Below are 144,179 nucleotides of genomic sequence, written 5' to 3' on the forward strand. Positions count from 1 at the left end.
TCCATCAAGAGTCACGTGGAATTCAATACTAAACAGTAGTAGTAATCGCCTCAGCTCTTGATGAAGGCCCGCTGGCCAACATGGAATCAAATTAATGGTGAGAACACAGACAACAGGCTTTTGTATTTTATGTTTTGTATTTTTAATAACCAGGTTACACACCACTGTACTTTCATTTGACAACAGGGGCTGGAGCACTATTTATTACAAGAAATGACATCACCTCTCTGGCTATCAACAGCACCACTGCCTTTGTTCGGCTAGGAGACAGTTTGTTAGTATAGGTGAGAGTTTTCCTGGACATGAGGTTGTTAAGGAACTGAGTAATGTCAACAGTGAACTAAGAAGCTTGCAACTACTATTACTATTAACTGTCTATCGAGCAAATAGTTAGTAGTTGATTAGTAGTGATGCTAAGCGGTATATAGGAGGAATGGATAGTTAGTTAGATAGTTTGTTAGTTAAATTATTTGAGGTCAGTGGTTCCCAAATATGAACAGGAGGTATTAGAGTTCACTAAGTAGATAGCTAGCGACTGGTACTAACTATTTAGCAACTACTTAAGCGGTTAGATAGATAGCATGTTAAGAGGTTAGCTGGTAGAGGTCAACATTTTCCAAATACATGAACAGGAGGTAGTTCAGGAGATGAAACTGTACTGTACTGTACTGTACTGTACTGTAGTGTACTACTACCACACACAGTCCCACACACACATACCTTACTGGCTTCTGTGTAAAAAGGCACATAAATGCTGGATCGTCCATAATGGCACTTATGACTGGTTTATGTGTTTATCAATGATCAAGCCGTGGTATGGAACCTACAGTCGTAACATGTTTTTCTTAACCATGATTTGTGGTGTGCAAATCCTATCATACATAACTGGAATGATGTTGTCATGAAAAGTAAATAACTGGAATGATGTTGTCATGAAAAGTAAGGTAGAGAGATTTTATTTAAAATGTCAATAAAAGGCCAAAGATAGAAGATAGATCCAGTGGCAGTATTGGAGAGAACTGTGGAGCTGAGCGCCTCCATAGTGGGACGTATTAACATTCCCCGTGCGTAGGTCCATTTGATGGGGCTCCTGTGGTCAGGCCTAACATGGCCTAACAGGCCCATAGAAGAGCCACGATGCCATTGGGAACTGTTATTGCCCCCATTTGCAGCTTCACACTATGCACGACAGTGTTGCGCTGCATTGGCCGATGGACACCTGATCCAGAGTCATGTGAGTGTAAACGTGTCTGTTACAGGTCCATGTTAAGTAACAAAATATGCCCTGTGGTATTTTTTTTCCTTTCTTTATCTCTCCATTTTCCATAGACCATGGGAATATGGATGTTTTTAGCGTGCACCTGTTACAAGAGCAGATTAAACAAAAGCCTTTGTATTAAGGCACAAAATTCACACGGCCTTTTTATCTAGTCTTTTCAGATGCACGGCGACAGCTGAGATACCATGTTACGGTAAGTCAGCTCTGTTAAATTTACATTCTAAATGTCATATTTTTACTCAGCAGTTCAGTACAACCTCCAGGTGGTTGACATCCAGTTTTGTAATTTCAAAATATTTTTTTGCTTACAAAGTAAGGAAAATAATGTCTTCCAGAAGCAAAAAAGGAAATTTAAACGCTTAAAACCTTTACAATGTAACGTTCACATTTTAACATAAACATAAGTAAAAAAAAGAAAAAAGAAACTGTAATATTAATACATTCAAATGCAAATAAATCACTTTTTAAAAACTCAACACTCAGTTTCAAAGCTAAATGGTAAATGGAGTGCACCCATATAGCGCTTTTTGGATGAATAATGAATAATAAACATCGATTAACTAATTAACTGTCAAGTGCAGCACGGTGTATTAGTGCTTAGCATATTTGGCTCACATTCGAGAGATCCTGGGTTTGACTCTTGGCTTGCGTGGGGTTTCTCTGCGTACTTTGGCTTTCCCCCCACATTTTAAAAACATGGATGTTAGATGTTGGACTCTAAATTGCAGATAAGAGTGAATGTGAGTGTGAATGTTGTTTGTCTATCAGTGCCCTGTGATTGGCTGGCAACAAGTCCGGGATGTATCCCGCCTCTCGCCCAAAGTCAGCTGCGATAATGAATGCTACAGAAAATGGATGGATGGATGAACTGTCAAAAAGTGTAAAAAGAAGTTAACCTTGAATTTAATGCAAAATTTTGAAACAGTTAAAAACCCAGCCTTTGGTAACAAACAACAAGCAGATTGCAAGCTGGAGGCTAACATGAAAAGCTAAGTAATCTACATCTTTACTCGGTGTTCTGTCTTGTCAACAAACAAACTGATGGGACCGATGAAGATCCAAATCAAGGTTCTTTGCTCACAAAAAGCTGGTCAATAACAAATTCCAGAGCCTGATCAAGCAAACGGCAATGATAGTAAAGAAATAAAGAAGTTGAGAAGTAACAGCGCTAAGCTAACATAGCCGATATACACTGTATGTCATACTTTTATCATTTAAGGTATTCAAGAGTTGCATTTCCATTCTATTTCTTTTATTTGCAGAAGCACTCAAACTGGAGGACAGGTTTTCTGTGTGAGGGTCATAGATATGCAGATTTTATGTCCGTAGTATAAGCCCAGCTCCATTAATGCACCGCCATTAGGCATCGCATTTAAATCTTTTATTAGCCCCCCCCTGCTGGATTAATGCTCATTCTGTAGGAATATGTCACTTCAGAGGCCGAGGCGAAATGAAGGGTACTGTTTCAACATGCTATGTAGTGGTTAAGCAGGTTATAACAGTCAAAAATCCACCGCACTTGATCCACTTGTGCAGTGTTCTAAGACTACTCGGAGGTCGGATACACTACCCTACGGGTCCAGACAAAAAAGGTGCGCGTGCCAGTGATTTTGTCATACTCACAGTGACTTCATTGTAATCCAGACCCAGCTATTTGTTACTTCATTTAAGATGTTAATAAGTACAAATAGCAGCCTCTAGGTACAGACCTACGGGTCCAGACAAAAAAGGTGCGCGTGCCAGTGATTTTGTCATACTCACAGTGACTTCATTGTAATCCAGACCCAGCTATTTGTTACTTCATTTAAGATGTTAATAAGTACAAATAGCAGCCTCTAGGTACAGGATGTGCAGCTAGTCTGCAGTCTTTACTCCGCCCAGCAGATGGTGCTCTGTTGAGCTTCAGAATGATTCACCAACCCTCCAACATCAGAGGGGGAGAAATGAAGGGAATTATTGTTGGTTGTATTGTTGTTGTTTATATTAATAAAAATATCCCCTCCATTTTCTCTAAAACATTTGTGGCAGCTGATGTTTTAGAGGTTACATTGGAAACATTGACGCCACGTAACATACATGCACGCAATGCCTGCAAAACTCATTTTAATTGTCTGCTTTTTTTCTATTTCAATTAATATGGTACATAAATTGTAATTTTCCAGTTTAATTTTTTTATGCAACCGGCCTTGGCTTGTTATGCAGCTAGATATGAAGCTCCTCAAAGTTTGTGTGCATGTGTGTTGTGCGCGCGCGTGTGTGTTTGAGCGTGTGTGTGTTTGTGTGTGTGTGAGTGCATGTGTGCATATGTGCGTGTGTGGCGGGGAGGGGTTAGATGAAGGGACTCAGATGTGTAAAATAGATGTTTAATTATGCGAATGGTTTGAATTTTCAAAATGAGGTGTGTCTGTGTGTGTGTGTGTGTGTGTCTGTCTGTGTGTGGCTCACTGATTAAATCAAGTCAGTGCCCTCTGGGTGCATGTGTGTACGTGTGCGTGCATGCGTGCGTGTGTGTGTGCGTGTGTGTGTGTGCGTGTGTGTGCGTGGTGTCTGTGTGTGCGTGTGTTTCTGTGTGCATTAGCCAATTACTGTAGATTGAATTAATGTGGCGCCTGTGTAAATGAGATGGGGTGTGAGTTGGTGGGTCTGCTTCATTCGCTGATTTTACTTTAAAATATCCAAGACCCACACGCATACAATGAAATACTGAACATTGTTAAAAAAAAAATACAGGAACTGTCAAATGAAAATATGCAAAACCTTTTTGTGTAACATAAAAATCATGTACAGTGACTGCCCCCCTTACTGTCACAAGTGAGTAAAGCTGTACTCTTTATGTCCTAACTGAAAATGGGTAAAATGTCATTTTGGGCATTTATTTAGCACAACAATGGCACATTGGAGTCTGACAACAGCTATCAAAGTCCAATAATTTTTTTTTTTAATTACATCATTATTTTTGGTCAGTTCAGGAAGATCTTTTAAAATGGAGGCACTGTTTATTGCATTTAATTACGCTTATGAACGTGACGTGTTTAGGGTTTACAACACTTCTACTGTGACAAGCTGTCCCATAAAGTTAACCACTAAATACCCACATGCAATTTTCTCCAGAGGTATTTGAGTAGTGCGGCTAATTCCTTTATTTTTGCTATAGACTGAAAGAAAAATTAGTTTGATATGATAAGATGACTATGAGACAATTTAGAAGATAGCATTATTAGAAACAAGACACCACATTTTTAGGCGAACAAAAGTATTGGAAAAGATTAAATGAAATAGATTAAAATGAATACAGTAAAGACTTATTTAGATTGATTGTTGTTGTCTGATTATTGGGCTGGACTGAGTTTTCAATCACATAGTTTGCCACGTTTGTTTAAGAGAAAGGCATTAATGATATGCATGGAAACTAAGAAACTAGCTGTGAGCCTTCATTTTTATTTAGAAAGACTTTAATCATTAATAATAAAACATTAATAGTCTCATGTTTTACCTTTCGATATTAATTTGTCTTATTCCATTAGTGATAATGTCTAGGGACGAGAATCGAGAACCGATTGGAACCGGGACTAACGTTCTAGTTCTCCCGGAACCGTTCAAATTCAAAAATTTCGGTTCCTAGTTTCGTTGCAATATTGTACTTGGTAAAACTACTCATTGGTGTTAACCACTGACAAAGAATACATGATGATAAAGTATCTCAAAAAGCATAAGGTCACAAGTCAATACAGCAAATTAGTTGTTAATGCAAAGTCAAAACAGCATTTGTAGGCCTCTTTTACATTGCACTATTATTGCAGGGTGATATTTCACACGTTGTAAAGTAGTAGATGAAGTAATAGGAGGGTGACTCACACGCACACACACACACACACACTCTCTCTCTCTCTCACACACACACACACACTCACACACACAATGACCGCCTGCATGCACATTATCTTTGTTTCTGCACATTTTTTTTCATGCACTTAGTCTCATGTGGTCTATTTCTAGTTTGCTCCTATCCACACACATATGCGCGCACACACACACACACACTCACACTGACAAGACAGGCCCACATAATCCTTTCATTATAGAGATGCTGGGAGATACATGCTGGGATTCACCATTGTGCTCCCTATCAGCCTGTGGGATGGGCCTCACTAATTAATATCTAACTGACGTTCGTCTCTGAGCGGCAAGTGGGGGATGTAGAGATAGAGGACACAGAGGAGGGGCGGGTACTGTAGAGAGATGGCCACTGAGGGGAGAAAAGAAGGATAGAAATGACAGCTTTGTGTAACTCACCCACCTAGAGCAGTGATGGCTCCTGGCATGTGCAATGTGCGGTCGCACAGGACGGCGTTGCTGGTTGGGGATCAACGCGGCCTGATGAACATTGGCATTTATATGGGGATTTTGCGTCCCCTTGTGGAATCCGCATTTGAAAGAGTATTCGGTGAGATGCACAGTAATGTACCGTTATAGAGCATGTACTGTAAATGTTCAGAGTGAATATGAATAACAGGACTTACTTTAACTCACAGGCCAAATCTATGTTCAAATTATTCTATAATGACTGAACAAACAATAATAATAAACACATAATTTCTAACACTGTTTTACAAAATGCTACTCTGTATTCCGGGAAGTGGAGCTTCAACCTCCTGTTGTAGCGTTGGGGAAGTTGATGCTAGGCAAGCTGGAATGCCTATCGGCAGGGGTGTCGAACAGGGGGAGGGGGGAGGGGGGGAGGGGGGGGGGGGAGATTGGGAAGGGGGGAAGGAGACAACTGTCCCAGGGCCCTGACCAGGAAAACTCTGACCGCACCCCCCAAACCCTTGTTGACCAATATTTTCTGGATTTTCTATAATAATAATATTTACGATAGGCGGCACGGTGGACGACTGGTTAGAGCGTCAGCCTCACAGTTCTGAGGACCCGGGTTCAATCCCCGGCCCCGCCTGTGTGGAGTTTGCATGTTCTCCCCGTGCCTGCGTGGGTTTTCTCCGGGCACTCCGGTTTCCTCCCACATCCCAAAAACATGCATTAATTGGAGACTCTAAATTGCCCGTAGGTGTGAATGTGAGTGCGAATGGTTGTTTGTTTGTATGTGCCCTGCGATTGGCTGGCAACCAGTTCAGGGTGTACCCCGCCTCCTGCCCGATGACAGCTGGGATAGGCTCCAGCATGGCCGCGACCCTCGTGAGGAGAAGTGGCTCAGAAAATGAAATGACAAAAATATATATATTTACTATAACTACAGAATGCAATTCCTGTAGAAATCGTGTGTTATTGTTGAAGAGCTGACACTAAAGTGAAATACTGTTGAAATGATATTGAAATATGGAATGTCTGCGATTGGCTAGCGACCAGTTCAAGGTGTACCCCACCTCTCGCCCGAAGATAGCTGGGATAGGCTCCAGCACGCCCGCGACCCTAGTGAGGATAAGCGGAACGGAAGATGAATGAATGAATGAATATGGAATTTGAACATTTAAATTGCTTTAGAAAATGTGGAAGGAGAAGGTAAATATGTGAGATATCTGTATTTGTGAATTTTGTCATGGAAAATGTGGTATAGTGAAAAATGTGTGCATTAAGGGAATGTGAAAAGGAGTTTCTAAAATGTCCTGAATGAGTTAGAATAAGTTGAGAAATGTGAAATGAGGCAGTAAATATGAAAAAATATTTGCATTTATTTTGTGGATATTGTGAAAAATGTGGAATTCTGAAAAATGTGGGAATGTAAAAAATATTACCTAACCTGAATGAACTAAACAGTTTGATGTTGGAATGAATTGAATCAGTTTAAAAATGTGGACTGCTATGTCCATCCATCCATCCATCTTCTGAGCCGCTTCTCCTCACTAGGGTCGCGGGCGTGCTGGAGCCTATCCCAGCTGTCATCGGGCAGGAGGCAGGGTACACCCTGAACTGGTTGCCAGCCAATCGCAGAGCACATACAAACAAACAACCATTTGCACTCACAGTCGCACCTACGGGCAATTTAGAGTCTCCAATTTATGCATGTTTTTGGGATGTGGGAGGAAACCGGAGTGCCCGGAGAAAACCCACGCAGGCACGGGGAGAACATGCAAACTCCACACAGGCGGGGCTGAGGATTGAACCCCGGTCCTCAGAACTGTGAGGCTGACGCTCCAACCAGTCGCCCACCTTGCCGCGCTGCTATGTCCACATACAGAAATGTGAGATATCTGCATATATTTCCGAAATTTGTCTTGGAAAATGCAGAATACTGAAAAATGAGGGAATTAGGTGAATGTGGATAACCTAGTCCTAAAATGTCCTGAATGAGCTGAACAGTTTGAAGTTGCAAATTATGCCCTCCAGCATTCACACTATTATGACTAGAATAAGATATTCCTTAACTGTGTTTGCTTGAGTCAGTGATAGTCTACGGCACATTTGAAAATATGTGAAATTTGGGGTTACAAGGCCACCGAAAGACCGTCAAACACCAAAGGAACCCTACACGACAAAACCGCAATTCTTGAAAATGTGGAGTTCCTCTAGCATTTTATAAATATGCCTGAAATGTCGTACACATTGGGGACATCAGATTGTCATAATGTATCTCAAAATGCGTACTTCACTAGATCTTGTTTCAGCTAGCATCAAAGTGTTTCTGTATCATGATAGTAGGTGAATGATATTCATGTGAATGACTGAGTAGAATTCTTAAAGGGAGTGTGGGTCTTACTGGTCGGTATTGCACTAACAAGTTTGTTTTATTTATTTTTTGCGCAAGAAAATTAAACTAGAAGTCATTTCCTATAAAATAAATTATTTTGGAGTAACTAGTAAATAATGGATTGCCTTTAGAATGCCCTTTTTCATCGCCAAAATTGACACAACATCCATGTCTTGGTGTGATGTAGAGGGCAGAGGTGGAGACCCGCCTGTGTGGAGTTTGCATGTTCTCCCCGTGCCTGCGCGGGTTTTGACAACTGGTTAGCATATCTGCCTCACAGTTCTGAGGATCCTGGGTCAAATCCAGCCTCGCCTGTGTGGAGTTTGCATGTCCATGCCTGTGTGAGTTTTCTTCGGGCACTCCGGTTTGCTCCCACATCCCAAAAACATGCGTGGTAGGTTAATTGACAACTCTAAATTGCCCGTAGGTGTGAGTGTGAGTGCAAATGGTTGTTTGTTTGTATGTGCCCTGCGATTGGCTGGCAACCAGTTCAGGGTACCCCCGCCTCCTGCCCGATGATAGCTGGGATAGGCTAGCACGCCCGCGACCCTAGTGAGGAGAAGCGGCTCAGAAAATGAATGGATGGATGGATGTTGCTGTTGGGTGTAATCCTTTCACCTCCAAAATGACAAGTCCATCCATTTTCTGTACCCCTTATCCTCACAAGGGTTGCGGGCGTGCTAGAGCCTATCCCAGCTATCTTCGGGCGAGAGTTGGGGTACACCCTGAACTCGTCACCAGCCAATCGCAGGACACATAGAAACAAACAACCATTCGCACCTTCGGGCAATTTAGAGTCTTCAATCAACCTACCACACATTTTTTTTGGGATGTGGGAGGAAACCGGAGTGCCCATCGAAAACCCACGCAGGCACGGGGAGAACATGCAAACTCCACACCCGGCCGGGGCCTGGGATTTGAACCCTGGTCCTCAGAACTGTGAGGCAGATGTGCTAACCAGTTGGTCACTGTGCGGCAATGACAACTTTTCAGGAAGTAAAAAAAATGATAGCTTGCTTGAGTTTCCAAACACAGCTTTGTTCAAGTTGGTATTCTACCTTATATTGCTGTCATATTTCATTGCACTCAACAGCTAGCACCCCAATATTATGTTAAATCGCTACTTTATTAGTGTGTCATCGATTAAAATGATACAAACAAGGCAGGCGAATGCCAAATCTTAGCAAACCTTATGAACCCAAGCAATCATATATGTGGCATAATGTTGCTGTCACCATTCGTCACCAAAATTTGCGTGGACATCTCCACTCATGGCAGCTTCAACCTCTGAAAATATTACAGCAATCGGCCTAATATTTTGGATTTGATGGACGTTGAGCATCTTCATCTCCATATGCGCAACCTATACAGAAAAAAGCTCAACGTCGCTTAATGTTACAAAGCTATAATCAGTCATCACCACAAACTTATGTGGACAACTCTCCTTATGCCGATTTCAACCTCTGAAATGTTCGTCTATGGAGAGGAAATTGCTTAGCCTCCATAAAATAAAAAATATTGGGCCATTTTTGTGTTCTGATATTTTAAGAGGTAGATGTGTAAGTGTTGGTTTAAATAGTGATGACATAAATTTTGGTGATGATTGACGATAGTTTTCTGACCTCAAGCGACGCTGAGCTTTTTGGCCAGGAGATCCTCATCATGTGTCCGCAGTGTTGACAGCCACTCGGGCCCATCAAAGTACGCGGTCAGTCGAGCCCCGTCACTGTACAAAAAGCCCTTAATAAACCAAAATCAAACGCCTGTTTAACGTAACTGTCCAAAACTAACAAACTACTGCCATCACGGTGCCGTACAGAGCAAACATGGCGCCTTGATGGCAGTAGTCTGCCGTGACAGCCAACGGTTCCAATTAAAGTCTGCCACTGTCACACAGCGCCACCATGCACCCTATAGAAACACCTGTGTTATCCATAGGAACTCAAAATTGTAATACAATCTATACAAAATTGAGCTGATGAAACACATTTATATGTGCGGAAAATAATCTGCAAACATGGCTTGAGACTGCAACCAAAATGGCCACATATGTGACCCTTTTTTAGTGTGTGCGAGTAAAAATGTCATGTGGTTGCACTTTTGCGACTGCATGTTTTAATGCTCCCTAAACACGTGTGCAAATGCCCCCTACAACTGTAAAAGTTGGTCCCACCAATGCTACCAGTGCAAAAGTTAGCGTAGAACCCTGGAAAACATTACCTCATGTGGGATAACGAGGCAATGCAACGATAATTTTTTTTTTGTATTTAAAAACAAGCCTATTAAAATGTTTCACTATCACTATTTTCATTCGTTATTGTCTAAAAAAAAACATCCAGACTTTCAATATCAGCAAAAATTACACCGCGGTAAATGTAGTAGTTCAATGAGGAAATCTTCTTTCCTTGCTTGACATGTCAGGCTGTGACAGGCTGACATATCCAAAATTTGGGCGGGCCAAAATCGGGCCGAAAATAAAATATTTCATCAGACAACAAGCCTGAAATTATGACTGAGTCCATTTGGGAAGGATTTTTTTCTGCAGACATCATTTGTAAGTTCAGAACTATGGAATAAATGCCAGTGTTCACAGGATTAGATAGGTCCTTTAAGGGTCTAAGGAGAGAGAGAATATTGGCACAGGAGACTAAATATTGTCTGTGCGCTAACCAGGGTGACGTCTCGCCGTGACCATTTCGCCAGGAGGTCTCCATGACATCGCAGAGACATTTCCACAAGGTCTCCTCAGTCTCCTTGGTTTCCAGCAGGTCTCGGAGACCTTGCGGAGACATTTCTCCAGTTGTGGATAAAATTAGTCCCTACGACGTCTCTGAAACCTGCTGCTGACTTGAAAAAGTCTCCAAAAGGGCTCCGATGAAATCGAACACGTTCAAATTCACAGCGACTCCATGGCGACCCGGCTAGTCTCCAGGAGACGTCACGGAGATAGATAGCTAGTCGAATATGCCGAATATGGTTTTCACATGTGATCAAGTGTTATTTGTGTGTTATGTTTTAGCATCGCAGACTGTGTTGGACACACTGCAGCTCTTAAGAGGCCTGAATTACACCCCAAAATAATCCGTTTTAAAACTAACCCCAAAGCCATAGCTTGTCAAACACTCATCCCATTGCCACTCTCATAGGGATCCGTTTTGTTTGTGTGCGGTGCAGTAGCCAGATGTTACATGCTACGTTGTGATTGCTTTGGAGGAGTTTAACAGCGGATTGAGTCTGAGGATAGCATGGAACCCCTATAATAAGATCATGCGTCCGCCCTCCCCTACTGTGCAATCTGTTTAATCCTAACTAAGACGAGATATTGTAGGAAATGAATCCACCCTGTGTCTTATTTGTTTTTCAACCCACTGACATACATTTATGGGGTGGCTTAGCAAAATCTTTACTGACTTTTATCTGGTGTGACAAAGAAAAGATAAAGAAGCAAGAGTTACTCCGATGATTATTTTATGAACACACTTTTATGAAATGCAACGTCAGAATTTTTGGCCTGGAAGGTGTTGTTATGGCGAGGCATCTTCAAAGATGACACGCGTGCAGGTTGCTGGAGACAGAGCCGCACACACCTGGTGATGGCACGTGTGTCTGTGTGTGTGTGAACGTGTGCGTGTGTGTGTGTGTTTGTGTGTGTGAAATGGGCTGAGGCGAATCCACACAGTGTTATCCTTGAGACACCTGCCGTCGTGTTTCAGCTTTTAATGAGCTGTCGAGCTGCATTCATTATTCCAGCATAGCCAACAAATGCACTGCGGTTGCTGCCACGGCTTTCTAAAGTGAAATAGGGGTGTGTGAGTGCCGACATATATATCTTCTTCATCTTCCGTTCCGCTTATCCTCACTAGGGTCGCGGGCGTGCTGGAGCCTGTCCCAGCTAACTTCTGGCGAGAGGCGGGGTACACCCTGAACTGGTTGCTAGCCATTCACAGGGCACATATAAACATACAACCATTCGTACTCACATTCACACCTACGGGCAATTTAGAGTCTTCAATTAGTCGGTGGACTGGGTACCTGCGTGAGTTTTCTCCAGGAACTCCGGTTTCCTCCCACATCCCAAAAAGATGTATGCTTGAAAACAATCTGTTAAAATTACAGGAGTTAGAGTTTCCGGTTTGTGGGAGTATGTCACGGTCGAAACGGTAATGGGATAAGACAATGCAGTGCTAACTTTATGTGCTTATTACACTTCGCCAAGTGGACATTTGTTACATTGCAACTGTATTCAGCTGAGTCATCTTATAAAATATATCCATCCATTTTTCTTTTACCGCTTATCCTCACTAGGGTCGTGGCCTGCTGGAGCCTATCCCAGCTATCTTCGGGCGGGAGGCGGGGCACACCCTGAACCGGTCGCCAGCCAATCGCAGAGAAAGGATATTCAAAAAATAAACTGTATACAGAGTGGACCCCCGCATATTCGTGGTTCGGCATCTGCGGACTCACCTATTCGCAGATGTGTTTTAAATATTTTTTTGGGGGGGGCGGGGGCACCAACCCTCGTTTTTCATAGAAACCGCTTATTGGCGGTATTTTCCAGCTTGTTCATGCCTTTTTCTGGATTTCTTTTTCATGGCAATTATAATGGACGTCAATTTTTCACGGATTTTCTTTATTCCTGGTCGGCCCTGGTCCGATCCCCCACGAATAGCGGGGGTCCACCGTATCTGTTGGTACATCACCAGCTACTGGGCTGGCATGCTTCTTAAATAGCTGTCCGTTGTTTTGTAGGTAAGAATGTGCATTATTTTGACAGTTGTGTTCTGTGCGTGAAATTAATTAAAAATGCGAAGAAACAACTACTTGTTTTCACGAGGCTGTAGGCATGTAAACATACCCTTAATTGTAAACATACCCTCAGAATTAGGAATGAGACATTTAGTTGATCGGCCATACGGGAATTTAACGATGAATTAACTGATTACTGGTAGCTGTTTTTGTTTTTTAAATAACATTGTATATTGTATTACAGGTATATATTATATTTTGCATTGTGAAAAATACAAATGTGTTTTTACACATAGATAGCGGTTTTATTTTCAGAAGTCCTCGATATAGTCAATAATACCCCCCAAAACACAAATTATTTTGTTAGGTTTTGTACTTTACTACTGCATTAGTGTAAATTAGTGACAGACTATGATCTGTTCCGACTTACATAAAGATTTGTCCGAGCGGAACTCCATCATTAGCTGATGACTCCGATAGTCAAATATGTTACTGGCCTTTTACTTAATTATATACATGAACATGTATTCATAAACTGAACATATGAGATAAAGGGACTTCCCTAAAAGAAGAGATCAGTGCCACGATACAAAATTTTGTGGTTGAATTTTGTGTAATTGTGATTTACTTTTGCGCTATTTATTTATGTCCATGCAGTTGTCATGTTACTCTTCAGTTGTTTTAATTTTCAATTTCCTTTTTTGTTCTTAGCTTAAATAAAAATGTGGGATGCGACTAAAGACAATAGGAAAATGTGGATCTCAGGATGACAACAGTTGACAACCACTGCCCAAGAGGGCGTATTTGAATGGTATCTGTGGATTGCTTCAGTAGTGTTTGATGTGGTAACTAGTCTAATAGTAATTTCTTCTTTAGTAGTATTTAACTAGCCACATCCTATGAAAGGAATTGTAATTTCAGGTTATCTTTGCTCCTCTATAATTTCTTCACTTTCTCCCACTTTTACTTCTTTCATCTCCCCCTCCCATACCATGTCAGCATTGTCTCAGCACCAAAGTGAGGATGGGGGGGTGGGGGTGGGGGTGGCGGCGGGGGGGTTGGTAGTGGTTGTCGTCCGGCAGGGTGGGTGGGGTCTGCCTGCAATTCGACAGCACTCTCCCCTGCTTGTTCCTGCTTGTGTTCAAGCCCCCTCCCTCCCCTGCCTCCCTCCCATCCATCCTCCCACTCTCTCTCACTCCCCCTCCCTATGGTCCATCCTCCCCCCACCCACACGCCTTTCACAAGCAAGCAATGAGGTAATCCCTAGCAGCCTCGTGAAGTGCAGCAGCAAGTGCGGTGAGAGGAGCAAGAACAGCGGCCGGCGTCATGTCAGGAGCCGTGATATGCACTGACTCTTATCACTTTTCACATGTTAGCACCTATCTCCTCTAGCTGATCTGGTTAGCTGCTGACAAGCTCTAGCTTTGACAGTTTTTTGTAGCTCTTTTTGTACTGAGGGGGTCACTATGTGGAGGGGCTATTAGGCTGGGCAAAGCAGGGGTGGGACAGGCTTAGCCCAGAGGCTCGGGGGCTTATATTGGACACGCTGAGGTGGGGTAAAGAGACAGAAGAGGCAAAAAAGGACAAGAGAGGACGTGAGCGGAGAAATTAGGGGAAAGGTGTGTGCCCACCATGACGGAAAGGTGCAGTCTGTGGAGCGCACTGTCGGCTGCAGCATGCTGCTTCTACCGGGGATCCTTCATGCAGGTGCAGGTCAGTGTGTGTTGCATGTTATGTGTCCCAATGAATTTCTCATGATGCACATGTGAGTCCACGGTGGAGCCGGGAGCATCAACACTCACGCTAAGTGCCACACTGGTGACATCATAGAAGTAGTACTGGACTGTCAAAACCACTGTGCAGAGACAGGAAGTGGCATATTGTACTACTTAAGAGTTTTAGTGCATGGGAGTGAAAGTGTGTTGAGGTCTACAGTATCATCTTCACTTCATCTTATTCCAGCTCGGCGTTTGAAACCCAATAGGCGACCATATACACAGGACGGGGTGATTTACAGTATTTTTGCTAAACATACTGCTCACAGTAAAAGCCTATATCAAATGTCAGACTTTAAAGGCGCTTAACTCGGTGTCTCATTAGATGAGAACATGGACTTTTCCAGAACTAAAAGGTATACTTATGTAAAGAAATTGTAGGTAGTAAGTGTTTACGTGGTGACCTCTTTTTGCTATATTTTGGTTTTGTTGTATACTGTCACTGATCATAATATTAGATACAGTAGACCTGAACCATCTTCAAGAAAAAATTCTGTCGTTATAAAGATCCTGATTAGTGTAGATTGGTATTGTAAGAATTATGCTTAGTATTTCTGTGTTGTCTGCAGTTGTGTTTGAATTAGTGATGGGCATAGTATTTGATTGAGCCTTCAGAATGTGGTCACTTGCATGGACTTGATTGTTGATTGCAGCAATTCAGTCTCAACTCGTTTACTGTGGAAGAAAAAGTTGAGCAAATCTCCACACTCTGGCATGGAAAAGGGATTTCAGAACATTCAAATGGACATTGTTCCATGTCATTCAAAATAATAATTCATTTTGAATGGCATGACCGTAAACTCAGATTTTCCAAATTATGGAATTTTAGAGGGCGGCACTGTGTACAGTGGGTACGGAAGGAATTCAGACCCCTTAAATTTTTCACTCTGTTATATTGCAGCGATTTGCTAAAATAATTTAAGTTCATTTTTTTCCTCATTAATGTGCACACAGGACCTCATATTGACAGTTTTCTTTCTACTTTTGAAATTTTTGCAGATTTATTAAAAAGTAAAACTGAAATATCACACAGCCATAAGTATTCAGACCCTTTGCTGTGACACTTATATTTAACTCAGGTGCTGTCCGTTTCTTCTGATCATCCTTGAGATGGTTCTACACCTTCATTGGAGTCCAGCTGTGTTTGATTATACTGATTGGACTTGATTAGGAAAGCCACACACCTGTGTATATAAGACCCTACAGCTCACAGTGCATGTCAGCGCAAATGAGAATCATGAGGCCAAAAGAACTGCCTGAAGAGCTCAGAGAAAGAATTGTGGCAAGGTGCAGATCTGGTTTAGGTTACGAAAAACATTTCTGCTGCACTTAAGGTTCCTAAGAGCACAGTGGCCTCCATAATCCTTAAATGGAAGACATTTGGGACGACCAGAACCCTTCCTAGAGCTGGCCGTACGGCCAAACTGACCAATCGGGGGAGAAGAGCAGTGGTGAGAGAGGTAAAGAAGAACCCAAAGATCACTGTGGCTGAGTTCCACAGATGCAGTCGGAAGATGGGAGAAAGTTCTAGAAAGTCAACCATCACTGCAGCCGTCCACCAGTCGGGTTTTTATGGCTGTGTGGCCCGACGGAAGCCTCTCCTCAGTGCAAGACACATGAAAGCCCTGAGTTTGCTAAAAGACACCTGAAGGACTCCAATATGGTGAGAAATAAGATTCTCTGGTCTGACGAGACCAAGATAGATTTTTTTGGCCTTCATTCTAAGTGGTATGTGTGGAGAACACCAGGCACTTGTCCAATACTGTCCCAACAGTGAAGCATGGTGGTGGCAGCATCATGTTGTGGGGGTGTTTTTCAGCTGCATGGACAGGAGGACTGTTTGCAATCAAAAGATGAATGCGGCCAAGCCTTCTCCAGAGTGCTCAGGACCTCAGACTGGGCCGAAGGTTCACCTTTCAACAAGACAATGACCCTAAGCACACAGCTAAAATAACGAAGGAGTGGCTTCAGAACAACTCCGTGACTGTTCTTGAATGGCCCAGCCAGCGCTCTGACTTAAACCCAATTGAGCATCTGACCTGAAAATGACTGTCCACCAACGTTCACAATCCAACCTGACAGAACTGGAGACGATCTGCAAGGAGGAATGGCAGAGGATCCCCAAATCCAGGTGTGAAAAACTTGTTGCATCATTCGCAAAAAGACTCATGGCTGTATTAGCTCAAAAGGGTGCTTCTACTAAATACTGAGAAAATGGTCTGAATACTTATGGCTATGTGATATTTCAGTTTTTCTTTTTTAATAAATTGCAAAGATATCAGCAATTCCGTTTTTTTCTGACAATATGGGGTGCTGTGTGTACATTAATGAGGAAAAAATGTTACTTAAATGATTTTAGCAAATGGCTGAAATATAACGAAGAGTGAAAAATTTAAGGGGGTCTGAATACTTTCCGTACACACTGTAATAGTGGTTAACGTCTGCCTCAAATTTCTGAATTTTAGGATTCAAATCTCTGCGTCTTCCTGTGTGGAGTTTGCATGTTCTCCCCGAGCTTGTGTGGGGTTTCTCCCACTTTCCCTAAAACATTCATGTTAGATGAATTCCCAACATTTGTTCATAGGTGTTAATGTGAGTGTGAATGGTTGTTTGCCTATATATGTGCTACAATTGGCTGGCAGTTTGACCATGTCTACATCCCATAATATTTCTTTAAAGGATGTAGCAAAGGTGGCAGGTTAATATATGACTGTTTTTAAATCAATATGGTTTCAAAGTTTTGGCTGTTTCCTTGTGTGTGTGTGTTTGGAGATGCGTGTGTTTTGGGAGTCTCAATAATCAGTAAAGACGTAGGATGTGTGTTGAATTTCAGTCTGTAATGGAGTATGTCACAATGAAATTAGTAATGTATATAATATAATATACTGGATACGTATTTATACAGTGGCACCTCCGCTTACAGCTGACCCAACTTATGTGTTTTTGAGAGATACGAGCATTGCTCAGACAAATATTTGTCTTGAGTTGAGAGAAAAAACATGAGTTAAGTGTGCTAGCAATGGTAGCAGTGAACAATACAACAAGAAGCAGTTTGGCAGATGGTGAACAATTCTTGCCAAATGCTGGCTTCAAGCGATTTATTGCCACTCCCAGTTTATGTTTATTGTACAACTAAACATAAAATAGAATTGCATGTTGTGTATTTAACAAAACCACAATAACTTTGTGTTACAACGCTTAATGGTAACACTCAATGACAAACGCCATACACACGGCAATGAAACTAGCGTCGATGTTGGTGTCATTAGAAACCTCTAAAGGTCCTATATTTTGGCAATTTAGACCTCCATAGAGTGACTCTCTAACATGGACTTTGTATAAAAGTGTCAATTTCATTTCAGAAAACACTTTGGTTTTGTCATAAGAGTGTCCAGAAAAGGCCACTTTGACAGCTACTTCTGTTTGACACAGTTTTGTATCCACTTTGTCCATATTTGGCTAAGCCCGCCCCCTTTCTGCTGATTGTTTGCCTCCATGTAGAAGACCCACTTGTGAGAGCACACCTGTTTGTTGGGTTGACAGCGCTGGCTCAGGAGCGGAAAGGGAAGGCGGAGAGCTTTCTAGTGACGTAGATAAGGTTGAGAAGTTGATCTGATTTCAGGGGGTGGTACGGTGATTCCTGGTTAGCACATCTGCCTCACAGTTCTGAGGACCGGGATTCAAATCCCGCCCTCGCCTGTGTGGAGTTTGCATGTTCTCCCCGTGCCTGCGTGGGTTTTCTCTGGGCACTCCGGTTTCCTCCCACATCCCAAAAACATGCGTGGTAGGTTGATTGAAGACTCTAAATTGCCCGTAGGTGTGAATGTGAGTGCGAATGGTTGTTTGTTTATACTGTATGTGCCCTGCGATTGGCTGATGAGCAGTTCAGGGTGTACCCCGTCTCTCCCCCAAAGATAGCTGGAATAGGCTCCAGCATACCCGGGACCCTAGTGAGGATAAGCAGTACAGAAAATGGGTGGATTATTTCAGGCCTCTCGGCAGAAAAACGTCTGGAACTTAGGAATGCGTTTACTGAGGCACCGTAGAGACAATATTTCATCCCAAATACAACCCCAATTCTAATGAAGTTGGGACGTTGTGTTAAACATAAGTAAAAACAGAATACAATGATTTGCAAAGCATGTCCAACCTGTATTTAATTGAATACACTACAAAGACAAGGCATTTAATGTTCAAACTGATAAACTTTATTGTTTTTAGCAAATAATCATTAATTTAGAATGTTATGGCTGCAACATGTTCCAAAAAAGCTGGGACAGGGTCATGTTGACCACTGTTTTACATCACCTTTTCTTTTAACTACATTCAATAAATGTTTGGGAACCGAGGGCACTAATTGTTGAAGCGTTGTAGGTTGAATTCTTTCCCATTCTGGCTAGATGTACAGCTTCAGCTGTTCAACAGTCCGGGGTCTCCGTTATTGTGTTTTATGCTTCATAATTTGTAGTGTATTCAATTAAATATAGGTTGAGCATGGTTTGCAAATGATTGTATTTGTTTTTATTTGTTTAACACAACGTCCCAACTTCATTGGAATTGGGGTTGTACAAGAAAAAGTTGGTGTGGCAAAATCTTGCCTTTTTAAGCAACTTATGTTTGCACAATGTCCATTGAAACATTATGAAGTCAAGGCACCACTGTAATAATAATGTGTAAAAAATAAAAGTGGTTTTGTTTTAATGTCACAGGTGAGACATTTCAACAATACTGTTTTTACAGTAATGTTAACATACCCTAAGATTTGACTGGCATCGTCGTAGTTTTTGTTTTATCTCTTTTGCGTCAGATTTGAGTTTTTAGCTCAGACTCCATCCATCCATTTTCTGAGCCGCTTATCCTCACAAGGGTCGCGGGAGTGCTGGAGCCTATCCCAGCTATCATCGGGCAGTAGGCGGGGTACAACCTGAACTGGTTACCAGCCAATCGCAGGGCACACATAAACAAACAACCATACGCACAATCACACTTACAGGCAATTTTGAGTCTTCAATTAACCTACCATGCATGTTTTTGGGATGTGGGAGGAAACCGGAGTGCCCGGAGAAAACCCACGCATGCACGGGGAGAACATGCAAACTCCACACAGGCGGGGCCGGGGATTGAACCCCGATCCTCAGAACTGTGAGGCAGACGCTCTGACCAGTCGACCTCCGTGCCGCCTAGCTCAGACTCGTTACGTTATTTTTATTCAAATCGCCGATGGGGTTCGTGTGTAACAGTGGTTGAAGTGGGTGAATTAATTAGTTAGTGAGGCTGTTACGAGTTAAGTGGCTGCCTCTCTATTGTAAGCGAAGAATAATTGCTTAATTCTTTGCAACATGGGATTGTTTTCAAACACTCATTTTATCTTGCCCAATATTGACTCCCCGATCCATTCTCATTAAAGATAGCTTGTCAAGAATAATACTCTGCAACCCAAGTAGGTGTGTTGTAATTGTTACTTGTTCAACTCATCCATAGTTCCATTGATGACATCTCTGCCTCCAGCAAGATATAATTTTTTTTGATTAGTTAATTATTATCAATACTATCTCACACAAAGGATATGCATGACTTCATATATAATTCTTCTTGACATCAGTCACTGTCTTCACTGGTGTGTGAGTGTTATGCTCAGAAACCACTAATGTTTTATGCTGTTAATGTTTTGCATGCCAAAGGCAACAAAACATGAAGAAGAAAGTATAGTATGGTTTTAGCTTTTACAATACTGTAATGCCTTTGGATACGAGTGACCCGACTTTTGGGTTTTTCAAGATATGAGGTGTCGTTCAGCCAATTTTTTGCTTTGACCTGTGAGCAGAAATGTGAGATACGAGCACTGTATGATTGCAGTGAACTCATCTCTACTCACTTCACAGCAAGAAGCAAAAGAGAGGATAATTCTTTATTGCCACTCTCAGTTGAAGTTTACTATTAACCTAAACATAGAGTAAAACAAAGAGAGTTAAGGCCTCTTTATACTCCCGCGCTCGCGTGGCCGACAACGCCTGCATTGCATCAAGTGACCGACGAATTGACCCGTGCGGCCCCTCTGCGTAGCTTGATGTGAACACGGCAAAAATTGGTGCTGCGCGTAGAACGCCGCGGAGATCATCTCTCGTGATTGGTCTGTTTTAGCTGACGCTGTGATGACTTACTCAGCGTGCCCCTTGGTTCTACATACCATCTACGCCGCCGCCTTCTTGATTGATTTTGCAGCATAATTAAACATATCTTCTGGTCATCAAGGTCCATTTGTTCTAGCAGACACTGTTCTACAGTCACCATTGTTGTTGCTTTGTTCCTTGTACTGAAAGGAAAGTAAAATAGGCTACCGGAAATGGCCGCGGCAGTATAAAGAAGCCTTTACGTGTTGTGTATTTAAAAAAAAAACACACATAATTTTGCCTTAAAGTCCGCTAGGTAAAACATAATCGGAAATGTCATAGACTGGCTAACAAATCTATTTGCCGTTGTTATAACACTTTAAGCAATGGATATTTGAACACAAACAGTGCATCAACACATATAGACAGACAATACAGCAATAGTCACAGGCATATATTCTTTATCCTTCAAGTACTACATTACTGCAACTGACTAAATCACTTACAGTAGTTGTGAAACTCTTCTTTTATGTCTGCATGACTGTAATATGCTGCTGCCTGGTGGCCAAATCGTGCACACCTGAAGGCGCAGCAATTAATTAATTATGACATGCAAAACAGTATATTCATTTATCTTCTATTTAGTTTTGTTATTACTTAATGTTTCTATAAAGTACAATATGTGCTATCGTGCTATTAAACCCGAATCTCAACGCACCACTGTTTTTTTTGGTTCAGGATGTTACCATAGTTACAGTAGAACATTAAAAATGGAAGATTCCAAATGGCATACCATTTTGGAAATGGAGCAAAAATTCCAGAACGAATGCACTACAGAATTCGCACAAAATCTTTGTCATCAAGCGAAACAGCAACTAATGCTGTGACCCGTCAGCCTACCTCACTTGAGCTTCGTTTAGCTAGCATCAAGTGACGAGTGTTTTGCTTTGTCTTTTTTGCACTAAACAGGAAACAGTAAAACCTAAAAACCCACAGAAGTTTTACATAAAATTAGTGGTCAACTTGTTTTCATTTGAGTGTTTAAAAAGAGTTTGAATTGTGTTAGCACATTCTTATGACAATGGTTAACTTTGATGTAACCTTTTATAACCGTTATGAATGTTAACATTTTACTTAAAACATCACCTTTACAGTTCATAAAAGTTGTATTTTGGTTAGACTTGGACTTGGTCTCGTTTTATTATTTTCCATCCATCCATTTGCCATACCACTTATCCTCACTAGAGCTGCTCACTAGAGCTGCTGGAGCCTATCCCAGCCATCTTCGGGCGGGAGGCGGGGTACACCCTGAACCGGCCTCCAGCCAATCGCAGGGCACATAGAAACAAACAACCATTCGCACTCACATTCACACCTATGGGCAATTTAGAGTCTTCAACCAACCTGAGTTTTAAGGTTCCACTATACATATTTCAAAATATCATATTCACTAATTTTAGTTAATGGCATGACGAACAAAGGACGTGTCAGTAATAACTGATTTTGTGGTGTGTCCCCAGCTCATCATTTGTATCAGTGGAAAGAGATTACATTTGATCCCCTGGTCTAGACTGCACTATACTCACTATGTACACGCATGCACACACACACGAAACACACACACACATGCATGCATAGTCATTCTGCTCAACCATTGTGTGTGTGCATTATACCCAGTGCTTCCAGCGCGTCTCTGTAACTGGGACAATGTAACTACCCCCTGGACTCATACAGTGACAGTGACATCCCCCCTCTTCATCACGCGCACACACACACATACACACACACACACACACACACACACACACGTGCATGCATGGATAAGCTAGCCCTCCCCTCCAGTTTGATTGTTTTTTTAAATGAATCTTTTTTTTCTCTCCGCAAGCCACTTCCCTCTCCTCTTCTTCCTCCTTCTCCTCCTCCTCCTCTTCTTCCTTTACGCCTCCAAGGCTATGGCCTCATTCCCTGCTGACCTGAGCAGCATGTGGCCGCCATGGTGCCCAAACCAGCAGCTGGTCACTCTGTCCTTTAGCATTCCTGTGCCCGACTGTATGTGTACCATTCAAACAGTCGGCCTTTAAGCTCTCAACATGCCTGCCAGCCACATGCATCGCTAACCATGTCTCTGCCCAGATACACCACATGATACACCAGTCATCATCATCTCATGCCATCTTTTTTTTATATACTGTAGTATGGATTTTAAAATGCATGGAAATACATACATACATACATACGTGTTTTTTTGCGTAATCCAGCTAATTAACAGAGTTGATAACTGACCGACTTGCTTTTGCACTTTCACACTTGGTAAATGTAACTACAGTATTTCCTGCGCCCGCTTTCCAACAAGAATTACAGTTTAGTCTAAAACATAAATGAAATGAAGAAATGTAAGTTCACTGAAGACTTTAAATTTTCCAACATGTGAATTTGTATTTAATTTTTTTGTCAATGTACCCTGCTGGCTGGCGACCAGTCCATGGTGTACTCCACCTCTCGCCTCAAGTGAGCTGGGATCGGCTGCAGCTCACGCGTTACCCTAATGAGGATAAACGCTATAAAATGTGGATGGTTGTTGTGAATGATACTAAAATTACCTGTACTGTACCACTTCACCACTTTTTAGCACTCATCCTTTACCAAGTGGTACAGTACAGTTAGTTTGGACCACTTCACAACTTTTGACATTGGAAATGTGAATATATGCTTCCTATTTTCGTAAGACGGTGCATCAGCGGCAGGGCGCAAATGTTTGCATATACTGATTTCCATGCAAGTGCAAGTCTCACTGCGTGTCTTTTTCAGTTTTGGCAGACTGGTCTGCTCCAAGCTTTGCGTTCTGGGACAGCGAGGGTGTGTCCTTGGACATGCGCATGGCGGAGTGACAATTTGGTCAATCTAAATTTAAGCGCATTTGGCGCAAGGTAGACCGCTGGTCTAACACAATTTTGGTGAATTTGATCAAGGTGCAGAGAGACATAGATAATAAGCTGCGCGGACGTGTGGCGGATGTCAGATGTATTCCATTCATAAATATGTGAACATCTAACCCTCTGAATCATTGTGTAAATCAGTTAATTTAATGCATTATTATTATCCATCCATCCATTTTCCGTACCCTTTGTCCTCATTAGGGTCGCAGGCATGCTGGAGCCTATCCCAGCTGACTCTGGGTGAGAGCCAATAGTAGGGCACACATAGACAAACAACCATTCGCACTCACATTCACACCTACGGGCAATTTAGAATCTTCAATTAACCTACAATGCATTTTTTATGGGATGTGGTAGGAAACCGGAGTGCCCGTAGAAAACCCACACAGGCATGGACATGCAAACTCCACACAGGCGAGGCTGGATTTGACCCAGGATCCTCAGAACTGTGAGGCAGATGTGCTAACCACTTGTCAACCGTGCCACCCATTAATTGTATTATTATTATTATTATCGTTATTATATTTTTTTAAATCATCCCAGTGGTCGGCACAGCTATGGGGGTGGGCACACAAACGATTAGGGGTGGGGGTGATCTCCAAATGCCCACTTCACGGTGGAGATATTTGTGATCTCCCAGACCAACTTTACATCATTCATCCGCCCGTGGAGGTCTGGTCGCAGTTCCTTATAAACGAACTTTGCACGCTTTGACCTCCTGGACTTGAACAAATCAGTTTCTACTTGGGAAAAATTTGGTTGACTGCACACCGTCATGTCAAAGATTGTCAGTGGACTACTAGCATTTCGAGGGAATGAGAGGAGCCGCTTTGATTGGACATGATTGAAGTCGGCCGTATAGTACTTTGTTAAATGTAGAGGCAATGTATTAAGTAACAGTTTTACTTTCATTTTAGCTTTCATTCAAGTGTCTAAGCTCATGACAAAGGTGACTTGTGGGTGCACCTCACAATTTTCATCTTTTAGTTTTAATCATCAAACGTGTAAAAAAGTGCACTAACAAGTGATATGATGAGCGCACTCTTACTGCTTTGAATGTACGTCCTTTTCTTCCCGTCTATATTGTTGTTGTTATTTTCTGAACACCACTTGTTGAGGCTGCTCATTTTGTCACAAAAAGGCAGAGAAAAAGCAATGCTCAAACAACTTTTGAAGTTTTTTTTCCCCCCAAAAATATTTTTTACAAATTTCAAATTCTACAAGCTCATTAATCTTTAGAAGTTCCGCTGTCATTCACTGTATGTGTCTTCGTTAAAAAATGTCATCAACTCCACTGGTTATTAGACCGCTCGCTTTTCTGCATGCACAATGTCATTTTGTGTGCTGCCATACGGAAGAGCAGGTCAGCATTTTTCCTTTACGTCCCTCTAAATAGTGTTTATACATATTTTAGAGTTTGATAGCAATAAAAGACACCGAGGTACAACGCCAAGGGAGCGTGTTCTCTTAATCTTTGTCAAAAGCAAGGACGATGGTTATAGCAAAGTCGGTCACAGCAGGTTAACCCGCAATCGTCTTGTCATTCAGACGATACACGCTTGCCAGTGTCATTCAGTCACTGTGTGTTGTGTGCGTGTGCGCGCGTGTGTGTGTGTGTTGGGGAAACCCAGAAAGGGAGCCCAAGCCAACTGGTATGTTTTAACATTGAAATATTCACCATGTAATCCCCTCCTTTCCACTCCCGTTATCTGTCTCTCCTCCTTGCCCTCCTCCCTAAAAAGCTTTTCATCATAAATCCTCTGTTGGTTTGCCGGCCTGTCACACCCTGGAGGCTCATAGTGTGAAAGGCCAGCTATGAGTGTGCGCGTGTGTACGTGCGTGTGTCCACGTCCTCATTAGTCCACTGCTATGTTTTTGGCATTAATTAGGCGTGGGACTGTCAGCTGCATATTTTTGTTTCATGTACATTTTGTCTGTTCACAGCTTCGTCGTGGTGTGTGTTGTGTCTCGACCGTGCGAGCAGACCTCAAACTGTGAAGAGTTACAGGCTTATAGAGGATGTGGAGTTGGGGCATCGGTTGAAGAGTGGGATTAGTTGAAATCTGTGTAATTGATAATTCATTCCGTAGTTCGGACACTTTGATACAAGAAGCTTCTCTTTGATTTAGTGACGTGTCCTCAGAGTGAGATCAAAGTCGCAGTATGGGAAGCACACTGAAGAATAAATGGGATTGACTGCTTCTGTATTGTTAGCTGTTTCTTCAGTTAAATCAGTAGGATTACGAAAAAAAAGCATACAGGGGGTTGTGGTTTTTGTTCCATTCCTATGGCGGCGACATAACTCGAATTTATACGTAATTCGGGATGTGCTTTTGTCTGTCACTAACCTATGCTAACATAATTAAAGTAACTAATGGGACGAAAAACACTTCTAATCTGTATCTATAGTACATACTTATAAAACAATTCAATGAAGACCAGAAAGTGCAGCATTAACTGAGTGTGCCTGCCTTCTTGCGCCATGTGACAATGTATTCTTATGCCGCTGTGCAAACTAGCACACAGTTAGAAATGTCAAAATGTCATAATTACAGTAAATATTTGTCTAAAAACCACTTACAGACTGTAAATATGAAACAATCTAAAATACATGTAGGCCTAAAGCAAGGCAATAACTGATCATGCCTTCTTGTGCTATGTATTCTTACATCGCTGTGCAAACTAGTTTATTGCGCTGCATTTGTAAACACAAAACCTCGTACGTCGAGATTGTTGGAAACTGCGAACCCACATTACTGATTTTCATGCAACTTTGTAGGACAGCAACTTTGGGTGTGGATCGACGAATTTTGGTTGCACTGTTTCATTCGAAATGGCCATTTTTCGCCGATTCGGAACTTGGGAGGAAGCCAGAGTACATGAAGAAAACCCACGCAAGCACAGGGAGAATGTTCAAACTCCACACAGGAGGGCCAGAGCTGAGATTTGAAACAAGGACTTCAGAAAAACAAGGCAGACATGGTAAACACTAGGTTAGCACACTGCCCGTAACTCAAAGGCAGATAATGTAATGTATCTGTATCCCTATGCTAAATTTTATGGAGGTTTCATGATGTGATCCAGCTCCCCCTCGACCCTAATGAGGACAAGTGCGATAGAAACTGGATAGATGGATGAATAAAATACTCATATATGTATGCTAAGGCAGTACACCAAGAAACCTTTTAAAACTACTGTATATGTTCAGATGAAAACTGTGATCTGCTGCTTAAAGTTTGAAACTGCAAAGCATCTGCTGTAGCTCAAAATGAATTAAACATAAGCTATTATTGCATAATCCTTTGGGGGAAAAAGTACTTTTTGTACTCATCTGCAGCGGTGGTTCATGTTGCTAAAAATGTACTCAAGTAAGAGAACTGTTACTTTGGAATAATATGACTCAAGTAAAGAGTACTCCTCAAGTTGGAAGTGGAATTCTTGTTAGCTCAAATGTGGACATTTTTAGGCATTCACAGTTAACAGCGCATGACATCACTGTTCTTTAGCGTAGTCTGTAAGGTAAACAAACAGATTGAATGTGAGGCCATTGGCGTTGTGCCTCTTCTGACTGTGAGTCGCACGCCGAAGAAACCCTCCGTTGTTTCCGCTGTGTCAGTTTGAAATCTTTGCCGCAGAGACTTTGTGCTCCATTTTCATGACTGGCGTAAATTTGGCGCGACACGTAGCGTAACTGCGCGGAGGCAGGTTAGACCCATTTCCATTTTCCATTCCGCTTATCCTCACTAGGGTTGCGGGCTGCTGGAGCCTATCCCAGCCATCTTCGTCCGGGAGGCGGGGTACACCCAGAACCAGTCGCCAGCCAATCGCAGGGCACATAGAAACAAACAACCATTCGCACTCACATTCACACCTATGGGCAATTTAGAGTCTTCAATCAACCTACCACACATGTTTTTGGGATGTGGGAGGAAACCGGAGTGCCCGAAGAAAACCCACCCAGGCATGCAAAGAACATGCAAACTCCACACAGGCGGGGCCGGGATTTGAACCCCGGTCCCCAGAACTTTGAGGCAGATGTGCTAATCAGTCGGTCACCGTGCCGGCCAGGTTAGACCCAGTAAACAATAATAATAATATTAATAATAATAATAAATAACAATAAATAAAGTACTCAGGTAAAAGTATATTGCGTGAAAAGTACAATTTATCCAAAAAGTTACTTAAATAAATGTAATGGAGTAAATGCAGTGCATTACTATCCACCTACGCTCATCTGTTTTGGTATGTTTGGTCATCAACCATCACAGGGTTCTATTGTCAGGTCGATGAAACGTGCAGTTCGAGGTTATTAGTGGCACGTTGTTGGAACAAAGGAGACAAGAAATCATTATTTGTGATTGAGAGTGTAGGATGGACTTGAACAGATTGTTTACGCCTTCATCAAATCTCAGATACTTTGAATTTGTCTAACCTTGATCGTCACGAGCGCCGTTGACAATAACAAGCTCATTTCATTTAAGTGAAATACGATCATTTTGACTTTTCACTTATGTTTTATATTGTTGACGATTACTTTCCACTGTACTGAGCTAGAAGTTGATGTCATTCGAACTATTTACTCTAGTTTGAAGTGGCATATTGCAGTCTGTAGCTATCGAAGGAATTATTATTCGTACTGTAGATATTCTCCCAGTCTCTAGTTTTGTGATTTCTAGCTTCAGGCCAGGATTACCGTGCTCTCCACCTCAGCGCCTTGTGTTATCACCACTGCTCCTCTCTAACATGATTGAGTAAAGCTTCACATTAGAATAACAAAAAAAGCTCTAACAAATGCTGCCGCTTCAGGAAGAGGATTATTCCCAAAAGAGCTGCCTGCAAGTTAAATATGTGGCCATATCAGCATTTGAGAGGGTGATCGAAAGCAGTGTAATGGAATTGCTGGGTAAAACTAACAAAACTTCTTCTCGGATTTGAATGGTGAAACTAATTAGAAATGTGGACTTTATTTTACAGGAGAGAATGGATCTGCAGATGCTCACAAAATGTTACCAAGCTCTTGATGGATTTACCTTAATAGAGAATGAAGGTTGACTGCATCAACTATTAGTGCAATCTCTTCAATGAATTCACTTTTCTTATTATCTTTTCTTTGCTTTCCTCGCTTATACAGTTAGGTCCAGATGTACTTGGGCACTGACAGAGGTTTTCTAATGCTTGCCTTTATACACCACCACAAGGCATTTGAAATAAAACGTGTTTTAACTTTGACATTTAGGATGGGGGAGGTGGTAAGATAATTGTATAAGGAAAGTAGGAGTTCCTGATCCAAAGCATGCCGCATGATGTGGTGTCAGTGATATGGCATGGGTATGTGTGGCTTCTGATGGAACAGGCTCACGTTTTTTTGTTGTTGAAGTTTCAGAGGTAAAAAGGTTAATTGTGAGGTGTATAGGACTATACACTGCTCACATTGAACCTAATGATACACAAATGATAGGCTATGAAACGAATGTCCTTGAACAAACTGAAAGCATATACTGTATATTGTTCAATGGTCAAGTGAGAGGCCTGATTTATTATTATTTTTTTACACAAATCACATATTGATTGTTTTATTTCAAGCCTATTGTGGTGGTGTAGAAAGGCCAAAAAACTCTCTAATTTCCCCAATACTGTACTTCTGGCCCAAACTGTATATAACACCTGATTAATTATGCAAAAGAATAAATAAATGAAGGCAAATAATAACTTGACAAAATATTTAAAATAAAATTCATACACATTTAGTACAGGATTTTAGTTAAAGTAATGTCAAAGTAATTTGAATATAATTTTTTAATTGAATTTATTATAATAAATGTATTAACAATATCTGCCGGTTGTGTAGCTTCAACCCTTGCATTCTTAGCCATCTGGTATACCAAATTTTTTAAAAAGACGTTTAAAAAAAAAAAAAAAAAAAAAGTAAAATATCTCAGGCCCAGCCTCCCTATGTGGGAAGTTTACAAGTTCTCCACCTGCATGCATGGGTTTACTCCGGTTTCCTCCCACATTCCAAAAAGATTCTTCTTAGGTTAACCGAAGCCTATAAATTGACTGCCATTCACTGCCGTTGACGGCTTTAGAAGTCAAATATTCATGTTAATTGGGAGAGCTGGTAGTCAATTAAGTGTGAATGTAAGCTGTAAGTTGTTTTTACTATGTGTCCTTTGATTGGCTGTAGACCAGTCCTGGGTGTACCTTGCCTCCCGCCCAAAGTCAACTCGGATGGTCTCCAGCTCATCCGCAACCCTAATGGTGATAATTGGTATAGAGAAAGGATGGACAGATATCAAATTTTGTTACATTATTATTGCACTTTATTACAGTGAAGGATGAGTTGAGACATCAGACGAATGTTTTGTCTTGTGCCCAAATTCTTACCTTTAAACCAACTACTATGCCCATTTTTGGGGGGAAAACATGATTTCAATAGTATTTTTAGTTGTTTTTTTTCCCTATTTCAGTTTCCCATTAACGTTTTTGTGAAAAGAATGACAGTTAACTTCAAAGATCCATCATTCACACACATTCAAGTGTTGTCAGGCAATCTTTAACCAGAGAGGTGGGAAGCTGAGAAGTGTGCCCGTTGTGTGTATGCGTGCTTTTTCCTCCTTTAAGTTCACACGTGCCTTTTGGAGAGACTACACACAGGCACACACACACACACACACACACACACACACACACACACACACAGACGAGCATATGTCACAGCTGACAGGGAGTGTGTGGCATGGTGATAGGATTTGGAGCAGGAGGAGCGATTGTTTGTTTCCTTCATCTTTGACCTCAGACAGCTGCAGCTTTAAGTTTTTCACAATAAAAATAGTTATAGAAGAGCTTTCAACTGCATGTTGAGACAAACCTAAAGAAATCCACAATTTAGCCATCACATATCTCTGTAAACACCCCAAAATGTACATTTCCGCCACGTAGCTGCAATTACTCTGTAAGAAATATTTACATCGGATTATTGCTTTGTTTTTTTTCTTTAAAAAAAAAATCATTTCTAAGGAGTCCCAGTGGCCAAAGTCTGTTTAAGTTATGAAAAAGGCCTCGGAACACTGGAGTGATTTAAACGCATCATTTTACTCAATGAACAGACCGGAGGCTGTTAAAGTGTCTCGGTGGGATGTGCAAGGAGCAGCTGAGAATGGCACACTTGTTTTATACGCTTTCTTTGAAGAACACACTCACGAACACACGCGCATACATCCATGCTTACATATGTTCACTCATGGGACCATAGACATACCTACTTTGCATGTTAAGAAGATGTGTTTGGTCAGCTCCGTAGCTCTAAAAATGTGAGAAAATACCATTTACATTAATCTAATCCATGTCAATTAATTCCTGCCCCTTGATTTTTAGCCATTTATGGTCTAGATTAGAGCCTGGAAAATACATAATAACCAACACAGATAGAAGGCAATGCACAATACGTTGTATCAACACTGTTGATATGTTTAAGCATATTTATTGGGTGCAATACATGATAAAAAGACTTAAAAACTCAAGACACTCTTCTAAATGGACAGGTTTATTATGAGTATGCCCTGCATATATACAGTACATTTTCAGCAGTCTCTCCTGCTTTTCCACTGCACAGTACCAACTTGGCTCAGTTTTCCACTTCCAAATAGTAACCTGCGAAAAACATGTACCATTGACTGCATCATTTGGAACACTAACGGACAACAATAACTGAGGAGAACGAGCCTCTCCTGTATTTACTTGTCAACATGTGGGCCACGGTTTGGAAACCAGTTCTATTCAAGACTAGACCGGGGCAGCAAGAAAACGAGCAAAGTAGAGACTGTGAAGTAAAAGACTGCTGCTATGGATAGCATGCATGTTTATTTTTGTCATTTATACAGACATTAGCCGTCTATCCTTAAATTTTATCTGATCCTCTAACAGTAGTTTACATTGTGCTTGGAACCCCGGCTTCTCCAAGTACTAGAACTAGTACCAGGCTAGAACTATTAGCAGGTAGTAACTGGTTTTGTCATTGGGAAAGCGTCAATGGTGAGTAGAGCCGTAGCGAGGAGAGTCCGTAACTTGTAATGGAAAAGTGTTGAATAGGAAGAAACCTTGATCAGAACCAAGTCTAAATATGACATGACATCGCTTTTTCAGGATATATTATCATTGGTAAAATATTGCAATAATATGTATTGAGTTAATCTGCAAAAAGTTATTTATGGGAGATTATTTATGTTTCTTATGAAAGTTCACTTTTTTGTAGTACTTCTTGTATTTTGTATACTGTACATACAGTAATAATCTATTTCCTCAACTATTCGGTCATCAATTGATAAAATAAAAGCCTCTTTTTTTTTGGAATGTGAAAGGAAGCCAGAGGAGCTAGAAAAAAGCAGTTATTCGAACCCAGAACGCTACATACCAACCAGCGACCACTGTATCACCATGCTGCTTGTATCACCATACAGACAATTGCTATTTCTTTTCTTGTCATGGTTCATGTTTTTTTATACAGGTTATCATAGTATTGTTATTGTGGCTTTCAGTTTGTCTTATCAGGTGAAGTAAGACACATGATTTGTTTGGCACACTATTTACACTGGGTGCCTATCTTGACACATTGTATTGGACCACTGGCCGGGAATGGAACCCACGGCATCTACACGAAAGGTAGCAGTGTGTACCACTACACTACACGTGCGCGGTGCGTTGTAGTGTTGTGACTGGAGAGCATATATTGTGAATGTTATTTTCCCTCTTGCTGTCACGGAAAATGTCTAAATGAGGACTGGGGGACTAGTTTGTGAGCATCTCGTGTGTCTCGTGAAGACATCCCAGTAGCTAGGCTGGCAGTTACATTCCGGCAAGTTACATCATGCACTGCACTAAAACAAGGGGGGGAGGTGGAGGCATAGGGATGAGCAGTGGGTGGAGGGGTGTGCGAAGCGATATACAGAGGCAAGACAGAAACAGAGGCAAGAGAATGAACAGGCGCTTTCTAACGTTCTAATTTCCCATGAGCATCTCTTCGCAGAACGTGTCGAGTGTCTCTCACGAGAGTGTTTACGCTCACACTTTCCACACGCACGAGAATCGCTTTCTTGCCCTGCCTCCCTTCATGCCTGCTTAAAAGCTCTCGCAAGGGCAGGGCTGGTTCTCTGAAGGTGTGCTTACATCAATACGGAAGCGTGTGTGTGTGTGTGTGTGCGTGTGTGCGTGGTTTATGGCAATGAGAGTCCCAGCTCCATCTGCATCACCATGACAACCGCCTGGTAACAACTGGGAGACAACACCCATTTCTCACAACCCCCTTCTTCAGCTTGCATGTGTATGATCACTTTGAGTGTACGTTTGCGTGTGTGAGAGCAACCATTAGGGAGCATCCCAGCAGGTCTCCCGATGATGGACAAGACCCTAATAGCTGTGCCTGTATGCCTCAGTAGGGAGTGGTCATACACATACACACATCTGCACGCACACATGAATGGAGGTGATGACTCAATGGAGCTCTCACACTGTCTACTAGGGGCCAGCCAATGGCGACGCTCTCCTCTCCACCTCCACAAGGCGATGACATCATTGGCGGCCAATGGCGTGGCATTTTAAGGGCGTGCTTCTTTTTCTGCCTGGTCTGCTCGCGTGCTTGTCGGTGATAAAAGTAATTGATATGCATCTAAGGGTCTATGTAGGTTCAAGCTACTTCTCATTTCTTTCCCATCATGCACCCTTTTACTCCATCCCTTATTTGCTATTCCCCCTTCACTCACCATCATAATCAACATCATCTCCCCTTGTGCACGTGAGGTGTGCGTGTGGCAAGTCCCAAGGCCAGTAGATAGGTCATTGTTTGTATTGTGACGAAGCAAGATATGTGTTTGTGTGTGTGGCTATTGGCACAGATAAATGTCTCTATGACAACCTTCGTGGCTATGACCTTCGATATAAATGAGTCTTTGCATCATCAATTCTCTGTCATGCCTCAAGAGTTATAGCCCATTCTGACATCGCCATTATGTTGTCAGTTTATTAGGACGAGTCTCAAGCCGTCAGTATTGTGATAACATGCCATTACTCTGAGCAAAGACGGACACAAATTGGTCTTTTATTAAGCTAAATCTCTGTCTTGAGTGTTTTTTTTTTTAGACGAAATGTAAGTCTTGCATCTGCCTAAAGCTATACTAACAGCTACTGTCCTGTTAAAATACGCTGGCAAATGTTTCATTATAGCTAAAACAAATATATTGTTTAAATCAGCAAGTTTTATTTCAGGTTGGCTTCTTTGGTTTGCAGTAAAAACACAGTTTATGTAAACTCACAAACAAACTTTATTCGAGCAAGCAAGAGTCTATTGAGTTTTTGGCGCTGAGTCGCTTTTTCACCTACATACGTCTACCTCAAGCTAAGCTAACAACTCATATCTCGAGAGTCTTTAAAGCTTTAAAATGTTTAATTATAGATTTAACAAATTAACATTTTTGTTGTTAAAAGATTGTTTTTCTCTTTTTCTTCTTTTTTCTTGTTTATTTCCTAAAGTAATTTGCCAAGCTTCCAGTTCTCTAGCGATGCAACGCTAGGCTAATCATCGATTAGCTATAGTTTGATGATTTCTCGAACAGATCGATACATTACCCGCAGTAAAATTACAGTTCATATAGATTAAACACATAAAAACATTTGTTTTGCAAGTAAGGGGCTTGCTTTAAGTTTTTTTTAGATTCAACGTAGCTTTTTCATCTACTTAAAACTGCCTCAAGCTAAACTAATACCTACTGTCCCTTGAGTCTATAGTCTAATAGAGTCTAATTTATGCTAAAATGTTTAAATATAGCACATAGAATAGATTGAACACACAATAGCTACAGTAGCTTCTTTCCATGTTTCGTCTCTCATGCTAAGCTGAGATACTGTAATTATATCAGACAAACTATTGCTAGCAGCAATTGTTGACATGGAATCAGACTATCACAGCTCTTACTCGTCACAATAAATTAGTGTATCTTGATTTTTGCATTTTGGCAAGACCTAAAGAGAATATTTAAAATGGGTTTCCAAGTCTGTACTCATGTTTGTTGTGACAGTATCCACGGGTGGTGTTTTACATCCTGGCATAGTTCCAAAGAGCAAAGCTGATTAAGTCTCCTCTGTCAGTCATTGATTAATTAATCAGATGCTGTGTCACCATATGTTGTTTGCATCCATGGCTGCAAATAAAAACCACACCTGATGCCACTGCTTTAGTAAAACATCTGATAATGATGATGTATATTACATTGTGTAAAAGCCTACACATACATCCATCCATCCATCCATCCATTGTCTGAGCCACTTCTCCTCACTAGGGTCACGGGCGTGCTGGAGCCTATCCCAGCTGTCATCGGGCAGGAGGCGGGGTACACTCTGAACTGGTTGCCAGCCAATCGCAGGGCACATACAAACAAACAACCATTCGCACTCACAGTCACACATACGGGCAATTTAGAGTCTCCAATTTATGCATGTTTTTGGGATGTGGGAGGAAACCGGAGTGCCCGGAGAAAACCCACGCAGGCACGGGGAGAACATGCAAACTCAACACAGGCGGGGCCGGGGATTGAACCCGGGTCCTCAGAACTGTGAGGCTGACGCTCTAGCCAGTCGGCCACCGTGCTGCCCCTACACATACAGTACATGTGATTTAAATTTGCATTATGAACTTTAAAAAAAAAAGATTTTAATGCACCACACCACTCGAGGGGGGGCACTGATACACGGGGTAGGGCCAATGACTGCCAGTCGGGGACCTGGCAGTCATAGTAACAGGGGGGGAGGTGGGTCTCACTTACTTGCATGGTGGTGCTCCCGAGGCTGGGCTCCCCGGGCTCGATGACTGGTTGGTGTTGGGGCTGACCTCTCATGGCCCCGCAGCTGCTCCTTGGGTTCCCCCCCATATCGTTCTCTTGTGGGGCGGTGGGTGGGGTGGGGTGGTTGTCTGGGGGGGTGGCATTGGGTCCCTGCGGTCCCCGCTGGGTGGCCGGTTGTCGGGGTCCCTCGGTGTGGGACATGTCCCGTCCGCCAGGCTGCTCTCGGTGGACCCCTGGGCCTGATCCCGCCCCTTGATTGATTGGGTGGGGTCCTCAGCTGCTGCGATGCGGCCACAGCAATTACAGGACACTTCTGTCAGTTTTTGTGCATGTAAAACAGTATCAGTTTACTTGCATGTATCCGCAGGCACACAACCCTAGGACTCTTTCACTGAGTGTGGGGTCACGCACTTACTGCAACAAATAACTAATGAATATGTAAATTGCTTGTGTATCCCCTCACTTATACTCTCGTTCTGTAGACTTTTATAATTTACATAATTAATGCCACCACACTTCAGTTGTACAGCCGGGTTCACGACCCTGGTCCTGCATGCTTCTTCTCCTGTCCTTGTCCTGTTCTATCTTGTCCTGTCCTTCCCTCACAGGGTGTAGCACTACAGCCCCATGCAACACTCATATTTAATGTTTCATTGTTGAAGATAATGTTATGATTTACTTCTCTCATCCTGTTTATAATTAGTGGTTAGTCTTTTGTCTTCGTTTCTCTCTCCCTTCTAGAAACTTTGTTCTGTTCGACTGATCAAGTCTGATTCTCAATATACCTCAATTATTATACTACAGCGGAACCTTAAAAACTCCACTGTGACAGTAAAACTGTTTCGGCATAAAATGGATACAGATTTTCCATTCTGCTTGACCTAACAGCCGAACAGGACAAAACAAACAAACAAACAAACAAACTAAATAAATAATAAATTTGCATTATGTCAATATGAGATACTGTCGATTGTTTTTTCCTTAGTACTTCACTGTCCCTCTTCACCATTCTCATTCACATTGCTGCTGTTTATCATCCAAGTGTGGCACCCTCCATTTTAGGTACCCTCTACTATTAAAGAACACAGAAACGAAATGCATTGCGGGTTTGTTTGTTTTTTCGATCACACTTGTCACAGTCAAGATGGATGGTGCTAGTATGGATGGTAATACTAGTGCTGTGCCTCCAAATGGAAAATAAGGAAAGTATGTGTGTGTGTGTGTGTGTGTGTGTGTGTGTGTGTGTGTGTGTGTGTGTGTATTTCTGATTGGTTGCACATCTTGGTTAAAATCATGCATGCTTTTCTGGACCTTTGTGTGTGTGTGTGTGTGTGTGTGTGTGTGTCAGTTTTAACATTAGAGTGGTTAGTATTGATGAGTCCTCAGACTATCCATCCGCCCACATGGTGACCTTTTACCTCCAAAAGCCTGCAAATTAGCCATTAATGGCTCATCCCGCAGAGAAGATGGTGACAGTGAATGGCAAAGGCCCCAGGCGTGTGTGTCAGTGTGTCAGGGCGTGTGTGTGCGCGTGTGCGTGCGTACGTGCGTGCATGCGTGCTTGTGTTCGTCTCTCATAGAATACAAAAATTGATGGCCAAGCTCGACATGGCAAGGGTGTTTTGCCATTGCTCGTGGACTTTTGGCTATTAATAGTAATAGTACTATAATGAACATCCATTATGTCATGCTGAGTTTATAGATGTGTCTTCTGTCTACACTTATGAAATATTGCCCCCGCGAGTTGTCATGGACACCCATTTTGATGTACAGTATATACTGTATATAAAAACAATTTCGTCAGCATGAAATGTTTCCATTGTTAGTGTTTTATTGTAGTTTTTGTTTTGGGTTAAGCAGGAAGGGTTTGACATTTTTAAACCTCTTTGAGGATGAGATAATCTCTGAATGTTCTGAACTCCTGTTTCCCTACAATTGTTGACATAGCAGAATTGCGCAAGTCATGTCAAGTTGGTATTCTTTAGACAGCAAGTACCTAATTTATGTGTTATTTCTTATAGTGGCAATAACACTATCACTGTTTTGTGTCTCACTACTAATTTATATACATCCATTTTCTGTACTGCTTATCCTCACTAGCGTCGCGGACGTGGTGGAGCCTATCCCAGCTAACTCTGGGTGGGAGGCAAGGTACACCCTGTTCTGGTCACCAGCCAGTTGCAGGCACGTCGAGACAAACAGCCATTAGTAGTCAGATTACAGTTACTTTGATTTATCTGCCAATAGTTACTTTTTTGTTCACAAGAACCAGAGCTTAATATGCTTTTGGTATTAAAATATGCTATTTATGCTCAGGCAACAGATATTTATCATCAACAAACTACAGTGCTTGGGAACGTGAGCCAAGTCAAAAACCAAGACACTAGATTCAGTCATGCTGCTTGTATAGACCAATTTTCAGCCTTTGTTTTAGTAGTGACTAATAAAACAGATGAAACACACTATATTCTTATCTATCCATAACTAAAATGCACACAACGACTAACTACAATATCGAAATAAGGGGAAATATTTATAAATGGAGCCATCTGGGGCGATGACGTCACGTGACGTGTTACACGTTTTCCGCACATAGTCAACTCACCTGTACCCAAAGAGCCAGCGGCGCAGACACAATGGACGGTGACGAGGGATTGGCATACTTCAACTGGAAATACAGTCACTACTTCGAGTTTCTCTAAAGATACCAAGGTTCGTTGTACACTACACACACACACAGTTGCCTTTATGGACCGCCACACAACCGTCAGGGTTGCTACTGTCTGTCTGTCTGTCTGTCTCTATCTATCTATCTATCTATCTATCTGTCTATCTGTCTATCTGTCTATCTGTCTATCTATCTATCTATCTATCTATCTGTCTATCTGTCTGTCTGTCTGTCTGTCAGTCAGTTAAGAGTCTTTCAAGAAGTGTCCTGAGAATGGTGTGCTTGTATATATTTAGGTGGCTATTTGGCATGTCAAGTCTGCACGAAGTTGCTCATTTAATGTGGCTTCCATTACACTCATATTTAAGTTATTTGTTCATGTTGATGACATCATTTTGTAAATTTTGTGGCGTACATTACCAAGTAATGGGTACGGTTAAGCTAATGCTGTTTTTGTACTGTGGATAAGGAATATTCCTGCCACTTGACAGCTGCTGAAAGTAACTACAAAGTTACTTTTTTCGAACTTAAGTTACTTTTGAAATTAAATAACTAAGTTACTGTTTCAAGGTAACTGTGGCAAATACTGCTTACAATACATTGTATATCCATATATTTTCCGAACAGCTTATCCTCACTAGGGTCGTGGGCGTGCTGGAGCCTATCCTAGCTGACTCTGGACGAGAGGCAAGGTATACCCTGAACTGGTCGCCGGCCAATCGCAGGGCACATATAAACAAGCCACCATTCGCACTCATATTCACACCTACGGGCAATTTTAAGAGTTTTCAATTAACCAAGCATGCATGTTTTTGGGATGTGGGAGGAAACCGGAGTACCCGGAGAAAGCCCACGGAGGCACGGGGAGAACATGCAAACTCCACACAGGCGAGGCCGGATTTGAACCCGGGTCCTCAGAACTGTGAGGCAGATGTGCTAACCAGTCGCCCACCGTGCCGCCCGCATATTACATACATAATTATTACAATTAAAAGTTAAAATATATATTTATTATAAAAAATAAAATAAAAAATCAAATGAAACTTCTAACTTTATTTATACAGTGCTTTTCATACATAAAATGCAACTTAAAGTGCTTTACATGAATCAAAATTAACCCCTCCTGCCACTTTTCCATAAGGACACAGACACACACGCACACACACATCCAGGTTAAAAAATATTGCTGTAGTGACTGAAGGAAGGCAAACCATCCCAATGAACGCAGTGTTCAGAATAATGAAGAGAGGATTTGCTGATTCATGATAAAGAGAGAGATCTACCTTAAAGCGAGTGACAGAGCCCGTATGTAACACAATTATATAATTGTATATCATAATATGTATTAGTACTATATGTATTATCTTAATTAAGTGTACTCGTTTATTTGTGGAAGAAAATAAGAAATATAAATGATTTAATATTTTAGATATGCATTTGTACAAATTGAAAACCTCCCCATCAACAAACACCTTACCCCTAATAGATGCCTGCTGTCAGCTGAATATATAAAGTATATAAACACCCTTGGCTGCTAGCAGAGGAAATACAGTACTATATTTTATTTTAGTCTCGTCCATGCATCTTGTTTGTGTCTTGCTGGTGGAACCAGATGATGCTTCCTTTGCGAATGCACACATGTGCACACGCGTGCACGCGCAGACACACACGCCGGCTGAGTGCATCAGTAAGCGATGGAGAATGATGTGACGTGTAAAGAAGGCCGGTTAGAGCAAGAGGGAGGCTGGCGAGTGATACGATCTGTCAGCAAAAGGAGAACTAGGAAAAAGAGATGAGAGATGAACAGTTGGAGCGGAGGGATAATGCGATAGAAGGTGAGGAAGATGAAAAATCAAGCAAGGAAGTAGGTGTGATAAATTGCTGTGGCTGGTTAAAGAAGATAAAATGAGACAACTGACTGCCTTACATGTATTTATCTCTATAGTTCCTGGCGGTGCCTTGTAAAGTGAAATGTTACACAGCAAGGAGGCAAAGTAGTTGCACAAAGAGCAAGTTGACAAGAAGATAAATATATACTGTATACTCTATAGGAAATATTGGCAAAATATGCAATGAAAGGCAGCAACCTAGATGTATCAGTCGTGTGTACTACCAGAGGTGGTAAGAAAACTCACACTCTGTACTTCAGTAGAAGTACATATACTCGTGTTAAAAAATAGACTGGTAAAAGTAGAAGTACTGATTTAACTCCTTTACTTTAAAAGTAAAAAAGTACAGACTATGAAATGTACTTATGTACAAAAGTTAAAAAAATAAAAGGTTAGTCATTTATATGCAACCCCAATTCCAATGAAGTTGGGATGTTGTGTTAAACATAAATAAAAACAGAATACAATGATTTGCAAATCATGTTCAACCTATATTTAATTGAATACACTACAAAGATATTTAATGTTCAAACTGATAAACTTGATTGTTTTTAGCAAATAATCATTAACTTGGAGTTTTATGGCTGCAATGTTAGTATGTTCGTACTAAAAATTTAAAAAAACTGTTCTCACAGATTTGCTTTCACTGTACACTGACTAACACCAAAATACTAAATTAGCTAATGAAGGTGGTCAGCTTGGAGAATTGGAAACAATTCTCCAAAATAAAGCCATGGATGAAAAATATTGTGCTTCTCTGAATCTCTTTACATCGTCAATACTCCCTGGTTCCCGTTCTTCCATGTCACAAGATCCCAATCAATCAATCAATCAACCAATCAATCAATTAATCAATCAATATCTCAAATGAAGTTGAGTTCACCTCTCTATTTACATTTTAAACAAAGTAACAAGCCTATTTTGACAAGGGAGTAGAAAGTACTTTGTACACTACATACAGTATCTTTTTTCAAATGTAGTGAGAAAAAAATGAAAAGTCGTTCTAACAATAAATACTCAAATACAGACACCTTAAAAAGCTACTAAAGTATTTGACTAGTTTAACCGCAAAAGTTGACAAGCACCATTTACACAAAATTAGAGCCACACCTACTAACGGATTGCCAATCAGAGCATCGTTTGATGGTTTATTTCCAAACCTTGCAAAACAAAACAAATCCTATGAAAATAAAGGTTTTATTTTATATATATATATTATATTAGGGGGCACGGTGGACGACTGGTTAGAGCGTCAGCCTCACCGTTCCGCCTGTGTGGAGTTTGAATGGTCTCCCCGTGCCTGGGTGGGTTTTCTCCGGGCACTCAGGTTTCCTCCCACATCCCAAAAACATGCATTAATTGGAGACTCTAAATTGCCCGTCGGTGTGAATGTGAGTGCGAATGGTTGTTTGTTTGTATGTGCCCTGCGATTGGCTGGCAACCAGTTCAGGGTGTACCCCGCCTCCTGCCCGATGATAGCTGGGATAGGCTCCAGCACGCCTGCGAACCTAGTGAGGAGAAGCGGCTCAGAAAATGGATGGATGGATGGATATTATATTATTTTTATATATATAACCGACAAGTGCAATACGCATCTTAATGTAGATAGGGTCATCACCAACTCATCACGTACGTCCTCAAATATGTCTGTGCCTGTTATTTCTCCTTAACTCCCTGCTAATAGTACATATAGGTTTGATTGCATCTACAGGTGAGCATAAAATGTGATAAATTGTGCAAAACAGTCCAAGAGAGATGATTTCATGAAACACATCTGTCACAGAGAAATTGGTGTTTGCGATCAGGTCCACAGATTCTGCAAGAAAAACTTTGCCGATGTTTGTCGCAAACAAGAAAGTCGACAGGATCTGGGGGATAGAGCAACGAAGAAGATACCTGACTTTGAGCAGTCAATGTGACTTCTCTCTCCCCTTGAAGGGCTAGGATTAAAGGTTCCGTATTTTGGCTATTGAGAAGTGCATAGAGTGAGTCTCTAACATGGACTCAGTATAAAAGCTTGGAGTGTCCAGAATAGGCCCCTCTGACAGCTTTGACCCAGTTTTGTATCCACTTTGTCCATATTTGACTAAGACCGCCCCCTTTCCTCTGATTGGTTGACTCTGTGTAGAAGACCCAACCTTCACTGCTTTTGAGAGCACACGTTTGTTATGTTGACAGCGCTGGCTCAGGAGTGGAAAGAGAAGACAGAGCTTTGCTAGTGACTGAGATAAGCTTGAGAAATTCAAATGACCTGATTTCAGATCTCTCGGCAGAAAAACGTCTGGAACTGCGTGGATAATCTTCATTCATATTGCACATGTTTACAGAGGCACCATAGAGACAATATTACATCCCAAATAATAGAAATCGTGGGTTTGGTAAAATATGGGAGCTTTAAGGGTTAATTTAAGGTCAAGGGGTTAGTTAAAGAGACTAGTTCTCGTGCATGCACCTGTTATTAATCTATATTCATAAAGCATAATACTTTAACATTCCAGTGTAATTTTATAGTTACGTGAAAATTTTTGAGCTACCTGTTTTTGGGGAAAGTTCCTTTCTTGGAGTTGTCTATTTGTTATGAAATTACATCAAAAACCTCTTTCAAAGATTTTTTTTCAATGAAAGTAAAAAATTAATAACTTTTCCCAATTCACCAAAAAAAAAAGAGACGTCTGCTTTTGCGTTTAAACTCTTCATTTGTACTTCTTTGTCACTTCCCACCACTGTGTACTACAAATTGGAGCACTGTATTTATTACTGTGAGTTACTGTAGAAGTGAAGCATGAGAGACTCAAGGATGAAGGCGTAATTTCTGGGGAACCAGGCACCATCAGTTCATCTTAGTCACAGTTTGTCAACGTCGTGACGAAACTAATTGCTGCAAAATCTATTCCAAGCATTGATTAATAGAATACGATAAGCTGCATTGACGTAAACTTCCCAAAAGACATGCATGACTACCAAATGGGAAAAAAAGGATCACACAAGCTAAACTACAGCATTTCCTCAAATAGTTAAATTACTAAACTGCAGAGACACGTCGCTGTCCATTGATTGGTCGAAGAAGACAAGTTCCAGCTCTTTGGCATACTTACAATAGGAAAACAAGATATCTGACCTTTTGCTAAGACAGTTACTGTTGCTAAGGGAGTGCTTTATGCTTTGAAGGTTACAGCCCCCATATCAAAGTTAAACAAGGAAATAATGTAAAACGCATAAAGATGGAGAAAAAGTGAACCACTGCAGCTTAAGCAGCATGAGTATATACTCGAGAGTTCCTGTGAGTGCCGTATTCGGCAAAACGGTATGAAGCACTTGCTTCTGTTCAGGTAACCTGGACAAAGCACCTGTAGAAATATTAACCATCTACAATGTCTTTTATCTTATAAAATATGTTGTCAAGAGCTACACAAGATGCAGTGGTAAGTCTTCCATTGTGCTTACACAAATCATACCTTATATGCAGAAATAAAAAATATATATGTTTTTACGTTTTGTCTGAAGATAAAGAACCAGCGATAAAGAAAATATTCTAGCATGTTATGTTTGAGTCCCTTTTATAAGGAATAAGCATAACATTGATTAAAGTAAAACTCGGAGTGGCAGTTAACAGCTTGACGCCTCTTATTTGAAGAATTGTTCACTATTGAGCAAATGGCTGCTTGTTGTGAAGTGAGTTGAAGTAAGTCCACTGCCACAATACAAAGCTCATATCTCAAAATTTAGCTCGCAATTATCCTCCAAACAATGGTTTGTATCTCAGAAAAGTCTCAAGGCACCACTTCATAAGCATAACGCCGATTAAGATTTTAGCTGTACTGTAGTGTCACTTGTAGCGCGGCCTTATGACCATGCTAATGTGTATTTTTCCTTGACAACAAATGGAATATTATCAAACATTTAATGTGAAGCTCGTCATTGGTCTAACATCTGGTGTTGTGTTACTTGAACCACTTAAAACTGCTGACCGAGCCGTACGAGATTTCGAGGAAAACATGGTCGCAGACGGAATGAGATACCCTAATGATGCTCTCAACCTGCCGTGTTTTCCTCGCCAGTTCACACCATTGCACATGACAGAGCAGTGCGCACATGGGGCACATTAACCTTTCATTCTCTTGCACGCACACACACACGTCATATACATTACTTCCTTAGGGCAGCACACCAGCTGGGGTATTTGGTGTTACCATAGCAACAGCATCTGAAGGTGTGGCATTGCTTGTATGATGGCAAAGGAGAGGGGAGTCTGTGTGAGAGCCGATCTTGCTGATGCTGGAATTTAATTGCGCACAGTAAGGACAAAAGTATTGAGACACTTAGCCAGACTGGAGGTTTTCTACTCCTTATCCTGTTCAGGCTTGCAAGGAAGCTGGAGCCTATCCAACCTGACTTCAGGCGAATGACAGACTACACGATGGACAGGTCAGCAGTCAATCACAGGGCACATCGAGACAGACAATCATTCACACTCTAATCTATCCATCCATCCATTTTCTACACCACTTATCCTCACTAGGGTCGCTGGTATGCTGGAGCCTATCCCAGCTAACTGCGGGCGAGAGGCGGGGTACAACCTGAATTGGTCACCAGCCAATCGCAGGGCACATATGAATAAACAATCATTCACACTCGGGCACTTTAGAGTCTTCAATTAACCTACCGTGCATGTTTTTGGGATGTGGGAGGAAACTGGAGTACCCGAAGAAAACCCATGCAGGGACGGGGAGAGCATGCAAACACTGGACCTGGGTCCTCAGAGCTTAGAGGCGGATGTGCTAACCGGTTATTCACCATGCCCACTCTAATCTAATTTTAAAAAAATTAACAAGTGAGTAAAATAACCTTTTTAAATTCTTAAAAGCAGAAATTGGTTTCCAGGCTCACTGCACTGTGGTGTAGTCTCACAGTGAGCGCCTGTAATAGAAACTATACATATTAAATTTGTATCAATTTACAGCAACATCACTGTGTGTGTGTGTGTGTGGCCACGGCTATAGTGCAGTGTCATTAGCCGACATATCAAACTAATTTGAATTGGAATTAGGTTTGCGCATGCTATCTGATTTCATCCACAGAAACTCTAATAAATATCTGTGATCACTAATCAGTGTTTGCATGGTGTTCTGTTCTGGGTGGGCAATGATTACAGATGTTATCGTGTATCCATGATTTGTGTTACATGCATTTTCACCAGTTTGGACCCTGGTATTGTCTAGCTTTTTTTTGTTACTTCTGTTCAAGATGCAGATCTGCATGTATTGATCTGAAATCCGCATCCCTTTTATGTTGTGTGTGTGTGTGTGTTTGCGTGTGAGATAGATACAATTGGCAGCAAGGTCAGCCTACACACACAAGGTCAGTATACACACACTCAGTACAGTCACACGCAGAGGGTACTGAGGCCTTCAGGCAGCTGATGTCATCGTATATCTTTGGGCATGATGACATGAACGGACACACTCCTGTCTCACTCACATTAAATTGTATTGTCATTAAAGCACTGATGGGTGTTGGTTGCCTGGTAGATCAGAGCTATGAGGACATTGATAAAAAGCTTTATTAGATCTGTTGGGCACGTTCACAAGAGGAAACGTGGATGACTCACTGAGGAGCAGGGATTTGTAAAATATGAATAGCATCATCAGGTAGTGTGGTACATTGACAATGAAAGGGTAGCTCCATTCAGATTTCCAGTGGAAATAAAAACACCTCTTTTCAATTGCCATGTTTTTGTGACATAAATAATGAAATCCTTTTAAAATATTTCCCTCCATTAATGTGACCTATAACTTGTAGAACTCAATTGAAAATAGTAATAATAATATTTTTAGAAGGAAATATACATAGACAACAGATATAATGTGGTTGCACATGTGTGCACACTCTCTTATAACTGGAGGTGTGGCTGTGTTCAGAATTCAACCAATCACATTCAAACTCATGTTAAATGGGAGTCAGCACATACAGGTACCTGCCACCATTTAAAGTGCCTCTGATTATCTCCACTCAAGTTGAGTTGTTCTAGGTTTTTCCAGACTTTTTATTTGGCTTTCTAGCAGAAGCTTAAGGGTTGGCATTAGGAAGTGTTCATAAGGCCAAGAAGAAAAACAGCCCAAAGCACGATGCTGCCACCAACATGTACAGGTTATAGGTCACATTTATCTTGGTCTCATTTTTATATATCACAAAAACCTGACATTTGAAAAGGGGTGTGTAGACTTTTTATATTCACTGTCTGACCATGTTAGGGAGCACTTCAATCACACACAATCCCCACCTATTGAATTCAATATTTCAGTTTAAAATTTGTATGGATAACATAGTATAATTCATGGCGGCACGGTGAACGACTGGTTAGCGCGTCCGCCTCACAGTTCTGAGGACTGGGGTTCAATCCCCGGCCCCGCCTGTGTGGGGTTTGCATGTTCTTTCCATGCCTGCGTGGGTTTTCTCCGGGCACTCCGGTTTACTCCCACATCCCAAAAACATGCATGGTAGGTTAACAACTCTAAATTTCCCGTAGGTGTGAATGTGAGTGAAAATGGTTGTTTGCTTGTATGCGCCCTGCGATTGGCTGACAATCAGTTCGGGGTGTACCCCTCCTCCTGCCCGATGATAGTTGGGATAGCCTCCAGCACGCCCGCGACCCTAGTGAGGAGAAGCGGCTCAGAAAATGGATGGATGGATGAATGGATGGAGTATAATTCATTGAGTGCAAACTAATGAAGAAAATGATCAATGTAAACCCAGGTAATTGACCCCAGTGAGGACTGGATTTACAATCCTACTCAAAATCAAAGGACTCACAGGCTGACCCAACTGCTGTGTGGTTCCTCAAGACAACTCATATTCTGTATCAGTGTGTATGAACTCCATGTGCCTGTATGCACTCCCTAGAACGTCTGGGAGTGCTCCCAATCAAACGACAGATGGCTCACAATTCTAATGCCACGCACATATGTTTACAATAACTGTACTACAGCCTGAGTAAAAAAGTGTGTCAGCGTAAACGCTACGATTGTACACCAGTTTGCCAAGGGTGTGAGCCTGGTTTACTAAACTACAGCTTACTGCATGCAGATGCCAGGGAGCAGTGTACAATGAGCTTGTTGAATATTTCAAACATTCTATAATGATGATGTACGACACTCCCTGCTGCACAAATGAATATGTACGACGGCTTTCTTAACCTGGAGGGGGAGCTTTAAAACGGCATTAGTCAAAGCTGTCTAGATGCTGCAGCGCAACATCCTGGTTCAACCTGTTTTGACCTCACATTTGGTATGATGTGATTAAGTTGTTGTTTTGACAACACAAAACACAAATTAAAAATGAAAGTGAGAGAATTTAGTAGGAACTAGTACGAAAACAAGACCCCACGCTCGTAACGCAAAACATTTGTGTCTCAAATCATCTTTCCCTATTGAAATGGATGGCAATGCCATTAATCTGTTCCAGCCACCCAAAAAGACACAACAATTTTTAAAGCAGGGTGAGTACAGTGCGGGACTGCGTCTCCTGCGCTCTCAGCGGGAGCGTCACTGCATGTTACATCTTTTCCACCAGTTGTCAATCAGTCCTGGAGGTCTGTTTGCACACATTACACCGACTGACTGCTCAACAACAGTGCTGCAGGTTATGTGGATTTGTAAAGAATCTACCTGCTGAGCTGCCTCGCGACCCTGTGTGTGTGTGTGTCTGTGAGTATTTGTGCTCATTATTAACACAAGTACAGTAGAAGGTTACAGTTATTATTAGACAGGTGGTATTAGACTGGTCATTTTACCTGTGTATGCGCCACATTCTGTTTCTTTCTTCTGCTCTTTTGTTACCTTGGCCAAATTCAACTGTAAATAATTTTTTGTTTTTTTTGACTGTGTATGTTTGTAGCCAATTTAACAGCACCTTATATCTGCACCTTTATCTGGATTGGCACCAAAATGTATTGGCTCATGCCCTAATCATAAAGTTGTGAGAAAAACAGTAATAAAGTTATGAGACATGCCAGAGCCACCTTTTACACCGCTTCTACTTCTAATTCGGGCATTAGAGGTTGCAGGTGAGCTGGAGCCTATCCCAACTGATTTTTGGCCAGAAGCAGGGTACACCCTGGACTGGTCGACAGGTCGTTTACTTTTGGAGAGGTGTGCAGAAGTTCATCATCTCACTTGCAAATGCATAAAACAAACTGCAAAATTAGAAATAGATGTTAGCTTTTGTTACAGATAGATTTTTAAAGGACACGTGCATTTTTTAAACAATTTTAAACTGTTCCCATCTGTCTTAATAACATGCCTGTGACATGCATTTGTCATGATACTGATTCTACTAGTGAAAGCATATTCCAGAGTGTGGGGAAAAAAGTGAGCATCCAAGACAATGAATGCATTTCAACTCATGGAGGCAGCTGTTCATACACTATACAGCACGTGGTGCAGGGACACATCGCAAAAACACAAATACTGTAGTCCTTACCCACCTCAGTTAAATAAGTGCTGCATATCAGAAGCTAACGCTGTTAGCTAATGCTACTCTGTGCATCCGACAAAATAAATTTTAACTTAATCTTCCCAATGTGTTGTTTGGGCCTATTGTTTATATGATTGAAATGGTTTGGGGAATAACATTTTTAAAAAAAAAATCAAAGTGGAAGTTTTTATTTGTTGATTGATTGAATATTATTGTTCCCTTCGAAAGACAATTGTCACCAAAAACATTGGACAGTATTTTGACAGCCAAGGTACCAGAACGAAACGTATCCTAACAATATCCCAAAGACCAAAGCTGACTTTGGCATGCATTCTGAGGTCACAGTGTCTTTGATGTTACCGGCGTCTCCCGTCATCATTACAGGGCTCATGTGACTTTAAAACCATTATACTCGTGTGAACCAGTCAGAACGTATCAGTAGAAGCCAGGCTGGAGGGCACAAAAGGATTATAAGAGTCTGGAGAGCAGTGATACTGGACACGTAACGTACATGCGTGCAAACCCACAGTCAGCGCCCCCCCCCGTAATGGGGAGAGAGGAGTGTTGCATGGTATTAATGCCGTAATCCTGGTTGGTATCTCCTGAAAAAGAAAGAAGGAGAAAGTGGGAGTAGAGTAACTGAACACAGGACAGCTACCCACAACTCTGCATTTGTGGTGGGATTCCCCCATACACTCCCAAAACATTTCCCCTTTCCCTCCCCCACTACAATTCCACAGCTTTTGCTGTTACCGTGACAACAGGGTCAGAGGCAAGCCCCTTGAGCTGAAAACAGAAAAGGTGCCCTCTAGTCTGTTTTGCACACACTCCCCCCTTTTTTGTGTTCTCCACTTTGTTCATTTGCTTACATGCTGAGCAATGACTGAGAGTTTTTTGTGTAGATGCGGAGAGATTCTGCAGCAACTATATTTTATTCTTCTTTTTGCCTCTTTTTCGTTCACTGAGGTTTAATTGTTGTTGTTGTTTTGTAGGACTAAGCAGAAAATGCTTGTCCACATTGGATAACATTTTGTAGAATAGAAGAAGAAGCCCTAACATTATGGTCCAAATCAGCTATACGTGATAAAAATGTGAATGTAAATGTGTACAAACAAACGTGAACCATAAAAATAATAAATAAATCTGAATGCAGGCATCTTTTTCACTGATCCTGTTCATGTTCTGTGTCATCAGCAACCCATTTCGGCAGCATTTCTTTAAGCGAGAAATTTTTCTTCATTTACATGTGGCAAAATTCAGGTATATAAAGGAGATGGCTAATTTAGTGCTGATCCCAAGTTTGTACAACCATTGTGGAGGTCTGCTCTGTTCCATTCTTGTTGTTATTTGTACTCGGACCAATAACTAATTAAATCTCAACTAAGAGCCAAAATACACATCACACATTTCAGGATGATTTTAGCGTCCAGTCAGACTGGGTTCATATCATCCCATATCGATCTTTTTGTATTATTTTTATTATTATTTTTATTTTGTTTTATTTGTTTTGCCATTTTGCCACAGCATTCAAATTTAAATGGCAATTTCCATTTTTTTAAACACCAGTACTTTCATTTTGATTCATTCACTATTATTATTTCATCCATCCATCCATCCATTTTCAACACCGCTTATCCTGGTTAGGGTCGCGGGACGCTGGAGCCTATCCCAGCTGACTTCGGGCGAAAGGCGGACTACACCCTGAACTGGTCGCCAGTCAGTCGCAGGGCACATATAGACACGGACAACCATTCGCACTCACATTCACACCGTCACTGAGTGGGAACTGAACCCACGCTGCCTGCACCAAAGTCAGGCGAGTGTAACACTACACCTAGGCCTATGGTATTTCGTGCCATATCATGTGTAAGTGTGTGCTGGTATGACAAATTTCTTGTATCCTTGAAATACATGTCTCACGTTGGAAGAACATTGTAGCTACTTGGCATCCAATTAGATTGCGCTGATGTCATCATCTATCCATTTTTTTTTTATCGTTTTGCCTCAGCATTTTCTTACAGAAATGTTTTAGACGTTTCATTTCGTTGGATTTATAATAAATGGCATATTTATTATTCTATTTATCCATCCATTTTCTATAGCGAGTGAGCTGGAGCCTGTGTCCCAGTTGACACGTCTGTGTAGATTCAACCTTTTGCTGCTATCCCAGCTGACTTCGGCCAAGAGGCGGGCTACACCCTGGACTGGTCGCCAGTTAATCACAAGGATAATAATTTAATATTCTTATATTTATTCATTTATTTATAGTCATTTGTGTTAGTTCATAATTTATGCTGCATCATAGTCTTTACTTGCACTTATGTAATGGTTGCGTGCGTGTGCATTAATAATGGGGAGGTGTAAATGAAGTGGTGCATCATGCTGTGCCTTTAGCTGTCATTGTACAAATGTACTGTATACGCCAGCCTCTGTGATAACAGTGCTTATCTTTGATGACCTGCTCTTACTGTCTGTCTGGGCCCTCAACTAAATATTGAGCCCCGTCTATCAATAGTGACTCTCACGCACACACACACTGTGCGCACATCCTCTGGGGAAGCAAAGTCCTGCATCAGCTGCTAAATTGCCTTAACTCTCTCTGCAGCTAATAGGCTAGCCGCCCTCCCCATTTAATGAGGGTCCGTCGTTCATCTCTCGGACTTTCTATGCTGTCTTGGATGTCTGCAGTCTCTTTTTCATGCTGCTTAGTTTTGTCTCTAGGTTCATGTTGCGCGTCTCTCCAATGGGTTGGCTTGTTTGCAATTTGATGCTTCCCCCAATGGGATTCGGCAGAGTGGTCCCACTTATCATTACTGGATATGGAATGAAGGTCTCTTCTCAGAGTATCACTAATGACTTAAATCCCAGCTCTCTTTGCTTTCACTGTTTGATTGGATACGATGGGAAAAATAACTGGACACGAGATGAATATAAAAATAGGCATTCTGATGGACTATAAGTAATAGCAAAGCAATGAGGCTCCTATTTACATTGTACAACTGACATCTGGGCAAGTAATATTTAATACATTTATCCATTTATTTTGTATAGGGTTTGTCCCCATTAGGTTTGTGGCTTTGCTGGAGCCTGTCCCAGCTGACATTGGGTGAAAGGGATGTGGACCATGGACTGGTTGCTAGCCAATCTCAGGGCACATATACAAAAACAACCATTCACTCTCATCGTCGTACCTATAGACAATTTAGAGTCTTCAACAAACTTAAAACAGTGGTGTCTTGAGTAAAAGTTGTCGTTTAACCGTTTTTTTATTTGACTTGTGGCGGTAAACTCAACTCATTTCTCAACAAGCAATAGTTTGTCAGACAATTCTTCAAAAAACGCTTCGAGCTCTTTTATAACACTCCCAGTTGTAATTACTGTCAAACAAAACAAAGAGAATGATATCTGTATTTAAACCAACCACATAGCTTTGCCTTAATAAAGCCAGTTTAGCTTAATGCTAAGAAACAATGCAAAACGCCATAGACGGGCTAAAGAATAGCATTGGTGTTGCGGTTTTACAACCCTCGAAGCAACGAATATTTGAACGAACACTGTGTAGCAACTCATGTAGACAGAAAATATAAGAATACTCACAGGCATACCGTATATTCTTTATCCTCTGCGTAAAATGACTAATATTAATGCAGTGTACTGAGTCAGTTGTGAGACTCCTCTTCGTGTCTGTCTCTGTGTTGATGTTTTACTGGCCCCAGGTGACCAAGGCGCGGACACCAGAAGGGTAATTATGTCATTACTGTTTGTTTTTATTTAGTATAGAGTGCTGTTTTTTTAATTAAAAACATTTGGGGGGGGGGGAAACTGGGACGGATTATTGGCATTTTCCATTCATTTTAATGTTTTGAGTTATGAGTGTGGTCATGAAACAAATTAAACTTGTATCTCAAGGCACCCCTTTATACATGTTTTTGTAACGCGGGACGAAGCCAGAGTACCTGGAGAAAGCCCACGCAAGCACGGAGAGAGCGTTCAAACTCCACATTGGAAGGCTAGAGCTTAGATTTGAACCTCGAAAGTACTGATATCCAACAATAGCAATTCATATAGACAAAGGTGAGGACGCTGTTAACTCACAGTAGCTGTAATAGGATTCTCCCTGCATACTAACGTTGTACAGTATGTTGCTATGCGAACCAAGAATTATTTTGTTGGTGTAAAAACTATTCACTCTAACAATGCCAGTACAGTACTATTGATCTTTCTCTTCACATTCAAACACGAGTGCAGCCCACTAATCGTTATTACAAAATAAAAGATATGTCACCTTGAAAAAGCAGCCGCACATAGTCAACACTACTAACAGGTGAACGACTGGTAGCACATCTGCCTCACAGTTCTGAGGACCTGAATTCAAATCCAGCCTCGCCTGTGTGGAGTTTACAAGTTTACAGGCCTGCATGGGTTTTCTCTGGGTACTCTGGTTTCCTCCCACATTCCAAAAACACGCATGGCAAAAGCTTGCAATATCACAACATTATTATTACAATTTGAAATTTTGGTACAGATTTTAGCAGGAGTCAAGGAAGTTGACGCACACGATTTTGGCCTTGAGTTTGATACCTGTGCTTTATATTGTCTATAGGTGTGCATGTGAGTTTGAATATTTGTTTATACATGCCCTACGATGTCCTGCCTCTCGTCGGAATACAGTGGGAAGTCAGTTAGTAGGCTCCAGCTGACCCGCTACCCTAATGAAGATGAGTGCAATCCAAAATGAACGGATGGATGATCCTTAGCTCTCAGCTTGTTCAACAAGCAACCCTTTTAGGCCGCAAACCAGTTGGGTTTAAATGAATGACGTAGAGCAGTGACTATACAACAAACATCATCTCTATTCTATTGTTTCTGCATGACACAGAACTCTTTTTATTTCTGTTGAAAGCAGAGACAATATGAACTATATTGCTTTGCTTTATTTCTTATGTTATATAAGATATTGACTTAGATGTCTCTTAGGTCTGCATACTTGTCATATCCCCTTTTTTATGTACACTTTTTTATTGTCTGTCAATTTGTCGATTTCCCAGACGAATCCACTAAGTGTATCTTAAGTAGAGCTTTACTCAATTTTCAATTTAACCCCATAATCACTCATTTATCAACGGACACACAACAGGTCTATTGTTGAGAATCAGTTTGACGGCAGGCCTCCTCTGGGTTTCCACGGAGACAAGCAGAAGCAATAAGCGCACACTTGACCCCGCCGCTCTCTTATTGGCCTCCGCGCACACACCTCAAATCTAATCTGGGAAGAGTGAGCCTCCAAGGCGATAGTCCTCCATCTGCCCCCTAAGACTGGAGGGGAGCAGAGAAGGAGGGTAAGAAGGCGGTGAAGACACAAGGAAGTTAATCATATCATTTTGCACTGACCTGGAGACGAGAGCATCGATCGCTTCCGTCTTGTAGTTGCCTCATATCACCATCACAAACACACACACACACACACACACACACACAAACATACAGTCAAAAACCTCATGATGATGGATAGCGGAGATCAGTAAAAGAAAGATACAGTCGAAACAAACAGCTATTTTCCCCATATGGATAGGCCTTGGCGATATGGTCTTAGAAGAAAAGTCTTTCTCACAAAAGCTAGCAATGTCTTTATTCAACATGAGTTTAGCATTTTTCTCTTTTGCAATTTGTCTTATTTGTCCCGATACCAAACAAATGATTTCCCCAATATTAACTTGCATCAACTCCGACAGAAGTAATTTATTTTTCTTTTTTTCTTTGCATTGCTGCATCCATTTCCAGTTCTACATTCTACATCATATTTCTCCTTTGGTACCCATCTGTGACCAAACACACACACCAAAAAAAAAAAAAAAACTGATTATACGAATGCTTAAAATCTAAAAAGAAGTCAGTCTTGCTATGTATGCTCATAAACAGTTTGACCTCCAAATTCTTGTGCAACTTGAGAGGCACATTGTCCCCTATTTTTTTTTATTTTTTTATTTTTTTATTTTATTTTTTTTTTTTGAGTTCCACATTGACTCTACAAGGTTTCATTATACTAGGAATTGACTGTTTATTTTGCCTGAAAGATACTTCAATTCAACCTATGGAATTCTTTAGTTGTAATGCAAGCATTTCGATTGATTTCATTGGCATTTTGAGTTCCAAGATTGGTCACTGAACGAATTAAATTTATAAGTCAAGACACTACTGTAGATAATCACTGGGCTGGATTGAAGATGGCCAACGACCGTACTTAAATTTGCCCACCCCGGCCAATATTATTTGTCTCTTGTTGTCTTTATTGAGATGAGCTAACTGAATCGTAACACCATCAAAGCTCTTTGTGGCGCTTTCACGTGACAGCTACTCTGGATTGCATCTGTTCAACATGCTACAGAATCCATAGAATCTGTTTTCCTGACCATCTGATTTAAAAATTGTCAAAATGTACAGGAAGTGGATGATGTCATGACTGGAATAACAGTGATGTTAGCCACTTAAATCGTCACGCTTTCCCATTTTTCTCAATTTACCCATAAATATACTACTTCAAAAAATGCACAATGTTTTATGTAGTGCAAACTATTGCAATTATTTGCCCATATTTTCATTCTGGACTGTAACTCAGTGTAAAATCTCTCAAAAGCAGCTTGACTTATTTTGTTACCGTGATCTCTTTCGCAGCTTGAGAGTCTTTGAAAGGTAAATAAGCATGAAAATGTTTGCTGGAATTTATTTTCATGTATTACAACCGCAGATTTCCCCAGAGTCGCTTATTTGTGCAAGCAAGCAGCGAGTAGAAAGCTTTGAAATCTGAAACATGATCCTGTTGTTTGTGTCTGAGAGAGCCGTGTGTATGTGCATGCGTGTGTTGAGTCAATGAAAAGCTACTGAAGGACTCGGCAGTACATCAGAACAATAAAAGCTTACTTATGATGATTTCTTCCCCTTGGTAATCAGGTCAGGATCAATTGGATTGCTGTGTACGCATTTGTGTCTACAAAAGCTTCAGTGTACGTTGTCCGTCCGTAATGTAATTGTGCGCCTTGCATATTTATACGGGTTTGTTGTTTGTTTTATTGTCTTTAAAGGACACTATTGTATATTAAATTTGGGCCTAAAACACACGGCCGTGTGCATACAGTATACTGTTTTAAAAATAAAATTAGGAAGTTCTCATCATGAGTTTAAAGAATCTTTTCGCAATTTATGAATGAACTCACATCTTTGAATTTAAATCTACATTTTACATACTCTCCATCTGAGCTTGTTCTCATGAGAATTTACAATGATTTGGATAAAATTGAATGCTATTAGTAAAAAAGAAATGTTTACTTTTGTTATGGAGTCTTCATTTCTTTAATTGTATTAAAATTATGCACTAGTAGTGTAGTTGAACATGCTACTGCATTTTGTGCACTGTGCAGGTTCGATTGCCGGCCAGTGCCCAAATACTCAGCCACTGTCGGTCCCAAGCCCTTTTTAAAAAATGGGTGGGTTGCGACTCACGAAGGGCATCCTGCGTAAAAAAAAAACATGGCAAAAAAAATAAAATCATGATCTCTTGATCGGTTGAGCTGAAAGTCACAACAGCAATAACAACAATTGTATTCAAATGACATGCCCTAACCTAGGGGTGGGCAAAGTACGGCCAGCTCCGTTATTTAATCCTTCCCATCGAGTTCTTTCACTAATTGTTGTTTTGTTTTCCTCTCCTGCTTATGTCCTTCAGTTCTCCAAGGAGAAGTACTTGCTGGAGTCTCCACCCGAGAAGCTGCGTAAGGAGCTGGAGGAGGAGCTGAAGCTGAGTCCTGCTGACATCAGGAGCCATGGCTGGTACCATGGACACATACCCAGAGAGGCAAGTCTAGCTGATCCAGAGCTTTCATTCGTCCATTTTCTATAGCACTTGTCGTTGTTAGGAGCCCCTAAACCTCTGATCCCAGAATCACCCCTGGTTTTGTATGACATCACGATAGAATACCAAGTATCATAATCCATTTTTGTTCCATGAAAAACTGTAGACAGGAAGTTGTGCTCAATAAATAAACCCATGCTGTTGAAAACCACCTTGGCAGAGGTAATTAAACAAGATCAAAGTGTGGGTTGATGTGCATTTCAAGCGGCCGTGCCATTAAGCGATTACTTGAGCGGCTTTTTAGCAGCGCAAACACTGGATGACGCCGATTAATGATTCCCATCCCTTTCTCTGCTCTGCGGGATTGACTTTAGTGTTCTCGAAGAGGGACGCTGTGCCAAGCAGACAACTGTGTGCACTGCTCACGTATGCAATTGGATTTCACAGCTGGTCAAAAACACACACACATACAGACACGCACGCACATACACAGAGCTCCACCCACACGTGGAAGGTGTCACTGCTGTCTGCCTCGTACACAGTCACACATTCAATTAAACCGTCTATGGGTTTTTTCCATTTTGCATATTATACATTATTCATGGGGTTGTCCCAATGTAAACTTAGTGGGAACTCAAAGCACTCTGTCTTCTATGTAACACACACACATATCTACTCTAGAGTGGCTTTCTGATATTACACTACTTCCCTCTATTTAGTTCTGTATAGTTGGTCTTCCATCCATCCATTTTCTGAAGCGCTTATGCTCAAATGGGTCACGGGGGAGTTGGTGCCTATCCCAGCAGACTTTGGTTGCGAGGCGGGGTACGCTGTGGCCAATTGGAGGGAACACATAGACAAACATCCATTCATACGCTCACCTTTGGACAATTTAGAGCACAGGTGGGCAAAGTATGACCCGCGGGGCCACATACAGGTATATCTGAATGAATTAGAATAGTGTCTAAAGCTTTAGGTAGTTCAATTCAAAAAGGGAAACTCCTAGAGATGCACTACACACACTATAAATGAAATAGTTCATTATTTTTTCTAAATAGATACTGTATGTGTACTTTTGATGATTATAGCTTTTTCACCACCTCTAGAAACTAGAATATAACGTAACAAACAATCAAGAAAAAATAGAAATGATTTTTAATGTAGAAATTAGGCAGGAATTTGCCCTCTGAAAAGTATTCTCCCAAGTGTTTAATTAATCGACATAATGTATGAGTACTGAAATAAACAGACTTTTTTTTACCATTTTGATGAGATGTACCTGTACACCCGGATTCATTTTCTTTATCGAGCCCAATGATTATTTACATTACATAGAGTCCTGTAATATTTGTTGTATTAATTTAGCCATTTTTCACAAAAATGACCTCATAAAATCTTACTTATTGCCATTTTATTTATTTTTGTCTTTTTTTAAAACATTGTTTTTATTTCGAAGTAAACTAAAAAACAAACTAATTGTCAATTTCAAACAACAACAAACACATTTGTGTGTTTTTTAACACATTTTTAACTCATCAACAAATGACCTGGGCAGTGTGTCCAGATTAAAAAAACAAATGTGGCCCTTGAGCTCAAATGTGCCCAACTCTGATTTACTATACACATGTTTTTACATGTGAGAGGAAGCCGAAGTACCTGGAGAAAACCCACACAAACATAATGAAAGTATATAAACTCCACACAACAAAGGGGCTGAGTCGAGATTTGAACCCAGAACCTCAGAACTGTGCGGCAGACATGCTATTTGTCCACTGCGGCCATGTTTAGTTGAAAACATGAAATATTCTCAATTTGGTAGCCTTGTCTATTTTTATCATATGTGCAGTGCAGCATTGTGGAGGATATAAGCGCGTCCTAAGAAAGCAATGATCTATGTTTGTACTGCCTCCTGCTGGTGATGTTGTGTGCTTACACATATGAATACATTTACGGTTTAACATCACTGCAGACACCTTCATACGGTATTAAAAATACTCAGTATAATATTATTCTGCTTTATAATATAACTTTTTTTCTTCTGATATTTGTTTTCTTAAAAAGATTTTTAAAAATGAAGGACACCATTGTTTTTGTTTGCTTTCAGGCCTGAGGCGGTTTTTCAACCACTGTGACAGAAAGATTTCTTTTATGGATTGCTCGTATTGTTATAAAACAAAGTGATTTTTTTTCACAATAATGCTGAACACAATAGATTTCTTCTCAAAAAACGCTTTTCTCAGTCAGCAATCGCTGCTGGCATCTTATTTGTCTCTGCCAGTTTGAACAGCGCAGCAGATGCATTTTGGCAGCTTTTTGTTATTGTTGTTCAACCCAAAAATGTCCCAAGGCATTGTAATTACTCCTGATGGACCGGATTCCCATTATATCACTGTCAAAAAAATGATTTAAAAACACAACGATGTTGACAAAGGAAATAGGGGTGTGAACCACAGTAGAACAATAGTTACATATTCTCGATATTTGACCACAAGTAACGTTACAACAGTCAAATCGTATTCTTATTTGTGGATGGGGGGTGGACAGGGTGGTCCGGCCCCCTCCACCTGCAAGGGGGGCAAGCCAGAGAGCCTATCCTGCGGGGGACCCAGCCAGGGGGACGCCAGCCACTCCCAAGGCCCCAGGGAGTTTCCCCGAGCCCAACCGGAGCGCCCCGACCAGTCCCAAAGGGTGGGGGCGTGGGTACCGGATCACCACCACCCACGCTTGCATGGATGCTTATAAAGAATGCAAAGGATGCCTATAAAAAAAAAAAGCAAATGGAAATAATTCAAAAAACGTGTTGCTTATTTGTTTTTGTTTTTTTCCTTCTGGAATTTGTTTCATTTCTCATGATACCAAACAAGCTTTGAACATTTTTTTCCCAGCATGTTTTTCCTTTTTTTGCAGAAATAATAGAAATAAGTATTTCTTTCAGCATCTCATCAGTAGGTCTTCTGTGTGTGCGTGTGTTTGTGTGTGTGTGTGCAGGTGTCAGAGACTCTGGTGCAGCATCACGGAGACTTCCTGGTGCGTGACTCTCTGATCAACGTGAGTGACTACGTGCTGACCTGTCGGTGGGATAACGAGGTGTTGCACTTCAAGATCAGCAAAGTCCTGGTCAAATCCAGCGACACCAAGGTGCGCACACACACACACACACACACTCTCTACTTAAAAGTGTCATCTTTTCATATTCTCAGTTACAAGACGTGATCCGTATTGAGTAAGTGTCTCCCAAACTTTATCGAGCCAAGGCACGTATTTTTAAATGAGAAATCTCTCACGGCACACCACCAAACAAAAATGTCACAAAAAGTATTCAGTATTTCAGTATTTCAAGAAATTTCAGGACAAACCTAAAATGCACTATGACCCTTACAAATGAATTTAATCCAACCTTTTCTCCACTTTTGAATGCACGTCCAACTGTTCAGTGTTTCAGTACTTTTTTCACTTTTTTTTTTTTTTACTTCCTGGCTTCTGACTTCTGGTAAAATTTACAACAGGTGTTTGTTTTTTGCTTCTCTGTGACTCTTCCAGGCTCACTATATTACTCTTGCCACCTGCTGATGACATTTTAAACTCAGTGGCCACTTCCCTCTAAAAACATCCTGTTTGAAGCCTGGCAATGGCGACATACTGTTGATCAATTGTTAGGTGTCGTCGTGGTCAGCATGATGGAGATGACTACTTTGTTTATCGATCCATGCCAACCACGTACAGTGACAGGCAGAATAATGAAATGCTCTAACACTAGATGGCACAAGTTACATAATTAAAAGGTATATCCACTTTGTGACATTTTTGCTTGGTGGTGTGCCTTGATATTTTTTCGAATGTAAAATATCTATATTCTCAGTGAAGAATGCATGAAAAGAATAATGAAATTGGCCATGGAATCAGTGAAGGTATAAATTCATTGTTTCTACCATATGGTCAATATTAGGTGCAGTATGTGCTGGAGTCAGACAGTTTCGACTCGGTCCAGGAGCTGGTGCGCTTCTACGCGAGTCAGCGCAAAGCCATCTCACAGTCCAGCGGCGTCCACATCTACTGTCCAGTGAGCCGGACCCTCCCGCTGCGCTACCTGGAGGCCACCTTCGCCCTGTCCGGTGGAAAACACGGCTGCGCCTACTCGCCGTCCAATCAGAGGGGAGCGTACATCAAGAGGCGGAGCGTCACCATGATGGACGGGCTCACGACGGAGAAGATGATGCCTCACAGGTGAGTTCAGACAAGGATCAGTGGAGTGTTCTTCTACATACGGGTGCATTTCAGTAAATTTGAATATAGTGCATTCAGTAGTTCTATTCAAAAAGTGAAACTCAAATATAATATACATCAGGGTTATTAAGCTCTCTTATTTCATGGGCCGCATTGTAGTTATGGTATTAATTGGTTCAAAACTGTTTATTCATTTACTACAAAAAGGAAAGTATCTTTGTTCATCTATCTACACCAGCGACTATAGCAACAGGCAGGACCCATTAAATGCTCTTCCATTATTTGGCAGAAGGTACAATCATCCTGTGTATCCACCTGTTGCAATTCATTCACCCAAATAAGTTCTAGCCTCCGGTGAGTATATCAGCTTTGAGTTCAAATTAACAGGCCCAGATTTTACACTGAATAAGAACATCTGCAATTAAATTGAGACAAGGTCATCAATCATTATATCAGGCTGTATACATTTTGTGACTTTTTTGTTTAGTGGGGAGCTGTGAGAGTTTTGTTATGTAAAAATATACTGTATGCATGAGCAGGAGGTCAGGAAACACTGATATAGAAATTAGGTAGGCATTGGCCTTCTGAAAAGAGTTTTCCCTCTGTGTTACTGAATCTATGTAATATACTGTATGGCTTTCACTTTTTGAATTGAACTGCTGAGACAACTTTGTATTCGAATTCCTGCAACGGTATGAATGTGCTCAAAATAAGACCAGTTTGAAATTCTATACAAACTAAATAACAAAATCCAAATCGAAACATGAAAAAAAATATGTATCAAATGTCATTATAATAATGTGTGCATTCCTTTACACAACGTGAAGAAGAAGGTTCTGCGTTTGTCTTTACAAATTCAAACATTTAGTGTATGAACTGAAAGAATGGAATATTTTGTTTCCCAATGAACTAATATTTAAATTGTATAAACACTGTTTCTGAGAACTGCTTCATATCTGTTTGCATGGATTCAACCAAGTTCTTCCATCTTTGATGCGTTATTTGAGGACCATTCGGCATGAATGTAATACAGGAAGTCCTCGATTTACGAACGAGTTCCGTTCCTACGCTGGCGACGTAACACGGATTTCCGCATAAGTCGGATTTCACCGTTAAAGTCGAAATTCACCTCGAAATACTTCTGTTACGGGTATTGTCCCACGTGATTGTGACAGCAACCTCAGTGTGTGTGAGCGTGTGCGTCGATGTGTGAGTGTGACGGGACTGTGAAGGAGGAAGGAGTGCGCGCAAGTGCGAGCGTGTACAGTGGCAAGTGTAGTGACGGCGACCGGGAAAGAGTAGCGATTAGCGGAGGACCCGTTGACCTCGAATGTGCAGAGGAGCTAATAAAGCCATTAAAGCAGCAAATCGGTGCTTCGTGCCTTTATTGTTGCCGCCACCCAGCTCAGCTGTGCAACGAGAGAAGGGAGTTAACCCGTGCGTCTCCCCACCACGGTCAGGTGACCGTAGCAGGAAAGGTTAACACTCCGTATAAAGAAACTAAAATACATTAAAATGAAAAAATAAGATGCTGTACTTACCATTACTGCTGAGTGTGAAAAAAGGAGGGCGAAAAAGGCAAAGATACTCCCGCCGCACAAACACAGACCAGCACAATGCACTAGCTAAACAGAAACACTATGGTGCTGGGGACAAAATGGCGGACGAGGCACGGGCGTCGTAAAGTCGAAACGCCGTAGGTCAAGTGCGTCGTAACTCGAGGACTTCCTGTAATCATAGTTTTGAGATCAACCAAAAATCTATTAAAGTGTTCCCCTGCATATCGATACTCGCAAATTCCCCTATTTGCAGACTTTATTTTGGAACGTATTCGCGGTTTTTGTGCTCAGGCCAAAGACCTGTCGAACATAAAATCATGCTTTGGCGCCATCTTGTGGGGAGGAGGTTCATTTAGACAGACCCTCTCCCTGTCTGACAGAAAAGTAGTGCTTTGTCGCAATCCTGTGGCATCTATAGGTATTTACAAACCTTTTTAGGAGGGCGTCAATTACTCGCAGATTTGCGCTATTCGTGGCAGGGCTCGGTCCATTCGCGGGGGAACACTTTAAGGATTTTGAGCTTTACTCACTTTTTTTAAACACTGCTATTAGCGGGAGTCCTCATTTTACGACGTTTCAAGGTTACAAACGTAACAATACATGGTCACGCAGCACGAGTAGTCACGCACAGTTACCACGCTACTTACTGTATTTCATTTGAAAGTTTCTTATTATTGGCCACTAGACATTTATTGTAATGTCAAAATTGGGTTACGTCGCCGCTGTAGGAACGGAACTCCATCGTAAACCGAGGATCTCCTGTATTCTGAACCCAACTGTTACTGCTCCTAGTCCAAACTCTAATTCCTTGTCTTCCCATTTTAGCCATGGTGACGTTCTTGTACATGATGTCATTTTATTGCTTCTTGTTACACACGCCATCAGTGACTCAGACAGCCCCAGTCCAGTTGAGACACCAGTGGCACCACCGGAACCACAGCTGCAACCTGTGCCCAAATGCAGGTGGTGTGTGTATCATATCAGTGTGTGAGACACAAGTGTGTAGAGCTAGTGCACTTGCCACCTCCCTGCAGTCCACTCACCTCATCAGCACCTCCCCCTCAGAAGTGTGTAAAGTCAACTTCAGATGGACCACTCACGTTCCAGACGTCACAAGGCACTTTGAAACGTGTTTTCACTAAGACAATGCACTCGTTTTAATGTTGCCTCTTTCAAGTGCCGGCAATGGCAGTCACCAATAATGAAAGACCTCCACCAAGGTGAAACGATCCTAATTTGGATCAGGACCACATTGTGCACTTTCATAGTTAGCCACCTCCTGCATACATTTGAATTTTGCTATTTAGATTCATGAATTAGCCACTAAAAATGCCAGCCTTTACCCTTTAATATACTAGTATGATCCACTTATTAGAACACTTATAATGAAAAAAAATCAATAAAATGCCCCCCAATGTTTGGGCGAGCACATTACAAAACTTTTTGTTTAATTTAGTAACTTTTTCAAAAAAAAAAAAAATTATATATATATATATATCATTGTATATTTTATAAAGAATATTGAAGAAAATTTTTAAATGTTAATTTTTTGATTTTTTTTTTGTTTGTTTTTTTTTAAGCCTGTTTGTTGTTTTTATTTTTATTGTGTGAATAATTAACCAGCTTGAGGTCCACTTTACAACAAGGGTACCAGTATAAAGGGTTTATAATAATTGGGTTTATAAATTGTTTATTATTTTAGAGACAAATTGTAAAGCCTTAACAACCAGCTCTAATCATAAATGAAAGATGGGAAAAGCTAGTTATTTGCCAAATAGTGAACCCACATTTATTTTTGATAAGTACTTTATAGTGATTTATTGATGGCTTTAAAAGGCTTAACACAAGTTGTAAACCTATTTTAAGTGGTTTATAAAGTCTTTTCAGTGGTACGTCGACTTATGAGTGACATGTATTGTGAGTTTTTCAAGATACGAGTCATTACTCAACCTTTTTTTTTTTCTCTTTGACTGACAAAAAATAGAGATACGAGCATGAGATGGTTTGGCAGATAGTGAACAATTCTTCAAAAAGGAGGCCTCGTGCTTACATCAAGCTGTTTATTGCCACTCTCAGTTGAAGTTTACTGTCAAATTGAACACAAAACAAAAAGACTTACAAGTTGTGTATGTAAAATCACTTTTGACTATGACCATCTCCCTCTTGTATATCCTCTTGTATGTCTGGATTATACTGTGCTCCGGTGGCCAAGGAGCACATGCCGAGCCGCGCAATTAAGTAATCATGATGCGGTCAAGTAGAAAACAACCTCTTGAATCTGCGCCAAACTGTACGGCAGTAGCTTTTGCAGAATCCTGCTGTCTAACCACATTTCACACTCTCAACAAAAGAGAAAACAAATCTGAACTTTTAACCAAATCAGCCACAAAAATTGAATGGGTTCCTTCTCAGGGAAATATTGCACATTTATTGGGTTGTTTTTTCATCATTCCTCAAACTAACACATAAGACATATGCGGAGTAACAACACAGAACAAACGTAAAAAAGTAAAAAACTGGTCCCACCAACTAAAAATGCATCTTCTCTCCTCAATGAGCACCCATAACCACGCCACATCTTGTCATGTGACACTACCCGCGGCCACCTCGACAACATATAAATCCATCCATGAGGATTTTAAACATTTCCAATTCTTTTTGCAGCCCTTCCACCATCCACCACCACAAAGACGCAATGAGGAACTGTGCGATGAGCATGGACCAGATTCAGGAGTACCGCTGCCCCTTGTCGCCTGTCGGCGAGACACCGATGTCTCCTGCCTATTGTGCAAGTAAGTCCACCACACATCATGTTCGAAAACAGGGGCAAACTACAGTGTGGCCCGCAAGTGGTGGTGTATAGTAACAAGCTACATTTATTCTGTTACATTTACTTCAGTCAATTTTGGGATAAATTGTACTTGTCAGGGTAGTGTTAATGCAACATACTTTTCACTTTTACTTGACTCAGTTTTGTTTTTTTGTTACATTTAGCTACATTCCGCTTATTACTTCCATCTATATTTATCTCCAGGTATTTATTATTGCTTGCGCAATCTACAGTATTTTGGTTTGTCAGTCTCATGTGACTTTTTTTCACCAATCCAACATAACTATTCGTAAAATTTGAATCCATTTGGCCAATCAAACGTAGCCAGGCAGTCACAGATTGTAGCTGCACAGTCTCCGCACCCTCAAAGTGACTCCTGCCCGATGATAGCTGGGATAGGCTCCAGCACTGCCGTGACCCTTCTGAGGATAAGCGGCATAGGAAATGGATGGATGGATTGAGAAGAAGAGATTTTTTTTTAAATAATTTTTAATTGCCGTTAGGATTATGAGGGGGTCCCTGGAAAACATCTCCCCTGGACTCAAAAAGTTTTAGAACACGCCAATTCCGATTTAATTGCAGTAAAGTGTCTTCTCTCTTCTCCAGTCACCAGACAGAGAGCCCACTCAGGTGGGCGAGTCCTGGCTGTGGTGCCACCTTCCCCCGTCACGAGGCGTTCCAGCGACCCTCAGCTCAGCCCCTCTTCCAGCAACAACCCTCCAGAACATCCGGCCCACGTCTCTCATTCGGCCCACTCCTCTCCGGCCCATCATCCCGGTGTCCAGTCGTACTCCTCCGAAACAGCGGGCAGCTACTGCGACCTCAGACCTTGCCCTGCCGGACCCCCTAAACCCCCCACCAAGAGCTACGTGGAGCGGTTGCGGGTGGAGGAAGGGAAGAACGAAGGCGGGAGGGAGGAAGGAGACGGGATGTGCAGCGCTCCAAAGGTGGAGACCGCTTCCTTGTTCCGACCATCCAGGTACAAGACAAACTCGCGAAGTTTGAAGGAATTCCTCCCTTTACTTCACACTCACGTTACTCAATAAAGTAATTGGAATAGAATAGAATAGAATAGAATGGAACAGTATATACTCTGTGTCAATATACTGTATATACAGTGGCGTGGAAAAACTATTGGCCCTTCTTCTCAAATTATTAGATTTTTGCATAGTTGAATGTTTAAGATCATCAAACAAATCTAAATATCAGAAAAATACTGTATAACCCAAATGAACTTAAAATGCTGTTTTTAAATGGTGATTTTATTTATTAAGGGGAAAAAAAACTATTAAAGTTTACCTGGCCCTGTGTGAAAAAGTAATGGCCCCCTAACCCTAATAACTGGTTGGGCCATCCTCAGCAGCAACAACTGAAATTATACGTTTTCTATAATGGCCAATGAGTCTTTCACATCTCTGTGGAGAGATTTTGGCCCACTCTTTCTTGGATTCCTTGGACTTGAATTTGATTTGACCTATTTGAATTCAGCAAAAATGGAGGATTTTCGAGCATGAACAAACAGCCTTTTTAAGTTCATGCCTCTGCATTTCAAACGGATTCAAATCGGGACTTTGACTAGGCCGCTCCAAAACCTTCATTTCATTTTTTTAAGCCATTTAGAAGCTGACTTCCTAGTGTGTTTTGGATCGTTATCCTGCTGCAAAACCCAAGTGCGATTCGGCTTGAGGCTGAACATTCTCCTTCGGGATTTTCCATTAAAGAGCAGAATTCATGGTTCCATCAATCACAGCAAGTTGTCCAGGTCTTCAAATCGTAAACCAACCCAAGACCATCACACTTCCACCACCATGTTTGACTCTTGGTATGATGTTCTTTTTCTGAAAAGCTGTGCTACATTTACGCCAGATGTAACGAGACACACGCCTTCTAAAAAATTTCATACTTTCATATTGTCAGTCCATTTAATATTATCCCAAAAGTCTTAGGAATTATTCAGATGTTTTTATGCAAAAGTAAGACAAGCCTTTATGTTCTTTTTAGTCAGCAGTGTTTTTTTTATTTTTTTTTCAACCAGTTGATATGAAAATATAGTAACTTATTGTCAAATATATTTTTGGCTAATATTTTGAAGAAGAAAAAAAAGACATTTGAGTGATGAATAACATAATATTTAATTATTATTAACTATTATTATTTTATATTATGAAATAGATAATTTATATAAAATAAATGTATTTGATGCAAATTAAATATTATTGTTATTATTATCATTATATATATATATATATATATATATATGTGTGTATATAAACTGTATATACTAATAAAATATTTAATTTGCTTAATATACATTTTATTTTCATTGTTATCTTATTGTTTTAATTATGTGTGTGTGTGTGTGTATATATATATATATATATATATATATAAAACAATTTTTTATTAAATACATGTCATTCTGAGAATAATTCCATATAATCTCTGGGTGAGTCACTCTATAAATCAAGAATCATACCATTGCAGTGTGCTGACCTTCGCATTACAATACTGTACTGGTTTATTGTTGTTCACTAGTTTATTAATGTAATATTTCCTGTGCAGGTATGAGTCTTACATCATGCCTGCTGACAATAAACCTCTAGAGATGTCCGTGCTGAAGAGAGTGAAAGAGCTGCTGGCTGAAGTGGATGCCAGGACGGCAGCTAAACACATCACCTTGGTGGACTGCACGGTACATAAACATACACAGACACATATAGTACATATGAACTCCCATTCACCCTACTAAGGATAAGCGGTATGGAAAATGTATGAATGAATATTTCCCATTCATGCAAAAAAAAAAAAAAAAAAAAATACAAAAAAATAAATAAATAGTCATGCAATTTGTTTCCCCTGTTGGGCAGATTGCGAGAATACTGGGTGTCAACTCAGAGATGCAAAGGATGATGGGAGTGTCCTCGGGCTTGGAGTTACTTACACTACCTCACGGACACCAGCTGAGACTTGACCTACTGGAGAGGTACGCTGTCTTCTAGTGCAATGCATCTGACCTTCATTTATTGGGAATGAATCAACCATTCACGTAAACGTTATCCTGCGTACTGAATATACTAGGGCTCCACGATATATTAAAAAAAATGACATTGCAATTTATGGAAAACCTGCAATATATATTGCGATGTGAAATAACCACACTGTTGGGAAAGTTCATTTTCTACGCAAATTCGTTCAAAGTTCAGTTCACCGTTCATACTACTTTAGTTCATAGTTCTTAATTCCAAATTTTGTACTAAATTCACCGGTACAAAAATTAACTACTTCATAATTATTTTTTTTTTTCTTTTTTAAGATGTTACTGATGGGCTATTACCCTCAAAATACTGGCATTTTATTTGCCCATTGTTGCCACCCTTTCAGTCCACACTAGCATCCAGTTGCAGGTTTCATCCTACAATCTCAAAAACATGAGGAAAAACTTGTGCTTGTATGGTGTTTTTTAAAATGAGGAATTAAAACAAAAACAAGACTTTTGTCCTTAATGTGCAAACAAAATCATGCAACACAGTATGACAGCAACGACGGTGAAAGGACATTCATAACTTTGCATTCCTCGCAGCTCTGGCTGACTATAGTAACAAAATATTATATACAAATATATAAATGTATCTAATCTCATATTAAATAACGAAATAAATTCCAAATTATCACAGTGTGATCATAGTGTTTTAACTAAAGCATTCTGATACAAATAATAATTTTCCTAGTATCACCTCGCTTACTCACGCAGCTGTGGCGTGCCAGCCTAGTTTCATTCTAAAGAGTGAAATAGGAAATGCAGCGGGTGTACATTGTTCCCCATGTCCTCTTTCATAGTTATCATACAAGGAGATAAGTATCCAAAACTCCGGGCTGCTCTGTGTGTTGTTTGAAGCTATATAATTTACCGTAACATGCAAGGTGCTAATCTTCTTAGCATGTCCAAACACGTCCCTCTGCTGGTCACTTTTAATATTACAGTTGATTCACTGTATATTACAGGACACCAACATCACAGCAGACACTGCGATGTGACAACTGGACTGTTTTATCCAAAAAATACAAACAAAATTAAAAGCACTACTGACTGTAATTTCCTCCATTCATAGTTACTTGCACATGGGACATCAAAGCATTTACTTAGGAGCCCATTTGAACGCTGTTGCTAATCAAAACAGCAGCACATACAGAGACACCCACACAGCCCTGCAGTTGAATAAAAGTGTGCAGCCTTTTGGATGTAATAAATTAATTCCCGGTTTAGTATTATGTGAAGACAGTGTGTGTCGGTCTCTGTCCAGGCTCATGTGATCACTCCACAGTGTTGTGTGCCTCCATGTTTATGGGGTAACCATAGTCAAGTTTATTTTGTATTAAAATCCAATTTTACTTTACTTAAATTCTAATGAAGTATGTCAGTAATGTGTACAAATAAAGGCGTACACCTGATAGACACTTCCCTCATCTGCAGTTTAGTAAATAAATGCCCCTGTCTCTAAATGAGGAAATACGGTATGCCCCCTAAAGCATATGAGTGACATAGAAATAACTAGGCTTTACATTTGGAGCTGAACACCGATCAGCAAGTTTAAAAAACGATAACCAATCACAAGATGGAGCAATGTGTCTATTTAAATGACTTGTTTCATTTATTGTATACACTTGTGTACTGTATACTGAGTATCTTCAAAAGTATGCGCTAGCATTTTAGACGAAAGGTAAAACATCAGTGACCTCCAGGATGCATTCGACGATTGGCCACTGACAAATGTTTCACATTCAGTCAGGTCAAACCAACATTACTTGAGACAGAAATAATGGGTGCAAACCTACTGTAATTAAATTACTTTGCAATGACGACATTGATCGGATCAGCGAATTATGACATTAAAGTCGATCAGCCGATCTGCATAAAATGCTAATTAACGGCCGATACCAATCAAGCCGATCAGATCGGTGTAAAGTCTAGAAATAAGACCACTTCGAGTGGACAAGTCGTACCAGTAAGTGCTATGACATGATTATGGTGATGCCATGGCATCATTGCTTTCTTGTCAATGAACTTGTCCTGAGGGAATTTGATAGCTAAGCTCTCGACGCATATTTGTTATCGTCATATTCTCATTTGTTGCTCATCATTTTTCCATTTTCGTTCTCAGTTTTCTTTTCTTTTTTTTTTCTTTTTTTATTTTCTTTTTTTGCCTTGTTACGCCTCGTAGTTTGTACTAAACATAGCACAAAAAGTAAGGGAATTTGTGTTTGGTAGATTTTTTCTTTGTAATAAGCTGTTTGGTGTTGGCAAATATGATTTGGCAAATTCTTCATGGGCCCAAGCCACATTCTCATCTCTGCTGCTCATCCCTCAAATGCATGTTTGTGGCAGCATTTAAAAGGAAAAGAAACAGGTTTTCCAACAGTATAAGATTTTTTGACAAGAAGCTTTGTTACAACAAAAAAAATAATCAACCAAACACACATTTCCTTACTTTTTGTGCTTTATATCACTGACAGATGGCTTGATTAAAAACTGAATGTGCAATTTATGTAAAATTCTCTCCCTGAACTTTAACATTATGTAAAAATGATTGAGGAAAGTCATTAGTGTCAGAATTCAAATTATTCACAATGACCTGATAGAAATTTCTGGAATGACATTCCAACACCCTTTAAATCACTATCTTCTGCTCCCCGCCGTCACTACCACTTAGCTTTTAGTTGTATTTAACGGCGCCTGTTCTCCACTCAGGTTCTACACCATGTCTATCGTGATGGCCGTGGATCTGCTCGGCTGCACGGGAAGCACTGAGGAGCGGGCGGCCCTGCTCCATAAGACCATCCAGTTGGCGGCCGAGCTGAAGAGCAACCTGGGTAACATGTTTGGCTTCGCTGCTGTGATGAGGGCCTTGGAGCTGCCGCAGGTAAGATGAACATGTGCGCAACATGCGCATTTTCATTGTGTATTGTTGTACTTTTCTCTGACGTGTTTGTTATGTACGCCTCAGATTTCCCGCCTGGAGCAGACGTGGGTGACATTACGTCAGAGACATACTGAAGGTGCCATCCTGTATGAGAAGAAGCTCAAACCTTTCCTGAAGAATTTGAACGACGGAAAAGGTAAGTGGTTCTCAAACTTGTTTCTCCAAGTACCACTTTAAGAAACACAGGTTTCCAAGTACTACCATAATGACCAACAGTGAATATAGTAGCGTAATAGGCTAAAGTGTTCATCAAAACCCAGGCAGAGTTTTCCTAAAAGATATTTAATATACAGTAATTGTAAGCCACTGTAACATTATGCACATGTGCATACATACATAATTTGTAAGGCATACAGCGTAATGGTGAGATGTATCTTTTTTTATCTTTATTTTTGTTTCTATGCCGGTCCGTCTTTACGTGAAACCGGTCCGTGGCACAAAAAAAGTTGGGGATTTGGTGGTTGCTGAAAGAAAAATCAGTGACGTCATCGATTCATCGACTTTGACTCAACCTCCATCACATGATAGTCGACTACAAAAGATTAGTCGTTCGACCACAAATGTACAGTTTGAATTTTAACAATTTGCTTAAATGGGTAAATATAGAACTACTTAAATAATGATTTCATAATAGATTTATTTAAATAAATGTTTAAAAAGCCGGCACGGTGGATGGCTGGTTTGCACATCTGCCTCACAGTTCGGCGGTCCCGAGTTCAAATGCGACCTCCCCTGTGTAGAGTTTGCATGTTCTCCCCATGCTTGCTTGGGCTTTCTCTGGGTACATTTAATTCTGTGATTCTTCACGTACCTGTAGAGGCACCCCACCTACTACTAAGTGGTTACACGTACCACACTTTGCAAATCACTGGACTAGAGAATGTGTGTTTTGAATCGTTTCTATATGAAAATAGAAATAACTGCGGCAGCATAGCATATATGCCCACAAGACATCCTCACGATGTTACCTTTGAAGAGGGCCCTGCTGCCCTTCACAACAGACAAAGGACAGGGAGATTTCGCAGGAAGACACGCTAAGAAAATGAGTCCAAACCCAACTATGAAAGGATTATGACACATGCTTACATTTACACATGAATTAACGAACTAATAACATCAGTGACCTCTAGGGTGCATTCGACGATTGGCCACTGACAAATGTTTCACATTCAGTCTGGTCAAACCAACATTACTTGAGACAGAAATAATGGGAATACCAGCCGTGGCCCAATGGTTAAGATCATCACCTGCCACTGTGGCCAACATCCCCCAGACTCACGGCTGTGGTGTCCTTCAGCAAGACACGGATACCCAGAAATGCTCCCCGGGCGCTTCAGCTGCCGCCTGCTCCAGTGTGTTCCACTCAACTGTATGTGTTCACTGTGATGGGTTAAATGCAGAGAACAAATTTCGTGTGCATGCATGCATGTTCATGACAATAAAAGATGATTCTTCTTGTTCTTCTTTTTTCACCACACCGCCACCTTCTGGGTTTGGTGGGGCATTCCCCAGCTTGCCTGAAATGCACAATAATCACTATTTTTTTGCTTTGCTTCCAGAGTCCAGCATTGTGTCCAGCACCACCTTCCCGCACATTATCCCTGTCCTGTCTTTGCTGGAGCGAGGCCTGGCCCTCGGAGAGGTGCTGGAGCCATGGGAGAGCGGCGAGGTGGGCGTCGATGTGGTCATGCACCACCTGGAGGCGGCTCGAGCTGTCGCGCATCACGGTGCGATTTACAGGAGCAATGTGGAAAGCAAATTGCAGGGTATGGATAGACACATGCTGACAGCTGTATTGAACTGTGTTTGGACTCACAGCCTGTTGTGCCCTTGTAGGCAGTCAAAACATTTATTTGTTGCCATGATTAGGAATTGATCGCTCACTGTATTGATCATTAGGCCATTAAACCTGTTAACCCTGGTTAATCAGGCTGAGGAAATCTCATTATATTGTGCTTGTAGCATTCATCTTCTATTTTGCTATTTTCCATTTTGTCTATTTGCGCTCATGTCGCAATTAGAGAAGCCATCATTACTATACAAAAACTTTTTTTTTAAAAACAGAACCGAACTGTGCCACGTCCATCAACTGGAGCATTTCAGAATCAATATTTATATAATGTAATAACAAAAATCATACTCACTCGAGATGCTGCCTTTTAAATGTATTAAAATTCTGCAGATAAATACAGACATTTTTTACGAGTCAGAGTTGGCTGTAACAAGTTTTGCTCTGACCAACCAATCAGAGAATGGAACAAAAGCTGACATCATCAGGAGCCATCTTGCTGGCCTTGTGAGGACAAAGTTGAAACGTGATTGGTTAAAGAAACAGTCCCTTTGCTAATATAGATTAAGTTAGATCAACCAGCAACACTGATTCTGAAGGCCCTGTGCAGATTAGATTGACATGGCAACACATTGAGGCTAAAATCTGATTGGATTAAAAAACATCTAACATCTACATACACTTTTGAAAACAGTACAGCTAAGAGTAAAACTACGAAATGAAGAAATAAGACTGTTGGGAATGAATTAATACAACTTTACTGAACACATGTTAGAATTTAGGTTATAAATGTACTTGTAGATCAGTGCATTTGACATTGTTTTGGCCAGCAGAGAAGTCCTTGCTGGCCCTGACCGACCACCACTGATGATCGTGAAAACATATATATATATATATATATATATTGTCGGAATTTAAGTTTGTTTAAACCACTAGTAAGATTTGAATGTAGCCTCACGTAACTAATTACAACACCCCCCAAGCCACAAATTGTTACCAAATTTGGGATTGGCACTCTTCTTTATTTTCCAGAAGTGGATTTTCCAAAATAGTTTTATCAAAGATCCTGAAGCCCCAGGGAACAGGTCAGAGCGAGGCTTCAGGGTGTGCAGGCAACCGGCTATAAGTGTGCTTGCGAGATCACGGCAAAAGATTGACACCTTGTCGGTCACGGCGTCTGTGTCTGATTGGTTGTTCTTTTTATTTATTTAACTTTTCCAGGTTAAATTGAAAACAGACTCACATTCTCAATGCCAACCAAGCACCAGACAACAGAATAAAACAAAGCAAAATAAAAGCAAATACAAATACATAATTTTCAAAAGCTCCTCCGTTAGGTGCGGTGGTTTCTTCGGAAAATCGGAATTGGTAACTTGGATTTGCAGTGTAAATCCATCCTAATTCCCCTCCCTCTTCTTCACCCTCCTGTCCAGGATTCCAGGTGCAAGCCGACATTCACGAGATCTTCCAGACGGAGTTCCAGATGCGTTTGCTGTGGGGGAGCCGCGGATCCGAGGGGAGCCAGCTGGAGCGCTACGAGAAGTTCGACAAGGTCCTCACCGCCCTCTCGCACAAGCTCGAGCCTCCGGTGCGCCACAGCGAGCTATAGCGACAATAGTCACAAAAAAGACACCCTGCCTCTGCACTTACCACTCCGAAGTGGTCTTGTCTTGCATGGCCAAAAAGGGGGACACGGAGTAGTGCGGGTGGACCACTGTGAGTAGAGAGGCAGCTAAAAGTACAGCGAGATGTCACTTGCTACACAACATGCACTCACTGCGGACTCACTGCAAACTAGCACTGTGGAAGTCCTCACTTCTCCCTAAAATGTCCATGAGAGGAGACAAGACGATGAGTATGGTGTCCCCTGAGGGACAACATGCAGCGTTTGGCTTTGCTCCGCACACACAGATGCTTCCCTGCTGTCTCACGCTGTAGTAGAAATGACTGCTAATGATCTTAATTAGATCATAATGTACATGTCTTTCTGTGTATGCGTGTGTGTAAATCATGTGAACATTCCTTTATTTCTTACTTCTTTTGTAAAGGATCTCCATCCATTAAGGGCATTTGGTTTCGCAAACCTTGTGACAAGTGGGAAGGAGCCATAAAAGCTCATTCAGGATGGAGCAGTTCCATCAAATATGTATCAGCCACTTATTAGTACATGAATCCCAAATAAAGAAGTAGAAGTCTAGGCTTTGAGAGTTGTTCAAAACAACCGGGGTACAGCCAACATGCTTGTGTGTGTCCGCTAAATGTTGCTAAAAGCAGTATTAAGTGAGGCAAGGTTACTTTAAAAGCCCCATGTATGTTTTATTTACAGCATAAATCCTTATAAAAAGACTAGTGATGGGCATTTGGACAAATTAACAAATTTATTATTTCATTTTTTTATGTAGAGGGAGACTGCATGTTTTCACCTCCTGTTTCAATGCGTGTCCTGTTCAGCTGTTAGGTCAACCAGAAAGGAAGGTCTGTTTCCCTTTTATCCCGGAACAGTTTTACTGTGTCACAGTGGACTTTTCAAGCTGCCACTGTGGTTTCTTTGTATTCTGGTGGATATTTCTTGAGAATTACAGTCGTTCAGTCGAACAGAACAAAGTTTTTAAAGGCGAGTGACAGAAAAAACAAAGGAGAGAGAGAGAGAGAGAAAAGGTAACTAAATAATACAGAAAAAAGACAACAAAAGGCAAAGAAAAGGATTATATAACGAGCACAATGACACATTGGATTCGAGTGGTGTATGGGTCAGTAGTGCTACACCCTGTGAGGGAAGGACAGGATAATATAGGACAGGACTGGACAGGACAGGGACAGGAGGGGAAGCATGCAGGACAGGGGTCGTGGACCCGGCTGTGTGTGGTGGGAGTGGCTATGTAAATTATAAACATCTGTAGGACCAGAGTGTAAGTGAGGGGATAACCAAGAAATTCAGATAGTTATAAGTTATTTGTCGCAATGAGTGAATGGCCCCACACCCAGCGAATAAGTCTCAGGGGTGTGTGTCTGCACATGCAAGTGAATTGACACCGTTTCGCATGCACAATAACCGTCAGAAGTGTCCTGTAATTGCTGCGCCTGCACCGCAGGGGCTGAGGTCCCCACCCCACCCAATCGGGCCCAGGAGTCTGGAAAGGTGGACAGGACACCTCCCATACGGAGGGATCCAGGGTGGTCCAACGGCCCCACGAGGCGCCCAGAAAACCGGCCACCATGAGGTGGCCGCAGGGACACCACGCCACCCACCAGCCAACCCCCTCCCCCCACACCCCACCCCACCCCACCCTCCTCGCCGCCACCACCGCCGCCAGCAAAGCGAGGCGCACCCCACCAACCCGCTAGGCCCACAATGTAGCCAGTCCCCGCCCAGCCCGAAGGTGAGACGGTGTCCCCTGTTTGGTGGAAAGGAGGGCGGATAGGGGCGCCCGACAAGTGAACGATAAGGGGAGTACCCGGAGAGCAGCCACGGGGCATGAGAGGTGAGCCCCCACACCAATGCAAGTGTTGTGTCTGGATGTAGCACAACTGCCCGGAGATAATCTGTTGTTCTTGAGAATGTAAAAGCAACACCGCCTTCAGTAGGGCACTCCATTTTGCCTCAATTATGCAAATAATCAACAATCAATTCCGCAAAAATCGATAAAAAGGATTGAACGATGGTTTACAGTGTAATCCCCCGCTTTACAAAAGGACTTCAGCATTTCTTGAATAATTCATATTAAAGGTTCTAAATGAATCTCATGAAACCGATTAAACTAAAAACTTTCTAAATAAAACAAACTATATAATGCTTCTTGGATGCGCCCAGTTTGTGATAATTCAATTGAATATAAGAAAAGGTATAAACCACAAGTTGGGATCACAGACTGCTCAAAACAAATCAAGGGAACAGCCAAATCACAAATCCAAGATCTCGATGAATGAAATATTCCAGGTGAAAATACTTTTTTCATTAAAAAATGTAATTTGTTAAACTCAAAAGTACCAATGATTAATGGAAATCCAAATTTTAGAATCGTATTGTGCCTCTCCTGATGTTGGGGCCTGTCTCTTGGTATCTCATGATGTACCATCCTGGAGGAGTTGCACAAGGAAAAATGCAAAATTAGCCAGCGATATTGGCTGACACAGGAGCGGACAGGTATCCTGGAAGTGCAACTGACTTGGGAGTTACACTGTGATTGATGATTATGTGTTCCCTTTATTCTTTTCAGCAGTGTTTTTGAATACTTGGAGAGTAATTGGTTCCTTGTTCATGATAACAATAGTCGCTACTGTATAGGGAATGGGCGTTTGACTAGATTTCCTCGATCTTGATATAGCGCAAATCAATTTAACTCTGTAAATATTCTGAGCTCCTATTTCCATGCATGACATAGTTTGGGTGTTATTCGACTTCCCAGACATCATGTCGCTCATCTTTAAGCAGATTACACACAGAAATCTTTAACATCTGAACTCACTTTTTAAATGTGAGAGACTCCAAAAATAACTGGGAAAAAAAAAATCTGCAAGCGTGTGCTTACTCCTCTTTTATTTTGTGGTGAACTTGTGATGACAAACACCGCAAACCACACACATACTGTAACTATCAACTCTCACTTCCCCAAACCAAATGTCTGTCGTAGGACCAAGACTGACTTGCACGAGGCAGCATGGTGCCACAAGGCATCCAGACTGGTAGAAGATGTCGAAGAAGCTAGGCTTACTGTTAGCTTATCTGGTATCTACACTGCAGTTGCGAAACTCTTCTAGTTTTCTTTTGTGTGTGTGTGTGTGTGTGCGTGTGTGTGCGTGTGTGGTGAATGACTTGGGATACACGTTTAACATACCCCGCACCACACGATAATGGCTCAGGGTATCTTTTAATTACATCTCGGTAGATTACGATCGGAAGGCGGGAAAGAAATGCTCTGATTCAACAGGATTATCGGTATGTGTGTATCCCGTTTAAAACAGCAAACTAGTTAAGACTGAAGAGACAGCGCCTCCAGTGGCAAACCTCATTGGACAGAATAATCAATTATCATGCCTATCCCTAACACTAGCACCATAAGTGTACAACAAAAACAGTACAGATATCAGTATTCAATAATTTCCTCCATAAGGACATATGGGTTCCTACTTACGCTTACACTTGGTAGACTGCTGGTGTTGGATGTCATCTTTCGAGGATGTGAGCCTGAGAGGGCTGCGGCTGACTCTCAGAGCTACAGTGGGTGCGGAAAGTATTCAGACCCCCTTAAATCTTTCACTCTTTTTTTACATTGCAGCCATTTTCTAAAATCATTTAAGTTATTTTTTTCCACATTAATATACACACAGCACCCCATATTGACAGAAAAAAAACTGAATTGTTGAAATTTTTGAAGATTTATTCAAAAGGAAAAACTGAAATATTACACAGCCATAAGTATTGAGACCCTTTGCTCAGTATTTAGTAGAAGCACCCTTGTGAGCTAATGGAGCCATGAGTCTTTTTGGGAATGATGCATCAAGTTTTTCACACCTGGATTTGGGAATCCTTTGCCATTCCTTGCAGGTCCTCAATTGGGTTTAAGTCAGGGCTCTGGCTGGGCCATTCAAAAACAGTCACGGAGTTATTTTAGCTGTGTGCTTAGGGTCACTGTCTTGTTGGAAGGTGAACCTTCAGCCCAGTCTGAGGTCCTGAGCACTCTGGAGAAGGCATGCTGCCATCACCATGCGTCACTGTTTGGACTGTATTGCTACAGGACTCTGCATCTTTTTGCACAATTGTCAAACAAATAATAAGAATAATTTACCGGAATTACCAAATAACTAGCAACCCTTTATTGCTCAGTGACTGTTTTTGTCAATGTCTTTATGTCTCAAAAGTGTTCTGTCAATTGACTGTCTGTTGTCTCCAACTCCCGGAGACAAATTCCTTGTGTGTTTTTTGGACATACTTGGCAAATAAAGATGACTCTGATCTGTTCTGTTCTGTTCTGAGGTGATGAGCAGTGCCGGGTTTTCTCCACACATGCCCCTTAGACTTAAGGCCAACAATTTCTATCTTGGTCTCATCAGACCAGAGAATCTTATTTCTCACCATCTTGGAGTCCTTCAGGTTTTTTTTTTAGCAAACTCCATGTGAGCTTTCATGTGTCTTGCACTGAGGAGAGGCTTCCGTCGGGGCACTCTGCCATAAAGCCCCGACTGGTGGGGGGCTGCAGTGATGGTTGACTTTCTAAAACTTTCTTCCATCTCTCGACTGCATCTCTGGACCTCAGCCACTGTGATCTTTAGGTACATCTTTACCTCTCTCACCAAGGCTCTTCTCCCCCAATTGCTCAGTTTGGCCGGACAGCCAGCTCTAGGATGCGTTCTGATTGTCCCAAACATCTTCTTATTATGGAGGCCACTGTGCTCTTAGGAACTTTAAGTGCAGCGGAACATTTTTTGTAACCTTGGCCAGGTTTGTGCCTTGCCACAATTCTGTCTCTGAGCTCTTCAGGCAGTTCCTTTGACCTCATGATTCTCATTTGCGCTGACATGCACTGTGAACTGTAAAGTCTTATATAGACAGGTGTGTGGGTTTCCTAATCAAGTCCAATCAGTATAATCAAACACAGCTGGACTCCAATGAAGGTGTAGAACCAATTTAAGGATGATCAGAAGAAATGGATAGCACCTGTCACAGTAAAGGGTCTGAATGATATTTCAGTTTTTCATTTTTAATAAATCAGCAAAAATTTCAACAATTACGTTTTTTTCTGTCAATATGGGGTGCAGCGTGTACATTAACGAGGGGGGGGAAACGAACTGAAATGATTTTAACAAATGGCTGCAATATAACAAAGAGTGAAATTTTTAAGGGTGTCTGAAAACTTTCCGTGCCCATTGTATCCAATCATTTCAGTCAAAGGACGACACCCATTTGAATTATTCTACGAAATATTTTTGCCCTCGCTGCTGTCACCTTGTTGTCTACCTCCAAATCAAATACAAATGAAATATAAGCATTCTATAATATAGTCGAATGTATGTGTCAGGTATCAATTAAAGTGAGTTCATTTTCAGTGTGATCCATGCATCTTTACATGAGTGTTTGTCTTTTCCAGTGCGAAACACGTTTGAGGGTACAGCTGTATCGGTCATGCAAAACGTGGGGCCCTTTCCCCTCATAGCCCGACAGGGGGCAACCTTCATTCACAAAAGGTCAATTGTAATGCATCCTCAAGTAATGTGTATGTACTGAAGCCTACTGGTTTAGGTTTGTCATCTGCTCACAGTGATGATGGAAGAACGATTTTTCTGTGTGTTTGCAGCCATTCTTGTTTTGGATACTCAACAGTGACCCTCTGAGGACTGCATGGAATGAAAGTTGAAAGACGGGATGATGAATTTTGTTGTGTTTGCTTTGTTTTTTCTACATATTGTACATAGCAATTCACTCTTTTTCAAATAAAATGATTGCTTGTGTCGCAGATGCAACCGTTGATTTAGAGTCACTCGACAATCAAGAAATACCTTTCTGAACGTACATCCATTCATTTTCTAGAGAATTTGTCCTATTTGGGGTCCCGGGTGAACTGGAACTTATCCTAGGTGACTTTGGGCGAGCAGACGGGGTACACCCGAGACGGGTTGTCAACTGTTCACACTCACATTGACATCTACGGACAATTTAGTCTTCAATTATTCTCGCATACTTGTTTTTCGGAATCTAGGAGGAAGCTGGAGTACCCGCAGTAAACCCACACAAGCTCGGAGACAAATGCCAGACACGAAAGCCAGAGTAGAGTCGAACCCCGAATCTCAGAACTGAGAGGTAGACCACTAGTCCACCGTTCTGCCCCTGAATATTGGTTGTCATGATGTGGTATGCTTTGGATCATGAGCTGTTCCTTCTCCACACACAAAAAAAAAAAATTATTATCGTGCTTCTCTTTCCAACATCCTATCTTGTCATTGTCTCCAGTAACTCCAAGAGGGGACCGGTTAGTAGGACAAACAAGTGCAGGACCCCCACTAATTACAGCAAGAATCAGTGTGATAGTGGCACAGGTAGTGCCATGGTGTTGCCTTTTATTCCCGGTCAATGCCCTAATACCCAGCCCGAACAATCTGTGGGTTGTGACAGGAAGGGCAGCTGGCGTACAAATTGTGCCAAGCAAATTATACGAGTGCCTTCCTGTGGCACTTCGGGTGTCTCCCATTACCCCAAGAGAAATTGGAGAAACGAGTGTAAGGCTAACCACAAATTATAATAAATACATTCAGTCTAATGGTGCATTGTATTTGTACTTATTTATGTTTATTGTTTCTAAGCCAGCCCAGCAAAATAAATTGGGACTGCTGTACTAACCAACAATAATTTCAGACAGCTTTTCAAGGTTTCTCATCAAGTGATATAATCCAGTCTAAGAGGGGAGATTTGCTCCATTCAAATCTGAAACTCCTGTTTCTTTGAATACTGAGCCAATTGTCTTCCACACATATAATCAGAGGAGCTGATGGCATCTATAATGTCGAACCAAAAAAGAAACAATACAGAAGCGAGCACAATGGAATGAAACCGGCCACCGTGCCATCTGCCACAACAAGAAAATCATCATCGGCTCTGCTCTTTGTCTCCGCCGCCCATACAGTTCCATAGGCGTAACATGTTATGGATGTAATCTCTAAAGGGATTCTCTCTGCTTGGTATCTTGGAACGTGTTCATTTCAGCTCTTTATGTTCCTTATTGAATCAGACACAAGATGTCACAGATCCACTTGCTATCCAGCCAGCAAGGCAGTCGGACCGCCAACCATCCAACCGCCATCCCCTAATTACCCCCCAACCTCTTTTATTGCTAATCCATTGTGTTGGTTATTGTCGTTTGATCATGTGTGACCCGCACAGCCGCGGCACTGACTTTTGACGTCCATATACAGAAGATGTCAGGAACCTTTTTCCTATCAGGTTCCATTTCAGTTTGTAGCAAGTCCTCTGAGAACTAGAACTATAACTACATTATATGCATTTGTGGATTTTTGTGATAATTGGATGGCAGACTGTATACGGCCCACGCTGCATGTTGTCCACCCCTGTCCTAAAGGACAGACCAAAAGCTTATAGTTGATTCTTGTTTTTCGAGTATTGACCTTTACTTCCTCTGAAATTTTGCCATATTTAGTATACGGATAATTTATTTAGTAAATATTATATTATATTTGTAATATATAAACAACCCAAAATGACTAAATAATAATAAATACTAACTAAATGTAAAGTAATATATTTTAAAAACATGTTTTCCAATACAGAAGCTTAGAAACGTGTCCTTTAATATACAAATATATATTTATGTATTTTACATTCTGACCATACACGTAATAATTGATTTTGTAACATTGGAACAATCATAATAATTTGTATTTATGTATGTACTCTAACTGTGAAAGTATGTTTGTTTCCCAGTTAACTGAGGAAAGTTTCCCATTTGGATACACAAGAAAGTAGATGCACAAAGTGTTCATGAACCATGGATGCCAATGGGAGTTGGCATCCATGGCGGTTCCACAGCGGGTGATCATTCCTGGATTACTCACCTTGTAACCATGAAGCCTGTATGAATATAATATATAGTTCACTAGCACATATACTTATCACGTCTTCATTATTATAACAAAAAAACAAAAACAAAAAACACCACCGAACCCATCGTCAGAGTCCTCTCAATTTCCCGCCCGAGGCGTCACATGTCCTCCCCCTAGCCCCCCCCACCCCCCCTTGGCCCCTGCCAGGCCCCAGGTCGATCTGTCTATATGGCCCTGCGCTGACTCCTCATTAACACATGAATACAGGAGAGGAAAGAGCCTGCGAATGCTTGGACGCCAACAGAAGGCAGGAAGATTTGCAATTCAAACCTCTGACCGACCCCTCAGCACACACACATACACACCCACCTCGTACCCCCTATCCTATATACTGGGGGCACAATTGTCAACAGTATGATTGAGCATCTATATATAGGGGGAGAGTCAGGGAGAGACAGATGTGGATTCACACAACCATATTATACTTTTCTAATGACAAAGTTCGACACCAACTACTTTTATATACAACATAACATATGGCTACGAGGATGTAAGCTAACAGTTCGCCATCGGTTTTGCACATCATATGGCGTATTTTGTTTATAGCTCAGTAAAATTATTATTAATTTCATACAATAATTCATACACAACAATGCACAGTGCATAATATCGTTTTGAAAAAATGTCAAATGTTCCAATTTTACAATTGGGTTTAAAATTACTTAATAATATTAATAAATTAGGCAGCACAACTGATTAGCACATCTGCCTCACAGTTCTAAGGACAGGGGTTCAAATCCGGCCTCGCCTGTGTGGAGTTTGCATGTTTTCCCCGTGCCTACGTGGGTTTTCTCCGAGTACTCTGGTTTCCTCCCGCATCCCAAAAACATGCATGGCAGGTTAATTGAAGACTCTAAAGTGCCCGTAGGTGTGAATGTGAGTGTTGATGGTTGTTTGTCTCTGTGTGTGCCCTGGGATTGGCTGGCGACCAGTTCAGGGTGTTCCCCGCCTCTCGCCCAGAGTCAGCTGGGATAGGCGCCAGCATGCCCGCGACCCTAGTGATGACATGCGGTACGTAAGTGGATGGATGGATTAATAAATTAATACATATATTTAAAAAAAATCTCTTTTAATAAAAAATATGAATATATTTCACTTGATATAAATTGCAATTTACCATCAACATTTATTGTTATTCCAAAAATGTAATTGTACAAATAAAGACTTCCTCCCTCATATTTAATTTTCAATTGATAAACTTTTAGTTTTGTACATTTACTATTTAAATAAAAAAAGACAATAAAAAATGATAAATTAAATAAAAGCAAATACCTTTATTTCAAAAATACATTTGTACAAATAAAGGTCTGCCAGGCCTAATGTTTAATTTGTGTTTAGTTTTTAAATTGAATATTTTGTAGCTTTTTCAAAAATTAAAAAAACGTAAAAAGTATTTTAAAATAATAGTTAATTAAAATAAAACTACTTATTTGGGGTTAAACAAACGAATTAATTTAAAAAAATAATCGCTTTTTTTAAACTAATAAACTTCCCTTTAATGTGATACAAATTGTTATTTACCACTAACATTGTTTAATATTATTCCCAAAATAGGTTTATATAAACAAAGAGTTCCCCGCTAATGTTTACCTTTTAATGTATAAATGTTTACTTTTGTTCTTTTAAATTAAAGAAACATAAATAATAAGTTTGTACAAATAAAGACTTCCTCACTAATGTTTACTTTTTAATGTATAAATGTTTACTTATGTTCTTTTGAATTAAATAAACATAAATAATAGGTTTGTACAACTAAAGACTTCCTCGCTAAAGTTTACTTTTTAAATGCATACATGTTTACTTGTTCTTCTGAATTTAAAAAAGTAATACATTAAATAAAAATAAATAATATTACTTAAAATAATTTTTTACAAATAAAAGAATGCCCCAAATAAATATAATTTTATATATTCAGTCTTTTATTTTGTAGCATTAACAATATGCAAAATAAATTATATGAAAATAATAATGCATTAAATTAATGGTAATTACATTTGTTCCAATATCAATTTGTATTTTTTAAAAAAAGGCCTGATATTTAATTTTCCAAGTAAAATTTTTCTCTTCTCAATTTTGGAGGGTGAGGGGGTGGGGGTTCACTGAGTTTTCAAATCTTCTCGCCAAACGGAAACGAAACGTTCTTCATGACATCACTTCCGGCTGCCGCCCGCATCACTTCCTGCATGTGCTGACAAGATGGCTGCCCCCGTTGCCATTCATCTGGAGTTTGGGTAGGTGATTTGTAAGACTTCGCGACTGCTCGCTCTGTCTCCAGACGTGCCCCAGCGTTCATTTATTGGGTGGGTGGGGGGGGGGGGATACGACACTACGCGACACTACGCGACAGCTCGAGGAGTTTTTGCTCCATATTGACTCTTCGGTGTAGTTCAAGAAGAAGTAAACCAGTGGTGCAGCTAGCTTTGTTTGTAGACTAGTCAGTGCTCGCTGTCACAAGTATTTATACGTATGCTTGATTGGCAAACACTTTAAATGCATTCGAATTTAGTCTGCTTGAATTTAGAATATACTGTAATGCTAGTGATAGTTGAACTGTACGGTTTGATGTAATTAGAAGTGGTGTGACAGATCCATTCAGCCTGCCCCTGTTGCACCATTGTCATCTTTTAATACAGCCTGACTCGCCCGTTACTTGTGCAAGAGAATCTGAATGTCCGTCCATCCATTTTCGATAGCACTTATCCTGGGTGGCGAGTGAGCTGAAGTGTATTCCAGCCGATTGTAGGCAAGAAGAGGGAAATGCACACCCAAATTGTAAAAATACAATTTAGAAATATATATTTACCACGGAAATAATTTTAGTAATTCTAATTAACACACACTGGTTAGAGCGTTAGCCTCACAGTTCTGAAGAGTGGGGTCCAAACCCCGGCCCTGCCTGTGTGGAGTTTGCATGTGCCTGCGTGGGTTTTCTCCGGGCACTCCGGTTTCCTCCCACATCCCAAAAATATGCATGGTAGGTTAATTGACAACTTTAAATTGCCCGTAGTTGTGAATGTGAGTGCGACTGGTTGTTTGCTTGCATGTGCCCTGCGATTGGCTGGCAACCAGTTCAGGGTGTACCCCGCTTCCTGCCCAATGTTAGCTGGGATAGGCTCCAGCACGCCCGCGACCCTAGTGAGGAGAAGCGGCTCAGAAAATGGATGGATGGATGATTTCGTGTCAGAGACTCAAGGGGGGAAATACCTATCTGTTGTTCCTGCTGTGCGTGCCTTGGCCTCATAGGGGCAGTGTAGTGCGATGCATCCATGGACGTACACGTTTGCAGAAAAAAAAGAATAGAAGAACAACATCGCGATAAAACATTAGCTAGTTTTTCACAGAAGAAGGAAGAAAATATGCCTGTGAGTATATTATGTTATCTGTCTGTATGTGTTACTACAGAGTTTGTGTATAAATATTCATTATTTGAAGGTAAATCCCACCTGTGATCTAATGCTAATTCTAGCTAGCCCGTCAATGGGGATTTCCATTGACGGGCCATCTAAAACGATCATGTGAGTCTTGTATTTAATTATACAATGTGTGTAATTATTTTTGTTTTTAGTGTTTAGTTTAACCGTAAAGTACACCTGGGGTGTCATTAAACGGTTTAAAGCACGCTCTGGAAGGCCAGAGACTCTGTTTGTGTGTGAGTGTCACAAATGCACACACAAACACACAGTCTGCGTGTCACTTTGTCACTTATATTATACCGGTACTAAAAATACCCCAAAAATTTACATTGTTTAATATAAAACTAAGCTATTACTGTTCCATTTTCCAATATCTTTGTACCTTTGGGTTGTTTTGTCACTTTGTGATATTTAAAATGTTAGAAAATGAATAAAACCAATCTTTTTCACCCCATCTCGATCAGAGGAAAATCACGTGATTGACCCTGATTTTCGATCACATGATCGGATCGGGACATCCTTAGCAAAAATTTAAATATGTAATTGAAAATCCCATTTTCTGTGTTGTATTATTTTTTTCAGTTATATCATCTTAAAACCGAATCAAATCAGTTTGCAATAAACTTATGTTGAATCTCAGTAGCCAAAACAAGTCAAATCACTGTCATTTATAGGTATACTTTTTTTCCAAATGTTTTTTGTTATACTTTATACAGACTGGATGTGTAATATTTTGCTCTACTGCTTTCATATCTGATTTAGACTAAGGTCATTTTGAAAAAGGATTGACTGTTAAATTATAAACCCACACAATTCAAATGTTTCATTTTTTCAATTTTTTTGTTTCCAGAGGAGGAGCGGAGCTTCTTTTTGATGGTGTGAAGGAACATCATGTCAGTCTTCCAAGCCATGCGGAACCTTGTGAGTATCTTGCTACATGTCACAATGAACAGCTTATGTCTTTACTGTCTTTGTGAGACAATTTTTTTTTAACCTAGCCTCTGTTATCTGCTGAAAACCTGTCTACTGCTTTTTTTGTGCGCTATGGGCCATGACTAATCTAAAAGTATTGTTTCGGTGCCAAGGAAGTATGTTGAAATGAAGGCAGGAGTATCATTTATTCAGGCCATGGACCTGTCTAATAGAAAAGTAGTGCTTTGCTGCCATCTTGTGGGACCAATAGGCCATTATAAACCTTTTACTGAATCGTCAATTACTTGTGGATTATACACCATACACGATTAGTCAACTCCATTGTCGTGATTTTGGGTTCTTGTCCACTGTCAATGGAATGCAGTAAGCATTTAACTACAAGTGAATACTTAAAGGTATCATTTCAGGGCTTATGCATGAACGTGACTGTATCAGAATGTTCACAGGTCATCATGTAGTGAACACAACATACTTACCATTATTGACACAGTGAGCCAGCCACCTGGGGCATTAGGCGTGAGTTAGGTCCGTTCCTAAAAGTGAATTTTTGGTCATACGTTTTAGTTATTTTTAGTCATGGTCTCCCTGTATCTGTTATGGAATTCCCTCATGTATTGAGTTATTTCTCATATCTGTTCTTATGGTGATGACGTAACCCAATTTGTACGCATTTTTTTTTTAGCTACACTGCCAACTACTGACCAGGTTTACATACAACAGTGTTATCCTTTGGATCCAGTGACGTAGCGAAGAAGGTCTCTTGCCATGGGTAACAAATTTGGGAATGTCACAATTTTAAAATAAAATAAAAAGGAGTCGACTTTGCTTCTCTTTTGGCTTTGGACGTCGCTCCCTTGCTTGTTCAAGAGTCCCTGACTATGATGTCTCCAATGTACGAACATTAGTTCTGTGTGTGTGGGTGGGTGGGTGGGTAAATGGCCAGACTAATGTTCAATGTGACAAACAAACAATGTGCCTTGGACTTATTTACTTACGCAATGCCAAACATGAGCAACAAATACGTTGGCCCTCAAGGGTCCCGTCCGTCCCCCCAAACCCATCCATCCATCCATCCTTCTGGCCATCAATTTACTGTTGCGCACATTAGTCGTAGCATACAGCCTTGTATATAGTAACTGAAAGCGATACTTGGGTATCCTAACAGAAAATAACTTAAATAAAAGACTCCATGTAGAGATTACGAGTAAAATTCTTAAACTATTTTACATTTGATGGACTTAAGTAGGCGGCACGGTGACCGACTGGTTAGAGCGTCTGCCTCACAGTTCTGAGGACCGGGGTTCAATCCCCGGCCCCGCCTGTGTGGAGTTTGCATGTTCTCCCTGTGCCTGCGTGGGTTTTCTCCGGGCACTCCGGTTTCCTCCCACATCCCAAAAACACTGTCGGGGTACACTCTGGACTGGTCGCCAGCCAATCACAGGTCAGGGTCAAAAAGGCCTAACTACAGGGCCACTGGTTTGCGAGCTCTGGATCCATTTACACAACGATCATCTCAATAAAACTGTAAACGTAACCCTCTTTTTATGTTTTTGCGGCAGTGCTGTTACTCATCTTAAACATGTATAAACTATGAAGAGCCACATGTATGTTTCCCATGTCCGTCCTCCGCTTATACCGCTGTCTGTTTCTAGCTCCTATTGTCCCTCACGGGTGGTGCCCAAGTGTGAACGGAGGCAGTAAAGAGGCTCAAAGGGCTTCTGAGGCTTTACAAGAGTGCAATTAGGGTCCATCCTCCTATTCCTCTTATTTAAGTTATTTATTTATTTGTCAGCACTGGCTTCTATTGGAAAACAAAACTAAGGGGAAAAAATTCCCAAACGCTAAAGTCAGAACCTTGCTCATTAGCAGCAGGGCTAAATGTTAGTTTCCTTGCAGGTTGAAATGAATGAGGGAGAAATATGTGTCGTATTGGTTTTGGACCAAACAAAGGACGAGTGGCCGTGACGCTGGAGTTACCACGGTGACGACGGCACAAAAGTTGACCAGAGGAGAGAATGTTGAAGGAGATATGACCTTATTGCACCACACATACTACCCAAATATAGGGGCATCTTAATAAATGTAAAAAAAAAAAAAACACGTGCACCCATTTAACAAATTAAAAAGTACAACTATTATATGCAGGTTGATTGAAAAATAACTCCCTATTTTTAAGTACTTGTGATTTATTTTGTAACTATAATTCTTACAAGAAATGAACATGAGAAGAAAGTGTATTGCATGGAGTTTTATTTCAAATTCGATATGGGCGCCAGCATTAGTCATCAGATTCTCAAGGCGCCTGTGACATCAGCATTAACTGATGTCACAAGGATGGTGGATTGTTTTTTTGGTTTGGTTGGAAAATTTGGTTTGTAATTTTAAACAAAATAATCGATCTGAAAAGAAAACAAGATCATAGATTTAATTAAAATACATCATGGAACATACACAAAAAAATACTCAGAGAGAGAAATATGTCATGATTTAAATTTTTATAATTTTGATGATTATAACTTACAGTTAACAAACCCGACAATTCACCATTTCAAGAAATAATGTTTTTTTTTTGTTGTAATGTATAGAAATTGGGTAGGACTTCTTCTGAAAAGTATTTTTCCCCATGTTTAATGAATCTGTATGAGTTTCACGTTTTGAATTGAACTACTGAAATAAATGAACTTTTCTACCATATTCTAATTTATTGAGATGCACCTGTCTTACAAACTCCACTTAGTATGAGCTAATACAGTTGTACAAACCTTCCAAATACAACGAAGTATCAAACATTCTTAATGGATACTCTCCGACAGTGTCAGTCAAAACCGAGCTCTATCTTTGTAAAGAAAGATTTAATATGGCCCTCAGATCTTATGAAATTGTGCAAGTGGTCAATTTAACACCACCTCTTTCCACCGTATTTGTATTGTTTACATTAAACATTTGTAAGGCTCCAGCCTAATTGTAATTATGTAGCAGTTGTGTGTGTGCGTGGGTGGGTGGGGTGGGGTTTGGGGGTGTTGAGGACAAATATAATTGCTTCTGAATCCTTCTTATTTGTCTGTGACCCAGCCGGTGATTGATGACCCTCGACTGAAAGACCCCGCCCACTCTCCTCTCTCCTACACCCCCCAATGGTCTGGGGGTCTCACCGTTTTTACATCAGCCAAAGGATGGATAACAAGTCCCCCTCCAGTCGCACAACCGTCATAATCGCTTAAAATCTCCCAAAAAAGGGCGCGTACTGGGGGAAAAGAAGAAAAAACAGGCGGTTTTGAATCGTCGTCAAAATGATACCCTTTCCCTCCCTTCAGTCGCGTCTCTTTCCCGGCACCCACGCAGCGGCGTAATCCCAAGATGCACTGCGAGGATGTGACGCACTTTCCTCCCTTTCTCATTGCTCATGTCCATTTTGTTTCATCTCCGTTCATTCCTGATGACGATAACGATGTCCTTGTTCTCCACCCCCGAGCTCACCTTTACTCATCGCGACACCTTTTTACACCACATACATTTACTGTACATTAGGCTGCTGTATCTTGTTTAATCTCAAGTAGCAGCCTTTAACACAAAAGCTGTTAAAAGGCCCCCAATGGCTTGTTTCTATTTTAGGTCACAGTTTGAATGATGGCCGTGTCTTCCTGTTTGCAGTAGGAGGAGAAGAGCAGGTTTTATTGTGGGGGGGAAATAAAAAGCAAAATGGGGAAGGGTGCGAGGGGTAATGATGGAGAAAAGCACATGCAGTCGATAGTAGAAAAAGTGAAGAGAAGAAAGATGGGCTCGTCACCGCAAAGGCAGTATGACTTTTCTGCTGATTACTTCTGTTTTTAGCCCTGCAGAGGTGTGCGCGCGCGCGTGTGTGTGTGTGTGTGTGTGCGTGTAACATTTCGTACACCTGCACCATCTCGGAGGTGTATCACAAATTATTGCCTTTACAAAGAGAATGAAGCTCACTTTTTTTCAGGGACGGCTTAATTTTGCAAATGTATCTAATTCTACTGCATCGTATTATACTCAGAGCTGTCTCTAATATTTTGGTTACCTTTGTGTGCATTGGTGGAGCTGCGAACATATTGTCAAACGAATAGCTCGCCGATGGAGTCAAAACACATTGTTTTGCAAGCCTATCTAAAGTGTCCATGCAGTGTATGTGGCTATACAGTCAATCGCTGGATATACAGTAGAGTGTGTGTGTGCGTGTTTGTATATTTATGTTTAAAAAACACAAATCGTTTGACTTCTGCCTTGTAGCACTGCAGTGAAAATGAACATTACTCACATAGTTTCATTGTACACACACACACACACACACACACACACTTTGACCTGACAGGTTGCAAATCTTCTCATTTGCTCCATTTTTGCCACATTGCTCTGTTATTTTATTTTTCTTAACTTGCAGTACGTTATTGTTTTAAAATAATGCACAATTTAATTGTATTGTTTTTCTTTTTCTCAATGAAGAGGAACATTTTGATTATCATGAATGGTAGATGTCATAAGAAAAGCAGAAATTGTGAAATTTTGTGGTTTTCAAAGAGTCACTTTTCCCATCGTTAATCATTTTAAATAGCTTTATTCAACCATTATTTTGCCTTTCAGAGCTGCTGCGTCACAGCGTGGATTGACTCATATCTTCATCCTTCCTTTGCATCACCTCTCCTCTTTTCCCCTTCTTTTGTTTCCTGTGCCTGTCATTTCCGCGTCCGCTTGTGACTGTATTTAAAACCGGGATAGGCAATCTGCAGCACGTGGGCCAGATCCAGCCTTGAAAGCATTTGGTCCATCAGGGTACAATTGTAGAAACAAATAAAAGCCCTCATGAACTGAATACACTCAATCTACAAATGCTTATTATCCATCATATTTTTTCAAAAAATTAGTATGGTCCTCATAAGACTTTAGAAAACCCAAAATGCCCCATATAGGAAAAATGTGTGTTACATATTGTGCGACGTGACTTTCACTAACAGATCTTGCACTCATACACTATTGTAATCATTTTGAAGATACACACATGCACCCATTTAACATAAGGTTAATATATTCATTGTGCGATCGTGTTTAGCGGAGGGTGGGGGGTAGGATTTATCCTAAAAGTGCTCATTGTCGTCCGGACTGAGCGCGGCTTAGCCCTTTGTCGGCGAGGTCAGCGCCGTCGCAGACGAGGTCACGCTGATTCAATGCCGGCCGCGATGACGTTCAAGCTCGGACGCGTTTGACTCTAACCAAGGAAACAATCACACTTACATAAGCATCTTATACACAGGTATGATGTGTGGATAGCTGCAGATTCATGCTTACAAGCGTTTTCATCATAGTATTTATAGCTGCTAATAGCTCTGGTATTGCTGGTGTTTATTTCATCTTCAGCTGCGTATATATAGGCTATTTGCATGTAGATGTTTTTACATACAACACTGCTTACTGGTATTGCTGCTGTTCACATTCGTTTCTGTAGAGATTTATTCATTTAGAGTTGTCCTTCCCATCTGCATATAGACTATTAAAACAGATTTTTGCTACGGACAATGTTGCTGACCAGTCTTGCTGCTGTTCGCATTCCTTTCATACATATAGTGTCTGTCAATATATGTTCATTTGCCATTCACATCTCCATACATCTCATACTCTTAATTTATATATGTATAGTTTTTGTTACACCCAACGCTTCTGACTCTTCTTTGCCCTCTTAACATTCATTCACATCTGTATATATGTAATGTGTATTTATTTATGTACAGTTGTCAATCTACTGCTAATAGTTAGTATTGCTGGTCTTGATTTCATTCTCAACTGCTTACATAAACACTATCAGCGCTGTACTCTTTTGCTTCCTACAATGTTGCTGACGCTCCTTCCTGCTGTTCACATTCTGTCTGTAGTATTTCTTCATCAAGTACAGTAGCCACATACACAGCTGCTCTTATTCTTGGTCTCACCGATGTAAATATGTATGTACATATATATTATTAGGTGTGTAATTCATTATTATTCTTTTGTGTTGCTACTGTCAGGTTAGCTGCTGTAAAACCACAATCTCCCCATTGTGGGACTACTAAAGCCTCATCTATTCTATTGTGGTCCGAGCAAGGTGATCAATGTCACCCTTGGCCATTGACATTAGCCTTCCAACCCCCCCCCCCACAACGCCAACACATGAACTCATACATAAACATGCAGTCACGTCTTGCCTGGTGCCTCCGTCCCGTCGCGTCACATCGACCAGGAGGCTGGAAAGCACGCACCTTGACCTCTCACCCCTGACCTCCGTTGTCTGCCTCTCTCTCTCTCTCTTTTTTTTTTTTTTTGCAGGGGACATGAAGCAGCTGCTGGTGTGGATCCGACACAACCTGCTCAAGGAGCGGCCCGAGCTCTTTGTCCAGGGCAACACTGTGTGAGTGTCCTCCATATTGTCGCTATTCTGTTCTCGAAAGAGGGTAAAAAAATATATATATTTTTTAAATGGCATCATTAGAGATGATTGGCTGTATATCTGTCTTACTTTTACTGTGCGCCTTTGCGGACCACTATTTATAGCATCACCTGACCGCGAAACGGAGCTAGCCCACCTATAAACCTGCTCCATCAGATGTATGCATGTGTATTGTCTCCTTTCATCAAGACATTTTACTACTACTACCATTTTGTGATCATTTTACAATCTTTGTTGTTCTTCCGTGCTTTAATCATCAATTGACACATGATACACACAGATGTGGTGTGTGTGTCATGTGTGTCTGTCATGACTGTTTTCTTCCTGCCCCTCCTCCTACACTTGTTTAAAAACCTCATCAAGGATCTGTGCAACGCTTCTGGCCCTCCATTAATTTCAACTGACATTTTGATTTCCTTCATAATCTCTATATTTACCCTCCTCCATTAAGTCTCATCTAAGAAAAAAAAATGGGTAAGCTGAGAGTGAAAGGGAACTCGGACCCTTAAAATATTAACTGTAAAAAAAATTTGTAAAAAAGGCTACACAAGACCAGGTCATTAAATTTTGTGTCATTTTTTTTGGCCTTGGAAAAAACATTCAACTGTTTTCTCCGATGTGTGTCCTTTTTCTTTCTATATATTTCATTCTATTACACACCGGGATCTCCAAAGGTCATTGACAATGTTTTCCCCCCAATAAATAGATTTTAATTTTCTGGAAAACTGTCTCAAACGTGAAAACTTTATCATGTGTGACGTCAGCAAATTGTGCGTGTGTGTGACGCACCAATTCACCAGTAACAGGAAATGCAATTTACAGCATTGTGTGCCTTCAGACAACAATACGATTACATATCACGTAAATAATTCCAGCAATAGCTATAAAACAGCACTAGGTAACGGTATCACTTTCCATTGCCTGTTTGTCAAGTGTGGTCAAAGAGAGTTCCTTTAATATTCAGTTTCATTATATATATTTGTTTTATACTTGTATAAGAATGTTAAATTGGTACTTCCCTGTACAGTTAGTACATGTTTTATGATGGTAACAGTGTAAAAGGAATTTTTCAAGTTTGCATTATTTCCTATGGGAGAAATTGTTTTGAAATTAAAACAACTGACAAGGCGTCACGGAACAAACAGATCGTGTTCGACTTTGGAGGTTCCGCTGTACTTGTTTCTGTTTCCGGTTTCTGCTGTGTATCCTGTGTTGCTTGCTTTCCACCCCACAAAAAAGCAGACCACACGCATGGAAAGCAAGGGGGTCCTGGGGTGCTCTGAGTTGGGGGAGGAGCTTTCTCTTGCATTCTCCATCACAATTTTTTTTCACCCACCTGCCCCAATTAAGAATATAAATAATTGGTAAATATTCATTTAAAAAAATGCAATGTATCATATTGTAAAATAACCCCACTAAAATATATATAAAAAAGTATCCCAGTAGCATTAAAATAATTATTAAATACAAAAATATAAGATTTTAAAATCATGATTTTTTTTTGTTTTGCACGCACACAGATCAATAATATATATTTTTTTAAATCTCAGAATTTTAAAATAATTGTAAAAAAGGTCATCAAATAGTGTTATTTTAAAATAGCATTAATCTGTTTTTAACTTTTTTTTTTGCATGCAGCCCCCCACTAAGATGATTTTTTTTTAAAATCCCCAATAACATTAAAAATGGAAATTATATTTTTTACATTTTTATACATGTGCAGCATTTGAAAATGCATGTCTATCTTTTTCTGTCTTGTATCAATATTTTTGTTGTGCATTTTTATTGCACTGTATTGCTTTTGCACAAGTACTGTATATTACGATGTTCCTGCTTTACCTTGTATTTTATATAACTCCCCCACCACCATGGCCGTCGTCCTTTTATAGGAGACCTGGGATCCTGGTGCTGATCAATGACGCCGACTGGGAGCTAATGGTGAGCACTGCCATATTTGTAGCGTTTACACACATCTAGTCTACACGGAGCAGAGAGGGCAAGGCTACAGTTTGTGGGCCATATGTGGCCCTGCCGGAGCATTTGATGTGACCCGCCTTGCAAAACACAAAATCAAACTTTAGAGGAACTTTTGTTTTTAGAAAAGCTCAAAACACTTAGCCCACAAATGGTGATAATACAGTATATATATTTAATATGCCTGTTGTTGAGGATCAAGGGGGGCAGCCTCCATTTTGTGCAATGCATGGCTCGTCACAGTGTGCATGCTTGTCACAATTAGATGATGAGCACGAAGGCTAATCTGTACACTGGCAGAAGGCTTTCATTGTGATCTCTTTAGGTCGACCACATATGATGCCTGACTTTGTCATCCATATGCACACACACACACTCACTCACTGTTTAAAGGCTTCAACGTGCACGAGTCTGTTCATGGCAAATATGTTTGTATTGACACACGGATATTTCCTGTGTTGTGTTGTGGGGCCTCCAGGGCGAGTTGGACTACCGCCTGCAAGAGCAAGACAACGTGGTGTTTATTTCCACGCTACACGGAGGATAGAATACACACACACCAACAATTACACCATGCTCCCCTCATTGACATCCCAACAAAGCTCAACCCCATTGGACGAAGCGTCAGCCTCTCACCAGACTGTCAAGGTGATGGATGTTTTTCAGGAGTCATAGGGGATCTCAGATGGCTACCAAGCCAATTGGATGACTTTTTTAATTTAATTTTTAATTTTTAATAAACTGGACAGGAATCATGGCAGAAAGTGCTTGCATGATGGTGGACACAATGTTTGTGTTTTTCACCCATTATTCATTTTTACCGTCCTTTTTAAGATATTTATACTTTTAACTGCACAATTAAAATGCTATGGTTTTGTTATTTTTCCAGAATAAAACCTTAATAGCAGGAGGAAGGTTTTTTCTTATATTCTCACAAGGGTGCCATTTACCAATTACATTAAATCCAGCTCCATACAAAACTTCCCATCATAATATTGCAGTCATTCTATTTTTTTTTTTACATTTTATTTATTTTAGCAACCATTAAAATATTCTTTCTATTACAAAATAAAGCTCGATGACTAGCAAGATAGAATGTTGGTTCTGATATTATCACGAGTTTGCCATTAACCAGTTCAATTAAATCCATCTCTGTACAGAAACATCCCTATCATAATATTGTGAAAAAACTTTTTTATATTTTCTAGCCAATTAAAGTATTTACTATATGGAAATATTTCTGATGTCACAAGGGTGAATTTATAAATTTTATTAACATAAACCCATGAATCTCTATACAAAAACATCCACATCAGAACAATATTGAGATCATCCCCCCACACAGTATTTTTCAATACATTTTGGAATGCACAATTAAATTATTTTTTTTCCTTAGAATACAAATTAACCATTTAAATTAACAAACCCATTTCCATACAAAACCAGCGGCACCACAACAATGTTGACATCAATTAATTTTGTAGTTTACCCCCTATGTTTCCCCTTTTTAATGCTAGCTTTATTTTTGGGAGGAATGCTGTTTCTGATATTCCCACTAGTGTGTGCCATTACCAATTAACTGCAAACCAGATCCATATAAGACATCCTCATGAAAACAATATTTTCTTCAGTGTTTTAAATGGTTTGCTAATTTGTGTATGTTTTCTAATTAACACTTAAGGTTAACAAGTAAAGATGGTGGAATGTGTTTGATATGATTCCAATCCTGGCATTTACCACACCCATGTGTAATATACGTGTACTGTATATGTGGTCACACAATATGTAGTGTTACCATACGAAATATTCTAATAAATAGAGTACTAAGCTCTTTTTAGAAGAAAAGTCTCATTATTCTCCATTGTTTTTCTTTTTCTTTTCTTTTAATATAGAGACTATAATCTTAACTATACTGTGTTTCATTTACAGTTGTCATATACACAATGATATTGAGACCTATTTTTCCCATTTTCTGTCTTTTTTTTTTTTTTTTTTTAATTAACGTTACCTTAATGACTGGTAGTAATAATACGGTTTTCTGGTAGTATCCCAATGGTGCAATCCATGTAATTTAAGTTAAAATAAATAAAATCAAACATTTGTGAAGTTATGTACATTTTAAAGGATGACGATTAATGCAATTTGTGTTTTCTTTACTTGCAAGGCCTTACCTTGTCAAATGCAGTTTTTTTTTTTTAAACAAATGAACTTGTCTTAAAACTGTTTTGTTTTGTCTTTTTACCTTTATATCCACGCATTTTCTTTGTTTTAATTTGACATACTGATATTTTTAATGTATCTACTTTTATAATCACTCGACCGGCATTTTAAGCCTGATAAAGGCCTGCTGCGGAGCCATCCAAGCCACGCGTGTGTGCGCGCGCGCGTGTATGTGTGTGTTCAAGGATCACTGCGGGAGGTCGAGGTGTCGCCTCGGGCTTGCTCTCTCCTAGGAGCGCCCCTGGCGACGCAAACCCCCCCCCCCCCCCCCCCCCCCCCTCGCCTGTAAGGTCCCATTTTGCAACGGGTAAGCGTCCAAGAATAAGATGGAAAGGAAATGCTAATGAGTCAGTGGAGACTCAAAGGAGATACTTTAACAATTATTACAGTTTGATTTCAAAAGAGGGGAGGTGGCTATTTCCCGTTGTACTGTACCTCTTTCCTTTAACATTTAACCTTTTTTTTCCCTTTAATATTCATGAGCTGTTTATTTCCAAACATGCAGAATTTGTAGCACAGCATGCAAGCACACTCAACGTGGATGATTGACAGGCATCACAAGTTTCTTCTGTCATTCTTTAAACCAATCAGAAAATGTATTTAATAATACAGCACATGCCTGCCATTGATTAATGCTTTACAACCAGTTAAATGTTTTTGTTTACCTCTAATTTTTAGTTTAGGTGGAAAAATCAATCGCGTTTACCTGACTGTATATGTGTGTGTGTGGTGGGGGGCGGCATAAAGCAACACGTTCTCCACGTGCACGCAATAATGCAGAAAACCATGTTTTATACTCACATGCAGAGATTTTGCAATCATAAAAAGAAGAGACATTTGTTTGCGGGTGCACGTGCAAAATATTGCAGGGCATGTGTCAAAAAATGTAATTCACGTCGGAATTCAAGCCTAAAATTCTTCGCAATATGCTGTAATTGCGCGTGTGTGTGTTCCATATCAACAGAATTCGATATTCTAACAAGACAGTGTTACAACCTCTTTATTTTTTCCAGTTGTTGTCATTTTTCGAGTTGACAAAAATGCATTCATCACATTGAACAAATCAATTAAAAGGGGATACTTTGAAGCTTTAAAACAAGGGGAAATCAATTTAAAATACTGATAAAATCATGTACCATCAGGTGTATTCCCGCCCCCTGTGTGTGCACTACATTGTTGAAAACAATTCAATCATTCGGAATCAAAGTGTTTCATTAAAGCAGCTTTCATAATGTGAATTACAATTAATAGCAGTTATTGTAGATGCAGCGTTTTAAAGCCAAATATTGCATTCTCTAGATTAATTAGTTAGTTTTATTGCCCAGTACATCTTTTTTGTTTCTTCCCCCAACATGGTGGTGGACTTTGTGGTGATGCCGAATGTGCGTCACTTGCTCGCAGGGCGGCCTGTCAGCACTCAACGTCCTGCTTTTCTACTATTTGCCAAACCAAAGTCGATTCATCGACGCTCACCGCTCGATATTTGCCATTTAAAGCAAACAGCCTTGATTAGATGTTCGACAAAGTGTAAATACCAATCGGGGGGCTGCCAACGACGTTGTCCCTGAACGCATCACGAGACCTGTGTCATGCACTCGCATCCATTTTTCACGCCCTGTCCGAACTAACAAAAATAACACATTTTGCCCCGCTTTTTGTCCTTCCTTACCTGCAGTGACAATAAAGAAAAAGGGAGGCCTCGACGCGACGCGACGCGACGTGACGTGACGTGATGAGATGAATGCGAGTCTGCAGCAACAGATGTCCATACACAATTCTTGGTGGTCGTACTGGAGTGGACGCAAGAATTGCGTTTGGACAATCAGCCGCTAAAAGACCCCACTTGTCCTCACAGGAAGGTAAAAAAAAAAAAAAGACATGCTTGAAATATTATTTAAAAGTCAAATAGCTGCAGATGTCCTTTTACTCAGACTTATGGTTTTTCATAAGGATTTGCAGTAATGTGCATTATTTGTGACATTCTCACTACCTCAGCATTGCCATTTCCCAGTGAACCCTCAATCTCACACACTGACACCGTTCCCCGTTGGTCAGGACACTAAACACATTTGCTCTCATTACGAACCAAAATATACCTACGAAAGCGAATACACTTTTTCAGAACTAGTTTTGAAGTTAACCTCAAGTCAGTCCACATCTTTGTAGCAGCACCTGAATCACATTTTCCACTTCAATCAAAATTAGATTTATATATATTTATATATATATATATATATATATATATATATATATATATATATAAAGCACCTCCTCTGATGTCCAAAAATGAGGAAGCGTTTATATTAAAATATGCATATTTGTCACCAAATGAATTCTAAAGTCCATTTGGAGGACGCCGTTTGTGCACCTGTCATTGGTTCACTTCCACACACACTCACACACACAAAGGCTTTCCCATTGGAAGAAGAAGGCACACACACACACACACACACACACACACAAAAGATCCTTCCCCCGTTTAAAGGAGAATACGCGTGCAGGTATCTTCGGGATTACAACCCCAAAACGTCTTTAAAAAAAAACCAATAATAATAATAACGAAACATCACACTCTTAGCTCCCGTCCTTGGTTCACTTCCCTGCTGCGTTCAAGTCCCCCTCACGCGTTGATGCGTTCGAATGTCGCCCAGAAAAATCAAAAAGGTGCAGCTTCGTCCTTGCAGAGTGCCCCCCACCCTTTTCCTTCCACGCCATCCTACCCTCGTGGCTGTCGAGCTGTGACTGGATGCGTGTCCGTGTCGCCCGCTGCCTTTTTCTTGCGCCAACAAAACGAGAGAGAGAGAGAGAGAGAGAGAGAGAGAGAGAGCGAGAGAGAGAGAGAGAGGGGAAGAAGGGCTTTAAAAAACGACGCAAGGCGCAGGGAGGAGCGCCGAGAGCCTCCTCGCTTGGTACTGAATTTGAATAACACCACGGGGTGATAAATGTCCATTGTACTGCTTAAGTCATGAATCTCTGCTGTCCTCTGTGCCACGCGCGCGCGCACGCACGCACGCCAACAGCTGCGATGAGAAACCAGCAGCTCCTCTTAAAGACACAACAACCGTTTTCTCTTCTCTCTCTCTCTCTCTCTCTCATCCCCCCTTTTTAATCATTTTTTTTAAAGTGAGAGATTACAATCGTGACACTGTTTACTCTGCGGCGCGCACTGCATGACGTGTCAGTGTGCCTCTTGCAGCCAGGCACTTGCCACATAAAGTGGTGCCTTCAAGCGCCATGTGCAGCCATTCTGCGGAGAAGAGAGGAGATTTGTGTACGAACCACAGCTCCTTGTTGGCTAAAGAAGAAGTGCACAATGGGAGGTGACAGAAGGCGTGTTGTCATATCGTGCAACTTTGTCTATGTGGACGATTGCGCCGCGTGCGCAGCTGTCAGAGAATGTGACAATTGTACTTATTATTGTGCAGCACCGCACCATGCGCACTATATTCCTAATATTTTGCCAAACGTTTTTGACTAGACCGAAAAAAAAAAAAATTCATACACCAAGTGCCATCTAAAATAATACTTGGCTTTCCAAGTAACACCATAATGTCCAACATTGAACTACGGTAGCATACTAGGCCCAAGTGTTTAGAAAAAAACAGAGGCAGTATATATATATATATATATATATATGTGTGTGTGTGTGTGTGTTAGTTATATATATATATATATATATATATAAAACTACTTGAATAAGGATTCAAATGTAAAAATGTACACAAAAGTTAAATAAAACGTAAATAAATAAATGATTTAAAACAAACAGTTCTAAAAGATGAAATGCAAGTGTGTTGAACTTAAAAGTTAAATACAACAGAAATGTGTTGAACAAATATGCTGTAGTGGATGAAAAAACAACAACAGTTCAAGCCGCTGTAACCTTTTGCAAAGTTTGAACATTTAATTCAGTGATTCGTTGGCTTGCCACGAGAAGGATACGATGGACCACTGGTGGTCCACACTTTGAGAACCTCTGCGCTACTGCAAACTGCAACCACAATAATAAACGACATTAATACTTCTCTGAAAGTGGCAATCAAAGCTGAGCATTAATTGCTTTGCAAAGGCACTTGTATCAATGGATTTTATTATTGTGTAGGTGTATGACAAGGTATAGCATCACACTGTGTAATATAACAAGAACAAAAGCCTTTTTAAAAATTTTTTTTTACCAGAAATACTCTGTATTATTTATGAAAACAGTATAAATATCAACAGAATAAAGTTGCATTTGTTTCCTACAAAAAAAAAAATCAAATCATCATGTTCCAAGAATACAGTCAACATGTTAGGCCATAAAGGTTATAGTTTTACAAGAAATTTGTTTTTCTTTTATTTCCTTGTCTTTTTTTTTAACTCACAATATTACTAGTAAAAAGTATTTTTATTTTTTTTAGAAAACAACTTTTAATTCATAATATTATGAATCAAGACTTTTTTTTTTTAGGAGAAAGTCACATTTTGTTGAACAAAGTTTGTAATTGACCAGAAATAGTTATTTGTTTGAGGAAAAAAAGTAATATTGCAAGAATAAAGTTGCATTTTTGAAAATAAATTACACTTAAATACCTTTCTCTTGATTTGTGGCAGCATGAAAAAACTTTCAGGTCAAACTTTAAAGTTATAACAGTTTTTTTGTTATAACAATCCCTTGTGGTCTACTTTGCTTATCAGTCATTATACTTGATCAGTTTTAATGGTTCTTGCAGTCATGAAAAAGAACAGATCTAGTCTGAATCCACATGCCTGGATGGGTCCACCATTCATATTAATATTGTGACAAGAATAAATTCATAATATTACAAATTAAAAGTTGTATTTTTTGAGAAAATGACATAATACAGTCATGTCCCCCCCAAAATGTGTAAAGGTATGAGAATAAAGTTGCATTGTTTTCAAGGAAAAAGTTGAGGTACTGTTATAAGATGAAATCAAAATTTAGAATTTGATAGCGAGTACTCACCAGCCCCAATAGTATGTACTCTTGCACAATCTAGCTACCAAGGCTTAGGTTTTTTTTTTTTGTCCTGTTCGGCTGTTAGGTCAAGCAAAAATGTGTATGTTTTTATTTAAAAATTTAAAGTCAGACAGAAGAAAGTTTTAAATGAGAGTGACGGAAATAACAAAAGGGACTGACAGTTAAAAGATGACTACAGTGGGGCAAAACCGTATTTAGTCAGTCACCGATTGTCTCCCACTTAAAAAGATGAGAGAAGCCTGTAATTTTCATCATAGATATACCTCACCTATGAGAGACAAACTGAGAAAGGAAAACAAATCCAGACAATCACATAGTCTGATTTTTCAAGAATTTATTAGCAAATTATGTTGGAAAATACATATTTGGTCAATAACAAAAGTTCATCTCAATACTTTGTTATATGCCCTTTGTTGTCAATGACAGAGGTCTTACTTTATTTGGCAATATCAGACACAGCTCTTTGTAGGATGCATGTACACACGCAAATTGTTACACTTTCTTCAAAAAGAAAAGAAATCCCACAATGATCACTGAAGTAACTTAAAAAACAAAACTACTGAAAATGAACTACTTAAAATCAGTCATTGCAGTTTTTGTGGTCCAACAGGATTATTTTAAACAGACTAATGAAATTGGACAAAAACAATGGTACCCTGAACTTAATATTTTGTTGAACAACCTTCCGAGGCAATCACTGCAATCAAACCACTTCTTTAAGCCTCAATGCGTTTTACCAGATATTTTGACCCACATTAGGCTCCAGAATGCACAGTCTTGTACCATTTAGCCATTTTAAAAAATAAAATAAAATTTAATACCATTCCTGTTCAGGGTCCCTAATAAGATGGAGCCTATCCAAGCTGACTTTGGACAAAAGGTGAACTACACCCTGGACTGCACGCCAGTCAATCACATTACAACACGGTGTGCCAAATGTAACAGAAAAGCCCCCGACGATAACCAAGCCTACTCCATGTTTCACATTAGCCACTGGGGGTTGAACCAATTAGTCAACTTTTCCACTCTGCTTGAACGTTTTAAACTTGAAGTCAACTACGTCATCACTAATCATGTGTTTTTGGCAACATGTCTTCTAAGCCTATCTCCTGCATCCTCCTCTCGAACACCAACTGCCCTCATGTCTTCCCTCACGACATCCATCAACCTTCTCTTTGGTCTTCCTCGAGCTCTCTTGCCTGGCAGCTCCATCCTCGTCATCCTTCGACCAATATACTCACTATTTCTCCTCTGGACGTGTCCAAACCATCGAAGTCTGCTCTCTCTAACTTTGTCTCCAAAACATCGAACCTTGGCTCTCCCTCTGATATGCTCATTTCTAATTTTATCCAACCTGGTCACTCCGAGAGCGAACCTCAACATCTTCGTTTCCGCCACCTTCAGCTCTGCTTCCTGTTGTCTCTTCAGTGCCACTGTCTCTAATCCGTACATCATGGCTGGCCTCACTACTGTTTTATAAACTTTGCCCTTCATCCTAGCAGAGACTCTTCTGTCACATAACACACCTGACACCTTCCTCCACCCGTTCCAACCTGCTTGGACCCGTTTCTTCACTTCCTGACCACACTCACCATTGCTCTGGACGGTTGACCCCAAGTATTTAAAGTCCTCCACCCTTGCTATCTCTTCTCCCTCTAGCCCCACTCTTCCCGCACCACCCCTCTCATTCATGCACATATATTCTGTCTTACTTCGGCTAATCTTCATTCCTCTGCTTTCCAGTGCATGCCTCCATCTTTCTAACTGTTCCTCCACCTGCTCCCTGCTTTCACTGCAGATCACAATGTCATCTGCAAACATCATGGTCCACGGGGATTCTAGACTAACCTCATCTGTCAGCCTATCCATCACCACTGCAAACAGGAAGGGGCTCAGGGCTGATCCCAGATGCAGTCCCACATACAACTTAAATTCGTCTGTCACACCTACAGCACACCTCATCACTGTTCTGCTGCCCTTGTACATGTCCTGTATTATTCTAACATACTTCTCTGCCACTCCAGACTTCCGCATGCAGTACCACAGTTCCTCTCTGGGTACTCTGTCATAGGCTTTCTCTAGCTCTGCAAAGACACAATGTAGCTCCTTCTGACCTTCTCTGTACTTTTCCATCAACATCCTCAAGGCAAATAATGCATCTGTGGTACTCTTTCTAGGCATGAAACCATACTGTTTCTCGCAAATACTCACTTCTGTCCTGAGTCTATCCTCCACGACTCTTTCCCATAACTTCATTGTGTGGCTCATCAACTTTATTCCTCTATAGTTCCCACAGCTCTGCACATCACCCTTGTTCTTAAAAATGGGTACCAGCGCACTTTTCCTCCATTCCTCAGGCATCTTCTCACGAGCTAGAATTCTATTGAAGAAGGTGGTCAAAAACTCCACAGCCACCTATCCTAGATGCGTCCATACATCCACAGGAATGTCATCAGGACCAACTGCCGTTCAATTTTTCATCCTCTTTAATGCCTTTCTAACTTCCCCCTTACTCATCATTGCCACTTCCTGGTCCACCACACTTGCCTCTTCTACTCGCCCTTCTCTCACATTTTCCTCATTCATCAACTCCTCGAAGTATTCTTTCCATCGAGCTAGCACACTGCTGGCACCAGTCAACATATTTCCATCTCTGTCCTTAATCACCCTAACCTGCTGGACATCCTTCCCATCTCTATCCGTCTGTCTGGCCAACCTGTATAGATCCTTTTCTCCTTCTTTAGTGTCCAACCTGGCATACATCACCATATCCCTCTTGTTTGGCCTTTGCCACCTCTACCTTTGCCCTATGTTGCATCTCAATGTATTGCTTTCGCCTCTCCTCGGTCCTCTCAGTGTCCCACTTCTTCTTAGCTAACCTTTTTGCTTGTATGATTTCCTGTACTGTGAGGTTCCAGCACCAAGTCTCCTTCTCTCTTTTCCTGCAAGAAGATACACCAAGTACTCTCCTGCTTGTCTCCCTGATCACCTTTGCTGCAGTGGTCCAGTCTTCTGGAAGCTCCTCCTGTCCACAGAGAGCCTGTCTCGCCTCTTCCCAAAATGATGCACAACACTCGTCCTGTCTCAGCTTCCACCACATGGTTCTCTGCTCTGCCTTTGTCTTCCTGATCTTCCTCCCCACCACCAGAGTCATCTTACACACCACCTTCCTATGCTGTCTAGCCACACTCTCCCCTACCACTACCTTACAGTCGGTAACATCCTTCAGATTACATCGTCTGCACAAGATGTAATCCACCTGTGTGCTTCTACCTCCGCTCTTGTAGGTCACCCTATGTTCCTGCCTCTTCTGGAAAAAAGTGTTCACTACAGCCATTTGCATCCTTTTCGCAAAGTCTACCACCATCTCTCCCTCCAAGTTCCTTTCCTGGATGCCGTTCTTACCCATGACTTCTTCATCACCCCTATATCCTTCACCAACATGTCCATTACAATCTGCATCAATCACGACTCTCTCTCTGTCTGGGATGCTAAGAACTACATCGTCTAGCTCCTTCCAGAATTTCTCTTTCACCTCTAGGTCACATCCTACCTGTGGGGCATAGCCATTAATCACATTACACATAACACCCTCAATTTCAAATTTCAGCCTCATCACTCGATCTGATACTCTTTTCACCTCCAAGACATTCTTAGCCAACTCTTCTTTTAAAATAACCCCGACTCTTCCCATCTACACCATGGTAAAATAATTTAAACCCTGCCCTTAAACGTCTAGCCTTACTGCCTTTCCACCTGGTCTCCTGGACACACAATATATCAAACTTTCTCCTAATCATCATGTCAACCAACTCCCGAGATTTTCCTGTCATAGTCCCAACATTCAGTTCTAGGCTCTGTGCTTTCCTCTTCTCTTTATGCCTGCTTTCCACCTCTTCTTCCATCGACTTCGACCCATCCATCCATCCATTTTCTGAGCCACTTCTCCTCACTAGGGTCGCGGGCGCTCTGGAGCCTATCGCAGCTATCATCGGGCAGGAGGCGGGGTACACCCTGAAGTGGTTGCCAGCCAATCGCAGGGCACATACAAACAAACAACCATTTGCACTCACATTCACACCTACGGGCAATTTAGAGTCTCCAATTCATGCATGTTTTTGAGATGTGGGAGGAAACCGGAGTGCCCGGAGAAAACCCACGCAGGCACGGGGAGAACATGCAAACTCCAAACAGGCAGGGCCGGGGATTGAACCCCGGTCCTCAGAACTGTAAAGCTGATGCTCTAACCAGTCGGCCACCGTGCCGCCGACTTCGACCCACAGTAGCTGAATTTCCACCGGTGCCCTGCAGGTTGACGGCGCCGGTGGCGGACGTTGTTAACCCGGGCCACGACCGATCCGGTATGGAATTCTTTGGATGAACGCTCATATTTGTTGCCAAAGTTTTAAGCCGGATGCCCTTCCTGACGCAGCCTTCTGCATTTATCTGGGCTTGGGACCGGCCTACAGTTTGCATTGGCTTGTGCCCCCATAGGGCTGCATTCAATATGTCAACATGCATTTTGGAAAATTGAATTCATTGACCATTTGGTCATTTTCTTTCTTTAAAGGAAGCCTACTAATAATTTTGCCTACGCGTGTACCTCTCTAAGGGTGTCGGTGAAATCTGTTTTGTCTGTAGCCAAATCTTTGATATTATATGGCAATGTGTTTTGAGTTATTATCCTGTTGGAGGGCCCAAGACCTGTGGCTAAGACCAAGCTTTCTAACACCAGGCATGCATCGATAGTCTTGACATTTCATTGCAACCGGCACAAATTCGAGACACTCCATCTATTTTCTCTTATGCTTCTCATATTGAGGGTCACAGTTAGCTGGAGCCTATCCTGGCTGACTTGAAGCGAAAAGCAAACTACTACCTGGACTGTTGGCCTGTCAATCACATGGCTGTGCCAGATGCACCAAAACCGCGAAAGGTGAAAAACCGCGAACTAGGATTTGCCCCCCTGCCCTAGGAATTTTTGTGGATGTGTATGTGAGTACAAGAATGTTTAAAATATGTAAACAGCATTTACACTTTCAATATTTGAGACAAAAATTACAACAGTACACATATTCACTTAAATCTTTAATTATAAAACCCTATACAGTAATGAACATTCATCAACATTTCCTTCTGAGAGAGGCAAAGAGGCTTACGTTGGTGGTGGAGGAGAGGCTCTCACTTGACTCGTAGAGCCTTTAGGTTCACTCGGAGACTCTTCTGCTGGAGGCGCTGATGGTGTAGCTGGGGTTTTACCTTGGAGAAAAACATGGTGATGGGTAGTTGATGTCTTTGTTTTTTCTTTTGCTTCAAAATTCCCCTGTACAAGGACATAACCCCGTCTCTTATTACGTGTTTCGCTTCCTTATTGAAACAGTTTTGCGTATGTTTGCTTCCTCTTTCTTGATGTACCGCACTGTAGATTCAGTTACGCCATAATGGCGTGCCACAGATGCATAACTTCTGCCCTCTTTGATCAAATCTAAAAGTTTCACTTTTTCGCTGATGATCATCATCTTCTTCCTCTTGGGCGCCCCGGAGGAAGCTTTCGCAGGGGCACAGCGCTTCGGCGCATTGTAAGGGCTTGCTTAACTAATCCAAAAAATTATCGCTTAAACAAAAAAAGTTATTGCGAACACAACAGTGTGGACGAGACTGGCGAGACACAACAAGGGAAGATGCTGGGTGAGGCTGCGATGATGCGCGGCCAACCAGCTCACGGGATAAATCCACTCGTGCTCTCATTGGTCGATGTCGCACCGGGAACCAATCACACGCTTTGTATGAGTGCCGTACAGTACAGACACGTACAGGCATGTAAAAAGCCTCTGAGTCAACTCATCTCTTTGTTTGGCATGCAGGGAAACCTTCTCTCGCACGCATCAACATGAAACAACGCGTCTTTCTGCGATATGGCCGATATGGCTGTATTTTTTTTTTTAATGAATATTTTAGAAAAACCCGCGAAGCTCTGAAGCCGCAAAACGTGAAGCGCGAAGTGGCGAGGGAACACTGTCTTTTCATGAAGAATGCCAGATAGTTGTGTGATTTAATTTTACCCTGCAAGAATTAAACAAACGATGTGCCGGATGCAGCGAAAATGCCCTAGCATATAACAGTCTCCTCCATCTTTCTCAGTAGGGGCAGTGTTCTTTTCTTGTTCTGCTTAATTTTTGCATCTGTAAACATAGAGCTGATGTGACTTGCCCAAAAATATTTTTTTCAGTTCAAAGAACACAAATTGCATAATCTTTGTGACTTGTCAGAAAGCATTTTTCAGTGACCGTTGTGTCTCTTCCTTTCTTTAACAAAATGGTACCAACAATTTCGCTTCCAGTTTGTGCTTATCTCTCGAATGGTCTCGAAGCATTATTATTTTGTAAAGCCTCTTTTATAGTACCTTACTAGAGTGTGCAAGTTTAGCACTTTCTAATGCTGCGGCATTTGTTTGATGCGTGCAAACTCCATCCGCCCGCCCACCTCCTTTTTCTTCTTCTTCTTCTCTCTTGTGTCTCTAATAAATCATCCTGACTGATCCCGCCCCGGGCGCAGGGGGTCCTCCTCTTTAAAGCTCAATCCACCCCCTCCTCCTCCCCTTTTCATCTTTGTGAAGAAACCGAGTTAACCTCTGCTGATCCACGGGGCCAGAGCCCCTCCTCAGCCTCAGCCCGCCTCTCATTCATCCAGCCAGTCACTCATTCATTGCTCTTTTCTTGCAGGTTGCAAAAGTGCTGAAAAGCGAACCTGCACGTTCTCTCCTTCCTCGCTTTGCCCTTTTCATGCGCTGACTCCTCCTGAGGCGGGAAAACCATGTAATTCAAGAGGCTTCCACTTTCACTCTCACCTTGACACCCTCTCTGCCGCTGGGATTGTGAGAGTTTCCACCTCCTAGCTACATTAAACATTGCATTGGGACGCATCTGCTGCAAAACACTGATTTTTGACACACTAATTCCAAAGCATTTCAGTTTTATGGCCTCCCACGGCAGTTCACTTAAGGTTTTAAGGCCAAATGCTTTGGTACGAATACATTTATTCTTGGATTATAGTGACTTTGTTTGAGGAAAATGGTTTCTTTTTTTCTTTTTTTTAGTACAATTACATTTTTTTCCTTAATTTTACAATTTTATTGCAATATTTAGATTTTTTTTCCTCATAACATCACAATTTTAAATGGAGACGTAAAATTACAACTGTATCTTCATAATATTTGTATCATTTTTATTGTAAAGTTTTTACTCTATTCTCTTAAGATTCCAACTTTTTTTCTTATAAAATTCTGACTTTATTCTCATAATATTTAGACATTTTCCTCATAACATCACAAGTCTATAGAGTACTGGTAAAATGATAACTTTTTTTCCTGATAAAATTACAACTTTATTCTTGTGAAATCACATCTTTATTCTATAAAATTATGACTATTCTCAGTAAAATGATATCTTTTCATGTCGTAAACTCCCAACTTTATTCTCCTAATATTTAGACTTTTTCCTCATAACATCACAACTTTATTCTTATAAAATAAAATAAAAACAATTCCTCACAACAGCATAACTTTGATGTTTATTCTTGTCATGGTAGTTTTAGTAGCATTCATAGTTTGTTCTTTCTTCAGTCTCGCTCTAGCACTCCCTGCCCTGGTATTACTGTGCATATTTGGCTCAAGTTAATGAGATTAGGAGACTCAAGTATCAATGGCTAAATAGCTACAGTGACAAAGAAAATTGCGAGGGCTCAGTATGGCGCGTCCAGCATTGTTGAATGAAGGCCTTTTGGCTGCGTGCCTTTTATGGCAACCGATGCTCTTGGTGGTGTATAGTAGCGGTGTGTGCGCATACACACAGAAGCAGTAGGGGACTGCTGCACTCCACGCGGGGGCCACTGTGCCTCTCCTCATTCACAAATCAATGTTTAACCCGCTGGCCAAAAGGCTTGGCGGGGGTAGAGGGAGGCCCGGTCGGCAGGGTGGGCCATCAAACCATCCCGTTGAGGGATGGAAGTGAGAGAGAGACAAAGGCCGCATGGGAATTCTTGGGCGAAACCTCCTCTGGTGAAGGCATATCCGTCCTGCTGCTGAGGATGAATTTATGCTAACGCTGTGACAGCCTGTGTGCAACGTGCTGCATAATACCCTCTCGGTACAGTGCTTAGCGCAGCTACGTCCCAACAACGTGGTTTCTTCCCCACTCTCCGATGACGTAATGTACAATATGATAACTGATTGGTTGTCTGTGTATTTTTGTCAGACCTGTGATTGACAGGTGAGCAGTCACGAGTGTACCACCTCTTTCCTTAAGTCAGTTGAGATAGAGTCCAAGGTTATGTTCCTTAAAAAGTACAAATAGACATTTATGAAAATCAGTGGAGCGACGTGAAGATTATGCTACGAAGCAGGCAAACTTCAGTAAAACTTCGAAAGTCAAACGCAAGTTAAGTGAGGATGGCTGGATAATTACAATTTCTAGATGACAATATTCTGACATTCCGAAAACAGAATTTATTTTTGATTCTTCATACTTCTACTTCAATAATTTTTTAAAAAAACAAACAGTTAAAGATTAAATGAAAATGTATTGTACTTAAAAGTTAAGCACAACTGTACTGTACTTAAACTAAATCTACTTGAAAAGCAAAACAAGTACGCCACTGGATTTTAAAAAAAAAGTTTAAACAAGCTGTATAGCTACACGTCACATTCTAATATGTATGATTTGATTTCATTTTTTAAATGTAAATTTTATTTTACAGTGGAACCTCGATTTAACGGACGAGGAACCAAAGGACTTAATGGACAGAAAATTGTGTCCGGTTGGAACTCAAAACGCATCTTTATAGCGGACAAAGTTTACTGACGCAATCAACAAACACGGACTGGCACCCGTATTTCCGGGTTTTGCCGCTGTTGTCACAGATATGAAGACTAGATCTGGCTTAACGACGTGCTACGTAGCGGCCATGTCGGCAGGTGCGAAATTCCCATAAAAATGCAATGCATGGACATTAGCTTAGCGTCGCCGTAGGCAAGCAGCTCAAAAGGGGCTTGTCGTATCGACCTTTTCATATTGATGGCTGTTGTTTACTCGGGCGCTGGTCGTGCATGTGCACGTTTCTCGCACATGCTATACTGATTTTGGTGCCGTATACAGTACATGCAGTTGTTTTTGCCAAACTCTTCTTTGTAGCATCCAATTGTAATGATGGTGGGAAAAGAAAGCGTGCTAATCTTGTGGCTCACGAAAGCAACGCTGGACTCGACCCCGCAACAACTTTCTCCGACCAGCTGCACGCCAGTATCTCCCCTCATCAAGCATCGGCGATCATGGTACATTCACAGCAGTATTAGACAATCACATCAATGTTTAAAAGTAAGTTTAGGTCTACATTAAAACTTTTCAAATATTTGCACTGTTTTGAAGTCACAAATAAAATGCTTCAAATTAACGTACAAACGGCTTTCACGGATGACCCCTCCCCCCATTCGTCTGTTAAAATCAAGGTTCCATTTGATTTGTATTTTATTCAGTGATTCTTTCTCATACCACTAGAGGGAGCCCCGCGCAACATTCGTGGTTCTTGTACCACACTTTGAGAATCGCCGACGTAGAGCAACATGTAGCAAGGCAATGTTTATCGGGCTCAAAACTTTCGTGACCAATTCAAAACATGTTTTTTAAAAAAAAAAGCATATATGTACCTGCCCTATGCTGCTTGAATGACAAACTAATGTCAGGAACAGAAAGGCAGACAGATCCACACTGAGGAAATTACTTTAAAAAAGCACTACAAGGATTTCCACAATAATATTAAAATAAAAGTGAATCCCTCTGTATTAAAGATAAAAGAAAGCAAGACAGCGGCATCTGGTGTCTGCCAAATACATCCAGGAAGAATCAACTCATGGCGTAATGGCTCACATTAAAGGATTAAAAGTGACTCTTTCCTCCACGCTCAGCCCTCCCACCTCTCTTCACCCCCACAACACCCCCCTGCTACCAATCATACAAGCACACCTTCCTTCCTCCCCCCACTCGCATGCCACTGCCTAAACATCCCCCAGAATTCTTTGACATTGGCTGCACTGTTCCCTGGCAACCAGGGCGGACAGGCAGCGTCATCCTGGAAGTAACGAGGGTAATGTAAAGCTGCATGTAGGGCCCGATACATCAAGTTTATATTTTAATCTGCAATTTGTTTATTTATGATAAACCGTGCTTCATTAATCTTTGCAAGTATTAGCATATGCAGGGAAGCTCACACTCAAGTATTTTTTTAATGCATTTTTAATTCAACACGTGACATTTTATTATTGTTATGTGTAGTAATTATATACATGTCTTCTCAAGCATCCTTTACAAAGGTAGCTGTCCACTAAGAAGCAAGTATCTCCAAATTTTACTATGTTGTGCAAAACAAAAAACAAAACAAAATAAAATTGGTAAATGGAAAGATAATTGGCGGCAATTGGCATTTTCTGAGCCACTTCTCCTCACTAGGGTCGCGGGCGTGCTGGAGCCTGTCCCAGCTGTCATCGGGCAGGAGGCGGGGTACACCCCGAACTGGTTGCCAGCCAATCGCAGGGCACATACAAACAAACAACCATTCGCACTCACAGTCACACCTACGGGCAATTTAGAGTCTCCAATTAATGCATGTTTTTGGGATGTGGGAGGAAACCGGAGTGCCCGGAGAAAACCCACGCAGGCACGGGGAGAACATGCAAACTCCACACAGGCGGGGCCGGGGATTGAACCCCAGACCTCAGAACTGTGAGGCTGACGCTCAAACCAGTCATCCACCATGCCGCCGGTTAAAATAATAATAAATTAAATACAAACGGTGGCCGACTGGTTAGAGTGTCTGCCTCACAGTTCTGAGGAGCGGGGTTCAGTTCCCACTCAGTGACGGTGTGAATGTGAGTGCGAATGGTTGTCCGTGTCTAGATGTGCCCTGCGACTGACTGGCGACCAGTTCAGGGTGTAGTCCGCCGTTTGCCCGAAGTCAGCTGGGATAGGCTCCAGCGCCCCGCGACCCTAACCAGGACAAGCGGTGTTGAATATGGATGGATGGATGGATGGGTGGATATAGTCAAATCTGATGACAAAAATTTGACAAAACTGTGGTTTGATCATCACAAAAATTCAATTCACTGAGACTCATAGCTCGCCTGTGTAGAATTTTCATTTGAGTCACGGGCTCTTGTGAAAAAAACGCTGCTGTGCTATCAAAATAGCTTCCAGTTGCTTAAGGTTTTCGGCGCGTTCATTCGCCGTTAGCTTGTCGTAGTTAGCATGTTACGTCTGGTCGTGCCTCTTAATATTGAATTCTTTGAAAACAGCCACAGTCTCTTGGAAAATTAGGCAGACACAGTTGTTTGGTATGTTCGTGAAAGAATACTCAGATTTCCACTTGTCCAGGAAACGGTGGCCGTCGTTGTCAATTTTCCTCTTTTTAGTTTCAGTTGCCATTTTAGAAGTTCACATCATTTTAGAAGTTCACATCGGGGCCACACGACGAGAGTGCAGACACAAGTCTACTGCCACCCTCTGGTGAAATATAAAATAGCTTTTTTTTGTATGTGTGTATTGTTTACTGTGGGAAACTGTGCTGGAGGGCCACATATTATTGATTTTATGACATGATGCTTCGGGCCGGAGGAAATTTGTACACGGGCCAGAATTGGCCCACGGGCCGGACTTTGGGCTTGCCTGTTCGACATAATCAGGAAATATGCAACACAAGTTTAACGATAGATATCTTAATACCAAAACTATCAAATGAATTAAACCAAAACTTTATTTAAAAATGAAAATATTTAACATTAAATTAAAATTTGCCGCCTCTCGCACAAACTCATCCGGGATAGGCTCCAGCTCACCCGCAACCCTAGTGAGGATAAGTGCTGTAGAAAATGGATGGATTAAATTAGAATGTAATCAAATGTTTTTTTCAATTTAATTATTTCTTGAACAGCATTGAAGCCGCACAAAAGTTAAATACACTGGCAGGAATGTACTTTACACAGAAATGTTCAAATTTGCCCAATGTAATTTGCACAGAAGTAAAGAAAAAAAGGTTTGAATTCCATCAGATCAGTCTCCAACCATTTTAGGATGTAATCATTTGTTTCATGTAATAATGAATAATAATGAAAGTAATTGAATGCAAATTGTTCTTTTTAATCTGTTTGGATTTTCCAGTAGCCTGAATTGCTTTGTGTATGATTCTTAACATGTTTGGCTTGAAGCAGAGCACCACAGCCAGAGCATCACACTGATCCATGACCACATTGGACATCAGTCCAGTCCACATGAAGTACAGAATGTGACTGTTCGAATAGTGGAAACATCACACAACTGAGATGAATGATGGGAGGTGGGCGGTGGGATGTGGTGTGGGTGGGCCGTTGGGGAGGGGTTGTAGCCTTAGTAGACAGAGCGAGCGCTCTCTAGCTGCTGAGTAAGAGGGTACGTGCCTCGACTCAGACCCTGAGTGACAGCTATTGACCTGCCCCGGCCAAAAAAGGCGTCTCTGTGGGAACGCTATTGATTATTGCCGCAGCAATAAAGGTCCCGAAAGCTCGGGAGAATGTCACGGATCTCGGACGTCCAGACGCAGGCCCTGATCTGAACACACACAAAAGACACATTTTAACCTATACAAATAAGGCATATGGCCAATGTATGGTGAGCTAGTAAGCTCAGCCAAAAACGTACCGCAATTGTAAGAAAAAGATGACCAATTAGCAATTGGTAATTTAATATGCTAAAAAGAAACCCGCTCATTGATCAAGCCATCACTGATAAAAATGGTACAAACATGTCGTGATGACCATCTGTGCACATCAAAGTCCAGCCTTGTATATCGAAGTTCCCAAGCCATTTCCATCAAAGTCTGCGGTCAGCCGAGCCCCATGATCATCCAATGGTCACAATGTTAATTTAATGTGTCACAAAATCGAATGCCTGTGTAACGTCTTCGTCCAAAAACCTTTACAAGCGTCCAACCCTGATAAAATTGTACAAACATGGCGCCGTGCTGGCAGGTGTTCGCTGTGCTGACAGCCAACAGTGCCCATCAAAGTCCGTGGTTACATATGCCACCGCTCATACAAACACGTAAGAAACGTTAACGCCTGCGTTATGTCATCTTCCATAAATGTTTTTCAAAGGTGACCGATGCAATCAATGCAAGAAAAAAAAAGTGAATATAGGTGGAAATTAGGCTGCTCTCTACCAGGGGGCAATACAGCCATCGATTTAAACAAAACGGGCCTACGCAAATGTAGCTAACCTCACTATTTTCACTCGTTATAGCCTAAAAAAAAACATGCAGACTTTGAATATAGGCGACAATTATGCTCCACAGGCTTGCTTGTGAGCCAACCGAGTACGTGAACTAATATGGGGAAATCAGGCCTACTTCTGCTGCTTACGTCACAGCTCAAGTAGGGTTTTGGCCTAAATGTGGGCGGGCCAAGATCTGTTAAAAACCATCAGAAAATGAGCCTAAAATACATGCTGAGTCTTTTTACGGTGATTTCTTTTTTAAGTCCAGAACTCCAGAATGAGAGCCGATGTTCACATCTTTAAAGGGCTACTTAAAAGTCCCGTGTTTTGGCTATTTAGACCATAGAGTGACTCTCTAACATGGACTTTGTATAAAAGTGTCAATTGCATTTTAAAAAAACACCTTGGTTTTGTTATACGAGTGTCCAGAAAAGGCCCCTCTGACACCTACTTCTGTTTGACCCAGTTTTGTATCGGCTTTGTCCATATTTGGCGAAGACCGCCAGCTTTCCTCTGATTGGCTGCCTCCATGTAGAAGACCCACTTGTGAGAGCACACGGAAGCAGAGAGGTAGGCAGAGCACATCGCTAGTGACGTAGATAAGCTCGAAAAATTCGAATGACCTGAAAGATTATTGTGATTCTGAATAAAGATGATGTTGATTTCAGGCCTCTCGGCAGCAAAACATCTGGAGCTCAGGAATGCGTGGATGATTTTAATTCATATTTTACATGTTTGCTGAGGTAACATGAGCCAATATAACATCCCAAATACTCGAAAAAGTTGGTTTGGAAAAGTATGCCGCCTTTAAGTCCAATTCTATACTTAAGGGGGAAAATCATACAGCTATAAGAATAAAGTCGTAATATTACGACAAACAATTTCTAATGTTCAGAGGAAAACAATTGTAAGAATAAAATATATTCTTTTTTTAATAACAGTGTTACAAGAACATTTAAAAACAAGTGGTAATTTATGAAAAGGAAGTTCTATATTTTGAGGGCTTTAAGAATAAAGTCACAACATTTTGCCCAAAAAGTCATAATGTAATGAAAAAAAAAGTAATATTAGAATACGACTGTTTATTTTGCAACAAAAATGGTATAATGTAACAATAATACATTTTAATATTAGGAGATAAAAAGTTGTAATATTATTCTATTTTTTTTTATTTTTGAGATGTTAAATCGGATTATGAGAAGAGAGAACATTTGTAATATTAGAATAAATAGTTTTTTCAAGAATGAAAAGCCACAATTCAACAATAAAACATGTTATTATTAGATACAAATTTCAATCACATATTTCTTTAAATTACAAAAATGTATGTAATGATAAGAAAGTTGTAATATTGTGAAAATGTGGCAGGTCGCCAGATGAACTATACAGGGTTTCCTTAATTTTTTTTTTTTCATTTTTTCATCAAACACAATATGCAAATTGTGCGTTGTAATGTGTGTAATTTAGCTGAGCTCTTCTTTTAAATGTATCAGGTGAGGTCAAGAGAAGCTGTATGCGTTTTCTTTTGCTAAACAATGATGAATTTCTTTTTGTCTTGGATCCTTTCTCCAACTTTTTCCTTTTCCGTATGCCTCACATTCACGCACGCCCGCCCACAAATGCCAGCGCCACCCTTGACCTCGCTGTGAAAAGTTAGCGCATCCAAGGTTGAACTCTCTCAGCTCGGTCGCCGGCACCAAATGCTGGGAAAGTGGCCCCCTGGCATACTTGTGTGCGTGCGTGCGTGCGTGTTGGTGTGTGAGCGTGGCGACACTCGCGATGTCATGAAAAGGAGAGTTTTGACCCTCAACTCCTGACCTGTCCACACAAATGACCCCTTTAATGTCCAACACTGCTATTGTCAGCCATAGCTGCCTCGGCTAATGCTTGGAACCCTAACTCATTATATGGGTAATTTTCATATAATTTGATTGATAACGGTAAAGATACTAGTTTTTTCTAGATTAGCAATTTTTAAAAACAATTTTTGATGCCACCTTGGTTTTATTTGGGTTCCCATGCTGAAACAGCCATGCTTGAAGTCCTATATAAAAAAAAACGGTATTGACACTTTCAAATTTCAGGCCATAATATTCAAGACATTAACAAGACAATACACTCATTTCGTGACAGTGAACAACAAGCTTTCTTAAACTTTAAAATCATAAACAATTATACTGGTAACCTTTATTTATGAAGAGGAACTTGATTCATTAATAAAACGAAATCAGCAGTGAACTTGAAAGCTAAACTTTATTGCATTATACTTTGAACAACCGACCAAGTAATTGCGTAACTTAGCTATGCAAACGAGAAATTCATTCATTAAAGAACACCCATCCTTTGGAATGTATGAAGTCCATCATACACCAATCGTATCCCTACTTCAATTCTGTGACAGCTTTGTCATGCAAACGGTGTTGGCCCACAGAAATACACTTCTTCCATAACGGAAAAGACAAAGGTGCAATAACGGTAAAGTCATAAACGGCTTCATAGCAACCATGTGAGTTGCACAGTTTCCATATGTTGCCCTTCAAACTCTGCGGACACGTGCATTAATGATACTTACTTCTCATTAAACCCATTTCAATCTCGTCTTTATACAGTCATAATAATGGTAAAGACATGCAATTGTTCTGACACTTTCACAAATTCATATATACCGCAGAAATAACACCATCTATTTTGCTGTCTGCTATTGTGTGAATGCAAAATGGCTGCCACATTCTGGCACTTCAGATCACAGATCCCTCTGTTGTATTGCAACACCATAATGAGGTGTAAAATTAAGAAAAAAAAGACATCAAGTTTCAGGAATTAAGTTGTCATATTTCTGTCACAAATATCACAACAATAAAATCATATTATTTGAGAAAAATGTAAAAGAAGAAAATAAAGGTGCATTAGTTATTCTATTACAACTATTTTTTTTAAAGTTGTAACATAATGAAACTAAAATTACAATACTATGAAAATAAATCTGATTATTTCAAAATTAAGACATTTTTTTAATTGAAAAAAGGCATACCTTTATGAAAATATAATTGTAATATTGCAAGAAAAAAAATGTAATATTGCAAGAGTTAAATAATTTGTTTTTGAGAAAGAAATCTTAAATTTACCAGAATAAAGTCAGAATAGAAAAACAAAACAAAAAAAAAACATTATGAGAAAAAGCATATATATATATTTTTTTTTTTCAACAGAAGGGTCTCCAAGTGATAAGAAAAACTCTGAGAGCATAAGTTGTAATATTATGACAAAATGTTTACAAGCGCAAAGTCATACTTTGTAGATTTAAATAAAAAAAAGATTTAAATAAAAAAAAATAAGAAAAACAGAGTAACAAGAATGAAGTCAGATTATTTTCTCAAAAAATTATATAGGAAAACAAAATCCAATATTAAGTGAAAAAAGTTGCAATATTACAACAATAAAATCACGTTTCTGAAGTGAATGTTGTATGGTAACAAAAATAAAGTTGTAGAATTAAGAGAAATAATAAATATTACAGAAGTAAAATTGTAATGAGAGAAAAAATAGTTTTTTTTCTCCTCCAGATACAAATATTTGAATAAAGGTAAGGTAATTTTGGAAGAACGTCATAATATTGTAAGAACAAAGTTGGATTTTTTTTGGCGCTAAAAATGTAATATTGTGACAATTAAATCACAATATTATGAGAAAGGGTGATCGTTTTAGGAGAAAATAAGTTGGAATAATACAGCACAAATGTCTGGCTTTCTATAAAAGGTTGTAATATAAGAATTATAAGAATAAAGTAAAAATATTTTGTATCACAAGGTCTTTCTGTTATGACAAAAAGTTACAATAATATGAGGAAAAAAGCTGTAATGCAATTATAAAATTACATTTTCTTGAGAGAAATGTATGGTAACAAGAATAAAGTTGTAAAATTAAGAGAATAAAAATCAATAAATATTACAATAATAAAATTGTAAAATTGAGAGATTAAAAAGCTCTACATATTACAAGAATAAAGTTGTAAAATTAAGAGAAGAAAAATGAATACATTTTTGGGAGTAAAAAAGATTTTAATGTAGAATAAGATCATGTTTTTCTCAAAAAAAGTAAACCAAAAAGTCCTGAAAATAAAGGAAGGTCATTTTGGAAGGATTTATCATAATATTTCAACAATAAATTGTTATTATTTTTCAGGGGGGTGGAGGGGGGATAAGATGTGATAATAAGGTTATAATATTTTGAGGGAAAAGGTTATCATATAAAGAAAGGAAATTATTTTTATTACAAGTTAAGAGTTTTCTTATTTAAAACATTTTTTTGTGGGGTAAGGATTAATATCCATTTATTTCAAGGATTAAGATGATTTGAGATGTGAGTAATTTGAGTGATGAGCATGGTCATGAAACAAATTAAACTCTTAAGTCAAGGCACATCTGTAGTTGTAAAAAGTTTGGAAGCTGCGGCTGCTCTCTCTTTATGCTCTGCCACAGAGGGTGGGTGGATGAAAACAGCAACACCATTCCTAAAGCAACGACACCAAATAATATTACCTCTAACCTACAACTACATATTGATGCTACAATTCCTCGCAGTCAGGTGGATAGCATCTGTGTTGTTGCCGTGGCAACCCCGACTGACATGCGGACCAGCTAGTGAACCTTTTGTATTAACATCGCTGCTGAAGTACTGTTCATTACTTTGCATATGAACACTTCATGTCTGTCTGAGGCCACATACAGGTTTGTCTTTCTATTTGGATAAACCTTTTTTTACTTTTTTATTTTAGATATTAGATATAGATTTAAGGCCAAAATGCAGACATAAAATAGTAATTGATTGAATGCATGTCCCTCCAACTTTCTTAACTTACTATTTAATTGGGGCCACTATTGAAGGTAATATGTGGGCAATTCTACCAGGATACAGCAAACGTATGTGCACAACGTTAGTGAGAGTTGCAGCTTTTTCAACAATATTGGCATGTTCTTTTTATTTTTAATTTTTGTATTTTTTTTTTGCCGTAGATGAAAATAGAGTAGCAGAAATAAAAGTATTTAAGTACATTAAAAAACTATTTTTAAAAAAAATGCCGTCGAAGTATTCTTCCGCGCTCCATACGTAACCTCGAAGTGTGTGTCGTATGTCGGGACCGTCGTAGGGTATTAGTCTTTTTACTCAGGCCAACTGCAGTCGTATCTGCTTTTCAATTGGTCAAACGGCGCCCCTCAGCGGCCAATCCGTGCCACTGCAGCCGTGATTTCTTGACGTCACGTTAATGAACTGCACTCCCCCCCCCCCCCCCCCCCCCCCCCAACTCGATTTTGTTTCCACGTTGCACTATTTGACTCTTTAGCCTAAAACTAAACGTATTATTCGTTAATGTGGACTTTACATTATAGCACACTATGCGTCATTTCGGGTCACAGTAGAACACCTTTAAAAAAGACAGATTCGACGAAATCCCATCCTTTTATTTTATCTTTTATTTTTTGCGTAACGTGATTTGGCATTAGTTGTTACATAGATGTAAGTTGTAAACTGAGAAGATGGGAAATGTTCCATCTTGTACGCTGGAAAGCGGAAAAGGGGCTCGGAAACTTTGGGAATGCCTTTCTTTTCCTTTTTTTGGGTGGTAACTTGGACTGCTGACGCGTCCGGCAGCTCCCTGTACTCCTTCCTTGTTTCCTTCCAGAAGAAGGCGAAGGAGAAGCGGTACATTCGGAGCTCGTTCCGCCATGTTGCTGCGCTCCCTCGCGTGTGTCCTCTTAGGTGTTTTGGTGTGGCCGGCCCGATGCTACTTTTCCGAGGAGAGATATCCCGAGGAGTCGCGAATGCAGCCTCCGACGGTGGTGGTCGCCATCATAGCCAGGAACGCCGCTCACTCGCTGCCCTACTACCTCGGAGCGCTGGAGAGGCTCGACTACCCCAAAAATCGCATCTCGGTGTGGTGGGTGACCCGCTTTTCTTTTGTTTTTGCGTGCATTTAAGTCTGTGTATTAGAAGAAGTAAGTCACCTCCATCGCTCCCAGCGGCTTCTTATGCAAGCTCCATGTTCACTTCACTTCTACATTTTCTCCACTCAAGTTTTTCCAAAATGTAGCTTCGTTGCCCAAAATAGGTCATTATTATTATTATTATTATTATTATTTGTTTTGAGTCGTCAGACTTTCCTATCAAGAGCCTTTTTGATTAATGTTCAGAATTAGTATTTCATTTTCAATGCATACTATGCGGGGCAGCTCTGCGGTTCAGTGTTTAGCAAGTCTGCCTCACAGCTCTGAGGTTCTGGGTTGGAATGTCTATTGAAACAACTCTGTAGAGTATTGGGTACGTCCTCTCACATTCCAAGAACCTGCAAGAAGACTAAATCGTCCATAGGTGTGAATGTGAATGGTTGTTTGTCCAAAGTCAGCCTGGATAGGCTGCAGTTCACCTGTGACCCTAATGAAGCTATGGGCTTGTCGAAGATGGATGGATGATTTATTCATTTGTGTGCGCACTGTGTATTTTAGTAAGTTGAAATTTCTCATTTCAAAATCCTGATCTGTGAACAGGCAGCACACTGATGTAGTGGTTAGCACATCCGCCTCACAGCCGGGAGATCTCAGTCGGTGTTTGCATGTTCACCCCTGTGTCTGAATGGGGTTTCTCCGGGTGCTACCGCCCCCCTGTCACATTCCCAAAATGTGCAAGTTAGGTTAACTGAACTTTAAATTGCTCTTAGGTGTGACTGTGAGTGTGAAAGGTTGTCTGTCTCTATACTGTATATGCCCAGTTATTGACCGGCGACCTGTTCAGTGTGTACTCCAGCTCTCGCCCTGACTCAGGTGCGATATCAGGACAAGCACAATAGAAAAAGGATGGAGGCGGGTTGTGAAACTTGGCTATGTGGAGTTTGTTTGTATAGCAGCAAGAGGACTACACTTTTATGTAGGATATACTCACAAATGTCAAATGCACAGAAATGTGCAATAGTGCAGAACTACTGATCAGCAACGGAAGTGTGCAAAAATGTGTCGCAGTGAACTCCTGTGTGTAGTCGGCTTGCAATTTGTTGAGTTTAAGTTGGGGTTTATTATGTTAAGTTGTGACACAATGTTTAAGCTTTGGCAAAGTGCTCTTAGTGGATGTGTTTGGACTATATAGTGTCATTTTAGTCCCCTGAAATTGGGGGGGGGGGGGGGGGGGGGGGGTGGAACAACAACAGAGAGAAAATTACACGTATAACTATAGTTAATATGCAGATGTGTGGTAACCGGCACTTCATTCCTGTTAATACTGTACAGTTTTCTGTCCTGATATATTTAAATGCACATAGATGAACCCTAAGAAGCAACTGTGTGATTTTGTGGGTAAATATGAATTATAAAGCAGGGTTATCAATCTCATTTTTGTTATGGCCCACGTTGTAGTTATGGTTTTCCTCAGTGGGCTGTTTTGACTGTGAAACCATATAAATGAGTATAAAAGAATCTCCAAATATTTGACTGGTTTGTACATAAATGGGTTATGTATGTTCTCAAGCTATTACGTTGTATGAGCACAGAGAAAGTACTGGCATTTTCCCACAGTGTCCATATTTACTGCTTTTATTTTTCAACCCACCTTTTGTGTGCCCCTCAGGGCAGCCACAGATCACAATGCAGATAACACCACAGCTATGCTGAAAGAGTGGCTCACTGTCATGCAGAAATTCTACCATTATGTGGAGTGGAGACCGAAGGAGCAACCTGTGTAAGCCTCCATTTATAGTCCAGGTTAAATCATCGCCAACTAATTCTGTCTTCAGTCACACAGATTTATCGCATTTCCATTTGTATGGGTGTATGATTGCTTTTTTTTTTTTCACCATAAATGTGAGTGTGTACAATGTTTTATTTCAGGTCCTACGCGGGGGAGCTGGGCCCAAAACACTGGCCTAACACCAGATACGAGTATGTGATGAAGCTAAAGCAGGCGGCGCTCAACTTCGCCAGGAAACGCTGGGCTGACTACATCCTGGTACGGAATACAACTACGCCTTTCAGGACTGAACACACCTGCGCCAAGCGTGGAAGTACATGAACGAAATGTTGTTTGTGATTTAGCAGGATTACGCAAGACTTTATGGAGGTGGGGTACACAAACACACATACTGGATGTAAATGCTCGAAGAGGCCATTTTGTCACTGTGGAAGCTTTTACCCCCGATCTAGAACGCTAATGGTAGCACCCCATTTGTGTAACTCCAACATCTTGCGTTATTATTCATGAACAAGGAAGTGGCCTGCTAGCAACCAAACAGACAAAGCAAAATAAATATGGTTCCCCACTTTTTTGGGAGTCACTATGCAAGTGCCACCCCCGTCCCATATTAAAAGTCTTAGTGTTCCTTTTGTCTATTCCTGATGTCATTCTTCAAGAACCAGGAAGTACCTTGCTCCCCAACAAATACACAAACCAACACAAATATGGTGTGACGCATTCTTGAGTCACTACGGAAACATTCCACCATCCCATAATGCAAATGATATTGTGCATTTGTCTTATCCTACCATCGTTCAGCATTCTTCATAACCAGGAATTAGCCATCTAGCTAACAGACAAACCAACACAAATTGGTTCCGCTAAATAGTTTTTAGTCACAATGGAAGCGTTTCCCCCTGTCCAGAATCCAAATGGTAGGGTCCGTTTGTGTGATCCCAACTTTTTGTGTCTTTCTTCATAAACCAGGAGCTAGCCAGCAAACTGACAATCCAACATAAATAGCATCATATTTTTTGGAAGCAGGAAGCATTACTCCATCCCAGAATGCAAATGGTAGTGCCCCATTTGTCTAATCCTAACATTTTACGTCATTATTCACAAACTAGGAAGTCGCCTGCTCGTAAACAAACAGACAAGTCAACACAAATACTTCATTGTGTGGAACATATTTTTGAGTCGCAATTGATGCATTTACCCCGTCCCAGAATGCTAATTGTAGCAACCCATTTATCAAATGCTAACATTCTATATTGCAAATTCTTCATGAACCAGAACGTAGACAGCCAACAAACAAACACAAATATGGCGTGCCAGCTTGTTTTCAGTTTTTTTGCGCATGCAAAAACAGGTGCGAACTTGTGCAAACACCTCAGACCACGGGATAATAGTATCGGATAAACTTGTCGGATAATCTTAGAAAACATAAAATAATCTGGCGTTTGTCATCCTTGGTCAGGAAGGGGCAAAATTGGGACAAAAACTGCGTGATTATGTGTATACAGGGGCAAGGCGCAAGACCCTCTTTTAAATATGACAGTCTACACCACTTTTACACTTGTTAGTAACAGTGTGCACAATTAGTGAGTGAATATGCAATTTAGTGCCTGCTATTTAAGCTCTTGGTCAATCAGGATCAATAAGTTTTGTGTGAGTTGTAGTGGCTGTTTGTTTGTTTGTGGCGTTGGAAGAAAACCCATTCATTTCCAGCAACCGACTCGTTCTTGTCAAAGCACCGCTGTCGCTTGCCACAATTGTGGTCAAACAAACAAAAAAATTTTTTTTTCCCACTTTTGTCAACATCTGCAGAGTGTTGTACTGAGTTATTCACTTTTTTTTTCTTCCAAACAAGTTTCAATCCAATGCATTTTTTTTTTTGGGGGGGGGGGGTTCCTTTATCAGTATGCAGACACCGACAACATCCTCACCAACCCTGACGCACTCAATCTGCTGATAGCTGAGAACAAGTCAGTCATTGCTCCCATGCTGGACTCTCAGGGTGCGTATTCCAACTACTGGTGTGGAATAACGCCACAGGTGAGGCGAAACTTCACAGGGATCTTCTCCCCGGAAAAGTTATTATTATTATTATTATTTTTTAAGTCGTCTTTTCTTTTCATTGTTTTTTTTCCTAGGGCTATTATCGAAGGACAGCAGAGTACTTCCCCACCCGCAACCGCCACCGGTTGGGCTGTTTCCCCGTACCAATGGTGCACTCCACCATGTTGCTGGATTTAAGGAAGGAGGACATGAAGAAACTGGCTTTCTACCCTCCTCACAAGGAGTATTCCTGGCCGTATGACGACATCATCGTCTTCGCCTTCTCTTGCCGAGCTGCCGGTTTGCATACTTCCCTAATTCTAAATAAATCATTTGTGTCAACATTTCATAACTCAGTTAAAAAACAAAATAGTGGAACCTCCAACGTGCAACGTAATCTATTTTGTACGCTGTATTGAATGTCAATGACGATGTAGCGGTTCATTCGCCTGACAACGTGGGTACAGTTCTCAATCAGTGACGGTGTGAATGCAAGTGTGCATGATTGTCGACAGAGGTGTGTAGAGTAGCCAAATATAAGTCAGAGTGCTGTTACTTTAGAATAATATGACTCAAATAAAAGTAAAAAGTAGTCATTCTGATTTTTATTTTTTTTTAAATCAGCGCATGAACATCAAATAAAATAAAATAAAAAAATAATATATGGGAGTCGAAACAGACCTGCCACCATTTCAATTTCCCAAAACCAACAACCCATGAATTGGGCAATACAGAAACATTATTTGCTTTATTCACTGAAACGACTTGATGAAGAAGGCGTTTGCTGAACAGACTTAGTGATTGTGTGTGCGACACCATACGATTGGGCTTATTTTGCCACATCACTTCCAAAACAACAAAAGAAACATCTGCAACTTACCACAAGGTATTTCTCAAGTTAGAAGTGGGCTGAAATATTCAAGTTTGGCCAGTCACAATTTAAGAGCTGCATGAAAAAGCTGTTTTTTTTTGGAGTCTATAAACACGCTCGCTCTGCTGTTTTTTTTCCCCTCCAAAATTAGTCATTTTGATTGGTTCGTGAAGGCTACGTGCATGGTCATGTGACTGCATTGTGTCGTCCGATTGGTGAATTGGAGTCAAATGACATTAGTGATTGGCGCAACGGGCGCCCTACTCGGAAGTCGAGGATGGAGTCTAAAAATAGACGCGCACACGCAAGAATGGATAAATGAAAGTGGCGAACGGCATGTCGATCATTGTAAAGGAGTAAAGGTATCGATCCTTCTTCACATAAATACTCAAGTAAAAGTAAAAAGTACGGTGTGTATCAACTTCTGTGATTTTGCTGAAGTATGTACCAAAATTTAAAATGTGATATGTGATGAATAATGACGTTGAGATATTGCAAGCATTTTTTGTTACCTTTTTACAGTAACTTCAACAATAGTTCAACAAACTATGATCCTTGATTTGATTTTAAAATGAGTTATCTCTCAATTTGTTGTGTATATGTAATATAGGAGGCGAGTAAACGTTTCTATGGTTTCACAATCATAACTGCCCTCGCGGAGTTAATCTTTTTTTGATGCTCACTGAGCTGAAAGTGTCACAGATTTACTGACGTGTGTCGTTACATATGTCGAGGGTTCAAGTTTTTCCAAAAGCGAAGCAGACATGTCAAGGCCATGCCAAAGTTCATACCATGGATAAGGATGTTATAATATGCTGTAATCTGTCAATTTGCATTTAAGTCCTCAGTTATGGTCTCTATGTTTTAATTCCTTGTCGATTGATTGCAGCGATCCAGATGTATCTGTGCAACAAGGAGCGCTACGGCTACTTGAATATCCCGCCCAAGCCTCAGCACACTCTGGAGGACGATCGCCTCAATTTCATCCATCTCCACTTGGAGTCCATGAGTAAGCACAAAATCCAAATCTTTGTTTGCCCTTCTACCTCTTTTACAAACTGTACAGTAACATAAGAAAATGCACCCAGTTTTTTTTTAATGTTGTGACTCTTCCAACAGTCGACGGTCCTCCCATGAAGCCCTCCCGACACGTCCACACGTTCCCCAAGCAGAGAGACCTCATGGGCTTTGATGAGGTAAGAGCATCTGTACTCAATCTACGAGTTATTTTATGGTATATTGAATTATTGAATTTATTTTCACGAAGCATTAGAAACTTCCATATTTTATTGATATGCAAATTTTTATGGATATTAGGTGTTAGCTAACAGTAGACAGTGAGTCACCACAGAACTGAAAAAAATCACTTTCCCGCTCTTCCGGAAAATTCTGGGAAATTTGGAGCTCTTTCTTCCCCTCTGTTAAGAGGTCAAACATTTGTTTGTTTATTTTTGTTCCAAATGAACAGTTGGTAGAGCAACTCATTAAACCTAATTACATATTAGTTTGCGCCAAAATGCCACCAGTATTTTGAAAGTTGATTTTCTATGCAAACTATTTAAAAATTCAGTTCACCGTTCCAAATATGAGCTAGTTCAGTTCCTAGAACCACTATTATTATAAAATGGGAATGTTTATATTCATTCATTCATCTTCCGTACCGCTTATCCTCACTAGGGTCGCGGGCGTGCTGGAGCCTATCCCAGCTGACTCTGGGCGAGAGGCGGGGTACACCCTGAACAGGTCACCAGCCAATCACAGGGCACATAAACAAACAACCATTGGCACTCACATTCACAACTACAGGCAATTTAGAGTCTTCAATTAATTTACCATGCATGTTTTTGGGATGTGGGAGGAAACCGTAGTACCCGGAGAAAACCCACGCAGGCACGGGGAGAACATGTAAACTCCACACAGGCGAGGCCGGATTTGTGCCCAATGTTTATATTGTTTGCCAAAAATAAATTAAATAAACAATTAAAAGAATAAATAAAACAAATTCAAGGATATATCTAATAATATTTCTATCCATCCATCCATTTTCCGCAGCCCTTAAAAAACAAAATACATAGTTAAATAATTTTTACCGTTATGAATTTGCAGGGCGGCACGGTGGCCGACTGGTTAGAGCGTCAGCCTCACAGTTCTGAGGACCCGGGTTCAATCCCCGGCCCCGACTGTGTGGAGTTCGCATGTTCTCCCCGTGCCTGCGTGGGTTTTCTCTGGGCACTCCGGTTTCCTCCCACATCCCAAAAACATGCATTAATTGGAGACTCTAAATTACCCGTAGGCATGACTGTGAGTGCGAATGGTTGTCTGTCTGTATGTGCCCTGCGATTGGCTGGCAACCAGTTCAGGGTGTACCCCGCCTCCTGCCCGATGACAGCTGGGATAGGCTCCAGCGCGCCCGTGACCCTAGTGAGGATAAGTGGCTCAGAAAATGGATGGATGGATGAATTTGCAGTTTAATTAAAATAACAAAGCTCTTTTTGACAACCATGCTTACTACCTTTGTCCTCCTCAGATTTACCTGATTAATCTGCGCCGGCGCCCGACCTCATAGCCTGAGTTCTTCTTACTATTTTATATACTTCACGTTTTCTCACTCGTTACGTTACCTTAGTACTCTTATATCCATGGCGGTCTTTTAGGAATATCAAAACCACTTAGCCCCCCCCTACATACACCCCCTACATATCCAATCATTTCTGTGCCCTGCACTGTGAGCTCCTTTCACATTGTAATTCCCTATTTTCCAACACCACAACAAAAAAACCATACACAACTTGTTGCGCGCCTCTCTCTATACTCATCCTGCCATATCTATTTCCCCCTTATCTCCTATTAGTCCCCTCCACCGCCAATATATGTTTGGTGTGCTCGTGCTATTGTAATCCCATCCACACCCAATATACACGACCTATATTAGAACCTTAAAAGATACTCACACAATGCCCCACACGCACTCACCACTCATGGCGCACCCCCTCCTCCTCCCTCCCCACCAAAGCTTTGTTTCACTTTCTTTTCTACCAGGGTGTCAGCCTCACCTACTCTGCTCATACTTCTTGCAACCTGCTTAGTAGCCTTTCCATCGCGCGCGAGTGCACCCTTCTCTCATCTATATGCGCCTAGTAGTACTACTCTCTCACTGTGACTCATATCGATATTCTTCTATGTCCGCCACAACCTCGTACTATCCCCTGAATCGATGTGGCACGCTTAGTGACTTTACGACACCATCCTTATATATGTTGACTATTCTTCACACCCACCATAACCCAAATGTGACGGACAGCAGAAGCCCGCCGAGTGAACACCAAGGTAGAGAGAGGAAGGATGTATGACGAGCAGTAGGGGAGACCCGGTCGCGAGGCTAACCAGACGGTATAATCAGGTAGACCTGATTGAGGAACATGCACACGCTTCAATATCGTAGTATGATGGTGTGAAAAAAACAAAGAATCGGGTGGTAACAGAGAGGAGCGTATGAGTGAAAGGAAGATGGAAACGCGATAGTAAGGGTCATTTATGCACTTGTACCCACAGAGTTTGAAGGGCAACCCATGTATATTGGGCAACTCTGAGTTTCATGGAGCTGTTTTGCCTTTTTCCATTATTCACTTGTCTTTATCGAAGAAAAGGAGTGTGGCTGTTTCACTAGAAGACATTTACCCAGATTAAAACCAAGGTGGCATAAAAAAAAAAATTACTAAATTAGATTACTATTTTTTTCCTGTCTTTACCATTATTGATGAAGTGATATGAAAATTACCCATATATATATATATATATATATATATATATATATATATATATATATATATATATATATATATAAAATATATATATATATATATATATATATATATATATATATATATATATAAAATATAATATAATATATATACACTGCGTTTGTGTGTGTGTGCAGTGCCCTGAATAGCAGTGACATCAAGATTCTGGGTGTGGACTTACTACCAGGCTACTATGATCCGTTCTCAGGACGCACTCTCACTAAAGGAGAGGTGGGCTGCTTTCTCAGCCACTTCTACATCTGGAAGGAGGTAACATGAACAAACACGTTTGTTTGTCTAAAAAAAAAAAAAAAATAGCAACTATTGGCCCATGGTACCGGGTTCGAGTGGACTGATGTTGTTCACTCCAGATGGCGGACATGCAGCTGGACAAGGCTCTGGTGCTCGAGGATGACGTCCGCTTCCAGGCAAACTTTAAGCGACGAGTCCTACGGCTGATGGAGGAGGTGGAGCAGGTGGAGCTGGACTGGGACCTCATGTGAGATGTGTTTTATTACGTCTTCCAAGACGAGTGGTTATGTTTTGGTTGCTGTGTAGTTTTCTTTAGTTAGTTAGCAGGATAATGGATGAAGAACATTCCCATGGATAGCACGGTGACCTCGTTCTTAGCATATCTGCGTCACAGTCGTGAGGTTCAGCATTCAAATCTCTGTTCCAGTTTGCATGTTTGCGTGGGTTTTCTCTGGTGTTCCACAAATGTGTCTTCAGTTAATTGGAGAGTTTAAATTGTCTTTCGTTGTTCATGTGAATATGAATGCTTGTTTGTCTATGTTTGTTTGAAGGCTGGATCCAAGATTCAAACCCAGAATCTCAAAAGCGTGAGGCAGACGTGCTAGCCGCTTGGTCAAGAGGCAACCCCAAGACAGACTTTTTTTCAGAATTTTCATTTTTCTCTCTGTTGCTTTATGTCGCTGCAGATACTTCGGCAGGAAACAGGTGAACCCTGGGAAGGAAGAACCGGTGGAGGACGTCCACAACCTGGTGGTGGCCGACTACTCCTACTGGACCCTCTCATACGCCATTTCCCAGCAGGGGGCCCAAAAGCTGCTCAATGCCGAGCCACTTTCCAAGATGCTGCCTGTCGACGAATTCCTCCCCATCATGTACGACAAACATCCCAAGTACGTATCCATACACACTCTTCATCATGTTCATTTCTTCCTCTGCAACTCACTGCTGTTCAGTTTTTTGTCACTGTCATTTTGAGTATAATGTGGATCCTAATGGTTCCTCTTCCCAACCTTGTTTCTGTGTGGCCAGATCAGGAAGTCTAAGGCAGACACTGATCTGTAAATCTCTGTAAATAACTCTTCTTTTAAGGGCATTTATTTGTGCAAACACACTGTAAAACAGGGAATTCACACCGACTCTGATTTAAATTGAAATATGGAACTCAGCTGATGCACATTTAACTTCTCCAATGAGAGCTGCCCTCTCTTCCTCCACTACACTTTTTTTTTTTTTTTAAATGACTCATAACAAAATGTTTGCAGATGTTGTCATTGTGTGCTTTGTGGCTCACGTGTTTTTGTTCTGCATTTGTATGCAATCCCAACGCCGTGTTGATTCCAGAAAAGCCTCCCTGTCGCAAAGTTAGCCATACCGCAGCAGAGTGAATGAGATGCATAAAACACACTGCATATGTGGGATGAGATACTTGAGAGGCCTGTTCACCAGAAGGCTTGGCTGTGTCTGTGTGCTCAAACATGTGTGGAAAACTGTATTATAGCCTCCACCTCTGGGATTTGAATTCACCACGCTTCACTCATTCACAAAGAAATGAGCAATGACTACACAGCACTTCTGAGTTCTACTTTTGGCCTTCATTGCTCATGGGTGTACAAAGTACAGTGTGTGAGTGTTAAGGCCACACTGAAAAGAAAAAAAGTCATTTTAATCGGAGAAAAAAAAGTAGTCATCTTATAAGAATACAGTTGAAATAATATGAGGAAGAAAAACCTTTTTATGAGACTAAAGTTGTAATGATATGACTGTTATTAATGTTTTTACATTATTTCAAACTAATGTTATTACAGCCAAAAAATCTTGATTTTATGAAAACTAAGTTGTAATATTTTTGTTTGTTTTACTACAATGCATTAAAAATATAATGAGAAAATGTCTTAATTTTACAGAATTAAAGTGATTTTGCCCAAAAGATGTCATAATATTCAGACATTGTGACATCGTTCTCGCCAAGAGAATAACTGGAGCATTACAGAGAAAAAGTTGTAACACAATTTTTTATTTTATTTTAATCGAAATTATAATTATAATGGACTCAAAATCAAACATTTTGAGAAAAAAAAGTAATTTTATAAAAAGATGCAAGTTCAGTCAGTCAGTGTTGCCCAACCTTCGCTGAGCCAAGGCAACCATTCTACTTTTGAAAAATCAACACCAAACAAAAATGTCATACAAAATATGAATACTAAAATACGACCTTTGTCTCAATGTACTCACAATGTATATACGTAGTGTGAAATCTGGGTCTGTTTAATTGAACACAAAGCTGATATTTTTGCAGGCAGCTGTGTCTTATTCTATTGTGTGAATGGCAAAAGGTTGATACACGTTTATTGTACCTTCTGCCAACTAATGGAAGAACATTTAATTGTTCTGCTTGTCATTATACATAACTGGCATAGATAGATGAAAACAGATTTATTTGAAATGAAAAAATAATAATTTTCTGACCAATTAAGTCAAATGGGATTTCCCACAGCATCCTTCATGATCTCTTACAGTACGCTGGTTGGGAATCACTGAATTAAGTTGTTATAGTGTGAGAAAGATATAATTACAAAATCTCTTTTGCAAAAAAAATATTTGAAGAACAAAGTTGAAATATCACAAGGATAAAGTCATATCACAGGAAAAAAGTTTACATTTTAATGAAAATTGTAATACAACAAGAACAAAGATTTACTATTACGAAAAGAAAAGTCGTGATTTTACTAGCATAAAGCCATAAATTTGACCAATATAAAATCTGAATAATATTAAGAGCATAGTCTTTTGTAATAGTTTGACTTTATTGCTAAACTTGTTTTCTTTTCCATGTGGCCCCTCATACTGGCTTCATAGTGATTGCTTTGTTTTGTGACAAAATATGTCTCCCACATGAAGTGCTATTAAGAAAAACTTAATGTTGTGACATGGAGTTAATTTTTCCATCCCGCTTGTCTCTATTCACAGCGAGGCCTACAAGTCCCACTTCCCCAACAGAAACTTACAAGTGTTCAGCACGTGGCCGCTGCTGGTGCAGCCCTGCCACTACGCCGGCGACCCCCAGTGGGTGAGCGACACCGAGACCTCCACGCTGTGGGACGATGATGCGGTGCGCACCGACTGGAGGGGCTCCCACAAGACTCTAAAGGGGGGTGTACCGCCACCCGAGATGCTGTCGGCCTCCTACAGGGACGAACTCTAGAGCGCCGGGAGACGATAGAGAAGTGAATACTGTCGGGACAAAGTGTTCTCACAATCAACCCTGTGTCATGTGGACCACCCTGTGCCATTTAAAGGTGGACTTTCATGCAAAGCGTGTTAGTGATGACATGGCATAGGTGCATGGTGGTAAGGTTGTCTGTTTTTTTATTTGTGTTTATCAGGGACTGGTGTTCTTACGACTTGCACATAAACACATTGTCTACCGATAAAAAGACATTCTTAACATTCTGAATGTGGGATTTTGACAAACTATTCATTAATTTGTTCATGACCAAATGTACCTCATACAACCCCAATTCCAATGAAGTTGGGACATTGTGTTAAACATAAATAAAAACAGAATACAATTATTTGCAAATCATGTTCAACCTATATTTAATTGAATACACTACAAAGACAAGATATTCAATGTTGAAACTGATCAACTTTATTGTTTTCAGCAAATAATCATTAACTTAGACTTTTATGGCTGCCACACGCTCCAAAAAAGCTGGGAGAGGGTCATGTTTACCACTGTGTTACATCACCTTTTATTTTAACAACATTCAATAAACGTTTGGGAACTGAGGACACTAATTGTTGAAGCTGTGTAGGTGGAATTCTTTCCCATTCTGGCTTGATGTACAGTTTCAGCTGTTCAACAGTCCGGGGTCTCCGTTGTCGTATTTTATGCTTCATAATGCGCCACACATTTTCAATGGGACACAGGTCTGGACTGTAGGCAGGCCAGTCTAGTACGCGCACTCTTTTACTACAAAGCCACAGTGTTGTAACACATGCAGAATGTTTGGCATTGTCTTGCTGAAAAACAACATGTCTTGCTGAAAAACAACATGAAAAAGACGTTGCTTGGATGGCAGCATATGTTTCTCCAAAACCTGTATGTACCTTTCAGCATTAATGGTGCCTTCACAGACGTGTAAATTACCCATGCCATTGGCACTAACACAGCCCCATATTATCACAGATGCTGGCTTTTGAACTTTGCGTCCATAACAGTCCAGATGGTTCTTTTCCTCTTTGGCCCGGAGGACACGACGTCCAAAAATAATTTGTAATGTGGACTCGTCGGACCACAGAACACTTTTCCACTTTGCATCAGTCCATCTTAGATGAGCTCGGGCCCAGAGAAGACGATGGCGTTTCTGCTTGTTATTGATGAATGGCTTTTGCTTTGCATAGTAGAGTTTAAAGTTGCACTTACGGATGTAGTGCCGAACTGTATTTACTGACATTGGGTTTCTGAAGTGTTCCTGAGCCCATGTGGCGATATCCTTTACACATTGATGTCGGTTTTTGATGCAGTGCCGCCTGAGGGATTGAAGGTCACAGGCATTCAATGTTGGTTATCTGTCTTGCCACTCACATGCAGTTATTTCTCCAGATTCTCTGAACCTTTTGATAATAGTATGGACCGTAGATGATGAAATCCTTTTTATACTTTTAGACTTTTTTTTTTTTTATATACTTTTATACCCAATCGTGGCACCCACCTGTTCCCAATTAGCCTGTTCACCTGTGGGATGTTCCAAACAGGTGTTTGATGAGTATTTCTTCTTATTTTTTGGAATGTGTAGTAGCCATAAAAGTCCAAGTTAATGATTATTTGCTAAAAACAATAAAGTTTATCAGTTTGAACATTAAATATCTTGTCTTTGTAGTGTATTCAATTAAATATAGGTTGAACATGATTTGCAAATCATTATATTCTGTGTTTATTTATGTTTAACACAACGTTCCAACTTCATTTGAATTGGGGTTGTATATTAGCAGCATATAAACACTCAGTAGACACTTCATTAGGTACACAGCACAATCTAAAAAGATTTTCTAAAAAAAAACAATGTTTACAAAGATAGAGCTTTTTTATTTCATTGACACTGCTTGAAAAGTTTGAATTATTATGCTATAAAAACGCATTTTTCTTCTAAACATATGGCTTGCCATGAAGTCTGCTAGCTGGAAGCCAAGCTGCAGTGTGTTTGTTTACCAAGTGTGTGGAGAGAGCACGAGGCAGTTGCACTTCCTGTCGCTGACCTAATTGGCTCGGTGTGGTACGCCTTCTGTAATAATTGCCCCATCATCTTGCAAAATTGGCCCTGTATTGGATTTTTATAAAATCTCAAAATGATGTGGAATATCCGATCTTGCCCACAGGCTGCAAGTTTGACACACGTGGTGGAGACACTACATGGTAGTGAGACATTTTCTAATGGTTTGCCTCGCTCTTGCAGCTAAATAGCCAAAGCTTTAATTTACTTCCTGTTGCATCACTGGCTTCCTTTTCAAGATCATCTTGACAGGGTTACAATTAAGTAACTAATTCCGATGCTCCAAAATGGATTTTCAATGCAATCACTGTACACACACTTCAATGAAACCAGTTGCATTACTGATCTGTTCATCTCTTGATGCGTTCGCGTTTTTAATTTATTTCTCAAGTGTCTCAACTTTTTCCACTTGTCAGTGTCTTCTGTGCATCATGCATTTTGTTGCAATACATGCTCTAAAGAAAGCAACAACTGTATCATAAACGTTTGTAATTAAAACATTCTCATTGTATGACTGTGGTTTTACATTGTAGATGTTGATGTGGGGCAGCAGTTTTATCAGAACACAAGAAAATATCATTTCAAGAGGAGCAACAAAGTGAACCACTGACTTAAGTCAGTCAGTTTCTATTCCAAGTGGTTATGTGAATATCTGCTTTGTCAGGTTCCAAAGTTGCAACCTCAGAGATTGTACTGACACAAAGTGACCACAAGGGAGAACCTGTGCTTCCTCATGCAGTAAGAAGCAGCTGGATGAACCTCAACTGCTCTGCCGCTGAGGTGCAATACAGTATGCATGCTGACTGTTGACTATTTAAAAGCAACATCAATTACAGTGATTTCTAATATTTTATTTATAAGCTTCGTTTCAGACTCCTTTTAATATTCAAACTGGAAACTTTTATGGCTGGCATTGTTGTACTGAACTTGCTAGTGAAATGGCTGTATGAATTACTCAAGCCCAAAACTTGTACTGTCCGAGCCTTTGAAAGTAACCTCACACAAATGAAAGTTGCCCCTGCGGCCACACATTTTGCACTAGGTGGTACTCTCCCTATATATCTGCAGTTTCTATAAACAATTCTGAAATTTGAACTACTCAGACCACATTTAGCAGTCTCCGATGACGTTTACTGGCTCTGTTACAAAGTCAATGTATAACTGTCCTTACAGAGCATTTAGTATTTTAAGGTGTGTCGCATTGAAGCTGTTATTGCAGTTTTTCTAAACTTGCTAACATCCAGGAGGGCTTGGGTGAGCATTGAGTGTATACAACGCATTGGAATCACATGGTGATGGTGGTGGTGCATGTTGTGCATAGCATGTTGCACAATGAAGGGCGTAAACTCATTATTCTTATAATTGATCAACTAAAGGCTACGTGTTGAATCATGCTAAAAATACTTCCTGAGTTGCAACATTTTTGTGATACTTTCATTCAACCTCACACAGATTGTAGCCATGTGTGCATTTCTCCCCCTAGCAATACCCCAGCCGCACATCCTTGACCTAGTTTAATCTGGGGAAAAAAAGTAAAAAAAATAAAATAACATTTGTTTTGTAGATTTGTTTTAATCTATTTTTACTATGTTACTTGCCCGTACAGTATAAACCTTTGAGGCCTGTGTATTTCCCTTTTAAATGATGTCCCGTTTGTAAGGAAGATGCATTCAACCATTGAGTATGTGCCCATGTCTTTAATCCCATACTTATTTTAACATAAACTAGAACCTGGAGACATGAACTAAGATTTACATTTATAGTCTTTAATTACCAAACCCGCATGGTTTTGATTGTGGGAGGAAGGCAGAGTACCTGGAGAAAACCAACAGCACAGGGAGAACATGTAAAGTCCACACAGGAATGCCGGAGTTGAGATTGGAACCCCAAACCTCAGAACTGTTTGGCAGATGGGCTAACTGTGCGGTGGGAAAAAATATTCATACATAGTCTTCCACCGCTATTAGTGGGGGTTAGGGACTGGCCCCTGCTGCCCTACTTTTCTATTAGCCAAGGTGATGGCCTGCGTAAATGAAGCTCTTCCTGTCACTTCAACTTTGTTCCTTGCCATCAAGTAGTTTCCAGAAGATGGCACCAAAGCAATACCGTTTTATGAGAGAGAAGAAAAACAGCAATTACGTTTTCTACAAATAAGACAATAAGTTACCTCCAGAAATCTGCAAGTACAGTAGTTTAACTTGCGAGTAGCGAACCACGAATATGCGAGGCAACACAGATGGCAATTACTTTCATTAGGTACAAATGAGTGATTATAATTACAGGACAACAAATGGTCAGGAGCCTCAGAAGAACCATGCAGCCTCAAGATGGTCACCAGCCTGGTCACACACTGCTGTGGGGTGGCATTCCACTCCTCAACCACGAGTTGTCAGTAAAAGTGTTTGTGGGTTGAGGTCAGGACTCTCCAGTCTTTCTAATCCCAAAATGTTGAGGTGGTCTCTCATAAACATACCCAGACTGTGTAGACGTGTAGGCAAACAAGCGTTCATGCTCAAATTCACACTGATGGGCATATAAAGTCTATAATTCACCTAACATGCATGTTTTGGGGGTTTGGGAGGTACCTTGAGGAGAATACCCATGCAAGCACGTGGACAACTTGAAAACTCCATACAGTAAGGTCGAACATCAGAATCGTGAGGCAGATGTGCTGGCGGGAAATTATTACAAAAGGGAAATTTTCCTTGGTATGTTTACAACAAAATAAATAATCAACCAAACTCTAATGTCCTAACTTTTTGTTTCACGTTGCAGACTGTGCCTACACATGATGATATACAATAGTCCAGATTAGATACTGTTATCCAAGACCATGGCTAGGATTTGACGAGGGTCCCGTTCAAAGGTTGCCAGGGTTAATTTTCACAGGGTTCACACGAGGCGCAAATGCAGGAAAAGATTGTGAGATTCAGTGCGTCCTGCTCAAAGCTGCACGAACCGGAGAGAACCTCCTTCCGCAGGAGGCTTCCTACTGTCGGCTCCCCATTGGCTGCCGGGATGGAGGTGGGGATTCACCGCATTCTTCGTTGTTCACAGTTTTGTGCTTTGGAAAGCACACAAACACACGACATCATGAAGTGACTGTGGCCTGTATTCACTCACGTTACTTGACTGTGTAAAAAAAAAAGGGGGTGAAAAAAAAGACAAGTCTGCAGCTCTTGACTTGGAGGTCAAACAATTTTTGTTTTCCCCTATCTATTAATCCTTTATCAGGCATGGAACGAACATACAAAATTATTCAAAGCTACAGTACCTAGCCCTCTGTGAAAAAGTAATTGCCCTCTAAACCTAATAACTTAACTGGTTGGGCCACCCTCAGCAGCAACAACTGAAATCAAGCACTTTCTATAACTGGCAATGAGTCTTTCGCATCTATGTGAAGATATTTTGGCCCACTCTTCCTTTCAGAATTGTTTGAATTCAGCAAAAATTGAGGTATTTCGAGCATGAACGGCCTTTTTAAAGCCTCGCCATAGCATTTCAATCGGATTCCAGACATTGACGAGGCCACTCCAAAACCTTCCTTCTCTTTTTTTATTTTTTATTTTTTTTCGACGCCATTAAGACGTTAACTTGCTGGTGCTGCTGCAGAACCCAAGTATATTAAAACATTTTCCCCATTATTTTGTTCCAAGTAATTACAAGTACATTCTGAAACTGCCGATACATTTATTATTATCTTGCTGCAAATTATATGAACAATCTGAAATATCTTCACAAAAATGAATGCAATTTCAACAACGTTGCAAATCTTTTTTAAGAACTTTTCATTTACACTTGGGCAACTTACAGACCACGTTGGATCTATATATACAGTATGTAGATTTGACAAAACCACCCATTAAGCTCTAGAAATCATTTTAAATTTGCATACGTTTCCAAATCATCTGAAAATCTTGACAACCTCAGCTGAGTCGTCACACCGTACAAACACAAGTGGGTTCCAGCAAGCCAACCTCCTTTGAACTGAAGCTGTTGAATGACATTTTGCAATATTCAGTGACTTTTTACTGTAAGTATCCATTTTCATAGAAATAAAATGTGGTGTCAGTGCGCCGTCCTGTGGACAGAATGATCAACAACAGTTACTTTGATAGAAAGAAATTGCAGTCAATGTGGTCTCTTCAATTTTACACAGCAAAAAGTCATCCATCCCCACGGGAAGGATTGGACACTCGACGGGCTGGTTCTGGCCCGCGAGCCGTCGTTTGAGCGCCCTGTGGTGGGCAGGAAAGGGGCGTGGCCAACGTGTCGGCAGCTCCACGTTGTGTCCGGCTGCCCTCCATGCCGCTCGTCAAGAAGTGTCCGCTCATTTACCTCCCAATTTGTCTCCCCTGGACACACTCAAAGAGCTCCAAACCTCTTCGGAATCTGCTTTTTTAAAATTAATTTATTACTATTACCCCCCCCCCCCTTCCCGGTAAGTGTCTCCTGCTTCCGAGTGTTGCTACTTCCGAGTGCTGCTCGACAGCAAAGCGACGTTGACTCTTTGCCACTAGCCACTCAACGACTTGCTTGACGTGCTCCCTCCAAGCCTTTCGAGGTTACCGAACAATGAGTAAAAGCGCCTTTCTACCCGTCGTCATTGAGTAATCACTACTGTTAAAAATAAGTAAATAAATACATTGTTTTATGTATGATTTTTTTTTATTTTTTTTTTTTTAGGGATTGGTCACAGGTGTGAGGAGGAACGTGATAGTCCTCCTCATCTTGGCTTGCAATAGTGTCATAACCTCAAGTGAACTAGTCACCTGATATGATATGATAACCCCCCGGTGTATTTGCTATTTATTGATGTGGAATCACTGCTCTTGCACTGCACAAGATGATGCCAAAGCCCTGTTTAATAGTAAAGTAGTACAAAATTGGTTTCAAAGAGAAATGTTGACGTGATTCCTAACATCTGAGACGAGACAAGCTTTGTACAGTATGTCGTGGAGGAGCAAAGTTTTGCCTGAGTTGTTAGCAGAAAAAAAAATCAGGAGAGATTCTTGGCCTGCATATGCATGTACAGTACATGAGCACTTCAGGTGCATTTTTTTTTTTTTTCAAAATCAAATCATCTTCAATCATCTTCATGTTTATGGGTAGTGTAAATATTGGGGTATATGTAGGATTTGAACTGCTACGTACTGTATATATTGATATGAAAATTAAAAAAAATTGGAGGTGGGCATCAATACTAATACACTACTGTAATAATATTTTTGCTAGTATTCACAGCAGGGTTCTGTCCCTATCCCCTACGAATAGCGGGGGTTTACCGTATTCTTATTTTGTAATAATGTTTTCAATTATTAAGATAATTAATACACAAATATTATTTGTCCAGCAGAATAGTGTGGTAGTCGCTGTTGACTTTTTATCTTTGCAATTGACGTGCGACCAGTCGAGGGTGTGATCTGCATCTCGCCCAAAGTCAGCTGGGATAGGTTCCAGCACACCTGCGACCTTAATGAGGGAAATGGATGGATGGATAGACTTTTGTTTGTTTACAAATATATAGTTGGTGCCTGCAGTCAAGTATGGAAATTACACACCCAAGTAAATCTTTTTTCTGCTTATTTCAGAAAATGTGTCTGTGAGTGAGTTGTTCCGCCCTTCTTAATTTACATAATAACCACTCCCACACTGACTTTCTTAGCCAATGATTTGGCACTATGCTGGCGTAGGTTCTAGAGAAAGAAGAGAGCCGCTTTCACGCGGCCAAAGCATCAAAGCGAAAAGATAAGCAGAGCTGCAGTGTTAACATATATTTACATTAGCTCCCAGTTTTACTAGCATTATCTTCTGATAAGCAGCACATACTTTGATGTTTGGCCAAGTTGTTGACAGAGGGGTTAGAGTATTTGTGTTTGGCGATGTCATGCGCCACGCCACTACATTAATTGGCAAGTGTAATTCGGCTGCTTGGTGAAGAAATGCTTCTTCCATTCTATTGAATTTATATGAGGGTGAGGATGACTATGGTTAAATTAGTCAGTGGTGACCTCACATATTTGCAGTCTATGCAAAGGGGTGAACCACTACATCATAGCTAAAAGGTAAGAAGAGCTGCAGTGAGTTATGTTGAATGCACAGATTATCGTTAGTTTTTGATAAGGGGTACTTACTTGATTGCTCCTGGAAGTTAAGGGTCTTGTCTTAAAGGTATCACTTGTTGGTCAGCAGACCTTTTTGTGTAACATTTGCACAGATTGGCAAATTATTATTATTAAAAAAAAAATAATTTGGTTGATTGTGTACAATGGATTGTTGGATTAAAATTGTGTTGAAGCAATTGAGACAAAACTGAATAGTACAACACTGCTATTGACAGTTCTTTGACATTTCTTCTAACCTAATTTACACAGTGGAAAAGGTTGAACTGAATCTGTTTGACTGCAGACTTGTTCAGTTTGGATACATTTTACGAAATAATGAACATCAAATTACAGACAGTTCTCTGTTTACGACGGTCCGACATTCGTTCTCTGTTTACGACGGTCCGACATTCAACATTTCGAGGTTACAAATGGCGTGCGGCCTAAAATTCGTCGTCACAAGGCACAAGAAGGCACTTTTAGTTACTGCTGCACTTCCTGTTTAGCGTTAGCGTAAATTAGTGGTACACTATGGCTCAATCCAACTTGCTGCCATCAGTCATACCCTTCTGGAGTAGGCTCGCAAAAAAGAACAACAAACACGCTTGAGGTGGTAAATGCTTGATATGGGTTTTTTTTGTGTGTTTGTGCGAATTTAGAGCCTTCACAGGGGCCATGGCCTTCCTTGGCAGTGCGGTTCGGCAGTTGGTGTCGGCGGTGCGCCTCCCGCTCACCGTCCCGCTGTGCCGCGCAAGTTGTCGGACATACAGCTCGGAGCCCACAGCAGAGAAGAGCGTCCCTTATGAGAAGACACTCAAACGGGATGGCACAGCCACATCTGGGCCGACTAAACCTTTACCAAGGTTAGCGTCCGACTGATAACTCGTTTCCAACATAAGATCGATGTGGGGGTTACCAACCACAGTGATAACGAGAAACATTGTAGTCAGTTGAGGAGTTTCCTTTGTTTACCATATCCTGTTTGTATGTGTATGTATATGGCATTATTTGTCTGGCTGCTATGATGTCACAATATTTACCTGGTTGTCCATGCCACAAGCCAGATCTTGGTTAATTTGAATAACTCTGAACAACTGTAACGAACTGAACTGAATTCGCAGCGTGGTGTGAACTACTGACTTTAGTTTTTCAGACACAATCATAGGTCAACATGAATACAAGGTTAACAAGTTTTGTTCTCGTGCTTCCTGGTTCAGGTCAGCAGACGTGGTGGTGATCGGAGGAGGCAGTCTGGGCTGTCAGACAGTGTATCACCTCGCTAAAATGGGCCTGACCAATGTGGTTCTGCTGGAGAGAGACCGACTGACTGCTGGAACCACCTGGCACACAGCAGGTCAAACATAGTTTTTCACGGCTCTCTTTGCTATCGATACTTAAAAAAAAAAAAAAAAGACAACTAGGAATTATGAGGTACCATTTCATGTACCTGGTTAGCAGGGTTCCAAGTTTGCTGATACCAGATAGCATAGTCATACAATCCCACATTCAAAAACATGCCTGTTAAGTTTGATTGAATACAGGGTACGCTAAATTGTCCATAGGTGTGTATGTGAATGGTTGTTTGTCTATCTGTGCCCTGCGTTTGTCTGGCAACCAGTCCATGTTGTTTCCCGCTTCTTGCCCAAAGTCAGCTATGATAGGACTTGTAGTTCCATCCATCCATTTTTATTGTTTTTTATCTCATTAGGATTGCAGGTGAGTTGAAGCCTAAGAACAATACCTGGCACTTTTTGATATAAATGTGGTTAAAGCGACATCCAAGAAAGACATCCACTGTCATAGGTTACTGTTGTGATTTAGTGCGACATTTGGTTGCATTCCTGGCTACAAAATGAATGTACATTTGTGGGTGTGTTTCTTCCAGGCCTCCTGTGGCAGCTTCGCCCGAGCGACGTTGAGGTGGAGCTCCTGGCCCACACACGGAACTTGATCAGCAAAGACCTGGAGGAAGAGACGGGCCTCCACACCGGCTGGATCCAGAACGGAGGACTCTTCATCGCCTCCAACAAGCAGCGGCTGGACGAGTACAAGCGCCTCATGTCGGTGAGAAGCAGGATCGCTCGACTTTTGAACATCTGTAAAACAGTGGCATTCATACAAGATCATACCATATACACATCATATGGCCCGGGTGACATCGCTATATTGCTCATTGCCTCTGGGAGGATGCAGTGGGGGGGAAAGTATGTGAACCCCTTGAAATGTCTTAAATCTCTGTATAGATTGGCCATAAAATGTGGTCTGATCTTTATCTAAATCACAAAGACAAACAGTCTTCTTAAGTTAATACCACACAAACAATTATGTTTTCATATTTTTATCGAGGTATAATGTAAAAGTTCACAGGACAGGAACGAAAAGTAAGTGACCGCTTGGATTTGATGAAGGGTTGACCATCCTTTGGCAGCCAATAACCCAATAACTTCCTGGAGTTGCAGATCAGACGTGCGCAACGATCAGGATGAATTTTGGATTGTTTCTCCAAAATGGTTGAAGCAAGATGTCTGGTGTGAATAACTCTCTTCAGGGCATGCTACAGCATCATGACCAATTTATGACGAAATTTGAGAAATTCCAAAGGGTTCACGTACTTTTTCGTC

At 40.7% G+C, this 144,179-nt stretch overlaps 4 protein-coding genes across 8 annotated transcripts in view; all 4 read left to right on the top strand.

Moving 5' to 3' along the window:
- Positions 1-14,257: 14,257 nt before the first annotated feature.
- sh2d3ca (SH2 domain containing 3Ca) lies at positions 14,258-78,648 on the top strand. Of its 4 annotated transcripts, XM_061699336.1 has the most exons (14): positions 14,258-14,438; positions 56,124-56,252; positions 59,238-59,387; positions 60,196-60,473; positions 62,918-62,995; positions 64,697-64,824; positions 65,469-65,841; positions 66,475-66,684; positions 67,425-67,554; positions 67,730-67,845; positions 70,609-70,780; positions 70,865-70,976; positions 72,400-72,606; positions 74,063-78,648. In XM_061699336.1, the coding sequence occupies exons 1-14, from the start codon at positions 14,358-14,360 to the stop codon at positions 74,236-74,238; spliced, it is 2,340 nt and encodes a 779-aa protein (XP_061555320.1). In that variant the 5' UTR covers positions 14,258-14,357; the 3' UTR covers positions 74,239-78,648. The 4 variants fall into 4 exon arrangements, with proteins under 4 accessions (XP_061555320.1, XP_061555323.1, XP_061555321.1 ...); XM_061699339.1 differs by lacking the exon at positions 66,475-66,684; XM_061699337.1 differs by lacking the exon at positions 62,918-62,995.
- Positions 78,649-84,419: 5,771 nt separating this feature from the next.
- Positions 84,420-99,068, top strand: urm1 (ubiquitin related modifier 1). 2 transcript variants are annotated; one of them, XM_061698392.1, is made up of 5 exons: positions 84,420-84,469; positions 86,502-86,572; positions 92,900-92,981; positions 94,910-94,958; positions 95,473-96,783. In XM_061698392.1, the coding sequence occupies exons 1-5, from the start codon at positions 84,435-84,437 to the stop codon at positions 95,539-95,541; spliced, it is 306 nt and encodes a 101-aa protein (XP_061554376.1). In that variant the 5' UTR covers positions 84,420-84,434; the 3' UTR covers positions 95,542-96,783. The 2 variants fall into 2 exon arrangements, with proteins under 2 accessions (XP_061554376.1, XP_061554377.1); XM_061698393.1 differs by lacking the exons at positions 94,910-94,958; positions 95,473-96,783 and adding an exon at positions 98,890-99,068.
- A 21,727-nt stretch (positions 99,069-120,795) lies between these two features.
- Positions 120,796-133,795, top strand: cercam (cerebral endothelial cell adhesion molecule). The gene is made up of 12 exons (XM_061699263.1): positions 120,796-121,422; positions 123,099-123,209; positions 123,359-123,476; positions 125,121-125,255; positions 125,354-125,558; positions 127,019-127,138; positions 127,249-127,325; positions 128,657-128,679; positions 130,067-130,199; positions 130,301-130,428; positions 130,868-131,071; positions 133,149-133,795. The coding sequence occupies exons 1-12, from the start codon at positions 121,211-121,213 to the stop codon at positions 133,381-133,383; spliced, it is 1,701 nt and encodes a 566-aa protein (XP_061555247.1). The 5' UTR covers positions 120,796-121,210; the 3' UTR covers positions 133,384-133,795.
- Positions 133,796-139,745: 5,950 nt separating this feature from the next.
- sardh (sarcosine dehydrogenase) overlaps positions 139,746-144,179 on the top strand; it is a 52,026-nt gene continuing 47,592 nt past the window's right edge. Inside the window, exons 1-4 of the mRNA XM_061699213.1 lie at positions 139,746-139,895; positions 142,218-142,421; positions 142,776-142,912; positions 143,444-143,622. Of these exons, the coding sequence (XP_061555197.1) occupies positions 142,234-142,421; positions 142,776-142,912; positions 143,444-143,622 (504 nt within the window). The 5' untranslated portion in view covers positions 139,746-139,895; positions 142,218-142,233. The remainder of the gene's footprint in view (positions 139,896-142,217; positions 142,422-142,775; positions 142,913-143,443; positions 143,623-144,179) is intronic.

Source organism: Phycodurus eques, chromosome 15, assembly GCF_024500275.1.
Source record: "Phycodurus eques isolate BA_2022a chromosome 15, UOR_Pequ_1.1, whole genome shotgun sequence".
Taxonomy (NCBI): Eukaryota; Metazoa; Chordata; class Actinopteri; order Syngnathiformes; family Syngnathidae; genus Phycodurus; species Phycodurus eques.

Excerpts from the sequence above, each read along its gene's own strand:
- urm1 (XM_061698392.1), top strand. The coding sequence starts at position 84,435 with ATGGCTGCCCCCGTTGCCATTCATCTGGAGTTTGG. Across the intron at positions 92,982-94,909 it reads TTTGTCCAGGGCAACACTGT|GAGACCTGGGATCCTGGTGC; the intron begins GTGAGTGTCCTC and ends GTCCTTTTATAG. Across the intron at positions 94,959-95,472 it reads ACGCCGACTGGGAGCTAATG|GGCGAGTTGGACTACCGCCT; the intron begins GTGAGCACTGCC and ends TGGGGCCTCCAG.
- cercam (XM_061699263.1), top strand. The coding sequence starts at position 121,211 with ATGTTGCTGCGCTCCCTCGCGTGTGTCCTCTTAGGTGTTTTGGTGTGG. Across the intron at positions 130,200-130,300 it reads ACTTCTACATCTGGAAGGAG|ATGGCGGACATGCAGCTGGA; the intron begins GTAACATGAACA and ends TGTTCACTCCAG. Across the intron at positions 130,429-130,867 it reads GAGCTGGACTGGGACCTCAT|ATACTTCGGCAGGAAACAGG; the intron begins GTGAGATGTGTT and ends ATGTCGCTGCAG.
- sh2d3ca (XM_061699336.1), top strand. The coding sequence starts at position 14,358 with ATGACGGAAAGGTGCAGTCTGTGGAGCGCACTGTCGGCTGCAGCATGC. Across the intron at positions 60,474-62,917 it reads GAGAAGATGATGCCTCACAG|TGACTCAGACAGCCCCAGTC; the intron begins GTGAGTTCAGAC and ends ACACGCCATCAG. Across the intron at positions 70,781-70,864 it reads GGGCCTTGGAGCTGCCGCAG|ATTTCCCGCCTGGAGCAGAC; the intron begins GTAAGATGAACA and ends TGTACGCCTCAG.